Genomic DNA, 144179 nt, shown 5'->3' on the forward strand with positions numbered 1-144179 from the left:
TAAAGGCTCCTTCTTTCTTGATGAGATGATGGAAAAATTCTTGGGTTAGGATAGAAGTGAGACTCTTCTATTCAACCCATAATTATCTTGTTACTATCAAAACTGCAGCACCTTCCATTGTTCCTTCTTTCACCCGCCAACCTTCATCATGCCATAGCTCTAATCCTTTAAATGCCTAATAATCACAAAGTCCTTTAGGTTTTAGATCTAAACCACATGCCTAATTCCTTCCTTCCACTTTCTAACTCAAATTAGCTTTGGTTCCAACCAATTTCAGCCATCATCCACAAAAATCCAGCAGCACCCACCTCCGTACCGTGTCACAATTTTTGAGATTTGTTGGTTTGCTAGAAAGTCATAAGGATCTCAACCTAACTCACTCATGTTTCATAGCCCAAATAATCTAGGCTTGTACTCGGCCGACCCAATTCCTCAATTTTCTTACCTTTCTCTCACATGTGTGCACCTAGCCTGCGTACCCTCTTTTTTCTTTTTCTTTCCTTCTTTCTTCTTCTTCTTCTTCTTCTTCTTCTTCTTCTTCTTCTTCTTCTTCTTCTTCTTTTCTTCTCACGAAGCTCCAACACCACATAGTCGCTTCCATTGCCTCTACTCTCACCATCATTGTCTCCTATCTCACAACCATCTAGCAACCATCCGGTTAGCACCTTCATCTCTCTCTCACACACACCTCTTTTTTATTCACACAAACTCACTCCTCTTCTCTCATCTCTCGATGCTCCCACTCTCTCCCTTCTTTCTCCTATCTTGCACCATTTTGTGCATCTAGTTGGTGAGAAATCCCTTTCCTGATGTCGCTCTACATTATGGTTTGGCCCTCTCTAACCTAATTTTAATATTGGCCTTTATGTATAGAAAGAATAAACTATTACATTGGATGAGAGAACATTAGACTTGAGTATCCGGTTTCTAATTAAAGGCTGATTTAGATAAATTCCAATCTATTAACTTTAAATTGTTGAAATATTATAGTTTGGTGGTAGATCAGAGGAAAAATTTAGACCTAAGTTTATATTTTTGGTCACCTCTAGCAAGTTTCTAGTGACATGGCCTACATTCTCGGAATCTTCATACTATAAAAATTCTAAGAAGAACAATACTAATAATTTTATTGATAAATTTTCTTAATTATGGACCAATAAAAGGGAAAATGCCTAGGTCTAAAATCAATGGGGTCTATCAAAATCACTCTATTTGGCCAAAAGTAATCAAAGTTTGTCTCACCTTATTTAAAAAAATTTAATAAGTTTCATGATTTTTGAAAATTTTTATTTATTAATTGTGAACATTTATATCTTGCATGAAATTTTGGAAGTCTAGAGTAAGAGAATAATGTTGGTTATGATAAGGTACTTACTTATTTGAGGGCATTAGGGGCTATGTTTTGATGTATAGTGTTTATATTTGTTAAATATTAGAAAATATTGTGTTGGAGTAGAAGGGTTCTCCTATTAGACTTGGCATGCTTAGTAAGTAACCCCAACCTAGCTAGGATGTTTTAACCATACATCTTTAAAGCATAGAATTATATTTATTTTATTTTATTTTTTGAAAGTACATATTGTACATTGTGAAACCCTTGTTTAATATAAATTACATGTTTTCTTGTTAAATACTTAAAATTTTTAGACCATGCCGGTCCATATCATGCTAAACCAATATGGAATCAGCGCGGAACATTGGTTGGCACTAGATATGTGCCACCACTACCGTACATCTGTGCTAGCACTCTATTATTGTGACATATCATGCTCAATATAAAATAGCATGGCATTGTTAGCTTTCGGCATGGCATTGACAGTAAAACTATAACCTTTGTTCTTATCAAATATTCTTTGTATATATGATTAGGTCAATCAAAAGAATATTATGATATTGGAACTCTTGGATATGTTTGAAAATCATGTGCATTATAATAGTTATTATCATGTTTGCAAAAAAAAAAATATTGGAAGTACTAGATATCGTTGCATGAAATCTTGAACCTTGTATGTTTAAAGTTCTTGAAATACTTCTTTGAAAACCTTGTATGTTTGTCAAATAATTGAAATTCTTTGGATACTTTTGTATGATTCGATGAACAAATAAACTATTTAAACCATCGCTATAATTTTCAAAACAGAATGAAATAGTATTCATAAAACAATCTGATTTTGTGTATTTGCTTTGGACTCTCATTCTTGCTACATTTTGGAACCCACTACCGAGGGCTATGTATTAATAATTTGATCATTCTGGAACTTGATTGCTTTGGACCTATGTTGCAGGGCTTCAATACATATTTTGGATCTATGCCGTGAGGATTAAATATAGTACTTTAGATTTACACCACAAAGTTTTAATACAACATTCTAGACTTACCAAAAGGATTAAATGTAGTACTTTGGACCATATCATAGGGATAATGTCGCCAAAGCCTTACAGACTGATGAGTTTAGAAATTGTTCTAGAAAAATGGTCATAAATTGTTTATTGAAAGTATTGTCCTTTGGAGTTACGCTCGTTGTTTGCTTATTGAGATTTTAGCTCAGCCTTCTTCTTGTTCTCTTTTTTAAAGCCTGAGGAATAGAAAGTGACGGGCGGTAGTCAGGAAGTGAGCTTAAAACAAGTTTCTAGATTTAGTTGGGCCAACCCTATCTTCATAGTTTTGTTTTGAAACTCTCTTTAATACTGTGGTTTTTGTAGAGCTAGTTGTGTTGGAGTTTTAATTTTAAAAGAAAAAATTTAAATTTTCTTATATACTAAATTTTAGTTGTTTTAAATGCTTGTAAATTTATTTTTGTGAGATGCTTTTTTCAGAAGAGTTGTGACTCTTCAAAAAAGAACGTTAGTTTCTACAAAGATCTATATGGTATTTTCAAAATATTATATATATTCAGATCCATCACATCTCTTCGATCTTCAGATAGAGCTAATAAATAGACTTCTCTGTGATTAATCCAAAATAAAATCTAATTTCTCTCTCTCACTAGTATTTTGTCTTTTGAGGATTTCTTTCACAACCAAAGAGTTCTTCCACTCTTCAACTTTCTGCTTTCTATTTTTTTTTTCTAAACATCTGAAGGAGTCGGTCAGATCAAGTCTCCTCAATAATCTGCTCGTTACAGGAGGATCGAACTAAGCCAAGTTGTTATACCTTATGGACGAGATCGCCACAAATCTGCATGTAGAGAGTACGTCACATTCTTACAATAGTATATATCACACACCTCGATCCAGACAAGCTCTTTTCAATCTTCTAATTTTATTCTAGTAAATTATTCCTTACAATACTTCTATAAAATAAAGATATAGTAGTTTCTAAACAAGATAATTTTCCAACAATCTAAGAACATGGGCTTAGTTATACTAGAAATTGCTATTTGATCGTTTATCAAATTTTGTTCAATTGCATAGGACTAAATTTATTTTTAATTGTATAGAATTATAAAGCTATAAAAAAAATTGTTTACAAAAATCAATCTTTTTAGAAAGTCATTTTGTTTTGAAAATTGTGCAAAAAGATTTTTTGCAACTTTAAAAATCATACAGAAATTTTCTGCAGATTTAAAATATTTAGAGAATTTTTTTACAACTTTAAAGTCTCTGCATAAATTTTTTGGAGATTAAAATCTGTGTAAAAAAATTACTGCAACTTTAAAATCCGTGCAAATTTTCTACAGAATTAAATTCTGTGCAATCTACTTTCTGCAATCTTTAATTTTTGAACAGAATTTTCTGCATCTTTAAAATTTATGCAAAAAACATTTGCATTTTTAAAATCTGTGCAGAAATTATGATAGCTTTAAAAATTGTGCATTTTATTAGCTGTTCTCAAAATATATATATTGAAAAATACAAATTTACGTTACTTGTTATATTTCTTAGTGTAGTTATTTAATTTTATTGATATTATTACTCTTTATTGTATTTATTTCAAAACCTAGAATCTAACTCAAAATCTTACGAATCAAAAGAGTACTAACAATAAGATGAACTGATATATTCGGTTTCGCCATAAATTTATAAGACAACTCAAAAATAGTAATGTCATTTTCTTGAAATTTGTCAAATCTAAGAAAAATTTAGCAGATTATTTAATCGAGGGTTTGTGTAGGAGTGGAGCCCTAGATTCATCGACGGGGGTGGGGCTTAAACCCACTATGGTCATTGATAGTGAATACCCAACCTCTGTGATTGGAGATCCCATGAAAGATGTTCAATGTGGTATAAGAAACGAAATGAATTGAGCAATTGTGTTAGAGCACGTTTTTCGGAGTATGTCTTCTTCCATCCCTATGATGAGTACTCTTATCAGTGACAAATATATATATTGAGAAGGTTGAGTTATACTCTTAATAAGTCCAAGATAAAAAATCTACAGGGTATTAGGTCACAAATATCCTTGGAGGACTTATCTGTGTGAGAAGTGTCATACAACTAGGGGTTTGGACTAATCCTAATAAACTTCTTATGAAAAATCAAGGTATTAAACACAAGGCCTTTAAAGGGCGTTGACTGCGTAAAAACCCAATTGATCCATACTGTGCGTATGATAAGTAGAAAAATCAACAGCGTATTAGGTCACAAATATCCTTGGAGGACTTATCTGTGTGAGAAGTGTCATACAACTAGGGTTTGGACTAATCCTAATAAACTTCTTATGAAAAATCAAGGTATTAAACACAAGGCCTTTAAAGGGCGTTGACTGCGTAAAAACCCAATTGATCCATACTGTGCGTATGATAAGTAGAAATATGAGTCAAGAGACCTAGTTCAAGGTCCAATCCACTATGGTTCTTTCACATAGATACTATCAACACTAAGTGAGGTTTAAGTAAAAAAGACACCTCACCCAATGAACAATAAAAATTGCCCAGATATTCTACTTTATGATTTTTAAAAAAATTAAATCTTTTATGGGAGATTGTTGAAATTTTAATTAAAAAAATTTAAATTTTTTTATCCACTAAACTTTAGTTATTTTAAATGCTTTTAAATACTTTTTTGTGAGACCCCTTCTTCAGAAGAGTTGTGACTCTTCGAAAGAAAATGTTGATTTCCGAAAAGATACAGTGTTTTCGAAATATTACGTATCTTCGGAACCATCACGTCTCTTTTGTCTTCGGATGGAGACTATAAATAGACTCTTCTAAGATTAATTCAAAAATAAAATCCAATCTCTCTCTCACTCGTATTCTGTCTTCTGAAGGTTTCTTCCACAAACAGAGAGTTCTTCCACTTTTCGACTTTTGCATTCTATCTTTTCTTCTTTTTTGGGCATCTGAAGAAATCGGTCGAGTCAAGCCTTCCAGCAATCGTGCTCATTACAAGAGAATCAGGTTGAGCCGGGTTGTCCAAACCGTGAACGATTGGCACTGCGGTGTGAACGGGGTTCCGTCTGAGTTGTCTTGGTTGGTGTTGGTTGCGCTCCACCTTCCGCCAAGAAACCTGCAAACAAGCCTTGCACCACCACCAGGGTGGTGATGGCCCTCCGACGGTCAAGTCAGAGGAGATTGGAGGAGGAGGAGAGGTGATAATCGCAAGTAAGAGAGTGCTCTGGGAGATATTGCTCACCTCCCCCCTTTCTCCCCCCAGCCGCATATATACCTGGCTGGGGGGTCTCTCAGGGGGGTTCGTTATCGTGGGGCACGATGGTGTGGCCACTGACATGGCCGTTACAGGGCGTCGTGGAGCAGCACCGGGTACGGCCACGTCAGGGCATAGTGGGGCTCCGCTTTGTACGGCTGATGCAGGAGATCGTGGAGCAGCATCGGATACAGCCGTTGCAGGGAGTAGTGGAGCAGGAGGCCGCGGCGTGCCTCTGGGGAATAGCCTGTCGTTATCAAGAGATCTCCGACTCGGGGTCGGAACGCTGGATCAAGGGGCAGCCGACTCGGGGTCGGGCTGCGGAGCCGAGGATATCCGACTCGGGGTCGGATTGCTGGATCAAAGGGCAGCCGACTCGGGGTCGGGCTGCGGAGCCGAGGATGTCCGACTCGGGGTCGGATTGCTGGATCAAAGGGCAGCCGACTCGGGGTCGGGCTGCGGGGCCGAGGATGTCCGACTCGGGGTCGGATTGCTGGATCAAAGGGCAGCCGTAGTCTTCCTGGGCGCGCGTGCCGGTCACGTGGGGCATGGCGGCTTATTTCCCCCGTAACAGTAGCCCCCCACTTCCGAGCCTGGAACCAGAAGGGGAACAGGTGAAGGGAGTGATGTTTCGGGATTGCCGCCGTTCCTCGGAGAGGCGCGCGCGCTTCGAGCTCCCCGCCCTTTTTATGGCGTATGGCGGTTATTGCCGACCTGGCAGTCTGAGGATTTCGGCGGACATCCTTCCTTAATGGTGTCGATTCGCCTTTGGGGCGCGAGCGACCCTTCGGCAGCCAGGCGTCCTCTGGCGTCATCGAGGCGTCACTTGCCTTTCCGCCTATTTAATCGGGGGCCTTTCCCCGTCCGTCTTCTTCTTTACAGATATTTTCAAGTTTCCCCTTTGCGCTGCTGTTGCTGCCGTCGGACTGTTCACTTGTTTCTCCTTTGGCGCTCTCGGAGCCGTTCTTACCTCTTTTCCGGTGAGTTTCCCCCATTCTTCTACTTAGGGCTCTCCATACTTTCCCCTCTTATACTAGTGTACTCCAGTCGCTCCGGTCTTTCCCCCCTTCCTGTCCCCGTCCTGACCGTAGGTTTATTGGCCATTAGGAATGGGCGAAGTGAGAGCAGACCAAATTAAGTCGGAGCTGGTCGCCACAGACTTAGACAGACTCGTGGCTCGGTACCACCTTCCCGAGGCCTGCAACGCCACGCTCCCGGGGCCTGAGGAGAGGATGTCCCATCCTCCTCCAGGGAAGATCGCCATCAATGAGGGCATTCTCCAGGCCGGGTTCCGCTTTCCCCCTTCGGACTTGGTCATGCAGGTGCTACGGGGTTTAAGAGTGGCACCGACGCAACTGGTGCCGAACTCGTGGCGGGCCCTGACGGTCTTCCAGGTTCTCTGCCGTATGCACGAGATCCCCGCCACCCTGAATGTTTTTTGGGAGTTCTACAGCCTGAGCGGCCACCCCCAGGACAAAGGGTGGTGGTGCTTCGCAGCGCGGCGAGGATGCGGCCTTGTCAAGGAGGCTCCTACCTCCATTCACAAATGGAAGGAGCGCTTCTTTTTTGTTGATGCAGATCCCTCTTGGGAAATCAGGGCGACCTGGGAGACCCCGATGAAGTCTCCGATCGGCCTATCGAGACTGTCAAGGGAGGAGTCCGATGGCTTGGCCGCCTTGAAGGGGTTGGTTGCCGAGGGCCAGCTCCCCCCGGTGGCCCGCCTTATTTCCGAGGATACTTTGGTGAATGTCGGTCTGAGCTCGGTCCCCACCGACCGTGAGTCCGCCACCGATTCTTTCTTGACTTTTTTCCTTCTTTCGTCCCGTTCTTTTCTTTGGTTTCTCCGTCTCCGACTATCCCGTCCTTTTTGCAGAGATCGACGACGTCATGCGGTCGGTGAAGACAAAGGCTGTTGGTAGGGCGTCCCTGCTGGAAGCAGCCCAGAGGAGGAAACGAGCTCTTCCGAGCGGGGCCCAACCGGCGAAGAAGTCCCGTAAGGAGGTGCCTCCGACGCCGACCGACGAGTCCGGGCCCACCGATCAGGGAGACGTCGTGGGCACGGACCGGCAGCTGACGCTGTATCAGCCCTCCGGTGGTAAGATTGCCGCTACTCCGGAGGTATCATCCGAGCCTGCCCGAGACGGACGGGTCGGACGTGATCGGTCCCCGACCCGGCCTCCGACTCGGTCGGCTCCTGATGACTCGAGGAGGGACGCGCCGAGGCCCCGACCGAGCGGGACCCTATCAATTCCTGGGGTGACCCCCGCCCCGAGCGCGATCGGCCGGACTCTTCCCCAGGCGATGGATAGGGGTAAGGCTGCAGAACCACCGTCCGGCTCTGGGGAGAAATCGGGGTCTGCCTTTACTACCGATGGCGCCCGAAATCTCATCGAAACAGTGCTGCTGGAGAAGGACCGTCGGCGGGTCCGGGAGTTGGAGGTCTCTGACGTTGGGGCTGCCAGCTGTGTCTGTCTCATGTCGGTGAGTGTTCTTCTGGCCGCTTTTCACCATTTATTGGCTCTGTTGTTCTCCGCCTGACTCCCTTATTTTTCCTATTTCTTAGCTCGCCCAGTACATGATCCGTCTGGAGGAGTGCTACAAGGAACAGGCGGGGCTTCTGGCGAAGGCCGAGGACCGGCTGAAAGCAGTGGAAAAGGGAGGCCAGGCTGTGGCAGGCAGGACGACCGGGGACTTCGAGGCGAGGCTCCGGGAGGCCGAAGAGCGGGCACTCGGCTTTGCTGCCCTCGAGAAGCAACTGTGGGAGGCTCAGGAGCAGCTCAAGGTTGCCTCGGGTCTCGAGGGCGAGGTCAAGAAGGCGGATGAGCGGGCCGAGAAGCAGTCCCGGAAGGCTGCCGACTACCGGGAGAGGTGGGAGAAGGCCCAGCGGTCAGCCGACAACGCCCGCAACCGAATCCGGTCTCTTGAAGCTAAGCTGGGCGAATTGGAGTCGGCCTTGGAGAAGTCCCGTGTGAGCGATCAGGAGCTTCATTCGCGCCTGACGGAGGCTGAGGCTGCTCGCATTGCTGCCGAAGCGAAGCACAAGGAGGCTTGGGCTGAGCTGCTGAGGGTCTCCACCGAGGCGGAAGGCCGGATTGTGGCGAAGGTCTTGGAGGCGAAAGCCCAGATTATGGAGCGGGCAGAGGCGGCGCTGGCCGAGAGGAGTGCGGAAATCGGGCGTCAGGCGGTAGAGGCTTATCGCCAGTCCGCCGAGTTCGCTCATGATATGTCGGAGGCAGTACAGACCTATCGTCAGTCCGACGAGTTTGTCCGTGACGCGTCGGACGCGGGGGCCGAAGCCTTTATCTTAGGCTTCGAGGAGGGCCTGGCAAGGGTGTCGGCTAAGTACCCCGAAGTTGACCTGAGCGAGATTTCCCTTCTCGACTCCTCTCCGGCGCCATTGCCTGCTGGTTCTCCTGCTGCTTCCCTACCTCCTGCGGACGAGCCCGACGTTCCCGACCCGGGAGTTCCTCCAAGCTGACCTCTTGTACCTTTCGTTGTCTTCTCTTTTTTTTTTGTATACCGGGGTTTTGCCAAATTGTATGGGCCTCGGCCTTGAAACAATGAAAATTAATGCAAGTTGAATGTTTCTTCATCTCGCCTTCGTCCTTCTTTTTCTTTTAACTCTCGGTAGCGTCTTGCTGACTCCTGGCTCCCGAAATTCTTCCGGTGCTAGGCCAGGCATCCGAGGGTTAGGCCTCAGGAAACTCTTCCGGCGCTAAGCCAGGCATCCGAGGGTTGGGCCTCGGGAAATTCTTCCGGCGCTAAGCCAGGCATCCGAGGGTTAGGCCTCGGGAAATTCTTCCGGCGCTAAGCCAGGCATCCGAGGGTTAGGCCTCAGAAAACTCTTCCGGCGCTAAGCCAGGCATCCGAGGGTTAGGCCTCAGGAAATTCTTCCGGCGCTAAGCCAGGCATCCGAGGGTTAGGCCTCAGGAAACTCTTCCGGCGCTAAGCCAGGCATCCGAGGGTTGGGCCTCAGGAAATTCTTCCGGCGCTAAGCCAGGCATCCGAGGGTTAGGCCTCGGGAAATTCTTCCGGCGCTAAGCCAGGCATCCGAGGGTTAGGCCTCAGGAAATTCTTCCGGCGCCAAGCCAGGCATCCGAGGGTTAGGCCTCAGGAAATTCCACTCGTTGGTCGACCAAGGCTGGCGCATGCCGAGGCAACTGGTCGGGGCTTCAGGCTAGTCTGCTCCCGGGATGGTCATCGGGTTAGCCTGGCATCCGAGGGCCGAGCCTCGGGACCTTCCACTCGTTGGTCGGCCAAGGCTGGCGCAAGCCGAGGCGACCGGTCGGGGCTTCCGGCTAGTCTGCTCCCGGGATGATCATCGGGCTAGCCAGGCATCCGAGGGCCGTCAAGCCTCAGGAAATTCCGCTCGTTGGTCGGCCAAGGCTGGCGCAAGCCGAGGCGACCGGTCGGGGCTTCAGGCTAGTCTGCTCCCGGGATGATCGTCGGGTTAGCCTGGCATCCGAGGGTTGTCAAGCCTCAGGAAATTCCGCTCGTTGGTCGGCCAAGGCTGGCGCAAGCCGAGGCGACCGGTTGGGGCTTCAGGCTAGTCTGCTCCCGGGATGATCATCGGGTTAGCCTGGCATCCGAGGGCCGAGCCTCAGGACATTCCGCTCGTTGGTCGGCCAAGGCTGGCGCAAGCCGAGGCGACCGGTCGGGGCTTCAGGCTAGTCTGCTCCCGGGATGATCATCGGGTCAGCCTGGCATCCGAGGGCCGAGCCTCGGGGCATTCCACTCGTTGGTCGGCCAAGGCTGGCGCAAGCCGAGGCGACCGGTCGGGGCTTCCGGCTAGTCTGCTCCCGGGATGATCATCGGGCTAGCCAGGCATCCGAGGGCCGAGCCTCGGGAAATTCCACTCGTTGGTCGGCCAAGGCTGGCGCAAGCCGAGGCGACCGGTCGGGGCTTCCGGCTAGTCTGCTCCCGGGATGATCATCGGGCTAGCCAGGCATCCGAGGGCCGAGCCTCGGGAAATTCCGCTCGCTGGTCGGCCAAGGCTGGCGCAAGCCGAGGCGACCGGTTGGGGCTTCAGGCTAGTCTGCTCCCGGGATGATCATCGGGTTAGCCTGGCATCCGAGGGCCGAGCCTCAGGACATTCCGCTCGTTGGTCGGCCAAGGCTGGCGCAAGCCGAGGCGACCGGTCGGGGCTTCAGGCTAGTCTGCTCCCGGGATGATCATCGGGTCAGCCTGGCATCCGAGGGCCGAGCCTCGGGGCATTCCACTCATTGGTCGGCCAAGGCTGGCGCAAGCCGAGGCGACCGGTCGGGGCTTCCGGCTAGTCTGCTCCCGGGATGATCATCGGGCTAGCCAGGCATCCGAGGGCCGAGCCTCGGGAAATTCCGCTCGCTGGTCGTGCGCTTGTCGCTCGCTGCCCGACGGGGTTTCTCCGTGGCCAGCCGCGATCATGTTTCTCCTTTTCTCTAAGCGTTGCCTGGGGAAACACGAGAAGGGCATTAAACGCTAATTAATGCGTTACCTGGGAAATCGGATCGCCAGCTGCTGCTTGCGAGGAGTGTTAGTTGAGCGGCCGCGATACGCGGGTTCTTCGAGGAGGATACGGCCTGGGCGCGAGCGGAGATATGTGGACCTAGGGGTACATGACACCCGGATTGTCCTGCACAAAGAATGCGGTTTAAGGAGAATGACGCTTAGAAAATCGCGGGGAGATACGCCTCGGGAGCCGGAACGGCTCCGGTTTCAATGCGCCTGCATTTATTGGAGCCACCCACATCGGAACGACCAGGGGGCCGCAGTTTGGCTATAAATACAGGTGCAGGTACGATGGAGTTTGCCAAGCCGGAGCTGTTCAGGTTGCCATGGATCGCGGACCTCCTCCTTGGCATATGACTGAGAGACTCCTGTTGAAGGAAAGGGGAGGCGCTCCCCTTGCGACTCCAGCCAACTAGCCGTTTCATCTGGGATCAACAAGGAGGGTCTTCCCGGCGGAGCTCCGCTCTAGGCGTTTCATCCGGGATCACATCTCCCCTCCTTGAAGTTCAGCCTCCCGATCGAGCTCTGCACCAGACGCTCAGTCCGGGACCGTGCCTCCATATGCTCTTCCCCCTCGTATTCCTTCTCTTTCCTACCACTGGGGAGGATGGGAATATCCTTTGGAGGCGGCGTTCCCCTGGGGGCAGCGGGAGCTTCTTCTGCGGCGGCTCCTCGTCTTTTTGGTGAGGTGCTGGATGGCGCCTCCGGTTAGAAGCACCCACTTCCGGTGGGATTGCAGCTGCTTTGGATTGAGGGTTTGGGATCCTCGGTCCTCAGCTCCACGGATTCTCCACCTCTTCTTTGCTTTCTTTACTCCCTAATTCCCCTCTGGGAATTCCTTGTAATCACACGAGCACGCCATTGTAACCAGAAATTATTGAAATGAAAAGTGTTGCACCTTTTCAAATTGTCTTTCTGGCCTTGTTGTTCTACTGGTAATACATCCGCAGGTTAGCGGAATTCCAGCCCCTTGGAATTTCTCGGCCATCTAGGGCTTCCAACTGGTAGGAGCCAGGTCGGTTTACCCAACGAACTTTATACGGGCCTTCCCAATTCGGCGCTAGCTTCCCACCTTCCGTAGGTTGAGATGCCTTAGCTCGCCTCAGCACCAGATCTCCAATTCTGAAAAGCTTCGGTCGGACTTTGGAGTTGTAATATCGGGCCACCCTCCGCTGATACATTGCCATCCGAACCTGCGCCATTTCCCTTGCTTCTTCCAAGAGATCCAGGTTCCCTCGGAGTTGCTCCGAGTTGGCCTCGGGTCGGTGTGCGGCTACCCGAGGTGAGGGAAGTCCGAGCTCTACGGGGACAACGGCTTCCGTGCCATAGGTTAGGCTGAAAGGCGTCTCCCCGGTAGGAGTCCGATGCGTGGTCCGATACGCCCAAAGGACATTCTCGAGTTCCTCGACCCAAGCTTGCCCCGTCCGTCCGATCCGCGCTTTGATACCTTGGAGGATTGTCCGATTTGTGACCTCGGCCTCGCCGTTGGTTTGGGGATGCGACACGGACGTGAACCGATGTTCGATCCCGAACTCCTCGCAGAAGTCTCGGAAATGCTTGTTATCAAACTGTCGACCGTTATCCGAGATGAGGACCCGAGGTACCCCAAATCGGACAATGATGTTCTTCTTTACGAACTTCCGGACTTGCGCCTCCGTGATGGTGGCCAGTGGCTCTGCCTCCACCCACTTGGTGAAGTAGTCGATGGCGACAATCAAAAATTTCCGCTGGGCCGAAGCGATGGGGAATGGTCCGAGGATATCCATTCCCCACTGTGCAAAGGGCCATGGGGCGGTGATTGGCGCCAAGGGAACAGAGGGGACTCTCTGGATGTTGGCGTGGCGCTGGCAGGCGTCGCATTTCCGTACGTGATCCTTTGAGTCTTCCAATAAGGTCGGCCAATAGTAGCCTTGCCTCATGATCTTATGTGCCAGGGACCTAGCCCCCAGGTGCGATCCGCAGATGCCTTCGTGGACTTCGCTGAGGGCGTAAGCCGCCTCCGAAGGGCGGAGGCACCTTAAGAGGGGGGCGGTGAACGAGGTCCGATACAGCCTTCCTTCGTAGAGTACGTAGTGGGTGGACTTCATAACAAGTCGCCGAGCTTGATCTTCATCTTCGGGGAGGATCCCTTCGGCGAGGTAAGCTACAAGCGGGTCCATCCAAGATGGTTCCGGATCAATTGCCATTACCGCTTCAGCCTCGCCGATGCTCGGGGCATCTAGGGTCTTCAGGTATATCGCCCTTGACAAGTTGTGTGCCTCAGCGCCCACCAAGCGGGACAACCTGTCGGCCCTAGCATTTTCGCTCCTTGGGACCTGCTGAATGTCAATACTGCCGAGGTCGGGAATGAGTGCTTGCACCTTCCGGACGTAGCTCTGCATGGTCGGGCTCCGTGCCTCGAACTCCCCTCGAACCTGCCCGACCACCAGCTGGGAGTCGGTGAAGACCTTCAGACGCCGGATGCCGAGCTCCTTGGCGAGTTTGAGTCCCGTGACTAGGGCCTCGTACTCCGCCTCATTGTTGGTCACTGGAAATCCGAACCTCAAGGCATACTCGGCTATCACTCCATCGGGATTGGTAAGGACCAGCCCAGCCCCTCCACCTTCAGGGTTCGACGACCCGTCAATGTGGAGCGTCCAGATCGGGAGATCGAGGCTGGGTGTTTCCGGCGGCCTAGGTTCCATCTCCTGCACAGTGCACTCAGCGAGAAAGTCCGCGAGCACCTGGGCCTTGATGGCGGGCCGGGGCTGGTAGCGGATGTCGAACTCACCAAGTTCTACTGCCCACTTCACCAGCCGTCCCGCATTCTCAGGATTGCTGAGGATCTGCCGCAGTGGTTGATCGGTCAAAAGGGTGACAGAATGAGCCTGGAAATAGGGGCGAAGCCTCCTGGTCGCAGTCAGCAGCGCGAAGGCGATCTTTTCAGCCTTCGTGTACCGCGTCTCGGCATCCCGGAGGACTCGGCTGGTGTAGTACACGGGCTTCTGAAGTTTTGCCTCTTCCCGAACCAGTACTGCGCTGACTGCGGTTGGGGAGACCGCCAGGTAAAGGTAGAGCATCTCCCCCTCTTGCGGCTTGGACAGCAGGGGAGGAGACGCCATGTACTCCTTGAGCTGGTCGAACGCCACTTGACATTCAGCCGTCCAGAGGAAGTCTTTCGGGCGCTTCAACACCTTGAAGAACGGTTGGCAGCGTTCGGCCGATTTTGCCACAAATCGTCCGAGCGCGGCGACCCTCCCAGCGAGCTCCTGAACCTCCTTCACTTTGGTCGGAGGGGACATATCTTGGATGGCCTTGATTTTGTCCGGGTTGGCCTCGATCCCCCGCTGGTTGACAATGAAGCCGAGGAACCTCCCGGCCGAAGCACCAAAGGCGCACTTCGCTGGGTTTAGCTTCATACGAAACTTCCGCAAGATGGCGAAGGTCTCCTCCAGATCCGCAATGTGCTGATCCGCATGGCGGCTCTTTACCAGCATATCGTCCACGTACACCTCCATGTTCCGGCCGATCTGCTCCTTGAAGATTTTATTGACGAGGCGCTGATAAGTAGCGCCAGCGTTCTTCAGACCGAAAGGCATTACCTTGTAACAGTACAGCCCCCTGTCTGTTATGAAGGCCGTTTTCTCCTCGTCCTGTGGAGCCATCATTATTTGGTTGTAGCCGGAGAAGGCGTCCATGAAAGACAGCAGCTGATATCCGGAAGTCGCGTCGACCAGTTGGTCTATTCGCGGAAGCGGAAAGCTATCCTTGGGGCACGCCTTGTTCAGGTCGGTGTAGTCGACGCACATCCTCCACTTCCCGCTCGCCTTCCGGACAAGTACGACGTTTGCCAGCCACTCGGGGTAGTTCACTTCCCTTATGAAACCTGCCTCCAAGAGTTTGTCTACCTCCTGGTCGACCACCCGGATCCGATCCGGGGCACAGTGTCTCTTCTTTTGCTTTACTGGTCGGTGGGTCGGGTCGACGTTGAGGGCATGAGAAATGACCTCCGGGTCGATCCCAGGTACATCGGCCGCCGACTAGGCAAACACATCAGCATTGGCTCGGAGGAATTCCACTAACCGGAGCCGAGCTTCCAAGTCGAGGTTGGCACCGACCCGGACTGTGCGGTCCGGGCGGCCTTCTTCGAGGGGAACTTCGATTACGCCCTCGGCCGGCTCCCCGTGCCGCAAGGCCACTTCGTCTCTGGCGTCAAGGGACTCGACGCTTAGGGCCTCCATGGGCTTCTTCCCTTTGAGAGTTGCTAGGAAACACTGCCGTGCAGTTGGTTGGTCACCTCGGACCTCTCCAATCCCGGCCGCCGTGGGGAACCGCATGAGCAAATGGTAGGTAGAAACCACCGCGCGAAGGGCGTTCAGTCCGGGTCGTCCGAGGATAGCGTTGTAGGCCGAGGGGACACGGACGACCAAGAACCCGAGTCGCACTGTGGCTTCTGCGGGTGCAACGCCCGCAGTCACAGGCAGCTCAATGACACCTTCGGCCGAGATAGCGTCTCCAGTGAATCCTATGAGGGGGGTGGATGTTTTGTGCAACCATTGTCGGGACAAGCTCATCTTTTGGAAGGCCTCGTAATACAAAATATCAGCTGAGCTTCCACTATCCACAAGAACACGCCTTACATCATAGTTCGCCATAGTGAGAGAGATCACCATGGCGTCATCGTGGGGAGTCTGAACCCCCTTTACATCTTCATCACAAAAAGTGATTACATTTCCGACCCGCTGCCTCTTCGCGACGGCCACTCCTGATGCTTCCGCCGAGCCCCCCGCGTTCCTCACGGGCCGAGAGCAGCCCCCAGTGATGGTGTGGATCACTCCCGCAACGGGTCGATTCTGCTCCCGAGGCTCCTGAGGGGCCGGGTCGACCGGACGCGGGCCTGCCGGGGGACGTCGGTCGTTTACATATCGACCGAGACGCCCTCGGCGAATGAGAGCCTCGATCTCGTCCCGAAGCTGGAAGCAGTCTTCGGTATCGTGGCCGTGGTCTCGGTGGTACTCACAGTACGCCCGAGAAGGCCTCCTCCCAGGGATCTTCTTCATCTGCCTCGGGACCGGGAGGTCCTCCCGCCCCTTGACCTCCATGAGGATCTGGGCCCGGGGGGCCAGGAGTGGGGTGTACCGGTTGAAGCGTCGGTGCGGAGAACGAGGGCGTGTGGCGCCGTGGTTCCTTGCTGGTGACGGGCTTCTGCGCCGGCGTTGAGGCGTCGGGCTCCTCCTCTGGGGTGCCTCTTTTCGCCTTTTCTTCCCGGGCTTTAGAGGGGCCTCGGCGGCCTCCTTGTTCCGGTGGGATGCTGCCTCCTCGGCGTCTGCATACTGGTTTGCCCGAGATAACAGCTCCGGGAAGCTCCGCGGCAGGCGTTTGTCCAGGGAGAAGGTGAGTCTGCCCTTCCGGAAGCCACGCTTCAGGGCTGAGAGAGCCACTTCCTGGCTCAGGTTCCGGACCTCCAGTGTAGCCTTGTTGAAGCGGGTGAGATAATCCCGCAGGCTTTCTCCCTCGTTTTGCCGGACATCAAAGAGGGAGTCGGAGACCAGTCGCCGCCTGCTACTGACGGCGAAATGGCTGATGAAGAAGCGGGTGAACTGGTCGAAGGACTGGATGGAGTTAGCCTCCAGGCTGGCGAACCATGCCCTTGCCGGGCCACGGAGGGTCGCCGGGAAGGCCTTGCAGAGGAGCGGATCCGATGCTCCATGGAGGAGCATAAGAGTCCTGAAACTCTCCACGTGGTCCCGCGGGTCCGCCGCCCCGTCGTAGGGTTCGATCGCCGGCATTTTGAACCCCGGCGGGTTCGGGGTCCGCAGGATCCTCGAGGCAAGCGCCGGCTGGGAGGAGATCTCCAAGTCGGCGGAGGGATCTTTGGAGTGGCCCTTCAGGACCTGGAGTTGTCTGTGGAGATCGTCCACCCGCCGGTCCAGGGAGCGCGACCGGTGGGTGGGGGACAAGGAGCGGCGCGAGGGGGACCGACTGGAGCGCGGGCCCCTCGAGGACTGGGGTGTCTGAGAACGCGCCCGGGTCCGCCTCTCGTACCCCGCACAGCTCCGATGAGAAGGTCCTGGCAGAATGGACCGCACTCGAGAATCCTCCTCGCGCCGGCGCTCCTCTCCATGGGAGAGGAAGGAGCGCGGGTTGTGAGGAAGAGGCGAGTGCTCGGGGGGCAGCGGCTCCTGAGCCCGTTGCGGCACCCGAGAGATCACACCCTGCAGATTCTGCACTGCCTCCGCGAGGGTGCGAACCTGCTGGGCTAGCTGGTCGAACTGAGCAGCTTCGACCGTCTGAATGGGAGAAGGGGCGGTGGAGTGCTGCTGAGAGTGCGTTGGGGACGCCGCAGCCTCTCGGCCGGAGGCGCGAGAGGCTCCGCGACCGGAAGCATTGGAAGCTCCACGACCACCTCGCCGTGCCATTACGATCGTTCTAAGATTCGGCCCCTTCCTCTAGCGCCAACTGTTGCTGGTGGTCCAAACCGTGAACGATTGGCACTGCGGTGTGAACGGGGTTCCGTCTGAGTTGTCTTGGTTGGTGTTGGTTGCGCTCCACCTTCCGCCAAGAAACCTGCAAACAAGCCTTGCACCACCACCAGGGTGGTGATGGCCCTCCGACGGTCAAGTCAGAGGAGATTGGAGGAGGAGGAGAGGTGATAATCGCAAGTAAGAGAGTGCTCTGGGAGATATTGCTCACCTCCCCCCTTTCTCCCCCCAGCCGCATATATACCTGGCTGGGGGGTCTCTCAGGGGGGTTCGTTATCGTGGGGCACGATGGTGTGGCCACTGACATGGCCGTTACAGGGCGTCGTGGAGCAGCACCGGGTACGGCCACGTCAGGGCATAGTGGGGCTCCGCTTTGTACGGCTGATGCAGGAGATCGTGGAGCAGCATCGGATACAGCCGTTGCAGGGAGTAGTGGAGCAGGAGGCCGCGGCGTGCCTCTGGGGAATAGCCTGTCGTTATCAAGAGATCTCCGACTCGGGGTCGGAACGCTGGATCAAGGGGCAGCCGACTCGGGGTCGGGCTGCGGAGCCGAGGATATCCGACTCGGGGTCGGATTGCTGGATCAAAGGGCAGCCGACTCGGGGTCGGGCTGCGGAGCCGAGGATGTCCGACTCGGGGTCGGATTGCTGGATCAAAGGGCAGCCGACTCGGGGTCGGGCTGCGGGGCCGAGGATGTCCGACTCGGGGTCGGATTGCTGGATCAAAGGGCAGCCGTAGTCTTCCTGGGCGCGCGTGCCGGTCACGTGGGGCATGGCGGCTTATTTCCCCCGTAACAAAATCCAATCTCTCTCTCACTCGTATTCTGTCTTCTGAAGGTTTCTTCCACAAACAGAGAGTTCTTCCACTTTTCGACTTTTGCATTCTATCTTTTCTTCTTTTTTGGGCATCTGAAGAAATCGGTCGAGTCAAGCCTTCCAGCAATCGTGCTCATTACAAGAGAATCAGGTTGAGCCGGGTTGTTATACCTTGAGAACGAGATCGCCGTAAACTTGCGTATAGGAGGCGAATCACGTTCTCAGGGCAGTGTATATTGTATGCCTCTATCCACTCAAGTTATTTTCAATTTTTTGATTTTATTCTAATAGATTATTTCTTGTAATATTTTTATAAAATAAAGATATAGGAATTTCTAGGCAAAATACTTTTCCAACAAGTTGGATCTCTTATTACAAACTTTAAGACGTGGTTATGTTGACTAATTTGTAGTTGATGTTTGAACTTGTAGTTATTTGAAATTGGCCCATTCAGGCATTTTTGGAAATCTTGTTTAGTTCTAGGAATGTTACCCTGTTTGTGTTGTTGGTTAGAGGTACGATGGTTGGTATCCATTGTTTATCAAGCTGTCACCTTGCAAGCTAGTGGGGCCAAGCCCTACGCATGTGCTGTGGGTTCCCATGTCCCTCGGCACATGCTTTTCGATCGAGACACGGCAAAAGCTTATCCTTCGTATAAATATTGATACCAAATCCATATATACGGGATTTATGTTCTTTTTTTTTTTTTTTTTGATACAATGGCGACTTACAACATACACACATGAGTACATCTAAAAGAGGCGGCGAGTAGTATGTGATATAAGGACTGTGGTAAAGATGCAGTATCCTCTCAGAAGAAATCACTCGAATGGTGTGCAATATAAGAGAGAACCTAATCGGCTGCTTGTTTGTCTTCCAAAGTACATGCGAAGCTTAGAACAAGGCCAACCCATCCGCAATGTGACAAGAATCTTGACACAATGGGTGCAGATCCGCCCTACTAACTCTCAATCAATCACCGTGGGCGAGTCCCCCTCAAAAAAGACCCGATCTGCCCCCAGATGTCGCCTGGCATACATAAAGCCCTTCCATGCCGCACACAGCTCCACCAAGAGTACAGTCTCATCAAAGATGTGTCGTCTCCGGGTCGCGATAAATTGAGACTCCTGGTTTCTGATCACAAAGCCCATCCCGCAACTGCTACCATTCTCAAAAACACTGCCATTGAAATTTACCTTGAGATTTGTGTTCTTTAAGATATTGAAGTGACATAGTTTTATGATGAACATGAACTAAATATTACGTATGCCAACTGTCCTTTGCAGATCTAGTAACATCTGAGATCATTCTCAGGCAATAATGACCTTAGCCAATCATCAAAGATTTTGAATTGCTTATTTGATTGGTTTGTTCACTTATTTCGCTTCGACTTTTCCCATCTCTTTATTAAGAAATCAAGAAACAGGGAAAAATGATCTTATACTCTGAAATCTTGATAATCACAGAGACTTTTGACAAATAGTTTTCTAAGAGTCTTCTGGAAGGGAAAAATCTCTGGGGTCTATACGAAAAGTCTCACGCAGATCTTGTCTTTTAGTATCATTCATGTGGAATAAAGATCTATGTGGAATTCCTCTTGCATCTTCCAATTCCTACAACCAATATAAAAAAGGTATGGTCGGAGGCTCGGAGCTAAGATAAAGTTACACCATATCATCATCCTCGTTCCTTTTCTCCCGGAATATGGATTGTTCGCGTGCGAGAAAAGGAGTCCTGTAAGTTGTGAGTGTTCCATGGGGAGGTTTCGGATCTTCTAATGATTCCCCAAAGGAATCACTTCTTACATTAGTATCAGCATCTTAAAAGGGTTAGCCATAAAGAGATAAGAGTGATGGATGATGAATGAGTGGTGGAGGAATTGGTGGAAGGACCATGAAGGAAATTAACGGGCAAAACTCGGTGCTATGCTCCCTGGCAGCCAACTTGTGCTGGGCCCGTTTAGTGCAAAAAGGGCTCTTGGGACGTATTGTGAGGCGAGTGCGCCGTCGCGGCAAGGAAAGGGAGAAAGATCCAAGGGAGGGAAGGGGAAAGAAATTAAAAAAAGAGTTTACTTAGAAGGTCATCATTGACAACTGACAAGACCATAACGGGGTCACGGGTTTCCGTTGATTCCACAGTCCTCCTTGCCCAAGTCTACCGTAGAAAGTATCTCACATATGACATACCCACCGAAGTATTCCAGCCAAGCTCTCACGGGTGTCGATCTCTTAAGCATCTTGCAAGGCGTTCCAATACAAGGCATCTTACAAGGAATCTCAGAATCCATGTGGAAAGAGCAGGCATGAATGCATGCATGCATGTATGGGAGTAGGCTAATTTTGGAAAGAGATGAGAGAGGGAGGGACTAGGCGCAAACGAAAAGTAGAATTTATTTGGGGCCAGCAGGCTAACAACAGTTCTAAGATGCAAATAAAAAGAAAAGAGAGGAAACAAAATAAGCACTCTTGCATAAGATGCCATGGAGGAGAGTAGGAGGGATAGAAGCCAGAGGAGATGAGACGACCAATCAACTCTTAGAGGCTACCGCCGACCTGTCCTCTTATTGCGTGGTCCCTTTCTCATCTTTAACTCCTCCGCGCACCCCTCCCTCCATGTAGGCCCTCCCCAAGCTATGAGAGCCTTATTTAGCCCTTCCTCCTCTCCTCCTCTCACCCTGGTGGTGTGTGGAGAGAGAGATTGATGGAGTGCTAGAGAGGGCAATCAAAGTGGGAGTGGGGGCAGTCCGGTACTGATCACAATTAATACTAGGAATCAATCTTTGTCTTACTATTGTGCAAATTTAACCTCTCTCTTATCTTCCACACCACTTGCACCATTCCAACAGGACGAAACCACTTGCATAGAAGTATTTATAGTGTGGGAGGGAAAGGGGGGAAGGGGCGGACGGTTGCAGAGTGCACCAGTTTATGGCAATTACAGCAGCCATGAGCGCAGACGATGGCAGGGATGCTCATGAGGACGACCTCGTAATGCCCGGCTTTCGCTTCCACCCCACCGAAGAGGAGCTTATCGAGTTCTACCTCCGGCGCAAGGTTGAGGGCAAACGCTTCAACGTCGAGCTGATAACCTTTCTTGATCTCTACCGCTACGACCCATGGGAGCTTCCTGGTTTGCCACTCCCATCCCCTCCTTCCTTTAAAACTAATCGATCGCTCCTATCTTCCTCTAACTTGTTCTCCTTTTTTTTCTGTTGATTTCTGATGTTGGTAGACAAATTTTCGAGAATTCGTTATGTCTTGTACGTGAAACATTAAATTGAGACTGTTAATCATATATTTGCTTTCTTTTGGACAATATGGATTTGACGGCAGCATTGGCAGCAATTGGGGAGAAGGAATGGTTCTTTTATGTCCCTAGAGACCGGAAGTACAGAAATGGTGATCGGCCCAACCGGGTGACGACGTCAGGCTACTGGAAGGCTACTGGAGCTGACCGGATGATCAGAGCTGAGAACCATCGATCAATTGGATTGAAGAAGACCCTCGTCTTCTACACCGGGAAGGCTCCGAAAGGCATCCGAACTAGCTGGATCATGAACGAATACCGTTTGCCGCACAGCGAAACAGATCGACATCAGAAGGTAACCTTGAGAGATTCTTAGTCCCCCAAATATTATCAGATCTAAGTCATCTAAGGCAGGAGGTGGGGCTGAGGAAGAATAAAGGGGACTTTTCTGGTGATCTAAAAGACTGTCATGGCATGATTCACGAGACTGAAATTGTGTAGCACCGCACTTCTTAAATTTCTCTTCTTTCATTTCTCAAAAAAAGAAAAATTCTCTCTTACCAATTACTTCTTTCTTTTACATATGATCTCTCATTAAACTTAATTAGATGCAGCATTTTTTTTTAGTTGTAGTCCCAGAAATTATGTTGAAGTGGAACATGAACCACTGACGGGAAGTTAGGGTTAATTTCCAAATTCTTTTCTCCAGAAATCATTAGGTTTTGTGAATTAGGGTTTCATCCTGGCATCGCTTTGTCCAATTAAAACAAATAAAAAATAAAAATTCTCTCTTCGGCCTTCTTTCCTTTTTCGTCTGCATGAATCGCTTTCAACTTGGTGCCCTATTCTTCAGCTTTCCATATCTGAAGTATGCTTTTAGAGCAACAAGGAGAATTAGCTTAAGAAGAAGAAAGAAGTGGAACGAGGAGGAGAACAAGAACAAGAAGAACAAGGCTTTGACAAAATTTCTTCCTTCTCCTCCTCCTTCTGCTTTCAAAAGCTTCTTCTTGTCCTCCTGCTGCTGTTGCTGCTGTGAAGGTTTATTTCCTACAATTTGCTATTTCTGCAACGTAGGCATTTTGTTTTGGATTTTTCTGTTCCTGTTTGTGAACCAAGCTTTGTGTTTTAAGTAATTTCTTGTTGGTCGTCTTTTTCTCCTCCTCCTTTATCTGTCTTCTTCTTCTTCTTTTCTCCTCCTCCTCCTCCTCCTCCTCTTCTGCTGCTGTAACTTCCTTGAGCTCTTCTTCTCCCTCCTTCCTCTTCTTCTACATCAACATCGCAAGTTGCTTTTATGTGTTGAGCTTTGATTTAGCAAAGGCTCATGCTCTCCCTCGTCCTCCTCCTGCTCTTCTTTCCGATACTTCTTCCTCTTCTGCTGTGGAGTTCTGATTCCAATTTCCTTTGCAGGCCGAGATCTCGCTCTGCCGAGTCTATAAAAGAGCTGGGGTCGATGACCGCTGTCAGCTCCCTGGCACGCTCTCCTCTAAGGCGTCCTCCTCTAGAGGGACTGGACCAGATAAGAAGCACGGTTCATCTCATCAACCACCACCGAGCTTCCAAACGTTTGCAGGAGACTCTTCATCGTCAGTGATGGAGAAGGCACCCAAAATTGGAGGTGAAGGCAGCACCCACTTGTCTGCACCGGTATTACAAAAACCTGCTCTCTATCGGTCGACAGCTTCGGTGGCTTCTCTGGGCTCAACTACATCAACTGAAGAAGACGGTACTTCACTTCACTATCCGAAGAATACAACTGCTTTAATCTCAACATGCTCCGTCCTCACTCCTGCCACTTCCTGCATGGCCAGTCCTACCATCGACGAGCTCCATAGTTTGGTAGGTTACAACCAAAACTACCTGAACCAACCCTACCAATCCCTCCCATCGCAACTGCAACCTCAATTGCTTCCTCTCAACGCGCTGCCCGTTTCATTTCCCACCATTTCAGACAAGCTCTGGGAGTGGAATCCCCTCCATGAGGTTGGCAGGGATTTCGCTAGTTTCAAGTGACCGATGGCATGTTCATATACTTGCATACACTGATCAATTGCCCCCTTCATATTTTGCTTTCTTTTCCAACATATGTAGACTTCTAAATTATATTACTGTGGAAGAAAAACTTATAATTGTAGATTAGGTAGGTATGTAGGTCCCTAAGTTTCTATCGGTTTATATAGATATTGTTTTCACGTTTTGAGTTTTATTCTTCTTGGATACTCCAAATCTATGTTATAACTTTGTTAGGACGGCAAGGACGAAGAGGCTTTCTTTTGAGATTAAAATTCCATTGTTTGACCTCTGGACATAAAATAATGATGCCATGATTGGGTAGAGGACTTGCAGAGGGAGCTGTCTGGGCGGTTGGATGTGAGATGTACCACTGCAGGCATGTGATTGCAGCATTGTCTTTTCTTTGGCTGCTGGGACTAATCAAACTCAAAGTAGGCATTCTGCATGCCTGCTGCTTCAGTGATGGTGGCTGAAGTTATGGAGGATGATAGATGTTTTAGATAGGTTTGAGGGGTGGTCCGTTATCGCCTGAAGCTGAACTCTTATTTGTTCTCATCAATGAATTTAAAATGTCCGAGATATGGGCATTTCCTAGTTTGGTAGCATTTCAGAATGGTAGTCATTAGAGGAGGATACAGCCTGTATATGTAGGTTCAGTCTTGCACCTCATTTCACTTCTCACCAATGAATTAAAATGCCTGAGATGTGGGCATTGTATCATCTTCGAGAGCTTAAAATTTTCTTCTTTTTGCATGTAGGTCTAGTCTAGCACTCATGTCACTTGTTCTCGACAATGAACTTAACATGAATGGAGGCAACAGCACTTGACCATCTTCTGAAGTCTTATCTCTTTCTTTTAATATGGGTATATTGTTTTCTTATTTAGGCAGTGTTTCAGATTTTTATATATCGTGAGAGAAGTTTGGAGCCTATATAGATTTAGGCTCATATGAGGGAGAACTATTGTCGAAAGCTAGCCTTTGCACTTTATTTCACATATATTCTCACCAATGACTCCATGAGTTTAAAATTTCTGAGACAGGCATTAATCTTCTAGAGCTTTTACTTCTTTGGATTTGGGATGTCGTTTCAGACTTGGCTGATCCCTCAGATAAAAGTAGCCATGAAAGGGGTGTGAAACTTAGATAGATCTGAGCTCCTATCATGTTCTTGCGCATGCCTAAGAAGTGTATAAACATTGTGGGCTGGTCCAAGTTCTCTCAGAGAATGCATGAGCTGTCCGTGTGCCCATGAAGGAAAGATTTGGATGTGGAGATTCTGTGAGCACATCAACCACCTCCACTTCTAGCTTCAGGCCCACTATATTACATACTTGCAACTTGTCTTGACCCGAAATAAGCCAGTCTATAAAAGTGTGCTGCATTTGTATGCATTAGGGGTGATGGCTTTTGAAGGTAGAGAGGGAAAGCCTTTCTAGAGCATGTTGATCAATCTCCGTTATTCTGTAAGGCCTTTTCCTCCTGGGTATGTTTTCCTTCTGGATGCATACTTCCAATTTTCCATATCATTATTATAGGAGAATAAGAAAACAGTCAGTGCAACATCAAAAGAAATTAGATGTTCCTTTATGCTTTCAGGGACAACCAGGGTTTCCATTGGCTTCCCCAAAATCTCTTAGCCGATCATAAATTAGCTAAAATATTGGTTAAATGCTCATTAAAATCTCTTGACCAAGAATGGATTTTCAGATTAGTCTTCTCAACATGGTTTGGCAGTTTAAGTGTGGCGAACTGCATGTCAATCGAAGTACTTTCATCCATAAATCATCTGATCGAGGTCTAATACTTCTTTTTTGAAGTAAGATCGAGGTCTAATACTATAAGTAACTTCTGACAACATAAGCCAGGAAGGCGAAGGCTATAAATGGCTGTGAAACCCTCAATTAGTGAGATTGTTCCATAGATAAGGTTGTTATAGTGTGTTCACTCAAAGGCCACCTTGAATTACTTGTTTCAGTCCTTTGCCAGATAATAATCTATAGAACGGATTAATCTCAAAATAATCTAGAGAACGGTTGCTTTGGTTTGCCATCCTGGTACGTTACGTTACTAATCCATCTTTGTTAGGCATATGAATTGTACAACTACCATCACATCGATATTTGTTATTGTAGATGATGACTCGTTTGAAAATGAGGTTTAACACCTTTATTTAAAAAGATGAAAAAGAGTTCCAGAACAAAAAAAAAAAAAAAAAGATGCAAGATGCAAGAGTGCCGACAAGTAACTCCTCTCCTGGCTAGGACACCTTTGGATTCAAGTAACACTTAAGCAAGCGAACAATTTTTAGCACAGTTGGTTGGCGTTTCCCTTCTGAGGTCTTGTCCTTCAGAAAGTTCGGGAATCAAATTCAGAATATTGCTTAAAAATTTAAAAAAAAACACTTGAACAAATTCAAGTATTCAGATTTTCAGAACATTGCATTAGTTAGGATTTCCAAAAATAGAGACTATTTGTTTGATGAGAAATACAAAGGAATATGGTTGGCATGGTTGCAGCTAAAGCAGCTACCAAATTCAAAGGTTTAGATTTTCAGAATATTACCGGCTATTGCTAAGGCTGGAAATGGGTCAGGTTGACCCGTGGGGCGGAGTTAGGATCTAAAATTGGACTTATTCCATTTTTTGTGTCGGGTTGGGTTTGCTGAATTCAAACCCGGCCCGACCCATTTAAATTTTAGGTAATTTTGGGTTTCTAATTCTACGATCCGCTCCGATCTGAATCTGTAAAATTATTTGGTACCACGAGCTGCAGCGTTGCAAACCAAACAACTGAAGTTATTGGCTTACACTCTTACTGAACATAAATTATTTGGACCCGAATCTATGTTTTTTCTTGCTTGAGCCAACCTTTGTATTTGTTGGCATTCGGCTTTGCCAATTTCTGTATTTGTTGTAAAATGATATTAAATGCATATTCGCTTTAATCATTTACTATTATTGATGCTGTGCTACTTCTGTTGATAAGATTTTAACATAAAGAGGGGGGGGGGGAAGGTCTAGATAGGCTGCATCATGGGCCACAGGCTGCCAGATAATGGTGTTATTGTAACATTGGGGGAAGGTCTAGATAGGCTGCATCATGGGCCACAAGCTGCCAGATAATGGTGTTATTGTAACATTGGTGCAACTTCATTTTATGAAAGTTTTTTAGTCTTTCTATATTGATGCATGGTAGGCTAGGCATTTCCCAACAGACCAAGAAGCTCTGATGATAAATACATATTTCCTTTGTTACTCGTCGTTGCCCAACAGACTAAGAGGAAATAGAAAGTTCAGTTTTCCATTCCCTTAATTTTTGTTACTGCCAGTTTTTCCCCTTGAAGTTCTTTATGCATTTTTGCCACCTACCTGGCTAACCATTCCGATAGCACCTTTTGGATGGGAGATAGGGAGCTACCTCGGAAGCTCCATGATATTCTGTTTTCAATTTTATTGGGTGCGTCCGTACACGTGTTATATGAACCACCCGGTCTAGCAAAAAAAAAAAAAAAAGCTCTTTATGCATTTTTTTTCCTTAATCCCCTTGAAGCTCTTTCCGAACCCGAAATGGACTCAACCCAGGCTCAAATCGGACCCAATTTTTTTGGGTTGGGGCCAGGTTATACATGGAGCCAACCCGATCCAAATGACCCGTTGGGTCAAAAATTATAGCCGTAGACCCGAACCACCCGGATCCGATTTTTTATTGGGTTAGATCTAGGTTCAAAATTGGGACCCGAACAAGAAACTGGATTAGGTCAGGATCACTCATGACTTGGCCCGACTCAACCTATTTGTGCCCCTGGCTATTACCTTACAATCAAGATGTACAAAAGGAAATGCAGTGTGGAGTAGGCTACTAGTCTACAACAGCAGTGAATAGCCTCAATGAAAACCATGAGTATTTCCTGATTAGGCTGTGAATTACTCTTGAATTGTCGCAAAATCAATCAATTAGTGAATGTAAGAATGATATCAGTCTGACTCACTGAGAGATATCGAAAATATAAATACTAATTTATATAATAAAATAATATAATCCCTTAGAAGACAGAAGGAAAAACAAATTATAAGTGGAATATATTTAATAACTAATGACCATTTTGGTTCCAACATCTTATTAAGGATAACATCGGCACTCATGGAAAAGATAATTATTTGATAAAATAATTGAACATTTGTGGTAGGATAAACAAATATTTGCTTATATCCTTATTTATTTGATCCAAAAGATTCCAATACCTTCTCTTTTAAGGTTGCCATGCAATATGTGACATAGTATTCATGTTTTTAGCATGAGAACTCATTCTTGTAATTACAATTCGTCTAAAATAATTAATAACTCATAAATATCAATTTGCAAGATATTTTCTACATGAATAGCTAGCAACTTGTATGCCTGCCATAGAGCTAACACACACTTAGATACAGATCTTAAACATAATATTAACTTATGGATTTCACTCATGTAGGTTGTTAGTAAATGTAGGTTGTTAGTAATACCTGAGTCTCTAAATTGCTTTCTAAAATAATTCTAAGCAACTTCTTACACTATTTTTTTCAAATTTTTTCCCTCTGTGTGTGAAGCAATTCTAAAAGAAAAATTTTCGTAATTATCTTGAATATGGCTTCCTAAGATAATTAACAATTTTCTAAAATAACTTTAAATTTGATTTTCCTCCATATGCGTGTACTCTAAATGGGCAATAATTTTTAAGATTATTGGCTTTCTAAAAGAACTCTAGATTTAATTTTACTTTAATTGAAATTTATTTTCCATTTTTTGGCTTCCTAAAATATTTTTCGTACTCAAATTTGAAATATATTTAGAATTTTTCTCTGTACGTGCTTGGAAAGAAATATTCTTGAAAGGAAAATGAAATTTTTTTTTTCTCCCTACGTGTGCGGAGGAAATTATGAAAGGAAAATTTTCATAACTAACAAATTCCTAAAATAAATAATGGCTTTCTAAAATACCTCTACATATGGTTTATTTGTTTTCTATATGTGCATGGATACTAATCGGCCAATATTTTTTACTAAAATAATTAAGAAGAGTCCCACTCTTTCCTAAAATAATTAAGCAGAGTCCCACTCAATTTCTAAAATATTTTTTTCTTCCAAGTCTATGGAATTAGTCAACAGCTTTCAAAAAAACTCTAAATTCTTTTTTTTTTGTGTGTGTGGACTCTAAATGACCAATAATTTATTTTTCTAAAGTAATTAAGAAGAGTTCCACTCATATTGGAACTTATTTTAATTTGTTTTTGAATATTTTTCTTCTACATGCATGGAAGAAAATTTTCCGACTTCCTGAAATATCTTTTCATACCTCCAATTCAAAATTTATTTTTGAATTTTTCTCCTTAAAATATTTTTCTTCTATGCGCGATTATTTTTAATATATTAGATATACATGGCTTTCTAAAATAATCTTTTCCAATGCATGATATTTCTGACATATTTAAAAAACTCAATATATTTAGATATTTGTATTTTGTAGATATTTCGGATGATTTTATTACGATTTTCCTTTTAATTTTTCTGAATTTTGGAGAGGAGTTGAGTTCTCTCTCTCTCTCTCTCTCCCTCTCCCTCCCTCCCTCCCTCCCTCCTTCCTTTTCATTTAATAGGTATAATAATTTGACTGATAATCCCAAAAATAGAAAAAACAAATCACATTTAGAAATTCTGTAACTTTGATAGTTCTAATTCTTCTCCCCGAACTACAAATAAATAGGCAGGGTAATGCTTGTCTTCTTTAAGATGTCTAAGAGTAACAAGCCTGAGCAAAGTGCAAAACAGGTTGGTCAAATCCTGCCCCACAGTCAACCTGCCTATGCCCAGGAACCTGACCTGAAAACCCAACCCAACCTACGACTCCAAAATGCAGAGGATGCATCTCTTTTCTTTTATTAATATAAGAATATATCAGTTTTAGTTGATAATACCTACCTTAATTTAAGCAATGTCTTACGCCCTGATTATAATATCAACAGCAGTTCTCATGCCATGCATGCGACCGACGAACAGTAGATAGACTCAGATTATGTTAGGCCAAGGCCGTTCAGGCATTAGCCAATAGTTAAGTGTCACAACCTGCAGCAAACGTTATTCCTAACAAGAGTTTTCCAACTTTATCATCTGTAACAAAGAAGGGCCCTCTCAGTCATTAGTGGTCTTAGTACAAAGCCGCAATTCATGAATCACATGAAACTGCCAATATTTTACAGCACAGTGCTTGTTGCTCTGCTTGCTAGGCCCCTGTGTGTAATGCTCATTCTTCATCATTTTATGGAGAATGGAAGAAATAATTGAATGATTACCGCTAATTTTTCCTTGAAAGCAAAAAGAAAGAAATGCAACCAATACCTCAACCAACTTATTGGACAAACACACAAAGCGGTGTGTGTCCTGAACCCTGCACAGGTTTAGAAACAGATTACTAGGTTCTCCTGTTAACACTGGCAGAAAAACCCTAGACCCGGCACTAGAAATAGAACAGACAAATAATTATGCACAAATGTTTTTACATCTGGATCGAAAAAGATCTAGTTTTATCATATCCTCAAGAAAGGTTTTTTTATGGAAATTGAGGGCTTACAATACTTTTTTCTGGTGGATATAAAAACTCAGCTTTCCATGCATTAAGCTCAAGAATGACGCAAAATTATTTTCTTTCCATGTTGGTTACCAGTATCCAGAAGCAAAATGAAATCTCCAAGGCATTTTGAAAGAGTATGAAGCGAACCAAGTACAGGAAGATCCATAAGCTGGAACCAGAAGTGATCATTTGATACCTTAAGTACCATATTGCCTTCAATTGCAGAATGTTTTCAGCAATCTCATGAGCTGAGTAAGACACTCAAATTTCGTGCCAACAGAAAGAAGAAGCTGCCAATAGCCAGGTAGACTAGTCAGTATCTTAACAAGATTTAGCATTTATGCCCAACAATGCAAATGTTAGTTCATAAATAGCACATAGCACATCTAGAAAAAGTTGTCAGAATGCACAAAGAAACATTATAATTGAGGGATCAATCTACATTTCATTGCACCCAGAGAAACTGATGCACAAGGAAACACTATAAAGATCCATGTTTGTAACTGCTTCAGAAGTCGTAAATGCATTGTCATGGTTGGACTTCGTTTACATTTTTAAATAAGTTGTATAGGTTGTTTGGCACAATTTGTGTTCAAGACCTACAGGGGAAAACCAAAAAAAAGAATATCACCTATGCACATCAAAGATAATCCAGTTATAATGTTCAAGTAAATAATGTGACTTGCCCATGACAAGCCTTAGCATATTCCATCTGGGAAAATTATAAAAGGACATCATCATTTTCACTAATAAGAACATTTCTCTAAGCATGTGTCTTGCTTCACTACTTTGGTAGCAATAGTAATTGATTGTTGTCAAGGCCACTTTGTAGGTCCATTGTACTCTGGTTCGAGGAGAAAGCTCAGATTTCTAAAACTAAGCAGCCCTGCTGAAGAGCCACTAACCATGCATAACACCACACTAGATAGATGTTCATTAGATATACAACCTCTAGACACTAATTAAAGACAAGCATACTTCCAATCAAATGAGGGAATATGATGAAAAGAGTGAATGCCATCGAAAATATGCAAGCCAAGCTGCGCAGTGAAATATATGAAATGATATAATATGAGATTATATGATATACAGACACCAAAGTACGAGCAGAAACTTTCTGTTGAAACATAGCAGAAGCATTAGCCATAATTCTAGAAGCATATTTCTGTGTACAGTGAACATGCCCTGACAAAACCTTGAATAAAAACGGCAAGCAGTAAAAACCAGGAAGTGTCACATTTTGAACAACTTCTGAGCCCCATTTATTGATGTTTGAAGCAAATTGAAAGCATCCAATTGATAAGCTGTTATATGAGAATAGTCTGCCAAAAGCTAGACTAATTATTTGCCTTCATTTGGATTGTTAAAGGATAGGACAAATGATGCTTCTGGCAGAGTTGACTAATCATCCACTCATATAATCATTTAGCTGCATCCAGCAAGAGAGGTGATGCATCGAATCAAAAGACAAAACTGGCTGACATCTTTTTCACACGGTGAAATTCAAAAGCCAAGCAATCAAAATATATATATATATATATATTTCAAATCTATAATCAGTACACATTAGAACATCAATTCATAAGTTGTAGCAACTTCATTTGGGAGACAAAAGAACTATAGTATCAATGATGTTATTTGAGGGGGTTGAGGTCGAGCATAACATTAACGTTCAGCAACAAGAAAATGACTACAAAGTTCCAAAGATACCAACTGAAAGAAATAAAAATTGAAGTTAATGAGGATTGCATATATATGCATGGTTGATCACACAAAATGCAACATGATCTTCAATGAGCTACTCTGACTCCGCAGGGTAAATGCTGTTGGTATATTTTATAAAAATGAAAAATGGATGAGTTCTTTATAAGCCATTTAGTATCAATTATTACACTAAAGTTGGCAGACTTCAGTTTGAAAATTTCAGCCATTAATGTAGAATAATTCCGTTTTTATATCTCATTCATTGGCCTGCTACAAATTTGAAAATATTTTCATAATGATTTCAGTTTTATATTTTTAAAATCTCATTTATTGGTCAGTTATACATCTGAGAAAATACACATTAAAACTTGTCTAATTGAGATGCTCCCCATCAGCCTATAGATAGAGCAAGGCCGAATCTACAAACGCTCTAGAAAAATTTCATCTTTAGTTCTCCTTCCTCACTATTCTCCCTCATATGTATCATAAATTTTTACTGAATGTGACATTGGATCTATAAATTCCAGTTTTGAGCATAAAAAATTTTCGATCTGGTAAAATAAAATTAGTAGTAAATGAATCATACATTTATATTTTAGACTGATAGACGCCAAGATTTGCACCCACCTCCATTTGTGCACTTCTACCTTATTCGGACGGAATTAGGAATTAATTGCCTTAATTCAGGATCAGTTAATTAGTTGCCTGAATTAATTGCCTTAATTCAGGTTGTCCTTATTTAGGCCACCTCCACTTGTCCTTCTTATTTAGTTAATTAGTTGTCTTTTATTTTGTTGTCTTTCTATTATAATAAGAGCCAAGTTAGGTAGGAGTCTAGTTGGCATAAAGGCACCGGACCTCTATAAGAGTTGTAATCATTTTCATTAAAGAAAGGAATAACAATCCTGAAATTTTTCTATGTACTCTCTCTCTCCCCCCTCTCTCTCTCCCTTTCTCACGCTCCCTTGTTCTCTTTCTCTCCACCCTCTTCTTCTAACAATCCACCGGTGAGATCTGCCTTACAGATCTTATCAACTTGGTATCAAAGCTACAGTAGCCGATTTGCTGCAGTAGTCGAGTCACTACGGTAGCCAATTCGCTACAGTATCTAATTGGCATCTAGCATGGTTTCCACACGCTCAGTTACAAATGAAGATCGCGTGTCGACGGTAGAGGTCGAGCTCCATAGCGTCAACATGACCATACGCCGACATGCGAACGCTTTCGAATCCATCAATGCTAACCTAGAGACCCTTACCTCTAATGTGGCTCTCCTCATGAAGGACAGGGAGAGTCCGCCTCCTCAGTCTCCAGGGAGCTCGACTCGACGGATTCTGTTGGGTGACAATGGAACAATTCAACCATGGCTCGCACGGGTGGACTTTCGGAAACTTACGGATAAAGATCCGACGGGATGTAAGGCCAAGCAGTTCTTCTGCTAACAAGGCACCCCAGATGCAGAGAAGGTACTGTTGGCTTCCTTCCATCTCCATGATGAAGCCCTACAATGGTTCTAGTGTATGAGACTACGCATCCCCAAGCGAGTTGGCCAGTTCACACAAGCCCTCTGCATTTGTATGGGCCATCTGAATATGAAAACTTTGATAAAGCTCTCGCCAAACTACAACAAACGGGGTCGGTGCGTGATTATCAAAGCCAGTTCGAGCGGCTGGCTTCTCGGGTTCAGGACTAGCCAGAAGGGGCTCTTCTTGAAAGTTTTATAGGCGACCTTCGGAAGGATATTCGTTTGGAGGTTAAGCTTTTCCGGCCAAAGATGATGGCGCACATGCAGTAAGTTTGGCATGACTACAGAAAGACAAGATCTTTCGGGTAAGATGTAACTCACCTCGTTAGGATCTACTTCCTACACCAGTGTAGAAGCCGCCGCCGGTCCTGCCAACACTCAGACTGGCCCCGAGCGTGGGGCCAAGCCGACTCCCACCCCCAATGGCCCCGTCGCAGGTTCCAACAAGTGTTAGCCTCAGGCGCCTGACTTGGGAACATATGCAAGCTCGTAGGGAGAAAGGCTAGTGTTACAACTGTGAGGAGAAGTTCGTACGGAAACATGTCTATAAGTTTTAGCAATTATTTTTGCTAATATCGAAGACAAAAGAGAAGGCGTCGGTGCAGGAAGAGATGACTATGGAGGGAGAGCAGGATCTGCCTGACCACCCCGAGATCTCGATTCATGCCTTGTCGGAATGTACCTCACCTCAGACGATGTGAGTAGCCAGGATGGTAGAGGCTCGACCGGTTTTGATTCTGATAGACAACGGTAGCATCCATAATTTCATGAATGATCAATTAGCTCAGAAGCTTCATTGTAAGATCGCACCCACAACACCTTTCACGGTGATGGTGGCTGATGGCAACCGCTTAACATGCAAGGAGGTCTGCAAGGCTGTAGACGTTCAAATTCAAGGGTGCCTATTCTAGGTTGACATGTATCCCTTGGGTCTCCAAAGGTCAGACATCGTCCTTGGCATTTAGTGGCTTGGGAGCTTAGGACCGGTCCTTTGTGATTGGGAGAAACTCACTATGCAGTTTGAGGTGCAGGGCGTCGGTACCAGTTGGAGGGCGACTCGAAGGCACCAATACTGCCAGGTACCCTGCATTCGATCCAGCGACTCCTATGTCAAGGAGTCGATGTGTACATTATGATGGCAGGCCATACTGGATGGCCACCTCCTTCAGTGCACCGCTATGAATCGGGCTCCACATCAGCAGCACTGGTTGATCAAGAGTTGCCCGCTAGAGATGAAATCCTACGACTGCTTAAGGATAATTTAGTGATTGCTCATAATAGGATGAAAGTCCAATTGGACAAGCATCGTCGAGAGCTCGAGTTTAGCGTGAGATTGGGTCTACCTCAAGCTCCAACCATATCAACAGACTTCAATACAGATCCATGCTAACAAGAAATTGACACCTCGTTTTTATGGACCATTCCAAGTAATCGAGAGGATTGGATCAGTGGCATACAAGCTTAAGCTGCCGGATGACTCCCAAATCCACCCAATTTTCCATGTCTCACAGCTCAAGAAGCAAATAGGAGACGCAGGTAGAGCGCTTCCTCAGTTGCCCACGTTCTCTCCACAAGGAAAACTGGTTTTGGAGCCAATGGCGATCTCTGACTACCGTTAGGTTAAAAAGAAAGGGGTCTATGTGCAGGAGGCCCTCGTTCAATGGATGGGCCTACCCAAGAAAGATGCTACTTGAGAAGAGTTTGACAAGCTCAAGTTATAGTTCTCTCATTGGAACTTTGAGGACAAGGTTCGTCTCGAAGGGCAAGAAAATGATAGACGCCAAGATTTGCACCCACCTCCATTTGTGCACGTCTACCATAGGAGGCGTCGGATTCCTTATTCGGACAGAATTAGAGATTAATTGCCTTAGTTCGGGATTAGTCAATTAGTTGTCTTTATTTGGTTGTCCTTCTTATTTAGGCCACCTCCACTTGTCCTTCTTATTTAGTCAATTAGTTGTCTTTTATTTGGTTGTCTTTCATTATAATAAGAGCCTAGTTAGGTAGGAGTCTAGTTGGCATAGAGGTGCCCGACCTCTATAAAAGTTGTAATCGTTTTCAATTGAAGAAAAGAATAACAATCCCAAAAATTTTCTATGTACTCTCTCTCTCCCCCTCTCTCTCTACCTTTCTCACGCTCTCTCTTGTTCTCTTTCTCTCCACCCTCTTCTTCTAACAATCCACCGGTGAGATCTGCCTTGTAGATCTTATCATAGACATCAAACAAAGTAATGGTTTATCAAAATTTTAAGAATCAATATATTTCTAAACCTGTTCATGAGAAAAGTCCAAGAGACTTTGATTTCTCTTTCAACAACCATGATCATGCGAGTTGGACATGTGTCAAATATTTTTCCTATTTTTTTTCATCAATAGTGAAGCATTTTTATTTTGGTAAAGAAGGTGCTATTTGAAGAGCTTTGCACCTTACAAGTGGTGCGAACTTGTAAGGTATACCGCTGAGTGGCTAGGCTTCTTGTATCCTAAGGATGGCATGCAAAAATTAGTGATCTGCTGCACCTAAAAATTCCGAAACAGCACGTATCATCTCAAGGGAGTCACCTGGTCCGCATCTCAACTCTGCCACCTTTCTTAATTAAGACTATTTCGGGGCCATTTCTACACAATCTCAGGTAATATTTCTCCATTTTTCCCCAACAAATGCCAACTTAGATCTAATAAAAACTAACCTCCATGCTCAATGAATGATCTAAACACTAAATTTAAATTACCTTATACCAGCAGCTTTCCTGAAATCAGCTTCAAAGGCTTGCACCATATACTTGTGAAAATCAATTTTTGGGTTCCCTTGCAATGTATCTGCAAGGAAAGGATTTAAAAAGTAAGACATTAACTAATAAGAATATTCAAGATAAGAAGGAAGAAAATACACAGAAAAAAACTATACTTTGATAATAATTGCTTACCATTATAAAATCCTAATCTCATTTTGGTGGTCTGATTTAGTCAGAGAGGCATAGGACCGTTTAACAAAAGAATGCTGAAAAAACAAATAATGAGCTTTAGAAAAAACTGAGTATGAATCTCTCATCATGTAGAAAGGAAAGTGATCCCTACAAGCTATCAACAAAAAAAAAAAAGGTCTGATAATGAATCATCTGAAGGCAGAATGGAAACAAGGGTGCACCATAGAATATAACATTTTACCACAAATATCTTGATATTAGCAAGATGCAGTACATGAACCATATGTGTTGTAAAATTAGATAATTGCATCCTGCATGGAGAGTTAAAACAGAGAGAGCCCAAATTCTTCCTTGTACAACTTATATTACTAATAAACTGTAACAGCTCTATCTCAGGAACCTAATTGCTAGAAATCATTTGGAAAGGCATCATCTCTAAATATTGTAATTGAAATTGGTCATGATTACAATAGAGGTATGTATTCAGAATGTAGACCAAGTCTGTAGCTGAAGGGGATTTGTTGGTAGCTTTAGATTTGCAAGGACACTTATTTACAGCAAACAAAACTAACATGTTCAGAAGGAAAGCCATGTTTCAGCAATGCTAGCTGGACACATGACATGGGGGTCAAGTATCCAAGTGCCAAGAAGAATCCAACATAGAGATCTTCTAAAAATTTGACAGGGACACATATCAATTATATATATCTATGTGTAAATATGCATATATATATATATATATATATATATATATATATATATATATAGAGAGAGAGAGAGAGAGAGAGAGAGAGCTAGACTTATGCTCATTATGTTCATTAAAAAAGAAGTGACAAAAGTAGATGCATCATGATGATGGCTTTGTGATTTGATGGTAACAAGCAAGGAGTGTCATCAATTGTCCCAAGGGTCGAAGTGTCTGATATGGCCAAAACCCAAAATTTGAGAGTCCAGATAACATTGCGTTTCAGATAGCCCTATTGGGGTCCATACCAGCCATGTACCAAGGCTATAGGAGGATAGACCTTGTTCTATACTAAAGAAAATTGGAAAGACAGCTAAAAAGGTGGCATGCCACAAACTATGTTGGGGTTCAAGCAGAATGATAGCAACAACTACCCTTCCTATGTGAACTAAAACCAAGGAAACAACCTGCCCTTATAAGGAAGAGTTTTGGGTGCTCACTAGAGGAAAGAATGAGAAATGACATGCAACTAGGTGCACAGAGACATCATTAAGCAAGAGGAAAACAAAAACGGGCACTAGCACAATAGAATGTAAGAGGAGTAAGGTTCATTAGATTGGTGGATGCGAGGATGGTCTAGCTCAAAACTGAAAAGATATGGAAGTTAATGATAATTATACACAAGCTTTTTTGTATCATGATGATGCTTTCTCTAGCTAACACCATTATACTCCAGCATGTGATGGCATTATTGTTGAGAAAGGATGCCAGACAAGAAGATAATGCCCAATTCTCAAAATAAAGATATCTTCATGCTCCATTTAATGAGGAGGGCAAATCGGGATTGAAGTTCATATAATAATTCTCAACGGATCAGACAAATATCTGATTAATGACACAGTCTAGGCTCAAGTGAGAGAAGCCATTCATATGCATGTTAAAAGTAAGTGTCTCTACCAACAAAAGCCACAGTATCAGGTGCCAAATTTCATATCAAACTCAAACAGAACTTTCCGACTCTGCATTGCAGTTACATAAAGGTAGATTCAAGTGTTTCAGTTAAAGGCAGTTCATAACTTGTATATTTTCTCAAAATATCTCATAGAACAAATATTGTCCCCCTAAATTTGTTTGTGAGTCAAAAAAATTGATTGTAAGTCAAAAAATACCCCTATTGCTCCCACTAAAAACAGAAATATCAACAATATAATGTGGTAAACTGCACCTTATGCAGGCATCTTCAGTCAACTGTGCATGATTATCCAATGAGGCATACAACCATGTTCTCTATACTTAGCCTTTTTAGCCAGTCGACCAGCCCTGATATTAAGCATGAAGAACCCACATTCTCATGGTAGTGACCCATTAGACAATCTGCATTCAAATAATTTAGCTCAACTATCGTCCATTTTAAAGTTACATGGTCATAATTGAACAAAACAGCACCTGATGGCCATCATGGAATTTTGCATATAATTATGCTTAACCTATAGCAGTCAAGATCAACTTAAAGATTATTACTAATAATTTCATTCTCCTACCAATATGCCATGACCAGTGTTTTTATTTTAAAATGTTTCATTTATGACTGCAGAAAAAGCTTTAACTGAAATTACAAATGAAACAAAGTAAAAAGAAGTAGAAATACAAAAAGGTGGGAGAAAAACTAACACAATAGACTGTCTAAGCTTGAAAGAGATCCTCATAACTAGTACTTGAAGACACACATAGTAGAAAGATCTTTATTTATGATCGGATGAAATAGATAATCAAAACTTATAATCATTTCATACACTGGCTAGACTACAATAGCTGTTCAGGATAAGTATTCACATATTGACAACAGCTCCATAAACGGTTCTTGGGTTTAGCATTCATTACAGAGTGTCATGCAAATAAATATCCATTGCATGAGAAAGAACCTAATTCGAGGAAATGCAAAATATTGGTCAAAGCCTCCGAAACTTTTGGAAAGGTTGAAAAATAGAATAAAGCAAATGAAACAATCCAAGTAATTGTATATATTGATGTGCAAGTGCATTTAACATCAGCAAGCATGAGAGGGAGATAAACATAACACCAATAATATAATATATACGTATATTCCATAAATAATCAATATTACTGAACAGGCTTTGACAGTTATTGCTTAAGAACAATTAATTCAATTGTTAGGACAGATTTATCATGATCAACTAGAAGATTTTCAATATTAGAAAATACTGTAACAGTTTTGCGGTTGAATCCATCCAATTATATGATATTGCCAAAATTCTCAAGTCAAGTAAAATTACCAATCCAACACGCTGTTTCTTCATCACAGAAAAAAGATGACTTTTCTAAGCTTCAATTCAACTTGTCACAGTTCCACAGATAAGTAGATAATATTTAGAAGCATAAAATAAGCTCTTGAACATTCACTAAGCATCATGACTAATACATTCTGTCTGTCCATCATTATACATTGCATATTTCAATCTTCTCCTAGGAACTCGGTATAATAAAGCATCTCTCACTGTATTGGAATGGGATTTTCTGAGAACTAAGATCATTTCTATCATGGAAAAATCATAAGTAACCTTCTTGTCAGCTCCATTTGTTTTCAAGAAAACAGGTTCCGTTCCATCTGAGGAACAAGAAAGAAACTGTTAGATTCAAAAAAAAAAAAAGCAGCAACAATAATGCCAATGAGGACAAAAATTAATCAGACGCTGTTTTCTTATGTTCTAAAATGTTCGAGTTCAGAATACAGAAAAGGAAATAACAGCAAAACTTGTTGGGAAATATTTCTGTTATTGTATCTCAAAGCTCATACTTTTGCTGAAACCCCTGGGCTTACTTCCAAGAAACGAAAAAACAGAACAGAAGCAAATCATCTGAAAAACTGTCAACTTGTCTTTTTCTACATAGATTAATAAGAAGTTTCACAAAAAGGAATTCAAAATCTATCATGACTATATTTGTCGGGGACCCAGTGAAAAAACAAGATTTTCTTCCATGAAAAAAAATCCTCCTGTTGTATCCTTGGCATACATCTCCTGTGAACTCCCACTTTCTCAAGTACCAGAACAGGAATACACGGCAAGAAGTTTAAGAGCTTGAAGTCAGACGCCAATGTTCTCAGCCTCAATACCATGTCTAAGATGAGTTCCCTGCAGAAAGTTGTAATTCCAACCAATTAGAGTCTGGGATATTAAAAGCAGAACGTTTATGAGGAACAGAATTTAATCTAGTCCAAGGCTTAAGCAGTTTTCTCAATCGCTCATACAAAAATATGGTGACATGAATGTCACCAACTAGAGACCTGAAAATTATGGAGAAAAGGAAAATTTAGCCAAAATATAAAAAGATAAGATAACAAAACACTAAGGGAAGACATAAATCAAAGTACCTGTTTTAAGTGCACCATTCACGAGCATTCTGAAACATCCGTAACCATGGACTTGGGCCTTTCTTGTTAATTTCCCATTCCTTTGGATACCATGGGAACTGCCACATCATGAAGCAACACTCCGGATGGGGCATCATAGCAAGGTGCCTCCCATCAGGAGAACAAAGGGCTGCAATTCCCAGAGGAGAACCATTTGGATTGAAAGGGTAGACCTCTGTTATGCTGCCAGCATTGTTGCAATACCGTAGAGGGGCCAGATTAGACTTTAGGACGTGATCTAGGATGCCATCATCAGGGAAATATGCTCTCCCCTCCCCATGAGCTGCCCAAACACCCAATGAACTGCCCTCCATTCCTTTGAACATAATAGCTGGAGAGTCTCCAATTCTGACACTTGTAAAGCGACACTCAAAGCGACCGGATTCATTGTGGATGAACTTGGGTTGTGAAACATCTCCACCCACACTTACCAAAAAAAAAAAAACATCTCTACCCACCCACACTTACCAAAAAAAAAACATCTCTACCCGTCGCTGGGCTGTAATCAATATCATGCCAACTACCATAACCCATTGGCCGGGTCGTATGCCAAGTTACCGTAACCCGCTGGCGAGGGCCGTATACCAAGCTATGTAACCCGCTGGCGAGTGCCGTACATAGCCCTCTGAGAGCCCATAGTTATTTCTTAAAACAGATTTTCTTAAGTCATAATTTCTTAAATCATATTATCTTAGATCATGCAAGAATAAATCGTTAAAAGACTATATAGTTTGTAGTCCATAATTAAACCTTTAATAGTAGAATAATCATTAAATTATTTTTTTTAAACAAAATACAAATTTCATAAATATGGAATTCATAGTTCATAAATAGTGCATAACGGTAAAATAATCATGGAACCATTATTTCGTAATAAATCTTGAGTTTCATAATATCATATGCTTAATTCTTGATTTTAAGAAAACATGATACCGTCAATATTTAATACTATTTTTGGATTTTCATAATACCAAAAAATAAGTAAAAATTTGAAAACTAATAAGGAGTGTTAGGGTTACTTACCTCTTTCATCTTAGACTTTCAAACTTCACTAAGCAAACCAGCTAAATCTATTAAAGATATTAAGAGTAAGATTAACTCCCGTTCAATAACTTTAATGGTATTGAAATAACAAGACAAAAGAAACGGTTGGTCGGATAATGGTGGCCCGGTTAGATCCGGTCTAAGCAACACGATCAATGAATCATGGGGCAAGGACTAAGTTGGGTCAAAGTCAGTTAATAGGGTTCATCAATACTGGGTTTCATAGGCACTTAACAGGACTGGGGTGATTGGTCTGGCAAGCTGCCCGGGCACCAGGGTAAATCATAACCCTTTGCATCGGTCAATTCGTGTCCATAAGATAGAAAGATAGGACTCGATTCATAGATCCATAGGTCTTCTTAGAGAGAGAAATAGGGAGGTGAGAGAGAAGGAAGAGAGAAAACAAGAGAGAGAAACAAAAGAGGGATGGCTCTCTCTCTCTCCTCCTCTTCTTCTTCTCTTCTTTCTTTCTGTTTTTTCTTTCTTGCTAAACAGGGAAGGAACGGAGTGGACGGTAGCTGGAGGTGGTGGACTATCAGTGGCGGCGGCCGCTCATTGGCGATCATGGCTCCGCCAGGGAAGAGAGTAGGGAGGCCGTGGAACTTAACTGGAGGTCCTGTTGGGAATAAACTGTCCCAAAAAATTTTAAATCTAAAATACTCTACTTCAACAAATAATAGGCAGAAATAGGCTTAGAGAAAATAAATAGAGAAAGTGGAAAAATGGAATCCGAGATGCTGAGGCGTGATATGTTGGTCACTTTCCTTGAAGTAGATTTCGCCGCCTTACAGTGTACTAGGCTTGGATGGCGTTCTACTCCTGAGATACAACAGCCTCTCGCACTGTTCCTTCTGCCTCAATGATTTGCACGGATCAAAGAAGCCTTCGAACCCAGAATCAGTATGCAGCAAGCTCGTTGATTGATAGAAAAATAGCAGAAAGGGAGAATAGAAGTTCTCTGCTTTCGATTGTATCTTCTGTCTAATTCGAAGAGGTCTATTTATAGACTTCTTCGGGACAGACGCGACCAAAAACCGGTCCAACGGTCAAAACTGGTAATAAAGTTTGAAAATAACACTAGGAGTAGGGTCAGTGGATGCGAGGTCGGTTGCGAAGAGATGCAAGCGAGGAAACGACGTGGCTCTTCGCCACACACCTCTTGGCTCATTGCACTTATGGTCCGACCTCGGCTCTTCGTGCTTCGGACGAGTACGTGCACGAGGTGGGTCGGACGAGCACAGGCGCAACGAACTTCTGGTCGCATAGGCGCAAGGAACCTCGGACGAGCAGGGCCTGTGAGGCGCAAGGAACCTCGGACAAGCAGGGCCCCTCGGGTCGGACGAGCACAGGCACAGAGAACCGAGCAACATAACCAAGCTGCCTCTCCTTCACGTAAATAAATCCTCCATATGAGAATTTTAAAAAGGAGGGAAGAGAGATTCGAACCAACAACCTCATGCACCTCAAACCGACACACCAACCATCCACACCACACTCCCTTCTTAACCCATATACATAATATATATATTTTAAGTATGAAAACTTTTAATCATTATTTAATAAAAATCTAACATTCCCCCACCTGATTAAAATGTTTTCAAAACTTTATAAAATAAAAATAGTCAAACCGGGCTTGTTTATGTCATGACTTCAATAAAGGTAGCTTGCGGCTTTGAATCTTTACCTAGTAAAAGTATATTTTCATCTGAAAGGTATAGTGGTAGCTAAAAGCTTTGAACCAAATCCTTTGGTTCAGATTTCTATATACTTCAACCATCACAAATGCAAATACTAGGTTCATCACAAGTGGTGCTTTTCCTGGCCTCATGCACCAATATCTCAATTTCATGAGTGCTCTAGGGGTTATACCCTTATCCCCATAAACTGCAGCCACATAGTCACACTCACATAGGTGAGTCCTCCAAGGGTGCTCGCAGCACAGCACCTTGCCATAGACTCGAACTCATTCAGAGTTTTAAACTCTTCCGTATACCTCTGCTGTGTTTAGCACTCATATCATAGGGAGAGACCAAATGGCATAAAGTCATTTTATAATAGTGCTAACTAATCATTAAACAACTTGTTTTTCCCGTTGAACCTTTCGTCTTGGGATCTCCAGTCAGAATAGGTTGGGTTGCCATTGTCAATGATTTCTTATGGGTTTCAGTCCCATCCCCTTTGATGTTTCTATGACTTTGCTTCTAGCCAGTCCTTTAGTTAAAGGATCTGCTAGGTTATCTTTAGATCTAACAAATTCCAAAGTTATGATACCATTTTTAATTAACTATCTAATAGTCTTATGTCTCACACTAATGTGTCTTCTGTTTCTCTTGTTATACTCAGTATTTTTACAAATATTAATTACAGCTTCATTATCACATAACAAAGAGATAGCAGGTATAGGCTTTTCCATAATAGGTATTTCAGACATAAGATTCTTAAACCATTCTGCTTCTTGACTTGCAGAATCTAAGGCTACAATCTCAGCCTCCATAGTGGATCTTGTGATCACAGTTTGTTTGGATGATCTCCAAGCAACAGCTGCACTACCCAACATGAATATGTATCCACTAGTTCCTTTTCGGTTCACTGAATCAGTGATCCAACTAGCATCACTGTATCCTTTAAGTACTGTGGAAAATCTTGAATAATGTAAACCATAATACATGGTACCTCTCAAGTATCTAAGTACTCTGTCCAGTGCTTCCCAGTGACTAAGACTAGGGCAACTATTAAACCTACTGAGCTTTCCTATAGCATAAGAAATGTCAGGTCTACTTGTATTTGCAACATACATCAGTGTCCCAATAATTTGAGCATATTTCTCTTGGGCCACTAGATCACCTTTATTGCACTTCAAGTTCAAACCATGCTCATAAGGTGTACTTACTGGTTTACAATTGTACTTATCAAATTTCTTCAATATTTTCTCAATATATTGTGATTGATCAAAAATTATACCATCAGGTATTCTGGTAATCCTGTTACTAAGAATTACCTCTGTCTGACCTAAATCTTTCATATCAAAATTATTAGACAAGAAAATTTTGATATCAGTCACCATATTCATATCAGTACCAAAAATTAAAATATCATCAACATATAAATACAAGATAATACATGAATCATTTTCTAACTTAGAATATAAGCACTTATCTGATTCATTTGCTTTAAAGCCATAAGAAACAATTATTTTATCAAATTTCCTATGCCATTGCTTAGGAGCTTGTTTTAAACCATAGAGGGATTTGACTAACCTACAAACTTTTCTTTCCTGTCCTTGAGCCACATATCCATCTGGCTGATCCATATAGATCTCTTCCTCTAAATCACCATGAAGGAAGGCAGTCTTGACATCCATTTGATGAATTATCAAATTATGGATTGAAGCCAGTGCAATTAAAGTACGAATTGTGGTTATCCTAGTCACAGGAGAATATGTATCAAAGTAGTCAATACCCTCCTTCTGAGAAAAGCCCTTAGCAACTAATCTTGCTTTATATTTTTCAATAGAACCATCAGATCTTAATTTCTTCTTAAATATCCATTTACAACCTATAGCCTTACTACCAGGTGGTAAGTCAGTTAAAAACCATGTTTTATTAGTCATAAGTGAATTCATTTCACTATTAATAGCTTCCTTCCAAAACATAGAATCTAATGAGTTCATAGCATCTTTATAAGTTTTAGGATCATCTTCAACCATAAAAGTATAGAAATCAGATCCAAAATCTTTCTTTTTTCTAATTCTTTTTCCTTTACCAAGTTCATTAATATCATTAAGTTCATTTTCATTTTCATTATTAGGAATAATTAGAGAATTAGATGGCGAACTACAAGATGCATCATTAGATCTATCTATTACATGATTTTCTATTTTATCCTTAAATGAAAAAAATGTCTTCAAAGAAAGAAGCATCTTTAGATTCAATTATAGTATTCTTATCTATGCCATTAATATCAGAACTAATGGCTAAGAACCTATAAGTAACACTATTAAGAGAATAACCAAGAAACACAGCATCAAAAGTATTAGGTCCTAATTTTCTTTTCTTGATTAAAGGAATATTAACCTTAGCCAAACAACCCCACACTTTTAGAAAGTTTAGGTTAGGTTTTCTTCCTTTCCAAAGTTCATAAGGAGATTCATTAGAACCTTTAAATGGAACCCTATTGAGTAGGAAACATGCAGTAAGCATTGCTTCCCCCCACCAAACCTCAGGTAAACCTGAGTTGGCAAGCAAAGATTTTACCATATCTTGCAGAGTCCTATTTTTTCTTTCAGCCACTCCATTAGACTGAGGTGAATAGGGAGGTGTAACTTCATGTAGAATTCCATTAACTCTACAGAATTCATTCAAGTCATTAGAGGTGTATTCTCCTCCTTTATCTGACCTGAGAATCTTTATTCTCTTGTCAAGTTGATTTTCTACTAAAGATTTATAAGTCTTAAACATCTCAAATGCTTCATCTTTAGATTTCATTAAATAAACTTGACAATACTTAGAATAATCATCTATGAAGGTAATGAAATACCTTCTACCCCCTTTAGTCAAAGTTCCATTTAGATCACATACATCTGAATGTATTAATTCTAATAAAGTTGAATTTCTATTTACCATTTTAAATGGTTTTCTAGGTTGTTTAGATTGAACACAAATTTGGCACCTTTTCTTTTCATTTAATGAAACATTAGGCAATAAACCAGAGCTAATCATTCTTTTAATAGTATTATTATTCACATGTCCTAATCTAGCATGTCAAAGAGATGAAGAACATATTGAAAGCACAATTTTATTATTGTTATCAGAAGAAAAATCCAAAGATACATTATTTATTACATACAAGCCATCACACTCATAGCCTTTGCCTACAAATGTTCCATTCTTTGTTATAATCACTTTCTTAGATTAAAATAACAAAGAATAACCACTCCTATTTAGAAGAGATCCACTGATCAGATTCCTCCTTCCATCGGGCACATGGTACACATTAAATAGTGTAAGCACATTCCCAGACGTAAGCCTTAGAAGTACTTTTCCAGTTCCAAGCACTCGTGCTAAGGTGGAGTTCCCCATAGTTACTGTTAGGCCGCTCCGGACCTAATAAGTAGTAAAAAGGGTATGATCAGTACACATATGAACATTCGCACCTGTATCCACTAACCAATCGGTAGAGCAAATTGCCAAATTTAATTCTGGACTTAAAGTTACATACCGATCATCAGTACTAGTAGGACCAGTACTGGATAGCACCATGTTGGTTTGTGGATTTGCAGGTTGAGAAGGCACATATTCATAGTTCTGATAATTCTTCCTCTTCATCCGGCATACTCAAACCATATGACCAAGTTTCCCACAGTTGTAGCAAATCGGATTTCGATCATTCTTATTGATATGGTGTTTTGGCTTCATAGGTTTTTCTTTGTTTCTAGGTCCACTCTTGTCAAACTTGGAGTTCTTGAACTTATGGGTCTTATTCTGGCCTTCTACAAAGTTCACCTTGGTTAGAAGCTCAGGATTCATGAGTTGTTCATTATCTTTCTCAAGGTGTTGTTCTTGGATCCTAATGGCAGACAATAGAGTTTTCATTGTCATATCCTCGGTTTTATGTTTCAGGGATAATCCAAAGTCTTTCCAAGAAGATGGGAGTTTGTCAATGGTACAAGCAACTTGAAGGCTCTCAGTTATACCCATTCCCCTTAAGCCTAATTCATGATAAATCACTGTTAACTCATGGGCTTGGTCAACTACGGGCTTGGTGTCAACCATCTTATAAGACAGGAATTGACTAGCAGCATACTTGTCCATTCCGGCATCTTGGATACCATATTTCTTATTAAAATCATCCCAAATCTCCTTGGAGGTTTTAAAAGTGCAGTAGACATCAAAAAGGGGATCAGTAAGATAGGACAGAATCCTTCCCCTACACAGGTAGTCTTTCTTCTTAAATTCCTCCAAATTATAAGTTCTAGCCGGTTCATTCTCTTCCTCATTTGGAGGAGAGTCAAAAATTATGGAAAATAACCCAAGTGTGGTTAAGAAGATTTCCATCTTCTGTCTCCAACGCTTAAAGTTATTTCCATTAAATTTTTCAGGAGAAACCGGGTCACTTGCATTGGCCATTGGGGTAACTCTAAGTACTAGCCTATTATATGTAGGAAAATCTACTTCAAGAATGTTGGGAATAAACTGTCCCAGAAAATTTTAAATCTAAAATACTCTACTTCAACAAATAATAGGCAGAAATAGGCTTAGAGAAAATAAATAGAGAAAGTGAAAAAATGGAACCCGAGATGCTGAGGCGTGATATGTTGGTCACTTTCCTTGAAGTAGATTTCGCCGCCTTACAGTGCACTAGGCTTGGATGGTATTCTACTCCTGAGATACAACAGCCTCTCGCACTGTTCCTTCTGCCTCAATGATTTGCACGGATCATAGAAGCCTTCGAACCCAGAATCAGTATGCAGCAAGCCCGTTGATTGAAAGAAAAATAGCAGAAAGGGAGAATAGAAGTTCTCTGCTTTCGATTGTATCTTCTGTCTAATTCAAAGAGGTCTATTTATAGACTTCTTCGGGACAAACGCGACCAAAAACCGGTCCAACGGTCAAAACTAGTAATAAAGTTTGAAAATAACACTGGGAGTAGGGTCAGCGGATGCGAGGTCGGTTGCGAAGAGATGCAAGCGAGGAAACGACGTGGCTCTTCGCCACACACCTCTTGGCTCACTGCACTTGTGGTCCGACCTCGGCTCTTCGTGCTTCGGACGAGTACATGCACGAGGTGGGTCGGACGAGCACAGGCGCAACAAACTTCTGGTCGCATAGGCGCAAGGAACCTCGGACGAGCAGGGCCTGTGAGGCGCAAGGAACCTCGGACGAGCAGGGCCCCTCGGGTCGGACGAGCACAGGCACAGAGAACCGAGCAACATAACCAAACTGCCTCTCCTTCACGTAAATAAATCCTCCATATGAGAATTTTAAAAAGGAGGGAAGAGAGATTCGAACCAACAACCTCATGCACCTCAAACCGACACACCAACCATCCACACCACACTCCCTTCTTAACCCATATACATAATATATATATTTTAAGTATGAAAACTTTTAATCATTATTTAATAAAAATCTAACAGGTCCGATGTCAAGAGGTAGCAACGTCGATGGCCCAGAAAAGAAAAAGATGCGCCGAAAAAAAAGGAAATGCAGAGCATCTCTCTCCGCCCAAAAATTCGACGATCACCAGCCAGAATCAAGACTCTCAAAGGATCCAAAAGGAAGAGGAGAGGAGTGGCTCAAAGGAGATTGGGTTCTCACCTGGTTCTGGCAGCATTTGGTCGCAACAACGGTGCGATGGACGACCGGCGTTCAAAGAGGAAAATGAGGAAAATCTCTGGCAGTGGGCTCTGATCTCGGCTGCAATCTCCAGTGAGCGAAAGAGGGACTGGGGAGGGCTCTAAATAGAGCCGGATTCCAGCCGACCTTTTCGGAGAGGAAGAAGACTCCGATCGGGAGTCTCTTCCCTCCAAGCATGTGCACAGCACGTGCTGAAATTCTTCTTCTTCTTCTTCTTTTTGAAACATGGGATGGGCCAAAGCTCGGGTCAAGCCGGTCAAGCGAACCGTGCCATCATAGTAGAACTCTTGAAATTGCCCTAAAAGAGGCTGGTTGAACCTTATCAATGCTGACCATCCTTTAGCAGAATCCAGAACATCAGAATAGCTGAAACCGCCAACAAATGCAATCCCATGAAACTCATTTAAAGATACTTGCCCTCTCAGAAGGTCGGACATTGTAACATCCCAGGGTTCAAATCCTGCAGCATAGAATGCTGCTGACATTTCCCTATCCCCATTACTCCCTTCCTCGCGAATGATAGCTACCTTTGGTTTCAAACTTGCAGCCATTACCTTCTCATCTGTGAAGCTGGGAGTAAAAGACAGTGTCCATGAAGGTGCCTCACTGTTTTTTAAGCCTTCTTTCTCAAGTCTGACAGAAGAAGCTAACCTTTGGAGCCCCTCAAGCTGAAAGCTAGTCTTCTCCCATAAGTCTCTAAGGTAAGATGTTGCCTCCTTCAGCTGCAGTATTCCATCAACAGACAACTCAATCACAGGTGATGGAGTAACTTCTCCAATGATCTCGCCAGAAATGCCTGCTGCTTCAAGTTTCCACCTGACACTATCAATGTTCTGCAAGCCGAGCTCAATAATAAGGCCAAGCTCTTCTACAAAGAGTACTTCGAGAAGATTATTACCCCGGGAATTCAAGTTCAATTGCACACCAAATTTCCAGCAAATGTCATTACAAGAACACAAATTATAAGCCCACCATCACTGAGTCATGACCAGCAGAAATTAGTCTTTCACTAAGAAGCTCTTGAATGGTCTGGAAAACCTTCTTTGAGTAAGGGACATCATCAAGGTCAGGGCACTCATCACCAACTTGGTCAAAAGCCTCGGCAAGAGCAGAGCCACCTAAACGACGCTTCCCTTTAGCTAGATCAATGTGCATCAGAACACCATCATTTCCAAGCTTCAAATCTGGAGTCACTGTCAATGTTATTATCTCCCGACATAGGCACTGATAGCCAAATTTCCAGGAGCCTTGACAACCTCACCACCTGCATGAGCTGCCATAGAAAGACTGTCCTTTCCCCCATCTATTGCTATACCCAATGCAATCATGGACTCTGAGAATGCAACTGCAGCATCATACATTGCTGCTCCTTCTCCATCAAGCTTTGCAGCATACATCCAGTTACCACTAGCTTTGACATCACTGAGAGATGCGACTTTGGCCCAGACTAGATTGGTCAAGGCTTCCCCAACAGCCAGTTTTGCCATAGATTTCGGCTTCAGTAAACCCTTGATTGGCTGCTCCCCAATTGCACAAGCACCACCAGTCAAGTCTGTGTATGTCTGGGCAAAAACAGAAACATCAGACAGCGGAAGTTGGAGAGGCCCCACCGTTTGCTGTTGTGCCACAAGACCTGTTACACACCTGTCAACTTTTGCTGTCAGGAAGCGTTTGGAACAAACTGATAGAAGTGGCAATACTCTCTTTAGAGTCTCCATTAGTTGTAAGAAAATATAAAATATATAAATAAATCTACTTCATCCTATCAGTTTAAGCTTTTAGAACAAGTGGTGATTTTAACATGGTATTAGAGCAGAGGTCCTGAGTTTGAATCCTGTCTCCACACTCTTCAACCCCATTATTAAAAAATTTCACATGTTGGGCTCACCCATTAAAAGAAAAGTCCGGCCCACATGTAAGGAGAAGTGTAAGAAAATTAAAATATATAAATAAATCTACCTCATCCGCTTTTGGGACAAGTATGATTTCAACATTAGTGTGGTGCCAAGGGCAATGTCAAGTGGCTCTCATACCAAAGCCATCCGCTAAAACTCAAAGCACTTCTAAGGCATGTCACCAAGTACTTTTTCCCTTTCAAGATCCTCTGTAGGAGGTGTCCATTTGATTTACAATGCTCGATAGCTGAGCTGTCAATTAAGACCATGCGACCACTGCCACTGATGGTACCGATGACTGGCAATAGACACTCTTTCCCTTTCACATAATGATTATAGCTAGCTCCGACTCTCAGGTTTCACTAACAATGCATCCCGTTCTGGTACTCAGCACCCCATATCTCTAAAACTGACATGGTCTGATCACCAACTACTATAGCATGGATGTCGATTTCAGCTCCTTTAGGATAGATTATTTCGTTCACAATGCTACAATTCCCCCCAGCTCCCTGATCATGGATACTGATGATAGGGTTATTTTCTCCCATTTCAGCACAAGCACGGATCACACAATACAGCTTCTATGCCATCTCAGCATCTCCTCGCTGTACAGCATTGAAATCTAGTTCTGCATCATTCTGCCCACTGACCATGCTCGAAGCTGCACGGCCTCCCATACCAATCCGGTATGCTGGACCTCCAATCTTCACAACTAGCATCCCTACTTCTGGCTCTGCCTTTAATATGTGAGCATGATCGACCTTCCCAATCCCTCCACTGAACATAATAGGCTTCAGCCATCCATGCCGCTCTCCATTTGGGAGCCTCATCCCAAAAGTTCTCATGAAGCCCTGAATCAGAGGTTCTCCAAACTTGTTCCCATAGTCAGATGCACCATCGTTCGCGTCTATTAATAACTGTAGAAGAGGAGCTAAATTTGATGGATATGTGAAATTTGAATCTTCCCAGGGAGCATATGCGCCCTCAATGTGAAGGTTGCCAACACAGTATCCAGTTGAAGAAGCTACAATGAAGGAACCCCTTCCAGTTGCATGTGTGTCCCTAATGCGACCTCCAGCACCTGTCTCCGCACCAGGATAAGGAGCCAGAGCACAAGGAAAATTATGTGTCTCTGCTGTGAACAAGACATCAAGTTCATGACTTAAGTTGGATAAGGATCTCATGTTGAGCCAGGTGATGCTGGGCGCAACTGATTTAGTTGGAATCCCTTAATTGCACTTGAGTTGTCCTTGAAGCCAATGACAGAATTGTTTGGATATGCCTTCAAAGTGCCTTTCACAATCTGCATCAATGTCCAGCTCATCCGTTCCCCATCTATAACAAGTTTCCCATTGAAAAACCAGTGCCTGCTGTGCTCACTATTGGACTGCGCAATATCATAAAGTTCAACAATTGTTTGGTTTCGTTTAACATCATCCCTAAAAATTCTTGTGTAATACTGAAGATCCTGTTCATCAAATGCAAGACCCATTTTCAAATTTATTTCTTCCAATGCCTCCCTTCCCCTTTCAATGACAGGAACCACACCAACAGTGACTGGAACTGCATTAGTCCTAAACGATATGAGCTTGTGGGGATAAATACACTCTGTCATTCTATCATGAACCATAGCTGCAAACTCATTAATTTGGCCCTCATTAATGGATTGCTCCCAGCCTTGAGATACAGAAGATATCTTCTTGACCTCTCCATGCGTGTTACTTCTGTCAAGGAGCAAGCTTGGCAAATTGATACAGTATTTGCTGACCATGCTGTAGTAAAGGACATGAACGGACCAACCTCAACTAATACACCAAATTCACCTTTGCAGACCTCCTCCTCTAGAAAGCTCTCTGTCTGTAAATTCTCAGGCTCATATGTCTCCTGCAGAAGCCACTCAAGTATTGTAAGCTTGTCACTTGGTAGCGCACCACTCAATCCAATGTTGAAGCACTGCCTGGTCTTTATATCGATGATCTGACCAGAAATCTTTGCCTGGACCTTCCTGAGGAGCTCTGCAGCAGTATCGTCTTGAAGCAGGGGGGCCGGTGGAAGTGCACGATCTCAGAGGACTGTTCCAATGCATCAGATTCTTCAGCCACTTCATTCTGCAAGCCTCTAGAAACCACTGCTCTCGTGTTCAGCAAAAGTGGGAACCTTGGTGTTACTTCTTCCAATAGCCAATCCAGGATGACTTTGGTGGACAAAGCTGCTCCGAGTCACATGACGAGAACTTGTATGCAGAAGAACATGAGGCCTCCTTGACCCCTGGAATATATAAAGAAGATATTGCAGAACAATTAACATACAAGTATAACATGATGTAAGGACTGGGATTGTGGGTGGCTACTCCGTTAATCAAGCAAGCTTGCTGCCGCAGGAATTCAGTAGCAGCAGTCTCTCCAAGTGTAGCCATTAGAACACCGCAACAACTACAAGAGTATCACCGTGACTCATTCCTCACATAACAAAAAGATCGAATTTTTAATCATATTTGAAGATACCAACGCCATATCAAATCACCATGCGAATTAAAAAGATTAAATTTGGAACTCAGTCTCAAGATACCTATGCTGGAAGAAATCACCTGAAATAAAAGAAAAGACCCAATCTTGAACTCGATTTAAATATATTCATGCCATATGAAACCAGAAAAACGAGCTTAATATTTAAAGAAACCAACTTTAAAAAATCATGCAAGTATGCAACTTGGCCTATCAGACACCCTGATCTCAGGCAGCAAGGAGCCGAGGGGAAAATCCAATACATTGGAAAATGAATTTTGTTTAGAAAACGACAACAAGAGAAATACTGGAAGTCTCAGAGGGTCCTAGCTAAATTCGGTAAAAATCCAACTAACAACTAAACCCCGAGCACATAATCCTGTCTATTTTCTCTAAGGATGACATCACAGTGCATACCAGTGAGAGTATCAGAGGTGGAGGGAAAGACAGGGCCAAGCCGGGGCGGGGGAGGGAAGTACGGTGACCGGCGAGCGGACCGGGGAGGAGGGAGCAGCGGAGGGCGGAGCGATGAACAGAATTGTCTTGATATTTTTAAGGGTTCTCGCACAGAATAAGCTAACTTTTGTTCTATAGGGTAGCATAGAAAGTTCTATGCGGGTGCAATATCCTCCGCCAATTTCATATTTAAAATTAATCCAACCGGTCCATGTATTCCCTCACGCTGAAAGGAGATGACATGCGCGTGACGGGGAGAATGGACGGCAGATGTTGATCCGCATTTATGTTTGTATGCGAGTGGCTGGAAGATAGTATTGCGTGTCTGTTTTGTACAGGTACACCCTACCCTCGTGTGCAGGAGGAAAGGTGGCGAGGCGGAATGCAGGTCTTTATTTTTGCTTTTACTAGCTTACCATTTAGTTTTTTTTTTTTTTTTTTTTTTTTTTTTTTTTTTTTTTTTTTTTTTTTTTTTGTTTCTTCAAAGGAAATGTATAAAAATAAATCATACCCATATAATTAATTAAAATATCTTTGATTTAAATATCTTCACTTATAAATTAATTTATTTTGTGCTATAAATGTAATGGTGGTGTAACTTAAATGGCCATAAATAAAATAATAAGGATGGTACAAGTTTTGAAATACATAGCTTATGTACAATATTTTAATGACAATAGTTTCTATTTTTTTAGACAATATTACAAATGGATGGATAGAATATAAAATATCTCCTTACATCAAATTATAAATCAATTATACCACTGTCGTGCAGTCATGCACATTGATGTGGTACAATACTTTCCATGTCATATCAAAAAAAAAAAAAAACAAACGTTTAAGAAAATATAGTCCATGCTTGTTCATATCTATAAACAAAAAGATATTGTACATCTCAAATATCCTAAAATCAGTCAATTAATAGCTATTATTTTCTATGCTAATTTATTTTATGATAAAATTAATAATGAAGTTAGTTGTATAACCTTTGGTGAGTAGTTTCTATTGTTCATCAGTGAACTAATGGTTTTAATTTAAGCATTATAGCCCTTCTTTCAAAATTGTCCTATGTATGGTACAAAAGCCATTCCTATGCTTCCTAGCATTTAACTATTAGAAAAGCAAAATATGTCTTCTCATGTTCTTCATTAAATTTTAACTTCAACTGCATATTAACTCTACAATCTTTTGCTCTCCTTTTTTTTTTTTTTTTTTTTTTTTTTTGAGAAACATGATTCAAAGCACCAATCATTTATTGAGACAATAAAATTGATACAAGAGAGGGGGGAAGGGAAGAATTAACTCTATAGTCCTATCTTGCCTCCTTTTACTCTATTCTTGGTCATCATCTTCTCAATCTCATGGCAAGCAGTGTTTTCGCACTTGTCATTTTTCACTTCTCATCCTCACTACCTTGGGAGCCCCTCTTTCTATCGACCTTAGTAGCTGGACACTAGGTTCAAGAGAATATCTTCACACTCTTAAGATTCTCTAACAAGAGTTTAACTTATTGAGGAGAGATCGATATATATCCTTCATATCTTGATCGATGTTTTCTCCTTATCCTTACCCAACTTAGCAAGTATGTATAATCTTCATCCAAGAAAATAATCTCCAAGAAGCTGGCTCAAGAAATTCGAAAGTCCATATGGTTATGTATCCTATTTTCTTAGAAATGATTAGATATTAGTTTTGTGGTGAATAAGGGGTCGCATGTTATCAAGAGAGTTGAGATACATGATTATTTTTTCTGGTATATTTTGTAGTCTCTTAAAATGGATATGCTTGTGCACCCTCTTAAAAAGGATATGCTTGTAAACAATGATTTTCTATAGCGGGAACTAAGAGAGAAATAATCTCTTCCCTCTTCTTCTTTGTTAATCTTCTTATTTATTCCATCTTTAAACTGCATTACAATTTTATCATTTATTACATTCTAAAGGAATTGCTTTGGCAGATACCTATGGAGAATCTCCAAGAATTCATTGATGCAAATATGTTGTACATAGACTAGGATATGCAAATTTACTACCGGAATATCATGCTTGTAATTCATGACTCACTTTTATATTTCAAGCTCAAATTATTTTTTTTATTATTATATATAATTGCATGAGTTTTTTGTGCAAGTTAATGTGCAATTCCTCATCTAGTCACCCGTCCAACATGTTACAAGGGGATTGATGTAATTCAAGAATAATGAGGGGATAGAGATTCATTTTGCACTGTAACAATGCATGTATCCAAATTCTCATTTTTTTTCCATATCTTTTATTTCTAGATATATCCATGTCTTTTATCCAATAGCATATTGTATACCATTAAAATGTGAGATCAAGTCTGAATTTAAATAACTGGGTTTTCATCCTTTTTTAATGTTTCTAATGTTTTAAAAAGCCTTAAATTTTAATTTTCTAGTTTTAAAATTGTAAAGTTTGTAATAAACAATGTACCAAGTAGGCTACAACATGGGAAAGGCAAAAAAAAAATAAAAATGATGATTAAATTTAACTAATAAATTAGAAAATCTATTGTAGATACACATATATAAAATCTAGGCGGTATTTGATGAGAAAAAAGATTAGATTTTAAAATTCTAGGAATAGGTTTTTATTTTCTAATATTATGGAAATAGGTTAGTTATGATTTTATTTTTGAAATAACTTTTAGTCAAAAGTTAGATGTAATACATACATGATTATGAATGGAATGGATTAAAATCTAATTTAATTTTTCATAAATAATATCTCATATTTTTACTTTATTCTTTTCTTTTTAATCTTAAGATAAGTCATACTTTTTAAAATATCTTTAACATATGAATGACCACACTATTGTTGGAACATGCATGTAATTAGCAAACATTTTGTGCACAAAAGATTTATATCAAGAATTTCTATGCTTACCAATTTTACATTTCATATATAAATTATGTAGGTAGGAGTAAATTAATTGGAAACTAAGGTGATGCAATAAAAAATTTGATATATTTGTTAAGTATTCTTTTAGATTTATTAAATAATAAATTTTAGTAATTTTTAAAATAAATATGAAGTTCATGATTTTCAAGTGCATTGTATGTGTATATACTAACATGATAAAAGAGAGGATTTTTCTCGTGTATATCCTTCTATATATTGAATTTTGCATGAATACCCTTCCAAAATTGATATTTGCATGTATACCCTTATAAAATACTTATTTTGCTATTCTATCATTCTTTATCCTTTTTTTTGCATATGTATCTACATCATCTAATGCTATTAAAAAATTAGTGGTTTTAAATTAAAATAACTAAAATATCTTTAATGAGTAGTCATGCAAAAAGAAACATATATAAAGGTATACATGCAAATAGCAACTTTACGAAGGTATTCATGCATTTTTGCATATTTAGTAGGAAATGTAGGCAAAAAGAATCCAAAGAATTTAAACACCTTAATTAATGTGATAGCCTTCAAAATCCTGCATTTATTAATTAATATCATAGCTTTTAGAATTCTACATTTATTAATTATTGTCGTAGACATTAGAGTCATATATTTATGCTTCTACACAAGTAGGATGAATTAATATATCATAAATTAACATGTCTCAAGATCTTAAGTGCTACTCTTGTATCGATGGCATATATTGGGAGGCTAAAGTTTGTGAAGCAAATTACTGAATCTATTTCTTGGCATCTGGAGACCACAAACAGAAGCATAGATCGATAAAATTTTGTACTCACACAGCCTAGAGAAAGCCCTCTTACAGAAGTTTGCCTAGTCATTATTGTCCCTCTTCGCAAGTGGTATATGGATATTCCACATGATGGTTCTCTCCTTTATGAGCTACCTGGTGAAAACTCAGCTATCAAAGGAAGTCAAAAATTGGAGCACATTATTGAATTCAAGTACTTCTCTAACTTTTGTATTGTATAAAGGCATATCAGTTCACATAATCTTAGAAAACAAGATAAGGTGGAGAAGTAAATGTTTCTATTAGATCAAAAAATTTATTCATATTTGTACAATCAAAAAATATTATCTCATTGCAAGAATCTCATCTTGATCATTATAGAACAAAATAAATTACTAGAGAAAAACAAATCAAATCCATATCCGACATAATATCCACTACTCCAACAAAACATGCGATCAAATATGCAATTAGCAAAAAAATTAAGTATGAGAATCAACTTTATATCAACCAATCAATTATGTTCAGTAATATGCTAACAGTGATCTAAATAACTTGAAAGCAAATAAAGTACAAAAGTTGGGATAGGTATATCCAATCACATACCAATCAAGATTGTGGGTAGGTGTTATTTTGTCCAAATGAAATTTCTATTCTTTTAGCTTGCTTGTAGGGTCACCCTTCATTTTTTTTTCCTCTTGGTACTACAAACACTGCTTGTGTACCTCTTGTAATTGACACACTTCCTCTTGAACTATTTTCTCCAGGCTTGCAATATTTCAATGATAAGCAAGTAAATAAAGGACAAACATTGTTAAGTTAGAGTAGCACTATGTTACCTCCCAGGCTTCTTCAGTGTAGAAGATAAGGATGCTGAAGCTTACATTTGTGCATCTTCTTCGATGTATGCTCATCCGTACCCCTAATTCTCTTCTTTGTAGGCCTTCTTGGAGGTCTTAGACTAAGCTTAGGAGGCAGCACCATGTATCCAATATCAACATTTATCTATTGGGCCTTGTCAGGTAATGGTCTAATTTCTAATATATAGGCAGTCTTGTACTTAACAACAGTGAAGTACTTAAAGACATATTTTTTCCAGTCTATACCTCTCATACTATAAATAAAAGCTGCAGCATGCATACAACCAATGCCTGAGACCTTCTACAGATGAGAAGAGAACCTTTTTTCATTTAGAATTACTTCATGTCTTTCATTACTCTTAATTACTTCTGCTCTGTAATCATTAATTCTATAAACATTATAATCACCAAGCTTAAGGCTAATGTCTCTTATATACTTCATTACCACAAGAACTAAATTTTCTTTCCATCGAGCAACTATTCTCCTTCTTGCTTCCATTTTCACCATAATTTTTTATTTTACAACATTCAATAAATTAAGAACTAGTCTATATCTAGCCTAAAAAATCCAAGTATTGAATGACTCTGAAAGATTATTCGTTATATAGTAGCACTTAGCTATGATGCCAAATTGGGATCTACTCCATAAACCAAACTTTTAGCACTAAGATTCTTGAATGCCTCCAAGCTAGCCTCCTTAATTTGATTCATGATATCATCATGCTCAAATTTTGTGTATGCCTTTGTAGTTCCTCATACCTTAATTTTAAGCCAGTGTCTTGGAAACTTTATTTGAAAGTGTTTGTACAATTGCCTCATGCATTTTCTATGTTCGACTTTTGACAGTTGGAGATCTCTTCCCGAGGGTGCCCTTTTTCTCGATCGCTTGGGATATACACGTTGTACTGCTTCTTCCAATCCCTTTTGTCGATCTAATACAAATACTAGATCTTTTGGAGTTTTAATTGATTCTTTAAGTATCTCCAAAAATCAAGTGTAGCTATCATAATTTTCAGATCCTGTAATACCAAATGCAACTAGAAACAAACCATTATTTCCATCAAGTGATATAGCAGCAATCATCACACCCCAAACTTCTCCTTTAAGTGGCAACCATTCAGGTCTATGAGAGGTCTACAACTAGCTAAAAAATCCTTATTGCAAGCTCATAGACAGATAAAGAAGCGATGGAAGTAATGCTTGTGACCAACCACATCTAACTTCAGCTTTACTACACTACCTGAGTTTCTTCTCAAAAACTCCTCTTTGAAATCCTCCATCTCTTCAAAGAATCTGCCCAATTACTATGAATCATAGACATGGCAAGCTCCTTTCCTCGCCAAACTCTGTAATATGGAAGCTCAATATAATGGAATTGCAACAATCTCCTTCTTAGCTCAATAAGCGACATACCACCCTATTTTCTTAGCCAACCAATCATCTTGTCACGTATCCAAAATCGTGTGGCCATCTTGTTACCACACTTATTCATAGATGAGCACATATGAGGCTCTTTCAATTTTTTGATCTACACATACAAATACGACAATATATTAATACATGCAATATTTTTCATTAGCATTGTAATGTAAAGGATCGATATCTCAACCATAATACTTGAAATGCATGACCATCACATAATAGCGAAGCATGAAGCCTCCAATTACATGATTCATCTTTACAACTCACTATCATACTGCTTGGTTCACTTTTGAGAACTCTTACACTAAATTCATTCAATATAATATATTGACTTAGTGCCCCCTTGAATTATTCTCGACTTGCATATTTTGAGAACTCTCATTGTCTATCTTATAGTCTCTCCCTCATAGTCTATGATATTTTCATCATCAAAATCACTATTATAAATATAGTGATAATACTCTCAGAATCATAACTGTTTTCTACTCATCTTGAAATGTAGTTTCACCATTTACCCCAATAAGTCATTATTTTCAATAGCAGTAGTTAAGGTATCAATACCTATTATAGCTAGACACTAACTTTCATTCTGCCTTTGGTTCTATTTGACCTCATTCACTCGAACCTCTCCCATTATAGTTGCAATACTTTTACATGATTCAATTTGGTCTTGGTTGTCTAGTGTTAATTAAGAAAGTTATATAATATCAACCTCTTTTGTGACAAATAGAAGCACTCTTTCAAATCCTTGTACTCCTCAAACAAACTGATCAATTTGTGATCTGTGTCTAATATCATGTAAGATTTAGGCAATAAATGTCTAATCATAGACCAAATCTTTATAGTATCTTCAAGTTTCAAATTGAAGGTATGCAGTATGTCATCATATAGATCCTTATAGCAATAGTAGTCAACATCAACTGACCTCCTCTTTTGTCTCCCAAAACTAGTACTTCATCCTTGTAAAATTCTTAACCTTCTTAAAATATCCTCCAATTTCACCTTCAATTTGAATAGTTGCTGCTCCATTTTAAGAAACTTGTATATAGAATAAATAAATTTGCACGATATATATTGTAAGAGAGAGTGCTTATTAACCAAAACTAAACTAACAGAATAAAAGAAGAGGGAGAATAATGCTTTTACCAATTCATGTAATCCTAACCACAAAAAATATAGAGATAAAATTGACAATGGCTATTTCTATGATGTAGAAATATGGCATTAATATGTTAACAAATCATCATCTCTTTACACTATATATGATTTTCTGAATAATATTTTCGTCCATGAAACTAAAAATCATTCGAAGCTTATGTTGAAGTCAAGATTTCTTGTTAACAATTTAGCATTTGTTTGTTGGGCCTACAAAAAGCACTTCTTCCAAAACGCTCATTAAGTAATAATTAAAAGCAAAAGAAGACATAAGAGACAAACCAATTTATTGTAAATACTACACAGCCATATTCTATTTCAGCAATCAAAAACAAGGGGCACTTCGCCTCTCTTACCATCAAATAAGATATATGGGTATGCAGTTAGAAACTAAGAAGGATACTTCAATAGGTTCATAGTGAGAAATAGGAATGAAATAAAATCAGCTACAATATTTTATCTTGAAAGTATTAGCTAGGTATGTACTTAGAGTCCAGTGATCGTATGAACTCCATAGAGACTTGATCTTCGCATAACTCCGATGGCCAAGATGGGTAGATGGAGAGGAAAGATTTGGAAGATGGGTATCAAGTCCATGAAGAGCTCCAGCAGCGAGGAGACGGGTTGATGAATTTTGCTGAGACTCGACTATTTTCGAATGATGGGTAGACGAAGCAAAGAGCCAAGGGAAGCCCTTTATTCTTCTTTAAAAGCAATGACGAAACTCGATCTTCGGCGAAGGAAAGAGAGTGGCGAACAGATCCCTAGCGAAGAGAAGGTGGTAGCGATGATCTCTCTGACGAAAGAAAGAGATCGGCAATGAGAGGGACTCAGTCGATGAGTGGTGAGGAAAGGGCCGGTGAAGGGAAGAGAGAACGAAGGCTGATGGTGGAGGAGAATCAAATCAAGGGAGAATAGGAAATAGTGTTTTTTTCATGAAATACCAAGGGCAGAAGGAGATGTAGAGGACTTTCTTTGCTATCAGCAGACCTGGGGACCCGTGCTAAGCTGGGGTTGACTCGAGATAGGTCGGGGTCGACTCGTGACAGGCTGGGATCAACTCTCTCAGAAAATTCAGAGAACGGGTTCTTCGGTTTTCCAGCTGGGGTCGACTCAAGGCTCCTTGGGGTCGACTTGAGCAAGGTTGGAGTTGACTCAAGTTCTGAAGGGGTCGACTTACTGGACGTATTAGGGAACGAGCTCTCTGTTGTACCAGACGGATCGACCTAAGAGGCTCTGGAGGTCGACTTGGGTCGACTCGAGACGACGTGGAGTCGACTCGAGATCGGGAGGAGTCGACTCTTTCAGAACTCCTGAACTTTACGGATGGGCTGATCTCGTGGAACTTGATCCGAATGTGAATTCTTAGGAAAAATTGATGGGATTTGGATTATGGAAGATGTGGAAGAAAGGCTAGATAATGATAGAATGATTCCAGAAGATTTAAACATAGAAAAAAAACTTGATTCAAAGAAAGATAAGGAAGAGATGGTTGTGGGAGTCTCACCCAAATCAAATCAACGGGGCAGGAGGAGAAGAGGAGTCTCACCCCTTTCCTTCAGCCTGTTGGCATCACACCAAAAAAGAAGAGTCTCTCTTCATAAAACAAAGGGTCTATTTTGAATGAACTCAAATATTTTTCTGCATTTTATTCTTTAAACCTTTCTTTATATAGAGAGGGAGGCTAGAAAAGGATAAAGACTCCAAAACAGAACTTGCTGGCATCTAAACCAGATAAGGACTCTTCTAAACATCCAATCTTCTAATCAATCACCTAAACAACTTACCAACTAAGGCTTATCCACACGTGGAAGCCTTTATTGGCGTAAGAAGGAAAAGGATTTCAGCCGCAAGCAATTAGAATCCTCCTCGCGCATGAAATCAAAATCCAATTCCTTCGGACTCAATCCAAATGTCATGTGGTTATTCCTAATTAACCAATGACTCACTCGACGCCTTGGACTCAATCTAACTAGGCGTCAAAGACACTAAACAATCGTGAATTAATTCACTTATTACGAGGACTCAACAACTTGGGACTTAATTTCCTCATGCACCTTGACCCAATGTTCATGGACTAAGGCATGAGGAGGATGCTCCTGCATCAGTGTTTTTTTCCATGAAATACTAATGTTTCAGGGATCATGGAAGCAGAGCATCGGGGGGGAGGGGAAGGTAATCGCGAGCAGATTGGATTTCCTGACCTATTAGCTATTTTAGAGATAAAAAGATAATTTCAAAATTAATTTAATTTTTAATTAAAATAAGTATAGTTTTTATTAATGTCGTCAGAAGGACTGTTATGTTAGGAGCATTTGTGTAAAAACAGTGTTTTAGGAGGGTACATAAGCAAATACTAATTTTAAGAGGGTATTCTTGAAAATTCAAATTTTTAGAAGGATATTCATGCAAAAAAATCTTAAATGAAAATCTAATATTTAACTATATTTTCAGAATATTTTTTTGATTTTTCAAATGGACTTGACATCGTAAGAAATCCTCCCACCTAATGATAAAATTTGTATTTATGCTTGTCTCTTTTAGATATTGCCCTACCTTTTTCTTTCTTTTTCAATTTTGAGAGCTGACTGGTATGTTATTATTTGTCAAATAACTTTTTCTTTATATATGTGATTTATAAGTTATTTTTCTGTTACAACTCAATTTCTCTACAACTATCTTGACCATTCAAAGCTATCTATCTCCGAGCACAAGGATTTCTATTATCTTTTCTATGTTTTATTGTGGGCAACAAGTATTAATATAATTTGTGATCTCTTTATTATACCTTGATAACACCAATGCTTTAGAATCCTTTTCAATTCCAACAAAAAAAAAAAAAAATAGAGAGCTTAACATCTGTCAAAATCTGGTTAGTTATAACAAGAACTATAAACGGTCCCTCTTGAAGCACCTATAACCAAAACAAAATCATTTGTGTTACATGTTTCTATGTATAACAAATCTATAGCATGCAAAATGCACGCTAGTATTCAATATATGTATATCGCATATTTAGGTGATATCCATATCTCAAAAGGAGAGTAAATGAAGAATTTGACAAACATTTGTGATTTGTAGTTTGGGTGGGACATGGTCTAGTCCCAACTCAATTAGGTTTGCTTTGATGATGGATCGGATTTGGTTTGCAATATAGCATGTTTGGGTTCAGATCATGCATCCTCCTCCCCAACCCAATTCGAACCACTTGCGGATTAATTGGGTCTAAAATAAATTGCTTAATCACTCCATTGCTTAAATTGTTTCTACAGGGATGCAAATGGGCTGGGTAGACGTCATCACAATCTGGCCCACAAGAACTGTTGTCTCGGTTGGGGCCCGGCACAACCCAGCCTGACTTCAGCCCACTTATTTATATCATTTTCTTTATTATTTATAATATGTGGTCTAATATCATATTATACTGTATGCGGTCAATGTCTGCTCTTTATACGATATCCACTATCGGCTAAGCCAAGGTCAGGTGAGGCTAGGTTTGATGCAAAATCTTGATCTGGCCTGACCTACTCGGCCTCAAAACTTTTCAATTGGCAGCTCAAATACTTTTAAGTACCCAAAATCTATCCAGCAAATAACCGAACTAAACACACGCCCGCATCTATCTCACATACTTCCTCCATTTAAGTCCTATATGGCTGGCTCATATATACCCACGCAGTAATGTTTCAGTGTCCATATAAGTCATAGGTTATGTCTGTTCTAATACCAATTGTCATAATTTAGGAACTCATCCAAAAAAACTAACTGAAAGATATTATTTGCATTTCTTGATTCTATATAAGTACTCAAGATCCACCCAACGAATAACTAATGAGGGACTAAATGCATGTCCGCATGGATCTCATATATATATATCATTATATCAATAAAAAAATTATATATTGTACAATAGATACTGTGAAAATACCTAACTTGGTTTTGTGGTCAGCTGGCCCTAGTTCTATGCTGAAACTTGGGACCAGCCTATCTATCATCCGGAACAACCGAACTTGCCAATCCAAGCAGCCATTATTAGAGGAAAGAAACCTAAACCATTCATAGTGTTAGAAAAGGCCACTCATGGGTTTAGAACACAAGCAACTCATGAGTTTAATGCTCTACATGATGGACAAAATTGTTTGACGATAGTGAACCATGAAAGAGGTTGGTATTTGCATAAAATGCACACATGAGGGTATAGAAAACAAGCAAATGAAAAGAGAAGTAAGCCCAAAGTAATCAATTTCTTCCCTCTTTTAGTTAATTAAAATTATTCTCTAAAACATTGGCATTGGATTTATGCCACGCTCTTGTTTGGTAGATGTTTGAAAGCTTTCTTAACCTAATCTCTCCAATAAAAAAGTTTTATTCTTTTATAAACATAAGTGGAGTGTTCATATATGGATAAAAAACTTTTTTTTTTTTAGGCAATATAGAGAACATGACTTATGCATCACTACAAAAAGAAAAAAAATAGATATTATCGATATTTTTTATTATCTATATTGATACTTATAAGTGCCGTTAGTTTTTTTACTAAACTGCATATAAAGAAAGAGAGGGAGGAAGGAGGGAGGGAGGAGGAGGTGGAAAGAAATCTCACTGTTTAATGCATAATGATGTAAAACGGGGTCCATTAATGCGTTTGGCTGCCGATGTGCACATGGGATGAGATTTATATTTCCCCTCTCTGCAGCCCCTCTTCACACCCTCATATCATGGAGATCCATTTTTTCACATCATCACCGTCCTTTTTCCCCCAAGGGACCGTTCTATCCTTCGCGCGAAAGAAGGATACGCCTTCCTTCGCGCCAATCTACCGTTGGATCACCCACTGCTCCCGTTGAGATCTATGCACAATGTGATCCAACGGTGGATTTGCGCGAAAGATACAGCCGCGATCCTTTTCCCAGTGGGATGCCCAATTTGCCTGGGAGATCGGGAAAGCTACCTCCATCAAATCACATCCGTCAAATAGTGTTATCGTGACGCGAGATCCGCCTTCCCTTCCCCCTTAAATAGTGTCGTCCCCTACTTTTTCCATTTCCTGGCGGTCGTTCGAAGTCACAAAGAGCGGCGGGGCCCGCTATTAGCGGTCGGTGCCAGCCGTAAACCTTTTTTGCACCCCCCCCCCCCCCCCCCCAAGCCAGTACTAAAAGAAATATTAATCAAAACGTGGGTCCCATAATCCGCTCATCTCGAAACAGCACCCGAACCGGAACCCATGTGACCCTCGTCTTGGCTACTTGCTAGCTGACACGAGTGTACTCCGCTTTCCAAACTCCATTGGGCGACAGGGATGTGTGGGGCCCGCAAATCAATTAACGATTTTTCAATTCACGCCATCAGATAAGGCTGGTTGCTGTTAGCATACCGGACATCGGATCTAACGCTGGGTTACCGCGACGTGCTCGCCATAACTCTCGGATGCGGCCACGTGTACTATTTCCACAGTCGACAAGAATCGGGTACCATGACGCCCGACGCGTCTTTCTCGCCACGCTCCCGAGCTTTCCAGAAACACCGCCGCGGCGCGCTATTAATGCGCTCGGCCACAAAAGCCCGCACGCGGTTAACGCCCAAACCTACATCGCTTACGAATCACTTCGATTTCTTGTCTGATGAAATGTCTTAAACTAATTAATCACACTTTCGTTTGGTTTGCATGAATTTTTTTTATTTAATTTTTTTTAAAATAATTTTTAAAATATAATATTCAAAAAATAATTTTGGTATATTTAGTTGATTAAAAAATAGCACATTTCATAATTACTTATATTTATTTGAGTATTTACTTTCTGAATAAAATATCTATTATATTTTTAATAAAAAAAACAGTCTAAAAATATTTTTTTTAAAAAAACTAATACCATACCATATGAACGCGATAATATTAATATAGTATTTTTGAATTATGTTAGGCTCCCAGACAATTTTGGTTAATAATAATTGTACCTTCTCCTCATCAAGCAACCCGAGATTTCCAAGCAAACCCCAACGTCTCTCTCTCTCTCTCGCGCGCGGAAGGGGTTGTATCTTTCGCGCGAGGAAGTTGAAACTGTGCGGGGATGAATAACGGAGTTCGGAGTAATTCGAGATCTGTGCGAAGGGCGAATCAACGGTGGATTCGCGCGAAGGAAAGTTAAACTTCTTTCTCGCGAAGGATACAACCCCTTCCCCGCGCACGTAACCGCGCACTTCGTTTCCCCTCTCTGCTCCTTTCTCCGTTTATCACTGTGGAGATTTCGGGCATTTGGGCTTCTTCGAGGTTTCTTCGATTCGTTCTCTTGGCTTGGATCTCTATATATAAGAGTTGATCTCTTTCTCTTGTTTCACCGCTTTCTCGAAGAGGGAGGTAGCGCAATGGCCGGAGGAGAAGGAGGCGAAGAGCCCAATATCCTGCTGGAGTTCACGCCTACATGGATCGTCGCTGCTGTTTGCTCCATCATCATCTTCATATCCCTGGTCGCCGAGCGCTTCCTTCATTACCTCGGAAAGGTACGACCTTTCTCTCTACTTCTCCTTCTCTTCTTTGTTCTCTCTCATTCTCTGAACGATTCACCCTTTGGTGATCGGCCAGGCCCTAAAGAAGAAGAACCAGAAGCCCCTCTTCGAAGCGCTGCTGAAAATTAAAGAAGGTCTTCCCTTTGCCTCCCTTTCTCAGTCCCATCTCTCTCTTTATTCTAATCTCTGTTGTTTCTCAAGGATCAAGGATTGGTGGGTTTGTAATTTTTGAGTACAGAGTTGATGCTGTTGGGGTTCATATCGCTGCTTCTGACGGTGTCCCAGGGGGCGATCCAGAAGATCTGCATTCCCGAGGGGTGGACAAACCACATGCTTCCCTGCAAGGAGGAGTTGGAGGAGGCCGCCACGACGGAGCACTTCAGTTCCGCCTTCTTTGCTAGTGTTCTCAGCGGCGGCCGGCGGCTGCTCTCCGGAAGTGGATCCGGGGAGGAATTTTGCCAAAGGAAGGTTGGTTTTGCTGTCATTGCCCCTTTTTCTGCGTAAAGTTTCCACTTCGCTGTGAAATTTTCGGATTTTTGCCGAAAGGAGTCTTATGACTTTGATGGTTCTTCAAGAAAAAGGAAAATGTAGTCTTCGATAGAGGTTAGGAAATAAGAGGGTGGGCCTTGGTGCAACTGCAAGATTGCTTCATCGTGACTTCGAGACAAGGAAACTACCTCTCCGCAGGCAGGGGTATGGCTGCGTAGATCTGACCCTCCCCAGATCCTGCAGTGGCAGAAGCCTCGTGCGATGCCCTTTATGGAGGTTGAGAAATATGAGATTAAAATAACAATTTGCATTATATTCGGGTTATTCTCTTGCAGGGATGAGAAACTCTGCTTTTGTTGCATTCTGCAAAGTAAAGTTGATTTTTTGTCATTGACATGCCATTTTGCATTAGTTCTCTGCAAATTAAGGTCTCATCTCTAATGACAAAAGTAAAATGTTGTGTCATGGTGGCTTTTTGTTTAGAACTTTAAGCTAGTTGGCGATGCCGGCCCATGGTATTTGAATTTTATTGTTGCTTTTAGAAGCCTCGTATGTAAAGAAGACATGTTCCTACTTGTGTTGTTTGAATAATTTTAAAAGCAGCTAGAAGCATCCTGTATGGAATGAATAAATTACAACTATGCTGTTAAGCTTTATGCCATTTTTGTAATTAATTATATTTTGAAAGAGAGCATTGTCACCGAGATGATTTCCATATTTGGTAATTCTTGTAAAATTTTAATGCTTTAGCTGGTGGCTTGACAGCAAAGAAAGCACACACGTTTACAGGTAGGACAATGATTTTTGCCCTTCTTTTAATATCACAGAACAAATAACTTTTTAGTTGTATGAATCAAGCTCCATTGTGCTGTACCGATGTCTGCTCCAACTCCTTTGATGAATATTGGCTATTGTATTCAAATAAATTTCGAGATAAGCTTTTTATGATTGTCCACTATAGAGGATAATTTCATTATGTATTTTCGAAGTTAAGTTGATGATAACCAACAAAGGAACTTATATATTGTGGTTGCTAATATTGTCCTCCTTGGAAAGAGATTTCATAATCCTAAGCTGCGTTCTGTATGTTACTTGCTGCTAGTTACCCAGCATGGCATGCCACTCTTGGCCCTGTCTATATACTGATGCATTTCTTCTGCTTTTCAGGGAAAAGTTCCATTGCTATCTCTTGAAGCAACACATCAGTTGCATATCTTTATATTTGTTTTGGCAATCAGTCATGTGGTTTTCAGCGTTCTTACTATGCTTTTGGGAGGAGCAAAGGTAAATGGGTGACTCTTCTTTACTTTTTGATTTTTGGTGCATATGCTTATATGTATTCAAACATGTGTTATGTCTAACCATATTTTCTCTTCATGGTTCAGATAAGACAGTGGAAACACTGGGAAGGTTCAATCCAGAAAGAAGCTGTAGGAGATGGTATGAATTCATCTTTATAGTGATTTGTAATAAATATTGATGTCAAACTACTTGTCCTCAAGAAGCCAAAAGTTGCCCTATATTTTTCTTATTGATGTGCTGATCTGAGTCTGTTAATATGGACAGCTCCCAGGAAGGTTACCCATGTGCATCAATTTGAGTTTATCAGGGACCATTTTAAGGGGATTGGCAAAGATTCGCTAATACATAGTTGGTTGGTGAGTGATACATGTTATGCAATTATGTTTGAAATACAGTGAACCTAGGATTTTTTTTTTTAATAATAGTGGTTTGTATAGTTTGTCGCATTCAGAATTTAAGTTTGAGCCTTTTCCTGTAATCATATATGAAATCTTTTTAAGAAAAGAACACTGGTTGTGGCATGATTGGGCTACTATACATTTAAACCATAATAATATGGATAAAGTTATGATGGATGTTAGGTGCTATATTGTTGAATAATGACCACACTACTTTAAAATGGATGATAATTGAACTAAATTATCAAAATGCAGATTGTTTTATGGATCATTGCTCTGAGAGAGTGGTTCTTCATGCTTAATATATGGCCTGGTGGCTTGGCTTAAAAGGCTAGTTTAGAGAATGTGGTTGTTTATCTCATTAAATAATCAGGCCTGGTTGACTGAACATCACCACATAAGGCGTAATTTACCACATCCTTCAATCACAATTATTATTTTTTTTGTATGAGAAGAAGGATAGTAGATATTTAAATTTCTAAAGATACAAATTTAGGGGGACAAATCTTTGTTGTGTGAGATATGTTTGAGTTTGATTTGACATTTGGTATCTGCTTCTGTGCCTCCTGTTGGTAGAGGCACCTACTAACATGCTTATAAATGACTTCACTCACTTGGGCCAAGACTGTGTCATTAATCAGATGTTTGTCTCATCCATTGAGGATTAGTATTTGGACTTTAATCCCTGTTTACACTACTGATCAAATGATGCATCCAAATACATTTATTTTGAAAATTTGGCATTATATTCATATGCCACATCCCTTCTCAACAATAATTCCTTAACGTGCTAGAGTATAATGTTATCTAGAGAAAGCATTGTCAAAATATCAAAAAGCTTGTATATAATATATCATTAGCTTCCATACCTTGTCAGTTTAGGGCCAGACCATCCTTGCATCCACTGATCTTATGAATCTTATTCCTCTTGCATTCTATTGTGAGAGTGCCTCATTTTTATTTCCTCTTGCTTATAGATGTATTCATCTAGGTGCATTTCTGTTTTTAATTCTTTCTTCTAGTAAACACTAAAAGCTCTCCCTTGTAAGGGGAGGTAGTCTCCTTAGTTTTAGTTCTCATTATCAAGGGTAACTGTTACTACCATCCTGCTTGAATCCTACCGTTATACAGAATGAGGTCTCCCTTGTGCCACCGTCATGCAGAATGAGGTCTATCCAACTATGATTATCTTAATCATTGCTTTCCTTCCTTAGTTTTTGCTTCAGAGTTACTGCAAATCTAGAGATACCAACAATTCCCTTCCTGTTAGAGATTGTCTTTGTTGAATACATTCCTCTCCCATAATAGTAACCATTTTCAGTTAAAAATATTTGAGAAGTTAACTTTCCACATGATTCCTTGCAATTAGGTTACTCAAAAAGAGCTGTTACAGTTTATCAGTAATATGAGTTGTGCGAGGACAAAATTTGCTGTGTGTTTTAAGTGTCATCGTGCAGAATGTAGTCATCTAGTTTTACAAAGCATATGGTATGTGTACTGCATCTTGCTCTGTTCAAGATATTTGGGACCAGATGGTATGTTTTGGAGTACTCTTGTTTTCCTTATGACTTCAGATCATTCAATATTGGTCTTTCTCTATTTTTTATTAATTTGTTTTGAATACACTTTCTTTCTGACATAACTAGAGATTCAGAGTTTGTTTTAAATCTTATTACATGTTTTTTTCAGCATTCTTTTGTTAAACAGTTCTATGGTTCTGTCACGCAATCGGATTACACCACAATGAGACTGGGTTTTATTATGGTAATCAAATAGTTGTCAAAGTACATTTTTTCCTTTCCTTCAGTTGTTGTCTTGAACAATCGTATCGGTTTATTTCTTACTCTTCAGACCCTTTCCTTTCAGACACACTGCAGGGGGAACCCAAAATTTGATTTTCACAGGTATATGGTGCGAGCCATGGAAGCTGATTTCAAGAAAGTTGTTGGTATAAGGTAATTTAAACTTAGATTATTCATTCGATTTGTAGGTTAGCTGTTATGGGTCTTAATTTGGCATTGGCCTTGTAGTTCCTCATTGAAGAACATGTAACATTTTGTATGATTATCCTTGCCCATTTACGCGATCTTTATTAATGACATTTTTTCTTTCTTTCAGTTGGTATCTTTGGATCTTTGTGGTCATTTTCTTGTTGCTGAATGTTAATGGTAAGCTCAAGTTTGATCCCTTTGAAGACATCATCGACACTAAATTTCATTTTCCCCCCAAGTGAAATTGTGCAATACATAACTTGAAGTTCAAACATGAATACTGATATATTTGAAGTAACTTTTTTAATCTTTTTTTTAATTTCACTATTCTGTCAAATGTGATTCTTATATGAACTGTTTGTAAGAAACAATGTTAATTATTATTGTCTTTTGTTTGATGCATCACCTCTCTGACTGGATGCAGCTAAAAGATTATATGGGTGGATGATGGAACCATCATTTGACCTAGCTTTTAACTATCCAAATGGAATCAAATAATTAGTCAGTCTAATTTTAGGTAGACTATTCTCATATAACGGCTCATCAGTTGGATTCTTTGAATTTGTTTTAAACATCTGTAACAGGCCTCAGAAGTTGTTCATATAAAATTTGCGAATGTAACATTTCCTTTCTTTCCTTAGTTAAAATTGTATTTTTCAATAGGACAGTCAAGACTAAGAGTTTTCTTAATACGCAATAAACTGCAGAATAATAGCTATTATCATGTGATCTCAAAGCTTTTGCTTGTAGTTTCTAGCCAAGGTTTTGTCAAGACATGTTCATTCTATACAGAAATGTGCTTATAGAATTATGGCTGTTACTTCTGCCAGGTTTCTCATAGAAAATTTCTAGTTTAACCTGAGTATTGGTATTTCATATCATACCATTTCATGCCATTCTTATTTCACTATGCAGGTTGGCATACATATTTTTGGATAGCATTCATTCCTTTGCTTGTAAGTATGCCTATCTTTAATTAGTGTGTAGAAGTTATATATCCAGGGAGAATCTAGTATGGTATTATCCATTGCCTAATGGATCTACAGCAGTGCTGCTTTAAAAATATAAGCTATTATCTTCAGTAAGATTGCTTGCTTTTAAAATTCTAAGCATTCTCCTTGAACCTTAGTATAATCAAACTACAAAGTGGACTTGAAAAAAAAATTGATTATGTGGTGGTAAAGCGATATGAATATGCTCAGAAATATAGTGAATATGATGCCCTCCTTTTTATAATTTTTCCAGGTGGCATATGTTCAGGCTTGTGATGGTCAAGTAAATTTACTTGAACATTCTCACTGGATTATTTTCGATATGCATGTTGATATTCTTAGAAAAAGAAAATGAATCATGTTTTTTTTTTGGTGTTTTGTTTCTATGCCCATTGGACTTGAACAAAAATTGCACCAAACGAAAATAATCACCATTTCTCATGAGTCATGATTCCCATCCTGGTTATCTCAGGCCTTCTTCTCATTTTGACCCTTTGTTAGAAATCCAAATTTCTTTCTCTAGGGGCATGCAGTATCATTGTTGCACGTGTCCATACTTATCTCAATCTGTTCTTTAGTACTTTTATTTCCCTAACACTAGAAGTGTCTTTCTTCATCACTGCACATGTAGTCATCTTTTCAATTTGTCATTCATATATCTCGAGTTCCGCACCTATAGGATGTTTGCTTTTCTTGCCTGGACTCTTTGTTGTTCTACATTCCAGTCAATTCAAATTGTTAGATATATTGCCTTCCTATAGATTACCCCCTTTTTTCCTGATTTTTCAGCTCTCCACGTTGTGATACACGGCCACTTTGACATCTTCATGCCTGATGCTCATCTCTTTTGACCATCTTTATTTTCTAGTGCTCCTTTCCATACTTATTCTTCAACAGTGGAGTTGGGCAAAACCTGTCATCTACCATAAACTCGTCTTAACTTTCAAGAGTTAAGGTAGCCCAAGCCAATGATGCTAATATAATAATGTGATCTGCTGTAGTGCTGTTGCTGAAGGGGCTGGAAAGGCCAATCATAAGGCTCAACAAGTTAATCCCTTTAAATATTGCATAGAAGAGTAATGCTTAAAGAAGCACCAAATGAAAAAGGTGCTCCCTGCCAGGGAGCCCCACATGTACATGCTGTTGATTAGCATGATGATTTAGCTCCCAAGAAAAATCAGAAAATGGGGAAAATAAAGGAAGAGGAAAAACCCTCTCTAACAACGCTTCCCTGCCGGGGAGCCTTATGTGTACATGTTGCTGATTAGCATGCATTACTGCTAGCTGGGATGCACAGCGCTTCCCTAGGTGCAATTAAATGTGGATAAGTGGATTGCACCATTAATAATAATATTTCCTTGCACTTCTTGACAGATACATGTAACATGTTATTTATGAACAAGTGTCTGCATTATGCTGAACCTTGTTAAGATACTGATGAGTGTTCTCGGGTTTATATTTTCAGCTTCTGCTTGCTGTTGGCACTAAGTTGGAGCATGTCATTACTCAGTTGGCGCATGAGGTTGCTGAAAAACATTCAGCAATTGAAGGTGATCTAATAGTTAAGCCATCAGATGATCACTTTTGGTTCCACCGGCCACGTGTTATTCTATACTTGATTCACTTCATCCTCTTTCAAAATGCCTTCGAGTTCGCATTTTTCTTCTGGATACTGGTAAGCAGCATGAAAAATAAAATCATTCTTCATTTGCTATTGAGATTAATGGATAAACAAGCTGGGCTTGTTATATTACACAGAAATAAGCACTTTGTATGTGTATACATTTGCACACTTATTCTTTTTTCAGATCAACCTCACAACCTGTTAACAGTTCAGATCTTAAAGAGACTACTAATGATATTTTTCCTCTTCAGACTACTTATGGCTTTAATTCCTGCATCATGGATCATGCTGGTTTTATCATCTCCAGACTTGTGATTGGGTAGCTAGCAACCTCTCACCTTTTTTCTCTCTTTAATATCTAGTGCTAATATTATAAGCAAACATGGTCCATTTTTTGAAACTTGTACGGTTCTTGTTTCATGGCAAGGGTCATTATCCAGCTTCTCTGCAGCTACAGTACTCTACCACTGTATGCTATTGTAACCCAGGTGAGCATGTTATCAAATTGTTTGACATTAGTGAATTACTTGACGCGATGCTGAATATTTTGTTCTTTGGATTAAGATGGGGAGTTCCTTCAAGAAGGCCATATTTGATGAGCATGTGCAAGAGGGTCTTGTCGGCTGGGCTCAGAAGGTAAAGAGGCGGAAGGGGACAAAAATGGGCAATGGATCTGCTGGATCAAGCCACAGTTCAGCAGAACCTTATGTCAAGATTCAGATGCAGAAACTGGTTGGGCAGAAGGAAGAGGGGAAAAGTGGAGATGCTGACACAGATATACGCATGAACTGACTACTCCTATGATCTCTTACTTGAAAAGGAGCTATGATATTGTAAATTATAGAGCCAAACTTAAGGTGCCAATATAGCCTTTTTTCCCCGAATGCCCTTTGCGATCTGGGCATTCAGAACATGCATTGCATATCCTGATGCATGCAATGCACTCGAGCAACTACGTGTGGTGATGCTGATTGCTCAGTTCTCTTCCGAGATCGATGTAATTTACAAGCATGCGTGATGCGGATGCCTACATTTGTATTCAGTTTCAGCAGAGAAACAGATGGCATAGAGTAATACAGGTGACACAAGGCTTGTGTTTTTTTTTCTTTTCCCAACAAAATATATTGTCTCCTGATGGCAGGTTGGGTCGGTCCTGTTTTTCAACCTTGGGCGTTAAATCCTCCACATCTTTCAACTAATTTCGTGTCTGGACTGATCAGATGCAATGGCATGAAATCCAATTCAACCAAATTCATACCCCATGCAATAGGCATCATACATTTGTCCATGTTCCAACCAAAATATGTTCAATATAATTGGATCAATGTTTCAACTAGTTTCTTGTCTGGATTTCCAGGACAGGTCTGGATTCTCCATTAATCTAGTTACCCTGCAAAGCATGTAAACATCCCCTACCAGCGTATGCACCGAGATATGTTTGAAGGCACATGCATGGAAAGCATCCTGATGAGCTTGACCTTTTGGTCATCTATTAACTTCTACTCTTGACTTCATTTAGGAAAGCTGGCATCCAGGAACAACTGAGAGTAGATTTCTTGGTTACTTGTGAAAATGCCATGTTTAAAGCACGTTTCTAAGGAATATCAGATAGAAGCGATAACCGAACAAGAGACTCAAGCATGTGTTGAAAACTCAAATGACAATAGCTCCAAATAATTGTTTCTCCTCTATTTTCTTCTCCTCTTCTTTCCCCATCTTGTCTTAATGAGTCTATCATCAAATGATTCCAACGTTAGCTTGGTCACCATGAGAATCAACAGAACCCCATGCCCTGGGACATCTTTCTTTTGACATGAGAGTCGAAGGGAGTCATGACATCTCCAGCCTCCCATGGAAGGTATCGTACTCGGACATAGTTGACGAATAACATCCACAATCTTCATATCTAAGTAACGAAATAATTTATTCATGCACAGTTAAAAAATAATCAACCCATCTGGCAACAATTAAAGAATACAGAAGTTATACGCGATGCAAGTAAAATAAATAAACAATTTACTTAAAATGGTCCCCAAACAGAAAATGATTCAGGTTTTTTTTCCCTTGGTCCGGCAGACGTTACAGACAACAAACCTGAACATTACACATACCCTCTTTCCCTAAGAGATATGCTTATGTATAATTGAATATTTGCATCTTTACTCTGGTAAAAATACAGGAGATTCCTGCTGTAGGGACTGTAAGTGATACCTCGGTGCAAGTCCTAACTCTACAAATTCCCGCTATATTGTGATGCCATTGGTTGATCCAATCTGCTGGTCTTTTACTCTGATTCAATTGAGGTTCATCAAAATCCATATGTTACCACTTGAATGCTTGCCTCTGAATTTTTGAATTGTGGGAGGTCTTGCCACCCTTGTCCTTGTAGGAATTTCTTGAAGCCGAAGCCTTCCGCCCACCGTGAGCAGCTGATATAGCCCGCTTCCTCTGCTTGTTCAGGCGCTTCATCAGTACAGGATCACTTTCATCTGGCTCATCACTATCCTCCTGGAACAATGTACACTCTCCAATTTAGACAGACCAGGAAATCCCATGGAGTCAACAAACTTTATTTTCACCAAATATCTAAATTAAAGTTACACACAAAAAAGTATATCCAACAATGACATCATGAATAAAAACTACAAAACTCAACTAGGCAAGGCTCCATGGATAAAGCGCAGATGAATTTGAAGTCAGCCACAAATAATTGACATGGATCTCCATTAAAAAAAAAATCTAGTAAAAACTTCATACATACGCCCAGATGCATGGGCAATTTATACCGTTGATGGTGGAAACACACACACACAGAGATATATATCTCTATATATAGGCTTATAAATGGAGAGATTTCAGGCTTGACATTTGGAATCCAAGTTCATAAACCAGAAGATCCTAAAGTTAATTATATTCCACTTTGGGTTTCAATCCTATATTATTTGGATTTGGATCTAGTTCGGAGTTTTTCTCTTACTGAGTCTAATTCTAGTTTGAATCCATTACAGAGATTAAACATATCAACCCCTTTTATGACCATCCAAAATTATGGTTTCTTATATAATTTTCCTCTTCAACTTTTATGATGTGAAGCTTGAGTAGTATTGCTTTCAATCTAGTACCTTACATATGTATGAATAATCAAAATTGTAAAGAATTTACTTTCATAATAATCTATTTTTTCTTATGATTCTTACTAGTTTCTAGTTAAATGTGACAATTGACAGCAATTTTAACTCATTTATTGGCTATATTCTTTTTTTACTTTGGATGAGTTGATAAAGGGAGCCCAGGAAACTAGATTTTCCAACTTCTCCACGTTTCTAGGTGATACTCATTGCAACCCACAGAAAATAGATTATGCACATTGCAACCAACAGAAAATAGTTTATGTAAAGAATTGGGAAGTGTAGAAAAAATTGAATATAAGTGCAGGTTGTTTTAAGAAGATAATTTGTTTAAAACAACTTTGTTGTTATAATGCATGTACAAGATATAATATGTGAGACAAACAAGAATTGCCCAGGAGAGGACGTACAGAGCTGAGAATTGTTGCAAAAAAATTTAAGAGTTGTTTTAGAACATTAGAGCCATTTAGGGAAAAAAAAGGAAAATCAACAACACCTTATCGATAATCATCAAGGAGAGGATGTAATTGGAAAAAAATTCAATACAACTACTGGAACAGAATATCAGAATATGTGTGAGAGGCAAATCTTGCAAAAGATGACTTATAAATTGAAAAAATATGCATTTTCTCATGTAAACACAAAAAGAAATTCTAAAATATCCTTGAAAAGGACTAATTTCACTGAGCATAAGAACCCATTTTCCAAAATATTCTTATTTGAATATGCTTTACTTCCATCTCCCACTTGTTTTTCATGGGAAAAGAATGTAATTGCTTGAAAATGCATATGGGCAAAGATATTATCATCTGTTAATCATTTTTTATTTATTCCAATAAGTAGATGATATTAATTTATAACATCATTGTTGTAAATTGCCATTCTTCATAAACGTAATGAGATCCAGGATTAAGCGATAAAGAACTCCAACTATACTTAGCAATAACACAAGATAGAGCAGGAATGGGTATGAAACAAAAGAAATGCTCCAGTCAAAACGCCTGCAAATTTGACCTCAAGCACATGCCACTGGTCACATGCCAGTGTATTTCCAATGTGTTTACTCGCAACAGAGCAGCAAAGCTCCAAACTGGGAATACAGTTGCCAGACATCTAAACTTGATAGGAAACCCAAAAAGAAAAACTAGAAGAAGAAGAATCAAGTTATGAATGTATAAATGAGTATTAGCATCAAAGAAAGCACCTTCTCTCCTGATTGCAAAGTTTTATCTTCGTTGCTTATACTGGCATTACATAAAACAGGATCCTCTGTTCTTTTGCTATCATTGTAACTCACACTGGTTTCATGCTGTAAAAGTAACATGAGCCATGAATTGCAGAAGCATGTGACAAAACAGGACCACAAGAACACTTCCATATTCGATAACAGATCAACATCACAATTCACAAACCTCTCTTGCATGGAAAATTTCATCTTTGTTTATATCAGTTAATCTAGGAGAATGAAGAAGTGCCCCCGCAGCAGCCTTGTCACCACAGCTCTCCGAGAGCTCATGCTGCACGATCCATGTTATGCAAATGATGTTTCATATAGAAATAAATAAATAACATTTATAAGAAGAAAAAAAATATGAGTATGAGTAGTGACTGGTGACAACTAGAAATGTTCTCAACAATCAATCTGAATCTCCAAACAAATTTCTAGCAACTTCTTTGGCAAACATTAAATTTCCAGTTCAGTTTTAGTTCATATCATTCATGCTAAATCAATGTATTTTACATTTATGCAAGTCTGCACATGGGTCAGATTCAGATTGGATCTATGGAAGATCCACATCCAGACCTGTAAAATTTATCAGGTTCCTATTTGGGTTTGGATCCTAAATTTTTCAAACATTTGCAATCTAGAGCAGTTCTCTATAAGGTTTGATCTAAGTTTGGATCCATTATTGAGTTTTAAATGGTAATCCTTAACAAATCTTCCAATTAAGATTTGACATACCGACCATACCATACTCTACCAGTAAGATACCATGATGGTACCAACATTCGATTTGGTACATGAATCGAATTGGTCCATTCCGGTCCAAACCAAATGAAACCACCCCATACTGCCCGGTATTGCCCAAAACCGGAGTGTAATGTAGCTGTACCATCTAGTTTTGGGCTGCATTGTAATAAAAAGTGAAAAAAGGGCCAGGAGCTGTTCGATATGAACTATATACGTACCATAAGAATGTATTGGTATAGTACCAAGCATCGAGATTGTCGATCTTGCTTCCAATATTGTTGTTTCTTTTGTATCCTTGAAGAATTCCAAATTTTTAGCTTGAGCACTTTTTTCACCATGAATCAATCTAATTAAGATCCTAAGTTGATTGTATTCAGTCATTGATTCTTACAGTTTTTCAGCAAAATGGAATGTAAGGACTTTCTATGTGCAAACATGAGGCCCTTATAGTGCTGTTGTTTTAATAATTCTCCTAATATAAGTCATCAGTAACTAACTTAATAGCTAATATAATTTACAAACCCGCCATGCAGTATAAAAATATGTAGCACAAGTTTTTCACAAATTGTGTCATATTATATGTTACATGTACCAAACTTGAATCAAATTAAAATCAAATCCTACAGGCAGGAACAATATGGTGCAATAAGCTTGCCCGGTCCAATTTGGGAACCAAACCCGATTATATTCTAAATTCAGGTTATTGAATACCATTTACTAGTTTGGGTTTGGTCATCTCTTTGGCACTTCAGTAAATTTCATGAAATTTTTAGCTATTTTCTAAGTCGTCCAAGCTTGCTTGGTACCTGATCTGCCAAATGCAAGGAATTTAAATTTGTAGCTACAGCATCATTGACTTCATTGCTGGTTCCCTCTTCCTCTGCAAGCACTTCGTCATCAGAGCTCAGAGTATCCTTTTGCCCAGTTCCTTCAATGAACTGCAAGATAATGCAAGCAGAAACTTAGAAGACACATAAAATGGCTATTTGAATATGTATAATCTGAAAGAGAATTCCACAGAGCTGAGCAGCAGAATGGATTTAGAACATTGACCATTAGAAACGTCATTAGAAATAGAATTCAGGATATAATCAAATGAATGCACATTAACAATCTACGCTATATCAAAATGCCACATTCAGCATAAGGTAAAATGGTTCTTCCCTTCCAGTGTTTACAAGAATTATTACAGGCATATCTAGAAGTAAATAGAAATATGGCGCCATTTTTAAAAAGAGGTATGAAGTGATGGAGATGAACTGGTTGATTTGATCATGAAAAAGGAAGGTAAAAGGCTGGCCTGGCAGACAGATTGACTCAGATTTGAGCTGAAGATTTGTGAAAGGGGGCTCTTCACAGGACCTGATTCCAAAGTTGTGGAAGAAATTTGAAGAAGCTTATTATGAATATGGAAATCTAAAGGACCAAACTACGAACAAATGGTACAACCTCAGCTGTGAGTATTGAAGCAGAAAAGGTTTATGATGTGGAAACATTTAGGAAGCACTGGTATAAACTAATATTAGAAGCGTACTTATCTGGTTATTGTATTGTTAAAACTAAATGATATTAATTAAAATATCTAGAAGTATGCTTAAACCAACTTTAGTTTGATACAATCTGGCAGCATAAGATATGTTCATTTGAAGAGGAGAGGTGGAAGCATGATGCAGGAGGGGAAATAGGGCAGCCAGTGCATGATAAAAATGGGTTCGCCCAATTGCCCAAGGCATGCAAGTATGAGCCTAACCAAAACTAGGTTTGGAATGATATGGTTTGGTACGTATGACTGACCACAGTGTTACCTAGATACTTAGCACGCTGCCAAGTGTCTAAGCATGCTCAAGTGCTGGACACTGCAGTCTCTACATTCCAGCAAAGAAGATGGCAGACATGAATATATGCATATATATATATATATATATATATATATAGGTCATTATTTTGATGTTGAGAGTGTCAACTGGTTGAGTTGGTAAAGTCATGGAGTGTTGGATACTGGTGACAGATTGATTCATCACTCGCCCTGATTTTCGCTGAGCTTCTTCTCGTCCTAATTCTCACAAACAAAGTCTGTCTTGCTGTTTATCCAAGAAGGCAAAATGAAAAGGGAAGGAGAGAGGTACATAAAATCTAAGAAACAAACTAGAAAAACACCCATGAGTTTATAAGTTGTTTAAGGTATTCCACATGTACATCAAGATTACTTAAGATTTGTGAAGATACTTAAGCAACCATTATAGCTTTTTATACTAATGACACAATTATGCTTCAGTTAAAACATCCAATATTAGAAATAAAGAGTCCTCTGCATGACACTTCAAAAAAAGTGCCAAGAGTCGGCACTTTTTTCCCAATGCCAGCAGGTTGTTTCTGAGTCTGAAAGTACCAGAACTTTAACAAACCTGAGCCAAACTTTGATGAGCCAAAAGGGAATTCAGAATGAGTATGGACCACCTTAGGTGCAATCTAAAGCTTGACTAGATAACACATTATGACTATAGTATTTAGAATTATATGGACTTTTTATATATGTGGTGACCATATTTATCCATATTTATTTATTATTTTCCTCAGGTACATCTCCCTTCCTCTGGTTCCTCTTTGCCCCTTCTTCCTTCCACTCCAGATCTCTTCTCGACTCTTCCTCCTCATCCCTTGACCATCTTGACAGGTTCCTGCAGTATTGACTGACCATGGCGATCCCCCACCAGCTATAACCCCATCCTTACCCAGCTGCCCTGCCTGCCACAGCATTTTCATGAAAAAACTACCATCATCATGCGATCCCCATTGAGCCCTGAACTGCCTCCCCATTATTGCCAGCCGGCGCCTCTAAGGAATCCACAACCCAACCATGCCATTTTGCTTTCTTGGATCACAAGCCAATTCCAGACAACCAGACACTGACAATCTGATACAGGTTAGGCCTGGCCTGATGGTAACACAAAGCAAGCCCAGCCTAAGGTGAGCTGTTACCGACCCGAAGTGGGAGGAAGATTCCAAAATGTGTTCCACATCCTAGGCAGAAGAGTACAGCAGCTAAGGGCTGAACACTATATAGCCAACACAAAATAGGATGGAAGAAAATTCATTGAACATTACAAACACAAACAACCTATACACAAGTGCGAGTGTAAAGTATCTGCACAAGTGACACATGAATGGTATACAAATTATGCAATATTTTTCAATTGTGAAATGGGGAATGCAATAAAATGCATTCACAATTTTATGTAAAACCTAGATAATATTTGTTTCACAAGGATGAGACAGTTACCAACTGAAGCTGTTAACCATATTAACCTGGAAGCATTAAGCAACAATAGTGTTGCGCACAACAAGATTAATTGTCACAAAATTGCATTTAAAAATATTGGCTACACGAACTCAAGCCCACTCAGGTACTAAACATACATCCAGCATACCTTCTCTATCTCATCTTGGTCCTTTCGTGTAAACCCACTAGCAGCAAGTTCCTTGTCTAAAAATCTAGCTGATTTTGCTATGGAAGAAAAGGAGGGCCTGCCATTTTCCTCAGTATCAGATTCTGATCTATCACCCTCTTCGCTATCCTCTTGATCTGAAAGATTGAACCTGGAAAAGGAGAAAAAGTAGAATCACACATGCTCATAATAATTAGGATCCAACCCAAAGGTCTGCAGTGCCCATGGCATAGAAAAGTGCATCAGAAAATATATCAGGAAGAAGGAATAGCTTCAACAAAACATGTACATCACAAAATTTAAGCATTGTATGGTGGTGTTCGGTGACCCAAATGGTATCAATATGGTGAGCATAGATCCCCGGTGATCCTCATCTTGGGGTAACATGATCCCTAATGATCTAGGATCACCGCATTAGGTATGCTATGTTCCAGATATTAAAGATCCTTGGTTATTTATGAGTAACTTATTTGGAATGCCATGATAATCCATGATCAGTGACCATATAATACCAAAATTACCCTTGAGATATTCCATATATTTTGTAACTGCTAAACAGAATTCTCAAATAAATTATGAGAAAACACAAGAATGACTAGCAGCAGGTCCATACAATTTATATATAGACTTGTTTAGACAAACCGGTTATAATTTTGACAACAAAATTACTAATCCAATAAAAATATATTAATTATTATTATAGAATTAATATTTTCGTTTATGCTTATATCATTGTGTTAATACTAATATTTATTTTGATTAGAAAAATAAGGAAAATAGAAGTAATAATTAAATATTTTCATAATATAAATATAAAGTGCAATAATATATTTCTATTATAATTATTAAAAGATAATTAAATAATTATATGATAATAATATGATTAATAATATATATCACGAATACTATATATGTAAAATATAATATACATAATATGGGTACAATATATTAATGGTATATCAATATACCAATTTTTCTTACTAGGGGGCATTTTTGTTTCCAAATTTCAGGCCAAGATCACTACCCTAGGGTGCTTGGAAAAACCTATCCAGATTTTAGGAGTATTCATGATACATAGAGAAAGTCCTTCAAACACCCATCAGTAAAAGAAAACGAGAGAGGAAGAAAGGGGTTTTGTGTGTGTGTGTGTGCGTGTGTGTTTTTTTTTTTTGGGGGGGGGGGGGGTGGGGGGGTGGGGGGCTAAATAAACAAAAAGAAAGAACTTAAATCAAATATGGCCAGATAATTTTGAACGCTGAGAAGTCAATGCATTTTTACATAAATTGAGTGCTTTTAGCTACAAACCTCCTGCTAAAGAACTTGTAGATGCACTCAACATCACGATCAAAGTACCTGAAACAGGAAGCTTTTTAGGAATGCAAAACCAAAATACAAATATAAAGGGGCAATAGTATACTTATAAACAGTCATAATATTTAATGACCAGCATCTCAAACAAAAGCAAAATAAATATGCAACGTACATCTGTGCATTGCGATGAGAAACCGATACCATCTGAGGGAAATCAATCATGGTGACCCTTTCATCATCATCGATCTATAAGGAGATCAAGACTAATCAGTATAGAGATTGAAACCAAGGGCAAGGTTCACACTTATAAGTCTTCCAGTATGCTGATTTAACCATCAGCATCCTAGTCAATCTTACATTCAAAGTTCAAATTTAGTGCATGCTACGAAAGGATCCACATAACCGCACCAAAGAATACTTTTGTCAATACGATAAAACTACAGCAACGCATGAGGTTCTTTCATTGAATACAAAAAAAATGATATTTAAATATGTTAAATCATTGTTTCTGATAGATATAGGAATAAAGACGCAACTGGAATATAAACACATGGTTAATAGAACAACATGCTGCTAAGTTCTGAGATTCCGTGCAGAATGAATAATACTATTCAAAGAGGAGATCTAAAAGCGACACACTACAACACATTAAAAAACATGAATAGGGCATGGGTATATGATCCTTGATGCATGATCCAGATGCTCATTGTTTTATATGCCTAGAATCCAGAAACCAGGTTCTATCATGTAGTAATGTGGTGACGTGAAGGAGATGCCATAGATTGGGATGTGGCAGGCATAACCATGTACAACATTCAAAATCAAAGAAATGAAGAATCTGGAGAAGTTCAGAGTGGTATTGGCACAGTTATGATTTCTCGGTATCCTCACCGCATGAATACACATTGACCCTGGTATGGTTCACTTCAATTCTTGCATGCTAGGCTCATAGGATGAAGCATATTTTTCTATGGAATTCCTTTAACCAAAGTGTGATTTTTAAAGTCTGAAGGCATTAGGTAGATGTTTCTTGTTTTAGCGAGGTAAGATTCAACTCACTTCCTCTCCCCTTAACGCGCAATGGGGAAATAATTAAGAAAGTGCCTTTTCCTTAACTTATGCATCCTAGTTTGGCAAGAATAGAAGTGAAGTTTGTGAACGAGACATGGTGTAATTGCAATGAAACTCCAAGAAGGCTAAAGACAGTTGTCATGACCTTCAATGATGTTTTGACATCGAATGGAATGCTAAGTGAAGAGACAATGAGCAAAATGGCAATCAAAACAACACTACGTGACAAGTAATATGTCTTCGACATGCAAGCTTATGTGCAGGCTTTTTAAATAGTTACTGTACCATGTTGTTGCCACAATAGTGCAAAGAAAAACTTGCATATCTTCGAAGGACATGAGTCAATGTGTACTGGCCTAGCATAGTCAATATAATTCGATACTACAGCATGTAATAGACTATGTTTTACACAAATAAATAGTTAGAACATATTATACACGAATATTTTAAAAATAGGGGTCATTATATAAAATAAACTTTCTTAAACATTGTGTTTTTTGACATTAACTTAAGTTAGTAACAGTAAATTTGCAGTAGCATGTCCATTTCAAATAAAATTATCAAGAAATAAATATGCAATATCTACGAGCACTTGTAATGCAAACTTGCAGATACAATAAATGAATCAGGTTAATGCATGTTTATTCTGTAATTATATCTAAAATTGTCTAGAAGATCATGATGCTGCTTCAGGAATCCCGCAATCTTTTCCTATGAATCATTTCACTTATCTTTCCTACGATGGCAAATGAGTAGATTTGTAATGGTCAGCTCAATCTACTGGGTCATTAGTAGTAGAATATCTTTTCCTTCCATAATCTCATTAAAATTCAAGACAGACATCTCAATTCCATATTAGCATTTAAAGGATAGAAGATTTCAAAATGTAGAATGCCAATCATTCAGATATATCTTAATAACCATGCCAACTAAATGTGATCTACTTTTGAAATAGTTTCGTAACCACCCATTCCGAGTTCAACATTTGATTTAGATCTAAAGTGAAGAGGACAAAAAATGATCTATGCAAGATGCCCTTCAACCAAAACAAGGAAAAAAAAAATCTTCTATACTAGAGATTCCACCCACTAAACATAAGTGAATCATTAAAAATATTTAAAAAAGGGGGAGAACATTCAAACTCATGATAATTTAGTAAACAAGCTCTATAACAAAAGCCACCAACAAAAGCTGCATAATTAAGATTCCTAGCTGCAACTGCTTATACATATATCCACTTGATCTAGTCCCGTCTCCCAAATGACTCAACATTTGAAGATCAAAATCACAGAAGATAATGTAAAGATAAAAGGAAAAGATGTGGGGCCCACATCTTGAGAATTAAAATACTCAATATGATGCTAATGATCATGAAAAATAGTCATGCTTCCAGAGAGGCGACTGCCTACATCATTATTTGAGAATTTCTTCATCGACCAGGACTGATTAAACACTCTTTAAAATTTGCCTAGCAGATATCTTGAAAACAACCCCTTCAAGAAAAAAAGTCCCTATTGTAAATAATATAGATTTCTACTGTGCTCAAAATAAACTATCATTGAAGCTACAGAAGCTGGTAACTGTAACTGAAGTATAACTCTTAGACCTAACTGCTAAGCCCACATTACATGCAAGAGTACCTAGAATTGCTGCTGGAAGGGATTTCGGACAATGTATAACATGTAAAACCAAAAAGTTGCAAAATATAGATAACAAACAAACTTGGCTAAACAAGTGATCTAATTGCTGCCAGACCAGAAATATTAACAGAAAATGACATAAAGCAATAGTGGAAACACACAAACCATGATGTTAAATTCATTGAAGTCACAATGGATAAGACCATGCTCTGCTAGACGAACAACAAGACCAATAATTGTTTCAAAAACTTCCTCTGGGTGTTGCAACTGCTTCACTTGTACACTGCATCAGAAGAATCAGTATTGCAGAAAGGCTCCTAATTATAGCATAAACAATGAAGAAGAAAGCACAACATTGAACATTCATGGATTCTAAGTTTATGCATACAGTGGATAGCCTTGGACAAGAGACATGACCACACAATGCCGATTACAGTCCACAGCATCTGGAACAGGAAATCCATGCTCTCCTAAAGCCTTCACACAATATAATAACCAGTCATGTAAGATTGCTACTTCTCATGCTGAATGTCAAAAGGAAGCACATATTGACACAACAAAAGAACCTTCATAAAAGCATATTCCTTGAGTGCAGCAAGCCGTGACAAGTAGAGCCAGTTATAATTGGTCCGATGCATCAAATAGTCTCTCTTAGATTTCACTGCCCTGAAAGAGATCCTACCCAACCTATGCAGTTTCATGGCCAGAACTGTCCCATCTTCTGTAGCGACCTCAAATATATCTTTTGCAAAAAAGATGGGTCTTAATCAACATTAACATAAAAAAACACAAAAACAAAGATTTTGATGATACAGAAGAAGAGCATTAGTTTGAGAAGGAATACCCGACTCCTTCCCAACACCGATCTGGCGTCCTACAGCAGCAAACACGCCACGGTTCACCAGTGTTTTGATTGCAAGAAAGTCGTATCCAAGATAGGTTAGCCGGAACCCGTCATCTGAGTTAAGAAAAGGGCAGGTGAAGAACTAAATCTCGAGTTCAAAATTTAAACTTGAGATCAAAACATACAGAATCATACGCAAAGCAGCAACGTACACTTGGAACTATCGTGATGTACCAGCTTGTGCTTCAGCAAATTCTTCAGCACCTTATAAGTGCCTCCATGCCTATAATTACAGACTTCTCTTAGGTCAAAAAGAATACAGCACATCATCTTAAACTTCCGTAAATCCGTTTCAAACCCTAATTCAATTAAAAAATCAATTTCTTAGGCAAGAAAGAAGCTTACTTGAGGCCGGCAATCCGGTCGACAAGCTCCGCAGGAACGATCTCATGCTGAAACCGGTGAAAATTCAAGGGAAAAAAAAGAGAGAGAGAAGAAATTAAGATTTTTGTTTGCTGTCGATCTTTTCGAGGAAAGCGATGAGAGGATAGAAGGGACAAGAAGAATACGTTTCTCATGCCCATCTCAACGGCCGTAAGAACCCTAAAATCGTCCTTGGAGAGGTACCTCAGGGCGTCTACGTCGAGCTTCATGGCCGCCGGCGGTGGTGGCGGCGCGGTACCAAGGCAGGGAAGTCGGTGGTGGGGGGGATTGGAATTCGCCGCCGCGTCGTCTAGGGCTGATACAAATACTGGCGCCGGGCACTGGAGATGCAACTATGCAAGCGACCTTTACTTGAATCAACCAGACTTTTTCGCCAAAAAAAAAAAAAAAAAAAATCAACCAGACTTGACCGAATTCAACACAACCAAATTGTTTAGCGAAACATTTTGGACCGCGATTGGGTTTGGGCTAGTCGAGTTCGGCGACCGGGGACGTTAAGCTAGTCTGACGTCAACTAAAAGGCTCTCTGTCTCTCTCTCTCTATTGGGCACGAAGAAACCTAGAAGGATGGTTTTGTTTGCCCTAAGGGTCTATTCGGAAAATCCAAACAGAATTGATCTGGATTTCTCATAAGATTATAGATTACATAGTCATCAACCCAATCCTTCTCTAGCCCAAATACTGTAATAAGAAATAAAAAAATTTCATAAGTTTTTTTTTTCCTTCCAACAACACGCTCATAGATAAGATATATGCTAAAACTAGAATGAGCCTTTAGAAGAAAATGGGTTGGGCATGCTAACAGACTCGATTCCTATAGAAAATCCAGCCTAATTCTCCTGAATTTTTCGAGATCATTGGGGCCTTATTTGGTAGAGGCACTTTTTTACCTTCCAAAAATACTTTTGGATGGAATAGGGGTGTTTGGTAAAAAAATTGGGAATTTGTTTTAGCTTAACCAAAAAGCTAAAAATGTCTACTTGGGAGATGCTCCATTTTGGAACTTCTTCAGAAAAGTACTTTTAGTACGCGTCGGAAAGCTATTTCAGATGTATAAAATTTTTTTTAGACCAAAATATCTATAATAAAATCATATAATTAGAGAAAGTGTCCTTTTATATCATAATGCACGAAAAAAGAAATCTGCAGGAGCCCCAACAAATAAGAAACTCTAATCGGCCTTGGCTTTCTCCCTTGCTCCATGATCAAGATATTATTTCTTTCCTCTATTTATTTCAAGAAAAGAATCTTGAAAATCTCACTTTTGCAAGTACGATTGTGTACCTCTATATTTTTTTTTCCAAAAATTAGTTCATAAAAATATTATATTAATAAAATATTAATTATAATGATAATAATTATAATAATTTATATCAAAATATTATATTATACTATAAATATAATATTATATAATATTATATCATAATGCATTGATATATTGGGTTATATAATATCGAATTATATTATATTATTTTGCTAAAGTAAACAATATTATATTAGCTATATTAAAATAATATTATATTTCATTACAATAATATCATATTATATTATATATTTATGTACTAATACATATTATATTTTATTATGCTCTGTTGTATAATACTATGAAATATTTTTTATGGTCATTTTGTCATACCAAAAATACTTTCTAAATTTATTTGTCAAAAACGTATTAAAGTTCCACAATAATTTAGAAATATAATTACTAAACAACAAATAGTTTTTTATAAAAACTTTACTTTTGAAATCACTACTATCAACAGCTCTGCCAAATGGGGCTTGAGTTGAAAATCTTATAATATTCATGGGTTGGGTTGGAAAAAGATTCCAGTGAACGTTTTTTTCTTTCTATGAGATTCGGACCAACTTACTCTAAAGTCATTCCTGGATATTTATGAATATAAATCTAGCCTAGCATGTAATTATAAGATTTTTTTGGTTATATTGGCCCAACTCGCGAATCTTATGCCCAATCAACCAAACAGGTCCTAAAAACTACTATGATGACATCAATCAAAAGTTGGTTAACTTGAGTTCTTGTTCTCTCCCTTGCAGTGTTCGTCACCAGCTTGCATGTTCTCATGAAAATACTTTGTAGTGTCTTTTGATAGATAAATACATGGATAAAAAAGCCCATGTATGCCTTAACTTGGATTGATATAGTTTGATTATGTCTTTGTCCAGATGTTAAGAAAAACTCCATATGTTGCCATAATGAACCTATTTTTTCTTTGTTATATATATAAAAAAAGAAGACTGCTGATGACTTATACAGCCATGTGGACCATTTGTAGAACCCCACTATTGTAGGTTATCTGAGGGAAGCTAATTCTTGTCAACATTATGTGCTTAGCGTTCTTCGCTGACCTTTTCTTTAAATGAGCAAGCATTTGATTTTGGATAGACATTGGAGCAGGGGTGGTGACTAAACATTATTTGTAACTGATGTGATTGATCATTGAGCAGCTAGCATGTGTTGTAAGTTTATTACTTGTTCCAATGGTGTCATCAAGTGATCCAACATATAAACAGTCATTCTTTGTGGTTTGTACATGTAGGTTTTATGGGAGCATGTGGATTAGGTTATTTTTTGCAGGGTATGTGTGTCGGCATACATTGTTCACTAAAGTATTTTGCTATATATATTTTGATAGCAAAAAAAAAAAAAAAAAAAAAAAAACCAACACATACTCCACGTTTTATGATGAAGAATAAGACACAAAATGTGCTCAGATGGTTCAATTTTATGAAGAAGTTTACAAGGTAAGCATTGAATGTTTTATATTTGTACTTCCCATTGTGCAACCGAAATTTGTGCTTCTCTTCAATCTTACGCATTCATCTTTTTCATGGTTCACCTGAAATTTGAAGTTGAAATTGTGGTAGGATATCCAAACAGTTCTGTTTTAGCATCGAATACATTAAACTTTAGCAAAGTTAAAAAAGTCTTTTTTTTTTTTCATTATCCATGTTATCAGGGGAAGCTGCTGTTAGTTAGATTTAGAGTTTGAATCTCATTTTAACTGCTTTTAGTTAGATTTAGAGTTTGAATCTCAAATTTAGAGTTTGAAGACCATGCTTAAACTTTGTAACTTGGCTAGCAAGTATTGAAATGGCAAAATGCTAAAAGGAATATATACCGCAAGGCATCAATGAATGATATATATTCTTTAAATCATAGGTATAGAAAGGTAGAATTTTGAGAGAAATAAGTGTGTTCTTCATTCAAATTTATCAGTAAATGCATCATTGGCGTGCATAATGAATTTAGCAAGAAACTGCATCAATAATGCATGCAGTTTCAGACGATTGATGTTTATGAACGTATCACCACCCGCAAAAACTACCAGCAACAATTGAGTGTAGGGACAGAGAAAGGTAATCAATCTAAGCTAGAGGAAATTTTACACCAATTAACAATTTCAGTGTCTTTATTTGAGCTTAGCATGCCCCAACTTCGCACAAAGTTTTTCATCTTAGCCCTTGAGCTTTGGCCGAGCCTGGTTTTAGCTCAAGCTTGAGCACATGACTCACTCAACTTTTTTTTAGCTACTAATTACTTACAAAAATCCACAAAATTAAATATATCTTCTATGAACATAGCAGGATGGACCCAGCACTGCTTGAACTCACCTAAATTCAAGTTGGGGCATGTATTTTCCGTTCTGGCTAGCCTAGCTTGATAATGTCATATTTAATCACAGATAGTAGTGCATGGTCATGTAGGCATGGGCTTGATTTTATCTGATTGTTTGCCTAATGAAGAGGGAATTTGTATTAGTGGAATGAAATCTTGTCGAAGCTCCATTAAGGTATTGGTTGTCTGCAATTCAAACAGACATGCATGACTGCTCAAACTATTGGTGCACGGCTACTGTGAAAAAAACATCCTTGGTTAGAGAAGGCATCATCATATATTTTTCAGATTGGCAAAATAGCCAAGGTTTCCAATCTCATAGTGCAACTTCTAAATTACTGCTTTAATTGGGCAGTAATGGAAGAATCATATCTAACATTAATCATGCTTTCTACATTTATCGAAATGATGATGGTTGATCATAATGATCGTTAATCGAGTGGAGAACATTCCTAACTGCATTTTGTGAAGTTGATATCATCTACAACAAGATGCAGGTGTAAGATGATCACGAAACTCGCAGGATGGCACAAGGCATGCCACCTAACTATGCTCGAGGGAAGCTGTACATGGAATTTTTAGAGAGATGGTGATAAGGGAAACACTTCTTTGTGTCTTTCAAATAAATTGATAAAGGGAAAGACCACAAACATTGATGACATAAATCATAGCACATAAGATGGTCATTTTTGCCACAGCAGCAAAGGTCTTATATTCTACAGTAGCAAGCGACATGTGCCTAATGGAGCTTCATGGTGCTCGACCAAGCCATGAAGTACTTGATTTTGTGCACATACTTACTCTTGAGGGGGACCCTTTTTCCACTTTGGAAACTTATAGGATTCAAGTGTTTTGTTGTTCCATAAGTGCATAAAGCATTTCAGTAAAATTTGGCCATAGATTTCGATGCTATGCCACCTCATGTTGAAATTGGGGCTTTTAACTAGCTGAAGACTAACAAGTTTTTTCAGTTTAGTTTGATCACCTACCTGCGCGAGTGTAATTAACGACATCACTTTAGATTAACTATGTCAATAAGGGCAAGGGACCTCTTTGGTTTCCATTGTATTTTTCTTTAGAAGTGCACATCATAAGCATGTAGAAAAATGCGGCATTTGACTGTCCAAGATAAAAGAAAATCCATGTAATAATTTTTCTGAAATTCTTCCCATTGCATTAATTTGTGATCAAGGTAATCTAGCGAGCTCTCTTCATAGTTTTGAGCCAGGACTGTTTTTTGTAAAATCTTTTTGTGAGATGTTTTGTAGTCGTGCAGGAGTTGATGATAAGCCCTTTTGATTGAGAAAGCACATTGTACATCATATAGTGTCTAAAATTACAAACCTGGTATTTTGCATGTTGCTTATGCCTCAAGCGAACACAGAATAGGTGATACTGATAGAACTAGGTTGCAGAGTTTGTTTTGGGCCATAGGAATTAAAAATCCACACCAATGTCCATGATCCACAAACTGTATGACACGTGGATCCAAATTTGATATGTTTGGAGTTTCCAAGCTGTGAATTAAATTAAAAAATTGCTTCCTTTCAGTGAAAGCTGTCTATTTATGTGCACTTGATGCATTGGGTAAAAACTTCCAAACATTAATTTTTCATTTGTGGGCTTGAAAATAATTGTAGATACCAGTTGATAGTGTGAGTGCTTGATTTTATATATCTCTTCATTAATTTTGTAGTGATAGGTTTTGATATCATATCCTAACAGTAAGATTGTAGCACAAATCTGTCTCCATCTTCCTATGTAGATACATACTTAACATACATATATTCACACATGTGTATATACACGCAGAGTTACAGAGGCACATATACATTCATGTTTGTTGACATGCATCCATGCACGCAAATGCTTAGGAAAAATCACTTACCAGTCCCTGTTTTGGACACCATTAAACTATCAACTCTAGACGATTTAGGTGGGTATGTGATACCTATAAAGATACAAGATTGGAGATTAAGATATGAATCAAATACGATATATGAAGCGAAAAAAATGACAAAGTTTCCAAGAAGGATTAAAGCATGAGAAAATGCGTATGAGCCATCTAGGCTGGCATAGTATGTGTACTGTACCATATCGTGCCAACACTTGGCACATGTTGGCACAAAGGCACAAGTTTGCAAAAGGATTCACAACCACAACTAGCGCATTAACATGAGCAACTTTATTTAAGTAACCTTATCAATTGCCAAAATGTTGCACGGAACATGCCATTATGACTAACTCAATGTAAGATTCCCATTATGACTAACTCAATGAAAGATTCCATCAATAATTAAATGTTTCTAGTCACATGAAGTGGAGATAATATATAAAGAGGTGTATGGATAATTGTGATTTTAGATGATGAATTGACAGGAAAGGGCATCTCATTTTGTAAAGCAAATTTGAAGCTGGGGTTGGAGGCATGTGGGGTTTGGGTAACGAAACACCAACATTTTATTCACTGCATTGACAGCTAAAACACATGCATTTCTAATACTTTGTTGTGGTCTGTATATTTGTTAAGAAATAATATGTTAATCGATTCCAACTTCAAGGTTTTCATAACTATGTTTTATTTGATCTTTAATAGGTAACAGGTAGGGGAGATGACAAGTATCTGATTGCTACTATTAAAAAACTATGAGGGCCCGGTCCATTGACCGGCCCGCACTTGATTTGGGCTTGTTGGCTGGCCTGAAGAGGCCAGCCCAGCCCTTCACATGCACCGCACGTGATAAATTGGGAAAGGACTCCGGCTTGGAGTCTCCTTCCTCCGCAATTCCAATCGCGATCGGAACACCAAAAAACTCGGATTTTTGCTTATATAAATTCTCCATCCATCCCCTTTGAGATCTATCAAGGAATAAGGCTAGAGTCAAGCTTTCTTCTCGAGGTTCTTTCTCCGATTTTTGCTGGAAAGAGTTGCCAAAAAGCCTCGCTGGACTGAGGTATGAGTTCTTCATCTCCTCCTTTTTCTTTCTTAGAGTTTTGGGCCTCTGTTTTCTTGGATGTGAGCCGAGAATTTCCAAAGCTTCATTCGAAACAAAAAACCCCTATTTCGGCCATGATTAGCCACCACCGGGTTTAGCCGACATTGTGGCCACCTGAGGCCGCCCTCGGATGGGCAGTTGGGTCACCACGGCTGCCACCTATTACCAATGAGGGGGAAGGAAGAAGAAAGACGAGAAGAAGGATTCTTCCCTCTTCTCCATTTTCTCTCTCTTTCTCTCTTCTCTCTCTACATTCTCTCTCTAGAAGACCTATGGAACCCAGTATCAGATCTTGTCGACCTGATCTACGAATCCAAATTGACCGCTGCAAAAGGCTCTGACCCGTAATCAAATCGATTCTTTTTTGAATTTTTTAGTGCCCAAGCTGCCTACTGGATCAATCACTCCAACCCTGTCGAATGTCCTTGAAACCTGAACCTTATTGATTGATCTTGGCCCTGATTGAGTCCGATTCATTGAGCAAATTGTCTAGACCTAACTCATCCGAAATAACCATACGCCCAATAAAATCTTCTTGTATTATTTTATTAAAGTCATCAATTAAAAATTAATTTTGCTGTTAATATTTCAAATAGGCCTAGCGAAGTCTGACAGTCAAAAACAAAAAAAGTAAGTAGATCTTGCACTGCTTATTATTTTTTAAATTATTATAATTTTCTGCAAAAGATTCGCTTGTGGAAATATCATATTTTTCTTAAAATAATGGATCATCATATGTGCTATAAAAATCATGCTTTATTATGAAAAATAGTTCCATGAATATTTTAATGAAATAGTTTTGTTATGAAATATGAATCCAATCATGCCATTAGTATTTTTTTATCTATTTATGTGTATGTTTTAAGAAAAGAAAATAAGTATTTCAAAGGCTCTCACATAGCTATGTACGGCCCTCGCGAGTGGATATAATAGTAGGTAATGACTCTCACCAGCAGGTATAATAGTTGGTAACGACCCTTGCTAGTGGGTATAATAGTTAGCATACGGCTGCGCCAAGGATATAATAGTCAGCATACGGCCCTCGCCAGCGGATGTACTAGCTGGCAGATTGTGACATGCAGGTGATTATGGTCCTATCACGGGTATAAAGTAACTGTAGCACGAATATCTGTGAGCAATATTTTTGATCCATAATAGGGTTAAATGACGTGAAGAATGATTTACAAATTTATTTGCAATATAAACTTGGAACTATATTTATGAAAGATGGAAGACTTGTTTATGCATGATTTGTTTTATGATTTATTTTGATATATAGTACTATAAAATGCTTTAGTTTTGCAATAACATTTATTTTCTATAAATGATGCATTGATATGAAAAAATTTATGCCTGATCCGGTAAGGTAGTGTAAGATTTGCTTACTGAGCTATGTCACTCATAAATCTATATTTTTATTTTTCTCTCTTTATGTGTATAGGGTTAGTAAGGACGAAAGATGATCCAGGCTTGGAGTTTGTGCTAGCAGGCTTGGCGATCTATATAGTAGAACTTCAATTCTTCAGTTGATTATGAATTTGTAGCTTAGTAATTTTTTTGTATTTTGAGAATTATGGATTTGGTATTTATGTTTGGTTTTAGATGTTGTGAACTAGTATTGGTTGTATTTATTGAATAATAAAATTAGACTTTCATTTATTATATTTTGTTAGAGATGGATTTGGAAGCTAAATGTAATGCTGGCTTCATGTTATCGTAGGTTGTACCCCTCGGTAGCACGGCCATGTATTTATGTTGGGCCTTGTCTTAAGAAGTCAGGAGCTTGCTTTGCATACAGTCAGCCAGGACATTTGGTGCAAGATTGCTCGAAAAAAAAGAAGATTGACTCTGGACCTGCTAAATCTGGTGCTCGGGTTTTTGCATTGACACAATAAGATGCCAGTGCTAGCAAAGAAGTAGTGGCAGGTATAATTTCTATCAACTCAGTAGATGCTTCTATATTGTTTAATTCTTTCTCTACGTATTCCTTTGTATCCGCCAAGTTTTCTGCATCCTTGAATCGTATCCCCGAAAAATTAGATGAACCCTTGTATATTGCCACTCCTCTTGAGAAAATAGTAGTTGTTGATACTATTTTTAAGAATTGCATGATTCAGATTGGAGAGAAAAATTAGTAGCAAACTTGATGCAGCTAGATATGCATGATTGTGATGTTATTTTTGGATGAATTGGTTGTCAGAATATCATGCCCATATTGACTGTTTTGAAAAAAGAGTAGCATTCCAAATACTGAGGAAGCTAGAATTTTTCTATCCAGACAATGCACCTATTATGAAGCTTATGTAGTATGAGCCCTCTCTACGCATCATTACTGCTATGTGTTCAAGGAAGGTGCTAAGAAAAGGTGCCAAGCCTATCTAGCCTATATGGTGGACACTCAAAACAAAGCGAGATTAGATGATATTTCCATTGTTAGAGAATATTTAGATGTTTTTCTCGATGAGCTACCCCAGTTACCTCGTGATTGGGAGACTGATTTTAAAATTGATATAATGCCAAGAGCTAGACCAATCTCAAGCCTTCTCATAGGATGGCCCCTACAGAGTTGTGAGAATTAAAGGTCCAACTACCAAACTTTTAGAGAAGAAATTCATTCACCAGAGTATATCTTCATGGGGAGCTCCTTTGTTATTTGTAAAGAAGAAAGATGGAAGTTTGCGGGTGTGTATTGATTATAGGGTGCTGAACAAGGTGACTATGAAGAATAATCCCTTGCCCTGGATTGATGATCTATTTGATTAGCTGCAAGGTGCTTAAGTTTTCTCGAAGATAGATTTGCGGTCTGGTTATCATCAGTTGAAAATAAAATGTGCCTAAGATTGCATTCCAAACTAGGTATGGTCACTACGAATTCTAATTTATGCCTTTTGGACTAACCCAACAAAATGAGGTGATTTTGGATATTGATGAACTAGCACGAATGTATATTGATGAAATCGTGCGCCTGCACGGTGTGCTAGTAAGCATAGTATCTGATCGAGATTCACGTTTTGTGTCCAGATTCTAAAAGTTTTCAAGATGCCATGGGAACTAAATTTTGCTGGGTCTTGAGTTATTGGTGAAGAGAAGTTATTGGGTCTTGAGTTAGTCCAAAATGCTAGAGAGAAAATTTTATTGATTAAGAAAAGACTCAAGGTAGCTCAAGATAGACAAAAGAGTTGGACAGATAAGAAAAGAAGAGAAATAGAATTTCAAGTGGGTGACTTTGTTTTCTTGAAGCTTTCACCCTAAAAAGATATGAGATTTGGGAGACATGGTAAGCTAAGTCCTTGCTATGTCAGGTCCTTTGAGTTCTCGATAGAGTAGGAGAGGTTGTTTACATATTAGTCCTATCCTTGAGCTATCCAGTGTACATAATGTCTCCGTGTTTCTTTACTAAGGAAGTATATTCTAGATCCAAGTCATGTGATGGAGTATGAGCCATTACAAGTTGAAGAAGATTGACTTGCGAAGAGGTTCCCATACGTATTATTGATCGCAGAGAGCAAGATTTGAGGCAGTGCACTATTCCCTATGTGAATATTCAATGGAGCAATTATTCGGAAAGGAAGGCTACTTGGGAGCTCAAAGAAGAGACGAAAGCCAAGTATCCACAGATTTCAAAACTTTAGGTATATTAATTTCGAGGACGAATTTTTTTTAAGGGGAAAAGAATGTGTGGGCCTGGTTCATTGACCAACCTGCACTTGATTTGGGCTTGTGGGCTGACCTGAAGAGGCCAACCCGGCCCTTCACAGGTGTCACACATGACGAATTGGGAGAGGACTCTGGTTGGGAGTCTCCTTCCTCTCCGATTTTGATCACAATCGCTATCGGAATAGCAGTGTTCCAAGCAAATCCGAAAATTGAAAAGCTTGAATTTTTGCCTATATAATATTCCCCATCATTCCCCTCTGAGATCCATCAAGAAATAGGGCTAGAGTTCTCTCGATTTCAAGCTTCCTTCTTGAGATTCTTCCTCCAATTTCTACCGAAAAGAGTTGCTGGAAAGCCTCGCCAAACTGAGATATGAGTTCTTCATCTCCTCCTCTTTCTTTCTTAGAGTTTTGGGCCTTCACTTCCTTAGATTTGAGCCGGCAATCGCCGATGCTTCATACAAAACAGAGTACCCTTGTTGAGACCATGATTAAGCATCATCGGCTGTCGGGTTTGGTCGGAGTTGCAGCCACCTGAGGCTGCTGTCGGGTGGGCAATAGGGTCACCACGGCTGCCACCTGTTACTGTCGAGGGGGAAGGAAGAAGAGAGACAGAAAGAAGGAATCTTCTCTCTTCTCTATTTTCTCTCTTTCTCTCTCCTCTCTCTACTTCTCTCTCTAAAAGATCTATGAAATTCAGTATTGGGTCATGTCGACCTGATCGATAAATACGTAGATCTTGCACTCCTTATTATTTTTCAAATTATTATTTTTTTCTATATAAGATTTGCTTGTGAAAATATTATATTTTTTTTGAAAATTATAGATCAGTATATGTACTATGAAAATCATGCTTTATTATGAAAAATAGTTTCATGATTGTTTTAATAAAATAGCTTTGTTATGAAATATGAATCCGATCATGCCATTAGTTTTTTTATGTCTATTTATATGTATATTTTAAATATATATATATATATATATATATATATATATATATATATATATATATATATATAAGTATTTGAAAGGCTCTTAGATAGCTATGTACGATCCTCGCCAGTGGGTATAATAATTGGTAACGACCCTCGCCAGGGGGTATAATAACCGGTAACGACCCTCGCCAGCGGGTATAATAGCTAGTAACGACCCTCACGAGCGGGTATAATAGCCGGTAATGACCCTCACCAGCGGGTATAATAGTTGGTAACGACCCTCGCCAGCAGGTATAATAGTTGGTATACGGCCATCGCCAACGGATATACTAGTTGGCAGACTGTGACATGCAGTCGATTATGGCCCTATCACGGGTATAAAGTAACCGTAGCACGAATATCTATGAGCAATGCTTTTGATCAATGATAGGGTTAAATGACGTGAAAAATGATTTACGAATTTATTTGCAATATAAACTTGGAACTATATTTATAAAAGATATATGGTTTGTCCATGTATGATTTGTTTTATAACTTGTTTTGATACATTGTACTATGAAATGTTTTAGTTTCGCAATAGCATTTATTTTTTATAAATGATGTATTAATATGGAAAAACTTATTCTTGATCCAATAAAGTAATATAAGATTTGTTTGCTGATCCATGTCACTCATAAATCTCTATTTTGATATATTCTCTCTTCAGGCGAATAGGGCTAGTAGGGACGAAGGATGGTCAAGGCTTGGAGTTCATAATATGAAACTTGGTGATCTACATAGCAAAACTTTTGTTCTACAGTTGATTATGAATTTGTAGCTTCGTAATTTCTAGTATTTTGATAATTATGGGTTTGGTATCTATGTTTGCATTTAGAAGCTCTGAACCGGTATTGGTTGCATTTAATGAATAATGAAATTAGATTTTTATTTATTATATTTTGTTTGAGATGGATTTGGAAGTTAAATGTAATGTTGGCTTCGTATTATCGTGGGTTATACCCCTCGGTGGCACGGCCATGTCATGCTCCAGATTTGAGGAGAACAGCCACCGTGCTCATCATTAAAATGAATGTATCCATCTTCCAGAGTTACCAATATAACAGCGGATGCTATCACTGCAGAGCGAATTAATGGATCGCCTTACGTTATTCCAATATATTCTGTGCATACTTAGATGTGCTGTGCATTCGAGTTGCTTTTGGATGGAGGCTGGTTCGCACTGTCCAGACACATTGGGCAATTCAGGACCCATCAATTTTCTGAATCACTTAGCCCAAATGGCAATGACTCTTGGGATATGGATGATGAAATGATAAATAAATAAATAAATAAAATCAGAGGAGTTCTAAAGGAAGGTATGCTCCTGTGAAACCTTAATCGTTTCTTTTATTTGTTCCATCTGGTGTTCCATAGAGTTTCTTCTTCCATTTGCATATTGCAGCTGAAATTTCCTGTCAGAGTTGTAGCTGTTGTTTCTGGAGCTTTGAACAATGCAGCAGCCGAGAAGTATGACTTGGAAGGGTGGTTTCCTTCTCAAAGAAGTACAGGGAGCTGGTCTCTTGTTCAAATTGCACAGATTACCAATCCAGGGGACTAGGAATTAGATATGACTAAGGAAAAGGAAAACATTATAACCTTTGCTTCCTTGTGCTCTTATCCAAGCTGCTTATGTATTGCAGAATGATGGACAAGCAATGCAGTATAAACATATGCTGCTGTATTCTCAAAAAATATCAGAGGGAAGATGGAGTAGAAATTTCAGAAGTGTCGCAACCCAATATGCATCACATAAAATCTCTTGCATTCAGGCTAAACCAGAAGGTCAGATCTGGCCTGTTTGGTGTCATTGTTTTTCTGCTTTGTTTTTGTTTCTGAGCCATTTAGTCAAATATTACATGGAGATTGATATTGAAGACAAAACTCTAAAAATCTTTGGGTAGCCATAAATCATTGCTAACAAAACCTATAAATATGTTACAGACAGTTTAGAAAAACAATAAGGTTTTCATCATACATGTTTTTCAGTTTAATTCATTTTTCTTCCTGTGTTCTGAAGACAAAAACAGAAAACAGAAGCAATACCGAACAGGCCTCTTCATCAAGTGAAAATAACGGTAAATTCAACTTGTTAAACTGACTCTGTTTATTCGACTGGGCAGAGAAAATGCTGGCTCATATGGTGGAAATGAAAATGAGCAAGCAACAAACAAGATCTGCTACTGATCCTAAAGGTTGATGCATACTATTTTTGGACATGCGGAGTGTTCATTTGTTTGTTTTGACTTGGAAGTTCAATATTCAGTATTATTGCAGACCACCAAGTTGACTTTTTATGATGAATTTTAAATTGAAATGCAGCTGAAGTTGTTCCACCAGTTTGAGGCCAAACCTTAATAACAATGTTCACGAAATTATCGAAATTTTTTTGTAACTGTCTTGAGCCAAATTTTTCTTTGGTAAATAAATTATTTTTATATTTTTCAATTTTTATGATTTATTCATAAATTATTCATGACTAATTTAAAAAACACTTGAGAGTTGAGGACTAGTGAAGCAATATGTTGCTGGTGCTGATGGTGACAAATTATCTGTTTGCCATTGTTGATCGTTTTTATCTCTTCGATGCTTGTTTTTTCACATGAATAAATACAGAAATATATAAGGTATTCTATATTCTTTATATCCTTTTCCTACGTTAGTTACTCGAACCCCTTTGTTTAATTTTTGGCAACTTCGCCACCTTTTTCTTTTAGGGGAGGGGGGGGGGAGAGAGAGAGAGAGAGAGAGAGAGAGAGAGAGAGAGAGAAGGGAAACAAGTCATCCAACAAAGGCATAATTCACTCCAAGCCAAAAGGGACAAGGAAAAGAGACAGCTTCTCTGCTACTTAAAAAAAAAAATTCTCTGTTACCAAATGTGAAGAAACCTTGGTCCAATCTTTGAACAGGAAACTATTATTGTCCACAACCTAGAATAGATAATTTATCTCCTAGAAAAATACATCTGTTCCGTTCTAACATAACAAACCAATGAGCTACCGTAGCAAGTATGCCACCCATTTTCAGTTTTCCAGATCATTGTCCTTGCCAGATCTTTAAAGGATCAGTTGCGACTAGGGTTAAAGCAAGCATATATTAATCATAAAAGAAGCTAACATCTCCACCCTCTCTTTAACATTTCTAAAAGTTTGCTTTGTAGATTTGTGCTACCATGATCCTGCCCAGAGGTCAAGATGCTAGAGCTAAATTAAGTAGCGCCAATTATTTGGGAAAACTAATGGTTAACTCAAACTATACCATTTATTTGTTGGCCTTTTATGGATAAGATGTTAACTCTATATTGCTACTTTGAACTCTATATTGCTCACTTGTACATCTGGCCATGCATGTTCCAGTATCCATGTCTGTAATTGCCTCATTTTTCGGCCTTCTTGCTTGCATCTAGCTTCCATGGTGATAAGAATTTCCCCCGAGTGTTGCAAGTAATTGCTTGATGGTGTTTGTCGTCTAATGTTGCACACGAGCAGCTTGATATGCTCCCTAAATCTCAACCCATCAACCTGATCAGCTTCGCCAATACACGGAGGCCATTAGAAGACCATTGGAAAATATATGGCATTGTAAGCTAGTATCGAAATTTTTGCCATTATATTTAGTAAGCATGCTAATATACATGAGGCGAACAAGCTACTGAGGCTACGGCGAAGATTCTGGTGGCTAGATTGACAGGCATCCTACCGAGGCTCATCAGCCCAGAGCAGGGAGCATTTGTAGGCAGATGGAGCATCTCTGATAATGTCCTCATTGTCCAGAAATTCATGTTTGATCTTGGTAGAGCCCCTATCCGGAAGAGCCAGATAGGGATCAAACTTGATATGGAGAGAGAGAGCTTATGATAGGATAAGTTGGGACTTCTTGTGGTGCGCGCCGGAGAACTTTGGTTTTTATGAGACATGGATTGGTCGGGTGCTAGGGTATGTCAGGATGCCCTCCTTCGCTATCATGGTGAATAGTATGCCCTCATGCTTCTTTGAGTCTTTTGTTGGACTCCGCTAGAGGTGCCCATTGTCTCCGTTGCTTTTTATTATGTGTGCAGACGCATTGTCTAGAGCTCTCTGACGTGCTGTTGAGGTTCAAGCCTTGGAGGCCTATAGGTGTGTGTCGTCTTCCATCCCGATCTCTCATCTTTTGTTTGCTGACGATTGTTTGTTTTTGGCTCGGGCAACTAGGTAGGCTGCTCTGGTCATCGGGAGGATTCTCTGGAATTACTACGCTGCATCTGGGCAACGAGTTAACCTGGCCAAGTCTGCTATCTGTTTCAGCCCCAAGACTAGGCCATAGGTGAAGACCGCCATTATGGAGATCCAAGAGGTGGAAGAGCAGGAGGGTAGGCTGAGATATCTAGGCGTCTCTATCTCCAGCCGGCACCTCCGCAGCAGGGACCGTGATGCCCTTGAGGTCAGCATCAGGCACAAGCTTGAGGGGTGGCAGATGGACGCTCTTTTTATGATGGGCAGAGTCACTTTGGTGAGGTCGATACTCAGCTCAATTCCAATTTATCTCCTATCCAACGCCATTCTTCCGATGGCTCCACTGAGGACCCTTGAGCAGCTCTTCAGAAGCTTCATTTAGGGGAAGCAGGGTGGCAGAGCGGGTATTCATTTGATGGCTTGGGAGGTGATCTGCCAGTCTGCTAGGTGTGGCGGCTTGGGGGTTTTGTCCTTGGTGGCGAGGCGGGAGGCTCTTGTAGTGAGATATGCAGCTAGATTGATCATAGAACCTGACAACCTGTGGTGCACTCTTCTGAAGGCTAAGTATGGGGCCCTCTCGGCGATGACAGATGTCCAAGCTAGGCGCTATTGTTCCTTTATTTGGAGGGAGATCTACACCCGAGCCCCGTTGGTGTTCCTTGCAGTCAGCTAGGCTCTTGGCGATGGGCGTTTCATTGAAGTCTTGAGGGACAGTTGGGTGACTGAGATGCCGCTCTGTCGTTTACCGATGATGGTGGATGCGGCAAGGCTTACCGGGTGCAGAGTTACCGATCTACTCGTCCCTGGTGAGGGGAGGTGGAGCGAGGGCTTCATCAGGGAGACCTTCGGAGAGCAATTGGCGAAGAGGATCTTGGCCTTACCTGTTCCATTCGGAGATGAGGAGGACAGACTAATTTGGGCGCCGACGTGGCGATTGAGAATGCGCGCTAAAGATCTTTATGCTTTGCTTAGTAGGGAGCCGACTCGACAGATTGACGGTGGCTGGATCTAGAGAATGCGGGTACATCCCTGCGTGGCCATATTCTTTTGGAAGGTGGCATGGAGTTGTCTTCTGCCTAATAGCATGCTTACTGGGAGAGGTGTTCGGACCACGCCATTTTGTAAGGTTAGTCCGGACACCAAGGAGTCGATTAGCCATGTCCTCCTCGAGTGTCCTAGGGTAGCGCAGATCTAGATGATGGTTTCCATTCCATTACCAAGGGCCCTGGTGTTGGCAGAGGACCTTCTAGGCTACTTGAGGGATGCACTACGGAGGCCGAGCACCGCCAAGTGGGGTCACGTGTGCATACCTGGCCTATCATATCTGGTTGGACATGAACATTCGTATCTTCGAAGGCAGGAGGTCGATACCGAGGACAGTGGTGGAGAGAGCTTTTCTTCATGCCGCGAAGATCACTTTGGCTTCTGCTATAATCTCATTTGGGATGGCTAAGGACATCTGTGACCCCCACTCCACTGACAGCGCCCAAGTTTGTCCTTGTCTCTTGGGAGCCCCCATCCCTTGGCTATCTCAAGGTGAACTTCGACAGTGGTGCATCGGCGGATGGAGCCTATGGAGGTATGGGCTTTGTGATCATGGATCACGATGCCAGATTGGTTGCAGCTAGGGGGCGGTGCACCTTCAACTTGACCATTATAGGGGTGAAGTTGCGGACAGCATGGAAGAGTATCACCTTCGCGAGGCGCGTACTCTACACGGACAGTGTATGCCTTGAGAGGGATTCCATCTCCGTGATCGACTAAATACGAGATGAGGGTTGGTCTGGAGATGGTCACCCGCTGCTTCATGATATCCACAGAGTGGTTATGAGTTTGGGTTTCTTTCAGGCTACCCATGGGTATCGAAAGATAAACAAAGCCGCTGACTAGATTGCCTCCTTCGTAGCTCAGCACTCTAAAAAGATCCTATGGATGAGTGTGATAGCTATCCCTCCTCTACGTCACTTTCTTTCGTTTGATTTTGCTGGCCATACTCATATGAGGGCTGTATGAGCAGCAATTGTACCACAAAAAAAAAAAAAAAGAAAGAAAAGAAAAAGCAAGACCGTAGATGCCATATGCTGCAACCTTAGATGTACGCTTAGCAGGCTTGGAATGTGCAAGGCGGGGGCAGTTTGGGCAGCATCCATATCCAATTAAAACTCATTATCCCCGCCGGCCACCGAATTCTACCAACATCCTTAGTGGCCGAGTTGGCATGTCCGTGCCTTAGTGGGGTCTGCCATGGGCAAGGGATACCATGTTAAATTAACAAATATATTAGCAACCGTGAAGCAAGAAAGAGGGCAATAATGTGACTGTCCTGAACAAATCACAATATCACAGGCATAATACTCCACATCTCCACAATACCCTTCGCAATGACATACAAACTAGAAGCCAGTGAATTTTGATGTACAGCAGATAAAACTTTGTAATACCACACATTTAAAAGGATTGTTATGTTAATAAATGGCCTGTGGTAGAAGACATTCAAGAAGCATCAGAAACACCATAATGCAAGAGCACTTTTTTCTGCACAATGCTAGCTATATCATATAGAGATCAGCTGAAAATATTACAGGGATGACAGAATCTTGTCACTCCTGCCGTGTTATCATTCTTCAGCAGCACTAGCAGCACTCAGATCCACGCTGAGATCAACATTCTGCAGTAATAAGAGGACGTTAGAACTCATTCAAACTTGTGGTAATCACATACTTATGGAGAATAAATATTAGACTATAGTATAAAGTGGAACAAGAGAATGTTACAACGTGCACTAAGGATACTAAAGAACTTCTTTATAAAATAAAGCAGAATCTTTAGAAACCAAAAATCTTGTAGATGTGAGGCAAAAGCAAGAAGATACTCAGGAATAAGATGATAATGATAAAGTAATAGATATCATCATCCTGAGATGGTATAATATGAAACAAGAACCAGTGGACAGGGGATAGGTTTTGGATTGTTAGTAGAACAGAAGGGATGATCTATCAACATCTGGATCAAAGTTTACAGAATACGTGCTTTGATAGAAGATCTAGTTGATAGGGATGAACAAACAAAGGATACAGATATCCCAAATAGCAGGGAGGCACTAACCTACCGCATAAAATATAAATATTGCTTACTGGTTTTGGCTGTGGTTGTTTATAGAAAATTTAGCATAACTCTTATATAGATTTATATGTCCAAACAATAACTTGGCAATGTTCTAGATCATGCATCTCATTAGGCGGTTCTTTGGCATACTGGACTCGTAACAATTGCAAAGACAGTTGCTTAGAAAATAAAACATAAGGAGCCAATAGTGCACTAAGTATTTATGTGTGCAACCACGCTTGGCTTGGCTTCAAAGCATTATTCTGGAAAGAAAAGAAGGATTACAGGGAATTTTGTGTGCATGTTTTCACAATTGGGAAGGCAGTTGCTCAGAGAATAAAATTTAGTATAGTTTTATCTTAATATGGATATAGATTCGTATGACCAAACAATAATTGGGCAATGTTCTAGATCATGCATCCTATAAGGCGGTTCTTTTAACATACTGGACTCATAACAATTGCGAAGACAGTTGCTTAAAGAATGAAACATAAGGAGCCAATAGTGCACTAAGTATTTATGTGTGTGCAGCCATAGCCATGCTTGTCTTGGCTTCACAGCATTATTCTGTAAGGAAAAGAAGGATTACAGGGAAATCCGTGTGCATGCTTTCACAATTGTGAAGACAGTTGCTCAGAGAATAAAATCTAAGGAGCCAATAGTGTGACAAGTATTTGTATGTATCTGGCCATGCTTGACTTGGCTTAGCAGCATTATTCTGCAAGGAAAAGGATTGCAGAGACAATAGGGCATAAACACGAGGCAAAGTCATTACCTTTCCGGTGATCATGCGATACATATGAAGCACATCCATGACAGTTGACTCAAAATGTGTCGTAGCATCGTAACTCTGCAAATAGTGCACTTGTCAGTGGATTTCTGCAACTTGAAGCTAGAATATGTAATTACACATCATCAAGACATACAGTTGAGATGAAGCAATTATCCAGAGAGGGTTCATTGACAGGTACGAATCTGTCATAAGTATCAAAGAATAGCTCATCTACTGGCCCAAGAAGATCAATCCCTGGCTTTAGTTCTATCTCTGGACGATCAGTCTCAGCTTCTGTTGAGACAAATGCAATGAACTTCCCTCTTGGAGCAACATTGTGTGAATAAGAACAACAGAAGAGATACCTATAAAACCATATGAAATGAAAATCACAGACCAAGATAGGTGTTGCAGAAAGAGTAAACAAATATCATGAAGAATTCAGTGCGTTGGACATGAACTGATTAGTGCCTCAAGAAAGAAGACTGACATGTCTGACTTGCGTCCCAGTTGCTTCTGTGGCAGAATAACCTGCACTGAATGAGAGTCATCGGTATTTGGGATGGGATGGCTCATAATAGCTATCGCCCTTGCAACCTTTCCAACCTTTCTAACCTGCAGAAAACAAGTCTTTTAGTTTTAGCGAGTGGTCATTTATCTTCAAAACTCTTCCTAGATAATCTAACATTAGTTCTGCTACAATATGATGTTCTGAAATGCATATGTTGCTGATCAACTCATATAGTAGCGTATATTGTCCAGAATAATGGAAATATATCGACATTTTAAATAAATCACAGACAATATACATTCTAAGATACCATCAGATAGAGTTCGCGAAAAAATATGGGCATTTACCTTATTTGGTAAGTAGGAAGGGTCACATACGACCTTCTTGCACTTAGCAGTTTCCCCTTCTGATGTCACACCACAAACTTTTCCTTCCACATCAAATTCAACCTGCACAAGTGAATTTAATGCAATCTATCAGGAAAAATCTTCATTAAACAGGACAATTCAGTAGCATTCCAAAATATTTGTACGATCATTTAAAACTGCATTTATACTTTCATAAATCATTAAAAAAAACCATGATAAGCATGTATAGTAGTAGTAAAGCACCTTGCACTCTGGTTTATTTAACATGTATGTTCCACCATAAACAGCACTAAGGCGTGCAAAAGCCTGTAAGCGCAGCAAACACCTCAAATTAAGTAGATGAGATAATTATAAAAATTATAATGAAGTCTCAAAATGGAAATGACCAACCTGTGGTAGCTCTCCTAATCCATATAGAGGATAGATATATGGCGATCCTCCTTGAAAACGAGCTAGAGATTCTGAATAAAGCTATCACAAATACCAACCAACAATATTAGCACCAATTTTATCCCAGAAATAATGGCTTTGGCGAGAGATTCAATTCATTTTTGTAGAGAATTTAAAGGTATTCTCTGATTAGAAACAAGAAGTTTGATCCCTACAAAGAGCGTAAGAACATGAACAAAGGGTCATGACGAACTCAAAGAAGGTATTTGGCAGCTTAGTTGAGTCCAATATGGTGCATATTTTGCTAAATCAACTGGTTTGAAGACAAGGGCTTCCTGTGCTATTTTGCTAAAAAACAGAAAGCACCAATGTACATCCAAGGATCAACCAGGAGAATAGAAGATAAGATGGTAACAGATTTCATGAATCAAACCCTGAAACTCGAGAAGCAACTAATGGAGTTAAGAACTACCCAGATTAGGGCATAAAGCTAAAATATATCCTTAGAAAGCATTCCAACTATGAGAAAGACTGCACTATAGGGTAATCGCATAGATGATCCATGCAGATTCTCGTGTAAAGAACGGAAATATATATGTAGGAAGCACAAGAAAAATGTTCGTTTTTTATGCATCATACACAGATAGTTACATTTCATCCCAGTTCTCCACTCTCATAGAAAACATTATTAAAAATATAAAGAAAAAGTTAGGTTGTATGGGTGAAAGTTACAGCATTCTTAATAAGAATGTCAGGTCATTAACTATGATATGCAACAAACAGATTCACTCCCTTTGCTACTTTTGTGTCTTGAAATGTCCAAAAGCTAAACAACTTGTTTTCCTACTAGGAAACTCAGTGGACTAAGTTTTTATAATTTTCACCTATATACCACAAAATAAAGAGGGTATATGCAACTTAAATAGTTTTCTATAAAGGCTGTAATCAGGTAACACGCATGACGCTTGATTGCAATGGACTAAGAGTTGGGAGATATGATTTCATCATTTAAATTTCTTGTCCCTCTTGAAGCTCTTTCTAGACAATTAAGTGCTTACCTGGTTGACTGTACTGGGTAAGTTTTATATCCATTAAACAAACTGGGGAGTGTGTACAACATAAAGGAAATGCCATCTTCATGGATCTGAAAACCTCTGACTGAATGGCAGGGTGCATTTGACCACTCAAAAAGAGTGGATGCACTTAGCAACAAGCCTTACCTTCATCCTTTTAACAGTATCAAGGGCAGGTTCATTTAGATATCGGTCATCTCTATGAAGAGCCAATGCGTGACCAATGACGTCCACTGTATTGTCATCCAGTCCATATTTGCTGATCAAGAAAAGATAGGAAGGAAAAAAGAAAACAGAATGAATTGCAAGAGCAAAACATTAAATATGTTACTAGATCATATTTGGTATCAAAACATCCTGACCATATGCTTCTTACAGAAAAGTTCACCAATGAACACAAAACACACAGGAATCCCATGCTAACAACACAGCAAGATCCATCAGAGATGCATACAAAGGCAATCATGACTTGGATCACAAATAAGAATTTAATTGCAAAGGACAGAACCTTGTTTTTCACATTAAGAGCAGTTAACAAAAAGAGTCAAGAATGTGTGGTGGATGGAGATGTTGCATGCTTAACAAAACGTATGATGTCCTAATATATTATGGAGTTCAAACAAGGGCAGAAAACTGCTTGGTGGATGGGGTGTTGTATTCTTAATAAAATATATGATATTATGATATCTTATGGAGATCAAACAAGAGCGAAAAAATGTGTATGCATGAAGGTGCACTGAATAGTTCTGTTATACAGGATTTAAAGAAACGTTTGGTGACACGACATGATATCAGCTGAGTAGCAAATTGTGGTGCTGGGAAAGGCAAGGCCTGTGTCATGATTGTTTTGTTCAAACGTTGTGACATGACAAATAATTACTCATTAGAGGTATTCTCAAATTATTAGAGAGGAGGAAGAGAGAAGTTTGGGGGGGGGGGGGGGGGGGTTGTATTGCCTAAGTGAAAAAACCAGAAGAATTATGATCTATGAGAGAAGAGAGGAGCAAAAGAAAATGAAAGAAGACTTGAACGAAGAAGGAAAAGGTCTCCTAATTTCACAATTTAGCCAGCCTTGGAGGATCCTAGTTCAACTAGGACTCCCATATCAACAAAAGAGCTGAAAGGTCTGAGAATTTCCTTTCATTTTTTTTTTTCAAAATGCACCAGCAGCTCCAAGTATCCTAGTTCATTAGTATCTTCTTGCATTTTCTTTCTCTTCTTTGAAAAATTCAAATGAGAAGAGATTCTAGAGAGGAACTATGGTAACCAGTAACCATCATAACTTTTTTATATGGTTGACTGTAATGAGTTCACACTAGAAAGGATGCTTAAGGGAAGAGTCGTGAATGACCATGCTAAGATAGGTGCATCAGAATTCAATGATTATTTGCTTGTCCATATTTATCTTTTTGATAGTCCTTGAAGGCTAACTCTTATTAGGGAAAGAAACATGGTGTTCACCACCTAAAGTGACTGATCAAAGGTATTTTTCTTGACAGTAGGATTAATATTTAAACCTTTAGGAAAACCCTTTTGTTGTAACCAACTAGTCAAATCAATATGCAATCGGCTAGCCATCTCTCTATATCCAGACTTGCATATCAGATTAAAAACAAGAACTTCTTCTTCTCTACTTTCATGGTGCAAGTCGTTTTATAAAGTAAAACCTTTTAATGCTAAGTACAGTTTTCATAGCTGAAGCAAAACCATTATTTATCCACTTTGTCTCCCTCAAGACTCTTTATTATTCAATTCCTTCTTTAGTTTTCTAATTTGCTAGTTGATCCTTTTTAACATATCTTAAGCTTTTTTACTCTCATATAAATATTATTTTTAATCCCTATTACTTTCCACACCTTCCTTTAATCAGTATACTAGTCTTTGTAGATTAATTTAAATATATATTCATGACAACTGTAAAAGTTTAGCAGTCTTGCAGTTTTTTCTTGTTCTTTTATAAAAACCTTCAAAACTCAACTCAAGTTCTAGAGCTTTTTTGGCTTTTTTTATAATATATATATATATGATTGCTTATTAATGACTTCAATGAATATGGATTGACTTATTAAATTGAGCCTTTATTTTACACGTTAAAATGCCATGGTAAAGCTATTCTTTCAGCTAAGACAATTTTGTTAAAAGAAAAAAAAAATCAAAAAGCAATATGTAAGACAAATAAGGAATTCTACAGAATATATCACAGTCAAACATTATACTGTAAAAAGAAGAGCTCCACAATGTGGAAATGATAGGCAACATTAATTAGGTACCCACGAGATAAGTTCTCTAGTTGTCACTCTTGTAAGATCCAGTCCCCCATGTGTTTTTGGATCATTTTCATCGTAATCCTGGACGTAAATGAAGAATTTCCGAGCTCGGCGCTTCTCAAACAAACCCATCAATGGAGATTTGAGTGCTTCTATATCAGTTGCAGGAACTTTGTGAATCTATCTCAATGAGAAAAGAACAGCAGGTATTAAAAATAAGCATCATCAAACACCAAGCAATGGTAACAAATTACCAAAATGACAATGTTTCCTAACCAAGGAAGCAACTAATAAAGCACACAAGCATACCTTTCCTTTATTAAAAACATAGCTCCCATCCACTGCTTTGAAGGAAAGATATTTTGTAACATCAGTATGTATGAGAACACGAACCAGAGTACCATTTGCCATGATGAACTAGTCAAACAAACATTACTTAATCAGTTATATTATCAAAAAATAAAATAATTAAAATAGACTACATGTACATCAAAATGATTATTGCAAGCACTGTCAATTGCCAAATTGATAAAGAACTCAAAAAGACAAGGATGCTTGCACCCCTTGACATTCTATGATGATAGTTTGATAACTCATGGTTGCAAATTCCAACATAGGCTTGCCCAAAATGAACATTTTAAAATCAAGTGCTTAATCAAGTTGATTGTTTCATTATAAAGTGGTGCGAACACCAGTCCTAGATCATCGATCAGACACGTGTACAGTCGCAGGCACAGAAGGGTAGCCCACCCAGTGACACTTTGGCTGGATGACAGATTATGAGAGAGTTTTTTATGTTTTATGTATTGGGTACTTTGGTCTTTTCCGTAGGGGTACTTTAGTTTGTCTTTTCTTTTTAGTTTTTGCCTATATAAAGGCTTGTAAGGCTTTGTTAAAGGGATGATTAATTTTGAGAGCTTCCTCATATTTTTTTTTGTTGGTGGATTCCGCCACCCCGTTGGTGGATTCCGCGGGTTTAGTTACCATTGTTCGGTAAATTCCGGACGTCCTATTGGTGAATTTCTAGGATTTGCATCGTCCGAGACGTTGTTCTGCATCATAAAGTGTCCACATTAACTGCAGTTTGTTAACCTAAACTATTCTTCTGAAAAGACATCTATTTTGTGAAAAATGCAAAATGACAGCACTACTGAAAACATAAATAAGCAGAAACTTGGACCGATGAAGAGCATTCCTAACATAACATAAAAATACGCTGCATTTTGTTACAAAGAGATATAGTTGTTTGAGACATCCAGTCATACTTTTCACCTACAAAGATCTCTCTTATAAGTTATAATAGTACGCACCTAGACAAAGTGCCCACATGCTATGATAGACAACATAAGCAATAAGCCTCATACAATCGCTTTTGGTTTTGTGTTGCGATTTATTATTCAACATAGTTTGCATATAAATTCAAGCACTGTTGATCAAAACTTCCATTTCTTTTTGCACTTCCACCCAAGTCCCCACCCCCTCCCCCTGCCCCCTCTTTTCAAGTTATACCAAAGACCCATTGAGACCAGTGTCTGTTGTGCCGGTACCAGGCCCTGGACCGGTTGCCCGGTAGCATGGGTCGGTATGAGCCCATGCCGGGCTGGGCCGAGCTTGTACCAACACAGTAGAAGAGGTGGGGGAGAAGGCGAACGGAAGAGAGGAAAAGAGAGAAGGGGAGAGGAGGGTGGCCGGCTTTCGCCGACCCGGACGGAGGAGGCGGAGGCTGGCGACCTGGGCGGAGGCCAGCGGAGGAGGCCTCCATGGCCGAGTCCCCAATTTCATTCGAAATAGGGGTCCGACCGCTTTTTTTATTTTTTCCAACTTCACTTAAATATCGCGAAATTAAAAAAGCGCCCGGACTTCTGTTTCGAACAAAATAGGAGACCCGGTCGCAGAGCGCAGAGGAGTCTCCTCCGCGCGGCTCGTCGGCCTCCGCACAGCTCGCTGGCCTCCACCTCCCTCTCTCTTCCTTCCTCTCCCTCCTTCCCTCCCCTGCTCGCTCTCTCTTTCGCTCTCCTCCCCCTCCAATGATGACTTTTCTTTTTCGTTGCTAGAACCGTCCCGGTCCGCCGCCGAGACGGCTCGGTACGACCAGAATCGTCCGATTCGGGACGGTTCCGCCGACCTTGATTGAGACCATGTCTAGAATGCTAGTCTCTCATTTAATCCATCCAAAATGTCTTCATACCTCAACTACTAAGCCTTATCCAATCTATGAATGATTGGTTTTATAGATTAATTTGGTATACCAAGACTACCTCTAATATACAAATTTCTGAGCTGACGCTCCCTAGCTTTGCTATATTTTAAATATATTCAACTTTATCAAACATCTCATGACACGTGACTTTACATTGCCCAATGTTTTAGTACACATATTCGTGGGTTTCCTGATGCTTTCAAAGTAAGCAGGGATTGGAAGATGTAACTTGTGAATGGATTTTTGAATGACTTTCAAAGTACCGAATGACATTCAAAGTAAACGGGCTTGTTTTTTGGCTTTCTCAAAAGAGACCCAATAAGGATTGACTGAAAAGGCATGTAGCTGCTTGCAATTTGGGAAGATATAAATTCATAGTTGTGAAACTTCTAAAACATTTTCTAAAGTAAATCACTCAACTTGCTTATCTTGTGTATTATTAGTATGTTTATTTTGTTTATATCTTTAAAATATTTTTTTGGATTCAGCTTTATGATTTTATGAGGGCTGGCTTGGTGCAACAGTAAGGTTGCTCCATTTGACTTAGGTCTTATGGATTTCGAACAGATAATAGTCTCTGCGCATACTAGGGTAAAACTGCGTACATCTAACCCTCCTCAGACCCAGGACTAGGGCGCTCTTTAACATGATTTTATACTGCTTAAATTTATAATTTTGCATAATTATTTGTTGTTCTTGCATTAGCATTGCATGATTTTTTTTCATTTTGGGTTCAGGTTCATGTTTATTGTGTATTCCAAGTAGGTTACCCTAGAACTGTGTGGCATCACTTATTCATGTATTATGTTTTGTTATCGAAACCTTCACATAGTTCAAGTTATGAAAAAATTAGTTCACGAAATGTAGACCAAGTCTTGTCTCATAGCTTATATATAGTGCATCTTCAAAACATAAAAGACAATAGACATATGCAACAAAAGCCAATCTATCCATTTTTGGGGTTTCAATGTTTCATCAACCCTTTTCATTAATATATATAAACAAATTGCTAACATTCAGAAAGATGTACCATGGTGCATGTTATTTGCGGATGACATAGTGGTGATTAATGAAAAGATAAATGGATTAAATACTAAATTGGACTTATGAAGGACACTTTTAAAGGATAAGGGCTTCAAAACCAGTAGACCAACAATTATATGAAATACAAATTTAGCAAGAATGGAATTAACATATGATTCTGATTAAGATTGATTGATAAAAGATGCCACAAAGTGATATAAATAATTATTTAAGATTTGTCATACAAATTAATGGGGAGGTGGATGAAAATATTGTAATAAAATTAGAGCTGTTAGATGAAATGGAGAGATGCATCAGGAATTTATGTGATAGGCACATATCTTGAAGACATAAGAGAAACTTTCATAAAATAATGACAAGGACTGCAATGTTTTATGGTTTGGAATGATGGCAATAAGAAAGTACATGAGTGTGGCAGAAATGAAAATGTTAAAATGGATATATGAAAAATGAATATATTAAAGAAGCCATAAGAGTTGCAAAAATTATGGGCAAAGCAATGGAAAATCAATTCAGATGGTATGGATATGTACAATGAAGATATAAAGAGGATCTAGTAAGAAGAGTTACTTCACTTTGTGCTGAAGGTTGGAGGAAAAGGAGGAAAAGACCTAAGATAGCATGGATGGAGGTTATGAGGAAGGTTATATAGAAGCCTGAAATAACACTATAGGTGGCCCTAAATAGGAATACTTAGCAAATGAGGATCTATAAAACTAACTCCAAATAGATAAGAGAAGGATGGATGGTTATGACTAATGTTTCATCAACCTTTCTTTGCTGTTTGTCTTAACTAATAGATAGACTGGGATCAAACAAAGATTTCCAACTACCATCCATGCTTCTTTAGATGTATTCTCCCTCTTTCCCAACTATTTCAACAAACCAGAGTTGAATTGCAAAGGGTTCCACCAGTATTTGCTACATATAACCATTTCTAAATTTGTTTCTAAGCTCGTTTCTGATAAAAATCAATAAATGCAAATATCTCTATCAAGGACTCTTCTAATCGGTGATGTTAAAATACAATGGATCATTTAAATAGAAATGCACACAGGTGAGTTCCAATGAGCCAGCTGTCAGCTTGGAAGGTTAGAAAGGTTAGGTTCTTGTAGATCATAAAATGTTATGAAAAAGTATAGCATAACCTTTTCTTTATTTTCCTTTCATTTATTGCTTATGTTTATTATTAACTTCATGTACAGTTATTCTTAAAATTGATAAGTTTGGATCTTTGGGATATTTCCATCGTATGCGCAGCATGTAATACTTACTTTTCTTCATATAGACTCTCATCTAATTACAACAGAAATATATAATAGCATAAGATGATAATTTCTCTGTTAGGCAAAATATCTTCAGTCATCTATAATGGCTCCCTAAATTATTTGATGTCTACTGATTAACAGAGTTTTTTCTTCAAAATCTTTTGGTTCTGAAATATGTATATGAGAATATTTCGCATGGTACTGGATATTCCAGTTTTGACTATTTTAGTTGGCTGCCACCAGCTTCAGGTTAACTCTAAGCTGGAAACGATTGGAGCAGATTAGCATCTTATTTCTGCAAAGTCCATTCTTTCAGACTAGCTTCTGTTTCTTACAACACTCATTAACACTCTTATTTACATTCCACTTATTCAATATTTACTCACAAGGTTCATCCTGTAAAAGTATGCCCACCACCACAATATTTCATCTTGAAGTGCAATGCAATTTTAAAGCCTTCAGAGCAACAAATTCAATAGGAAACTTTAAATATTGGATATGGACAATATTAAATAAAAGTTCTTCAGGGTCAAAAGTTTAAAATCTCAAAGACCTTACCAGGCACCTCATGCCACAATACTATCAAAAATACAAGAAGTTGAATTTTCTGATAAACTAACAGGACAAGCTTAGTTTTTAACCTAGTAATAAGACGATCCAGGAAAGAAACAGAAGGCAGGGAACAATATAAAGCAGGAAGTTAAAGATTTGGAACTACACAAGCTGAACATTAGTACAATTGATTGCCAATCACTCCAAACAGCTCATATTACTAGTTTCATCATGACAATTTATCATTTTTATTGAAACAAATTATTGAAGTAGACTACATGCATGTGAGGTGAAGTTCAGCTTTTATTACTTCGTAACATAATAAATTATAAGTAGCAAGAGTGTATTACTTTATAACATAACAAATTATAAGTAGCAAGAGTGCAGAATAAACAGACCTTTGGAATCATGTCAACATTGTAATCTCTGCTAGGACCCAAATTTGCTGGGGGCTTATCACTGCCCCTAAACCTTTTCCAAAGCTGCATAAGAAAGGACGCTTTAGTTAGTTGACATAGCTCAGGATGTGTACCTCAACAGAAAAAAAAAAAAAATTATCTGATACATAGCGTGATCAAGGTTTCCATCTTGTCCAACATCTTAATTTATATCAGAAATAAATCCTGAGATATTGGCTCATACAATATTAATATATAATCCAATATTTTCCAATCACCTTTTTTGCTTCCTTAAATAGATGTTTTGACTAATAATCTCAAAATCAATGCACAAAAATACTTGCAATTTCCGACATACCCTATCAGCCAAGATTTTGATATCTTGGTTCTAATATACCAGCTGAGATCTCAGAAAATCTTGGAACTTTCCGAATTTTCTCATCTTCCATCAAAGCCGAGATTAACTGAGATCTCAGTTCATCTCAATCTCGGTCACCCACCAAGATGATCAATATCTTAGTCTTTAAAAACCTTGACAGTGATATTCATCTTTAAGGCACAAAAGAAATTATTGCTCAGCATATATTACATATATGGTCTCAAATCATAGTTATTGAGAGTAACTTGCACTGCTTGCTTTAGGCCCTGTTTGGGGGAGCTTTTGGACGGCCAAAAAGCACTTTCTGGCCCTCCAAAAGTACTTTTAGATATTTAGATAAAAAAATAGTGTTTGGTAAAATTTTTGAAAAGCTGTTTCAGCTTTTGCGGAAAGCTGAAAACAGCTTTTGGGGAGAAGCTCCAATTTGGAGCTTTCTGAAAATGTTGTTTTTAGCTTTGTCGGAAAGCTGTTTTTTGGACCAAAATACCCCCATTTAAATCACACTTTTTTTTTTTCCAAAACCCTTATCCCGCCTCTTCCTTTCTCCCTTTCCCTCTCAATCTTCTTCTTCTTTCTCTCTATTTGTTAGAGAGATAAATGATCATTAGAATGATGAAAAATTAACTTACACTAATAATTATAATATTTTATATATTTATTATTGTATTATACTATAAATATAATATTATATTACATTATACCATAATACATTGATACGTTATGTTAAATAATTTAATATTATATTAAATTATTATTCTATAATACATAATGTTATAGTACTATATTATAATAATATTATATTACATTACATTAATATTATACTATATCATATATTTATGTATTAATACATATTATATTTTATTATGCTCTATTATATAATACTGGTAATGTCCTTTATGGTCATGTTAAAGTGCCACAGCACTTTAGAAATGTAGTTACCAAACAGTAAACAGCTTTTTATAAATGTTCTGCTTCAAACAGTTCTACTTCCAACAGCTCTACTTCCAAAAGCTCTACTACTAACAGCTCCCTCAAACAGGGCCTTAGTCTAGCAGCTGCTTGGCAGATGGCATGAGAACAATGTAAGATAATAAAGGTGGTCGATTTCGGCAGGCTCATATATCGTGCAGTAGGCATCAGCTATTTAATGATCCCAGATGAACTTTTTTTCAGATCCTTACCTGGATGAGATTAAGTGAAGTTGACTCTCCTCCATAGTAATCATTCCTGTCCATGTGCAGGACCTGATACACAATGGCAAGTAAAAGAATTTGTCAGCAACCAGTATAGCAAAACGTAGATATAAATTTTAGTTGATTTTCCTAATTTCTCATCAAAAAAGCTGCATGCGATCTTCTGTCAAATTATATGCTCTCAACAATATAATGTATGTGCTCAGTGTCAGCTATTCATCTTTCATCTGCTGAAACAAGATTTAATTTTCTGGCAACCAGTAAGAGTCATAAAAAATCAAACAACATTGAAAGAAATTTAGTTTGTACTGGATAAATCCATGAGAATCTTTCCTGGGCAGCAACAAAAGTTTCAAGCCCTCAGATTTCAAACATGCTGGAAACAAATAAATGGCACAATTATGATAAACTCATATTTTTCTGTGCTAAGGTTCTTTTTTTTTTTTTTGCTTAACCTTTTTTAAATATAGAAATGTATTCAGGTGACCACTAATATTACTCAATCTGAAGATAATCTCTGATCATGTTTCACCTATAATAGTACAATAAGACTGGCAATATTCCTTTAAATTGGCACATAAATTCATCCACTTATGATTCGCTCTTCTAAAAAAATAATAAATATAGCAAATTAAGCACACAAAAAATTGTTATATTTCTAAAGGCGGTAAAATATTCAGGCATGCCTACCAGCACACAGAAACTATGGAGGAATTGAGAGCAATGGACATATCATAAGACATAATGTTGTCAAAGAAAACTAAGGTTGTATATTCACGCACTAAAGCCACGTTCAACCAAGACTACACGGAATAATTGAATGCACAAACATCACAAAACCAGCAAGTAACAAGAATCTGGCCTCATATTAACCCTGCTATAGGCGCCATACCAAATCAAGCGATCATAACATTTTCAACAGTATGGAGAAGTTAGAAAACCAAAAGAGGAGACAGGGACCACCAATAGAACTCAAATAACCTCTCCTTCACTCTCTAGTATCATGCGAATTACTGGATATCGCGACCATCGAGCACACAACTCAAGAAACACTTGCCGTATATTTTACAATGAGATGATGGAATAGCACAAGAAACATCAAATCTAGATCAAAACCAAACAGTTCAGTCCGCAAAACACTTCATTTCAGCCATCGATCATAAAAATCACAATAACAAAAAGAAATAATCATCAAGGAGTAATCGGAAAAGAAGATATTTTTTAGCAATCTAATGATATCGAACGAGATCGATGCACGCAAAACTCGATCATCGCCAGTTTCAATTACATTAACGCGTCACAAACAGATGACGAGGGCACCCAAGATTCAAAGCACCGGATCGCATCAAATCCAAGGAATACTCCAGATCAAGAGAGGAAGGAGAAGACCTTGAGGCCATCGACGGAGAGAAGACCGCTGAGAATGCACTCCTTGAGCCCGGTCCCGAGGACTATCACATCGTACTCCTCATCCATGGTGACGCCGAGCGGAGCACAGGGAGATGAGAGCGATCGAAGAGGAAAGTGGTCTCGTGAGAGAAGAGAATAAAAGGGAGATGAGTAAAGGAGAACAAAAAGGAAAAGCAGGAGAAAGGTAGATGCTTTGGTTCAGCTAAAGAAGTCCAAGGGAGGAGGACTCGATCAGACAATGCGGAATGCCGAAGGAAGAGGAGTTTACGAAAAATATGAGGGCGATTACAGGATATTGGTTCCGGTAACCATTGGTGAGAATAGAGACGTTTTCCGTGGCAACCGCACACAAACTCCAAAATAAGCTCGACTTTACTTGGCGTCAAACCCGGTCAAGTGAAATTAGACGACCGAGATTCGAAAATGGAAATCCAAGCCATTTACTATCTCTAAACTACAAACTAACCAAAAAAATTTATAACTCTTTGCCTATGAATCAAGGCATCACAAATTAAACAGCTTAAATAACATGACATGATAAATTTTTTTTCATAGGTTAGAAACATCCAAAGCGGTTGGCGTTTGGTTTGCATGTAATTTAAGATGGTTAGGTCACTATAAATTGTTCAGATTCTCAACTCATGTATCTTGTGACACATTTTAGGACGCAAGCTCTAATTTTATTGTTCATTTTCAAATTACATGCATAGATTTGGAATCTCTATCTTCATTTTTCACTTAACTAGATATAAGGCAATATCCCACCCTTAGCCTACCTCTCTATCTATAAATACACGCATAGATATGTATATACTCCATCATAGACCATATATTTGATGATTTGAACCATGGAGCTTAACTTAGACATGTTAAAACACATGCACATGAAAATTTTCAACTGATTTAGATACCAAGCTTCAGTATCGAAAATTTGCATGTGGATGTTGTACCGGTTGACTGGTTGAGTACCGATATGGAGACTGAAATTGGCACTAAAACATTGTATTGTTGTACAATTAGACCCACCCATTTTGTATACAACTTTGACTAATAAGGGATCTGCAAAATACATCATTTTTGTTTTCTAGGTAGCATAGACACTGTAGATGATAATTGTGGTGTGCATTTCCATTTTGTAAGGTTATCATTGATTTTGGACTTGTAGTATCATGTAAACATATACAATCATGCATGTATATGTTTAAGGTATTATCAGTTGTCTCTATGTCACGAAACAAATGCAGACTCGTTGAACTTGAGTTTCTTCAAATATTTTTTTTGGGTAATTTAAAAGCAATGACATTTAGGAAATAATATTTTCCGTAATTTAAAGCTCTTCTGAACTTTCTCTGACAAAGTAAATAAAATTTTCAAGAAACTCTTACTTCTAACTTTGTCGTCCTGTTCAGATAGCTCAAGCTGAAGGTTTGCGTGTAGATGTCAGTCTTGTCCTTTGCCTCATCTCCCAATGCTATGACATTAGCACCATGGAGGACCATGCCATAGAGGGCCATAAAAAGTGCTTCATTAGCCCCTAATAATGGCTGCGAGACTGGGCTCATGTTAGTCATGCGAGGATGTAATATTATGGAGCTACGTGTTGTCCTTAGCCCTGCCATCTCCAACAGCCAACGCCTACCTCCTTCTATCCCCAGCAAATGCCTCACCTTCTTCAGCTTTGAGATCATGAAATCTGGTATCACGCCCCAAAACCATCATCCAGGTTGACCACGTGACACAGTCGCATATGTTCTAAAGCAAGACCCAAGAAAGCATGCAAAGCTTGTAAATTCAATATAACCTTTTCATCGCCGAATAACAATGATCTCAATTTATATCAAAATTGTTCCGTCATCAACAAGAACAAAATTATCTAGTTACCAATTCAGCAATTTGACTGATATTAGCGATACTCTAACTATTCATTCACTCACCAATAATCCCAAATCGTAGCCAAATACCAAGTATCCTGTGACTCTAAAAAGAAAAGAAAAAAAGGTTGTGTGAGCTTTACAGCCCAGTAAAAATCCTCAACGGGTGCATACTAGTATGAATATGAAAACAACTTTTACCAATATATAACTGATGGGTAATAGTAAGATTCATGCATCAACAATCTAGTTTATATATTTATAAAACACACATATAAGCCATGCCAGCATACAGTTCAAGTTTTAACCATATAGAAACTTAATCAAATACATATCATAATAATTGGAGCCTCGAGATATACGTCATATATCACCACAGTTCTATTAAACACAATCATATATCACCCAATCAGCAATTCTATTCAACAGTAATTTAGTGAGATTACTTGCCATTAATTGGTTAGCACCAATTTGGATTCTAATAATAGTATCATTCCGGCACTAGACTAGTCTCGTTCATACTGCGCCTATGGCAAGCCAAATAACCACATACACCATGTTTTCCCACCTATGACCAGCAACCACAATATCGCATCTCAGCCCACTACTGAATCACATATACCAAATTTTCACATGTGTTGGCTAGTCTAGGTGCCCCTCTTTTTCTTGATCTTATATTTATGCAAAATTCAATTAAACAATTTCATCATCCTAGTTTGATTTTGGTATTGGACTCGTCACAACCATGCTCCAGCCTATCAAACATACCATGCTTCTATCCATGGTTGGCAATCACAATGTCATATCTCAACCCATGGACTGCACACCATGTTTCACACATGGTCGATTAGTTCAAATCCCCCCCCCTTCCTTTTCCCTTCTTACAATTATGTAAAATTCAATATAATTGTGCCACAACTATGATTAAGTGCAGCCACACTCCAACCCATGGTAGGCCAAACAAAATTCCGCATCTCAGCCTAAGGCTAACACAGCATATACACCATGTTTCTTGCTTGGCCGACCAGTCCAGATGTTGCCCAATTGCCCATCATATAATTATGCAAAAGTTGTGATTTTTTCTAAATGATTTATAGCTACATGATTACTATGATTATGCACCAATTAATAAGTTCCATATAGAGCTAGACTAAGCAACATTATAATCCATGCAATATCATATCATCAAATATGGTATAAATTTCCACAATTATACAGGATAACTATGTTGAGGGATTCTTATCTCTACTAGTAGTCTCAGACTCAAGTGCAGCAGACACATTCACTCCTCAATCTATGAACTCATGAGGCAAAGTATCCTACTCAATACCTTCTTGCCTTCACGAACGCTCCCTATGGAGCCAAGTCTAATCATCCGAATAATTATAAACGACCGAGATCAATGGCGGAAAATCATACAAGGAATAGGTGGCGAAGATCACCTATACAGGTCCATCGAATTGGCCTTTGATAGCTCGGGGCATATGAGGCTCTACATCTGCTTTTGTAGTACCACGGATAGTAATTCTTCACCTGAGAGCCCCCATCTCCGAGTTTTCTCAAGGTCAACTTCGATGGATGCGTGCCTAGACGGTAGCAGGAGGGGTGGTGCAAGGCTTTGTCATCAGATGTTCGAACTCCAAGGTGGTTGTTGCTGGTTGGGTGTCAAATCTTTGACTACCTCTATTTTGGGGGCAGAGCTAAGGGCAGTGTGGACTAGTCCTGAAATGTGCTTGGCGCGTTCTGCGGGCTAGGAGCTGTTCTACTCGAAGGAGACTCAGCCACGGTGATCGGCTGGATCTAGTGGGGCACTGGTGGCATACGGTTGATGTCACCCCCATGCTCCGAGACATTTAGGGCATAGTTAGTGGCGACATTGTCTTCCAAACCGAACATGTTTATGGAGAGACTAATAAAGCTCGCGGATTGGGGTGGCCTCATACATTGACCGATCACTCAGAATAAACCCCCGTGGGGTTGGGGGCTAGAGCACTCTAAGACTTACTATTTTTTTTAACTTTTTTAAATATATCCATACTAGAAGTGTATAAGCTATCCGTCGTAGTAAAAAAAAAACATCGATGTTAAACCTTTGTAATATTAACTAGAGCTTTCTTCTAAAGCCCTTTTTAGATTCAGATCCTATTGATTCTGTAAAAAGCTCTGGAAACCCATCATACCAAACGAAACGGTATAAGATAGTAAGCATCACCTCAGCAGAATTTGTTTTCCCACCAATGGAAAGGAACTCCGTTTACATTTCATAGAATGTATTTTTCCTTTCAACCCAAAATCCAAAACATTAAAAAGAATGACCTGTGAGATGCGCACACCCTAGATGTTGTCCAACCTCATTCAGCCCCATTTAAAAGTCCCCGGTCCGCAGGATCCGGTTCGGCTTACCTGGGAGCTTGTGTTCCGGCCTAAGTGAGGTGAGATGGTCCGATTTATCTCTTTACTGGGACGTGTTGGGGGAATAAGACTTTTCCCCCCAATGACACGAATGCCCCCGAGAAGCCGCACAATCGCCGACCCTGGACAGCCGAAGTCGGCGTCCGACCTCGGAACGCCCGACCTCAAGACATCCGACCTCGAGACCTCCGACCTAGGAAAACCCTGATGTTCAAAGTCTACCCTTATCAGCCACCTACTACGGCCATGCCCCTCTGAGGTCCGGCCGAGGACCATACTCTGACGCCCCCCCGGCATTTATTGCGCATGGCTACTGTAAACCTCCAGTTCACTCAACAATTAATGCGGATCTCGGCTTACTCTCCACAATTAATGCGGATCTCCGGCTTACTCCACATTTAATGCGCATGGCTCCTGTCATCTACGGACTCTCAGCTCTCCACGGCAAGTTAGCCCAGCAGAGTCTAGTCAACCATGATAAGTCTCTGATCTCGGCCATACCTCCGACACCAATGCAATAATTCGTCTGGTAGCGTGCAAGCCCAGGTCGTACGACGACCTCACCGCCGACATCAACGCAATGATTCACCTGATCGTGCGCCGACCTGAACAACATGCCGAGCCGTACTACGGCCTCGCCCCGTTACATCACAGGTAAACCGACCCCCGCCTATAAAAGGGAACCTTGGCCCCTCAGGTGGGGGGTTGGGAAAAATTACGCACCCTACAAACACTGTTCTTCTCCTCCTTACACACTTTGCCCCCTCCCTGACTTGAGCGTCGGAGGGCCGGCGCCGGAAAACCCGGCCACCGGCTTGTCTGCAGGCACCCCAGACGGAGGACGCCGCCCGCGACGGATCGCCGCCCCCCGTGAGGACCTGCTGCTCCCTCTCTCCGACCACCCCAAAGGAGGACGCCGCCCGCCGACTGGTCGCCGCCCCCCGTGGTGACCTCGCTGCCCGCTCTCCTCTCCTCGACCGAAGATTGCCCCCGGGTCCAATTTCCAGCAACAGTTGGCGCTAGAGGAAGGGCCCGAGTAGCGATCATGAAGTTGAGAAGTAAGGGAGCCTCCAACATCTCCCGGCGTCCCCCGCAAAGTCCTGGACGCTCCGTCCAGAATTCTCCAACTCCGGCTGACCCAGTTCCTCAGGTCCAGCCGGAACAGTTCAATGCCTTGGTACAGCAAGTCCAGGCCCTGGCCGCCGCCGTTCAGGGCCTACGACGCGAGGAAGCTTTACCAACGCTCCCCCGCGGACCAGGTCCCGCCGGAGTGTCCCCCAACGGCCCGGTCTTCTCAAGCCAAATCTGCATGGCTCCTCCAGAGCCAACAACGAAGAACGGACTTCTCCCGGAGGGAGCTACTGGGGGAAGATTTCGACAGGAGACCCCAACTTCTGAGGCTGAGTCAGCCCCAGACCACCGCGAACCGGCGCAGAACGGCAACAATCCGCGGGCGGGGGAGCTCGACCGAAAGGTTGAGCATCTGGAGCGCCAGATTGCGGCGCTCCACAGCAAGAAGGCGAGGCAAGAGGGAGACTTTGAGTTCACTACCAAGTCCCCCTTCTCCTGCCAGATCGAGGACGAGCCGGTTCCCGCGAGGTTCAAAATGCCTCAGGTGGAGCCCTACAGCGGAATCACCGACCCTCTCGACCACTTGGAGAGCTATCGGGCCCTCATGGCCCTACAAGGGTCCTCGGAGGCCATACTTTGCAAGGCCTTCCCAGCAACCCTCCGAGGGACCGCTCGGCTTTGGTTTTCTGGACTGAAGCCGAACACGGTATCCTCTTTTGAGCAACTCGGCAGGCAGTTCGCCACCAATTTTGCTGCCAGCCGGCGCCAACGACGGACGTCAGATTCCCTCTTGGACATCAAACAGAAGGAGGGGGAATCCCTCAAGGAGTACTGGACCGCTTCACCGCCGCCACTGGGAAGTTCGCGAGCTAGACCAGTCAATAGCCATGTCGGCTCTGAAGACTGGGGTTCGCTCCTACCGATTCCTCTTCTCCATCGAGAAGAGCTTCCGGCCGACTTCACCGAGATGCTGGCCCGAGCCCGGAAGTATGCCAAGGCCGAGGAGCGGTCGCCTCCAGGCGGGGAGCAATTGAGCCCGCCTCAAAGAAGCAGAAGAAAGCGCCGCGAGGAACGCGGCCGACAAAGGAGCCGATCGCTCCCGCCGAGAGAAGAATCTCCCCCGGTGAGGAGCCCGCCGGCAGCAGGACGACCTCAGCAGAGGACCCCTCCTCGACCGAGGTCCCCCACGGCCTCGGACGTACCCAGGGAGGTACGAGAACTACACACCCTGTCAATGCTCCCCGGGCCGAGATCCTGATGGAAATCGAGGGTCGGGACTTCTTCCGACCCCCGCCTCCTATGCGAGACACGGGAGTTCCCCGTAATCCCAGGAAGTACTGTCGCTTCCATCGAGACCGTGGGCACGACACGGAGGACTGCTTCCAGCTCCGGGACGAGATAGAAGCACTCATCCGTCGGGAGTACTCAACCGGTTCGTGAGGAACCGACATGAGGAAAGGAGGCCGGCGGAGAATACCATACCGTCCGAGAATCCGGACGACAACAGGCCCATTGCCGGCACCATCAACATGATTGGGAGGGCCTCGGCAGGAACGGCCGCCCAGGGAGCACCCCCGAAGCGCCCACGCACTGATGAAGTCATCTCGTTCTCGGACGAGGACTTAGAAGGGGTCGAGACCCCTCATGATGACGCTGTGGTCATCTCTATGATTGTAAATAGGTTTGATGTAAAGCGTGTCCTAGTTGACAATGGAAGTTCAGCCAACGTTTTGTATTATCATGCCTACCAAAAAATGGGGTTGCCAGAAGGACATCTCCGGAGAATTAATGCCCCACTGGTTGGGTTCACTGGGATTCAGTCCCAGTTGAAGGTGAGGCCAGCTTCCTTGTCACAGTTGGCCTCGCTCCCCGGGAGAGCACTGTGAGGACGGACTTCCTGGTGGTCCGTCTGCCCTCGTCTACAACGCCATCCTTGGGCGGCCAGGGCTAAACGCCCTTCGAGCCGTGTTTCAACCCGCCATCTGCTCATGCGGTTCCCCACCGGCCAAGGAGTAGGCGAGGTCCCGGGAGACCAGCTGGTCGCCAAGCAATGCTACATGGCGGCCCACGGAGTAAAGCAACCAACCGGGGCAACGATTCAGCCAACGGGCCCCTCATTACCCATAGAAACCCTCGATGCGAGGGACACCCCTTGGAAGAAGCAAGTAGAGCCCGGTGAGCTTCTTGTTCAAGTTCCACTACGAGAAAATTTTCCTGAGCTAACTGTGCAGGTCGGCTCCGGCCTTGGCGCCTGCGAGAGGGACCACCTCGTCAGCTTCCTGCGGGACAACGCTGACGTCTTCGCCTGGTCGCCCGCGGACGTGCCAGGAATTGACCCTGAGGTCATGGTCCATCGGCTCCAGGTGAAGCCAACTAGCAGACCTGTGAAGCAGAAGAAAAGGGGCTCCGCCCCGAACGACAAGGCTGCGGCCGAGGAGGTGGACAAACTCCTCGGAGCCGGCTTCATCCGGGAGGTCTCCTACCCGGACTGGCTCGCCAACGTAGTCCTCGTAAAGAAGGCCAATGGGAAATGGCGCATGTGCGTGGACTACACCGACCTGAACAAGGCCTGCCCGAAAGACAGCTTCCCCCTCCCGAGCATCGACCAGCTCGTCGACTCCACCTCAGGACACCAACTGCTAACTTTTATGGACGCCTTTTCAGGGTATAATCAAATCCGAATGGCGCCGGAAGACGAGGAAAAGACGGCCTTCATCACCGACAAGGGCACCTACTGCTACAAGGTGATGCCCTTCGGCCTGAAGAATGCTGGAGCCACCTATCAGAGGCTGGTCAGCCAAATTTTCAAAGATCAGATCGGCCGAAATATGGAAGTCTACGTGGACGACATGCTGGTGAAAAGCCGAGCGGTGGAACACCATGTAGCTGACCTCAACGAGACATTCTCCAAGCTCAGGAGATACCGAATGAAGCTCAACCCGGCGAAGTGCGCGTTCGGAGTCACCTCGGGCAAATTCCTGGGTTTCATAGTCACCCAACGTGGAATTGAAGCCAACCCGAGAAAATCCGCGCTGCAAGAAATGGCCCTCCGAAGACAGTTAAGGAGGTGCAGCGGCTTGCAGGGCGAGTTGCCGCCTTGGGAAGGTTCGTCTCCGGTCAGCCGAGCGCTGCCTCCCTTTCTTCAAGCCTCAAACGGCCGAAAGACTTCCGGTGGTCAGAAGAATGCCAGCGAGCCTTTGAAGAGCTCCGGAGCCTTCTGGCCTCTCCCCCGCTGCTCACCAAGCCCCAGAAGGGCGAGGTCCTTTATTTATACCTGGCCGTCTCCCCAGCTGCAGTGAGCTCAGTCCTCATCCGGGAAGAGACAAGCTCCAAAGCCGGTCTATTACACCAGCCGGATTCTCAGGGATGCTGAGACCCGATATCTAAACTTGAGAAGACCATCTTCGCTCTCATCACCTCGGCTCGGAGACTCAGGCCTTACTTCCAAGCCCACACAATAGCTATACTGACCGACCAGCCTATGAAGCAAATATTGCAAAGGTCGGATCATGTGGGGAGGATCGCAATGGGCGGTCGAGCTCGGAGAATTTGACCTCGAATATCGGCCCAGGCCGCCATCAAAGCTCAGATACTCGCCGACTTCATCGTGGATGTACCCTGCCGGACGACCCGAGTTGCCTCCCGTATCCACGGAGGAAGCACCGAGGCCACCATGGTCCTACACTCGGACGGGTCTTCAACCTCGGGGGGTAGCGGAGCCGGGCTCATCCTCACCAGTCCAGATGGAGTGGTGGCCGAGCAAGCCTTGCGCCTCGAATTTTCAGCCTCGACAACGAGGCTGAATACGAGGCTCTCATCGCCGGGCTCAAGCTGGCGAAAGAACTGAAAGTGGAGACCTAAAGCCTTCAGCGACTCCCAGCTGGTAATGAACCAGATCTAAGGAGACTTTGAAGCTAAAGAGCCATCCATGCAAAGTATCTCCAAAAGGTGCGGGAACTCACGTCTGCCCTGAACTCCTTCAGTATTCAGTACATTCCCAGAGCGGAAAACCTCAGGGCAGACCAGCTGTCCAAATTGGCAACCTCCCGCATGAGCGAGCTTCCCAAGGGAACAACGCTCGAATATCTTCAGTCCCCAGCACGGAGGAACCTGAGCCCGCCATGTGCATCGACTCCGAGCCAAGCTGGATCGACGGGTTCGTTGCTATCTCCAAGACGGGACCCTACCTCATGACGAGACAGAAGCTCGCCGAATCAAGCGCCAAGCCCCCCGGTATGTCTTGTACGAGAATAGACTTTATCGTCGATCATTTACTTCTCCCCTGCTCAGATGCCTCCGCCCCTCCGAGGCGGACTACGCTCTCCGAGAGGTCCATGAAGGAATCTGCGGAAATCACCTGGAGGGTCGGGCACTGGCCCATAAGATCCTGCGGCAAGGATATTACTGGCCCACACTCCAGAGGGATGCAACAGATTTCGTCCGCAGGTGCGACCGATGTCAACGGAACGCTAATATCCAGCGCCGACCTTCGGCCCTGCTGACCTCCATCATCGCCCCCTGGCCGTTTGCCCAATGGGGATCGACATCCTGGGGCCCTTTCCCCTGGCCACCGGACAGAGAAAGTTTCTGGTCGTCTCCATCGACTACTTCACCAAATGGGTCGAAGCCGAGCCTGTGGCCCGGATCACCGAGCAAAAGATGCGGGACTTCGTATGGAAGTCCATAATTTGCAGATTCGGGCTACCTCGTATCCTTATATCCGACAATGGTCGGCAGTTTGACAATGTCCATTTCAGAGAATTTTGCTCTGAGCTCGGCATTGACCACCGCTTCACCTCGGTTGCCCATCCCCAGACAAACGAGGAGACTGAGGTAACTAACCGTACTATTTTGCAGGGACTCAAGGCTAGGCTTGATCGGTCCAAAGGACAGTGGGTCGAGGACTTGTACAATGTCCTTTGGGCGTACCGGACTACGTTCCGACTGCCCACGGAGAGACCCCCTTCAACCTAGCATACGGCACTGAGGCCGTCATCCTGTTAGAGATCGGCCTGCCTTCTCCAAGGGTGGAGCATTATGACCCCGCACCAATTCCTCCCAGCTCAGGAGCAATTTGGACCTCGTCGAAGAGACACGAGAGGTCGCCCGGGTTCGTATGGCAAGATACCAACAGAGAACGGCCCCAATACTACAACTCCAGAGTCAGGCCCAAGCTCTTCAAAGTAGGGACCTCGTCCTCAGGAGAGCCGAGGCTTCTCAACCAACCGAGCAAGGAAAGCTCGCCCCGAATTGGAAGGCCATATCAAATCGCCCGAGTGCAAGACCCGGAGCATACAAACTGAAGTCCCTAGAGGGACCCTGATCCCGCGAAGCTGGAACTCCGAGAATCTACGAATGTACTACCAGTGAAACCCCGAGGGTTCAAACAATCAGGGCAATAGACTCAGCCTCTTTTCTGCAAATAATTCTCCCATTTTGATAATCATAATTCTTTTCTAATGTTGGGTCGTCTGTGTCCCCAGATCCCCGACCAAAATCGGGATGCCTCGAGGTTCGACCGTAGATCCCAAACTCCCTCGACCTCGGGAAGATCGCGGGATGAGTTAGGAACATCGACTTGGCGCAAGATTCCCTCGACTAAGGTCGGGATGCCCCGAGGCGACCGTAGAGTCCCAAACTCCCTCGACCTCGGAAAGCGTCGCAGGTCGATAGTGCGTGCTCAGACCCATCGACCTGACGAACGATCCCTCGACTAAGGTCGGATGCCCCGAGGGTCGACCGTAGAGTCCCAAACTCCCTCGACCTCGGGAAGCGTCGCAGGTCGATAGCGCGTGCCCAGACCATCGACCTGACAGAACGATCCCTCGACTAAGGTCGGGATGCCCCGAGGGTCGACCGGTAGAGTCCCAAAACTCCCTCGACCTCGAAAAGCGTCGCAGGTCGATAGCGCGTGCCCAGACCCATCGACCTGACGAACGATCCTCGACTAAGGTCGGGATGCCCCGAGGGTCGACCGTAGAGTCCCAAACTCCCTCGACCTCGGGAAGCGTCGCAGGTCGATAGCGCGTGCCCAGACCCATCGACCTGACGAACGATCCCTCGACTAAGGTCGGGATGCCCCGAGGGTCGACCGTAGAGTCCCAAACTCCCTCGACCTCGGGAAGCGTCGCAGGTCGATAGCGCGTGCCCAGACCCATCGACCTGACGAACGATCCCTCGACTAAGGTCGGGATGCCCCGAGGGTCGACCGTAGGAGTCCCAAACTCCCTCGACCTCGGGAAGCGTCGCAGGTCGATAGAGCGTGCCCAGGACCCGTTCGACCTGACGAACGATCCCTCGACTGAGGTCGGGATGCCCCGAGAAATCGACCGTAGAGTCCCAAACTCCCTCGATCTCGGGATGCACCACAGGTCGGCAAAGCATACTCAAACCCGCCGACCTGACACAAGACTCCTCGACCAAGGTTGGGGCGCCCCGAGGTCCGACCATAGGGTCTCAAGCTCCCTTGACCTCGAAAGGAGTTACAAATCAATAAAGCCTCCCCAGATCCTCTCAACTTCGGCGGGCGTCGTCGGATCCGCGAGAAGCCCGAGCCCCCTTTACAAGTCAAAATGACTCCGGAAGTCGACGAGGAAGGGAAGCAAACCAACTCCGCCATATGGAGCACAACTCTGAGAACGCAAGAGGTACATCTAACTCGATGCCCCCCTTGTCAAATTTTACCTACATACTGCTAAGCGGAGTTTCATCCAACGTTGGGAGTCTCATCTCGCCCAAAGTCGGGCTACTCCAATGGGTCGGCTTAAGACCGATCTCCTAACAATATTATGCATGCTCCGCTCGTCAATCTCCACAACTTATACAGTCTTCACAAATTAGGGGCCCAACTCGGCCCCCATACGTAGACTCCGATGTTTAGCTGAGAAAATGACCCCGGCCGCGAGTGTACCAGCCGAACACAGATACCAAGGCAATCTTCAAAGACCCCAGCCTTGTTCTCCGAAAACCTCGGCAAAGCCCGGAGAACGATAGCTATGAAAACCTTCGGCGATAATTCGACTATTAGCCCACGCTCCCTACGAAGTATCCGGGAGCCGAGTTCGGAAACCCGACCAGACTCCCCGAATAGCGACACGTACAGACCCAGCCCGGTCTTACTCGAAGGGCTAAGGCCCGACCTCGATGCCTTTAAGAACCTAAAGGCCAGGCATGGCAACTTCTGCGATTCTGAGATCCGAGTTGTAGGACTTGGAAAAATTTTCTAAAAAACCTGGGCTCGGAGCTCCCTTTGGTCGGGATGACTGGAATCCGAGAAAGCCAAGATATAGCCCACGAAAAAGGGCGACTTCGTTAAGCAGCTCGAAAACTAAAATACAAAGTTAAGAGTCGGAGGAACGATAGATTAAGGCTTTGGCCTCATTCACGACAAAGGATAAGGAAGAAGAACGAAGTAATAAAAGAGACCTTTCATTGATAAGGGGCCGGAAGGCCAATTACAAAATTGGAGGTCGGCCATTCAAAAGCCGACCTCGGATACAATGAAAAAAAAAAAAATATACGCCAAGTCTTAAGCGGCGGGCAGCAAAATCTGCGGGGTCGTCCACGGTGATGACCTCGGGACCTTCAGCCGGCACAGGCTCGGGGTCGGTGGCAGGGGCCTCGGGTGCCGCCTCCGGGACGCCGTCCGTCTCGGCCACCCTCGTCGAAGGCTCGGCGGGGTCGTGTTCGTACAATCCTGCCTCAGATGTCAAAATGGCAGGAAGGTCTTCCGTGTCGGACCCGTTAAGCCCAGGTTCATTCTCGGGCGGACCGTCGAGAGGTCGAACTGGGGGCAGAACCGGGCCATCTGCTGCCGGAAGTTCTCGAAACCCCGGAGAAACCCGTCCACCGTCTCCTCCTCGAGCATGTTCGCGGAACTCCTGCGACCCCTTGAAGAGATCCACGGCGTTCTCGGCTCGCTCGAGTGCCCTCCTCTCCCGGGCCTCGAGCTGCTCGATCTTAAGGCGGGAGACTCCGCCTTCGTACTTGAGGCCCGCGACTTCTGATTGGACCTTCCCCAGGCGCGCCTCTGAGGCGCGCAGAGACGACCTGGTCAAGGCGTGGGCGGCTCTTTCCTCCTCGAGCGCCTCCGCCATAGCAAGGCACCCGGCCTCGGTGGCCTCCTTCCGAGCCTCGGACTCGGCCAGAGCCGCCTCCAGCTCGGCGATCCTTTCTTAGCCGGCTCCAACTGCCGGCTGACCCGCCGGGTCTCTTCCTGACATCCCTGGGCGATGAACACCAGGGTGTCGAACTCGTGAATATGCTGTAAAGAAAGAGACAAAATGATCGTAAGTTAAAAACATATGGATTCGCTAATAACTTTAAGAAAATCGAGAAAAGGACTTACCCGGGCAGTGTTGCAGTAGGTACTGTCAACGACCTCTTCCAGCGAAATGTTCCGGAATTCGGCTCGGTCCGCCGGAAGCATCGCACGCCGGAAACACGGCGCGTGCGACCTCAGCATCATGAATAGCTGAACTCCCCTCGGGGATAGGGGAGTCCAGCTCATCCGACTCCTCTTGAAAGCACCTTGAGGAGCTCGGCACGTCCGGCCTCCGGATCTCGAGGCCGCTTGTTTCAGGGCCCCTGGTCGGCTCGGGCCCCGAGCGTTGTGAGGAACCCGAAGCCGGGGCCCTCCCGCTGGGCAATGGGGGCAAGGCAAGGAGGGGCCGCTGGGCCCGCATCGCTGACGACCCGCGCCCGCCTCGGGTCGGCTGTGGAGGCCCCCGCCTCGGGGCCACTCGTCCCGGCCGACGTGGAAGCGCCGGCTGACCTCGCCTTCTTCCGAAGCTGGGGCATAGCTCCCCCGGCCTCGGCCTCACGCCTCCTCAGGCGGGAGAAGAGGGACACGTTGCTAGTTGGCATGTGAGGGATGTCTGAAATCAAAAATTTTCCAAGTGTTAGACCAATATAAACGAAAAGAAAAGACAAACAAGAAGGTAATGCAACTGCTCTTACCCTTGGGGCGCGCCGAGCTCAGACCCACGCTCGCCAGGGCGTCCTCCCGTAGGAGCTCAGTCAGGTCGTAGCCCCTCCCGAGGGCTCGCAGAGAGTCCAGGACCCTCAGCTCCCTCCCCGAGGGCTCGGAGAGCTTGTTGAGGGCCTTCAACCGAGGGTGTCCCCACCTCGGATTGAACCCCCACGGCGCCTCGGACGCGAGGAAGAAAAATTTCCCCTTCCACTCATGAATAGAGGAAGGGGCACCTCGGAAGAGTGACATACCGCCCCGAAAGGCGAAGTATAGCCACTCTGCCTCCGCCGGGTTCTTCTTCAACAGAAAACACCGGTGGAAAATACTCACTGAGATCGGGATCCCATGCCCAAGACACAGGGACAGGAACCCGATTATGGTTCTCCACGAGTTCGGAGCCAACTGTGCCGGGACGAGCTGATACTCGACCAGCAGGTTGCTCACGAACTCGTGAACAGGGAACCGTAGGCCGGCCCAAAGCGTCTCGCGGTAAACCGCGATCCGACCTGGGGGCAGCCGTGTCACCCTGTCTTCCGGCCCCGCGGTTTCAAGGCGGAACCCGGGCCGGAAGAAGAACCGGGAGCGGATCAACTCCAACTCCTCCTCTGACAGGCTCGACCCTACTTCCTCGGGACCCAAACCCATTCTTACAGAAAAATAAAGAGGAACTAAAGATAGAGGAGGAAGAAGGGAAGGAAACCCTAGTTAAAACAGGGTGAAAACCTACGGGACATCGCCGGAAATCGCTCTGGACACCGTCGGCGAGGTTTGGCTGAGGAAGGAAGCAAGGAAGGAGGATAGCAAAAATAAGAGGCAGCCAAATAAAACCTTTAGGGCAAACCCAAGGGGTTTATATAGGCCCCCCTGACCGCCCAGATCGGCAGGGTCGGTTTCTATCCCCCGACCGGATCGCGCCACGTGTCGACCTCGGAGGCCGAGGCACCGTATTCACTCCGGGTCAATAAGTCGGGTACGAAATCGAAATGTTGTCCCATCGGATCTCGGGGCCTCAACATGGGTCCGCAGAATCGAATCGCCTTGAAGAACGAGTGGACGGCACCCCCGCTCCCCTCATTTAATAAGGCCCTGGGGCACGTGGAGCCCCGATGTAGCCTCCAACTCGCCAGATCCATGATCCGGTAACACGAGATCGGAAACGTCCGACCTCAGATCATGCCGCGTGTCCATTTTGAAACGCAAAACGGCACACTCATTGATGAACGGGGAGCCTCGACCACAGGATCAAGGCGCCGTCTCGTCGAGCTCGAGGACCCTCATCATGGGTCCGCCGCACGAAGCGACCTCGAGGCACCACCCCCGTTACAGCCGCCTCGAAAAACGTAAGGATACAAGCCTCATCATAAGTTCACTGAATAAAGCAACCTCGAGGCACCAAAGGGCGCAAGTTTCACCATAAAAACTCCGACAAACACAAGGGCGCGGACGAGATTCGCCCCCCAACTTTAATGATAGACTTTACTTCCCACGTCCGAGCCCGCAAGCCGCTCGAACTCGGAAGTCGGGGGGTAGTGTTGGGGGAATAAGACTTTTCTCCCCCAATGACACGAATGCCCCCGAGAAGCCGCACAATCGCCGACCCTGGACAGCCGAAGTCGGCGTCCGACCTCGGAACGCCCGACCTCAAGACATCCGACCTCGAGACCTCCGACCTAGGAAAACCCTGATGTTCAAAGTCTACCCTTATCAGCCACCTACTACGGCCATGCCCCTCTGAGGTCCGGCCGAGGACCATACTCTGACGCCCCCCCCGGCATTTATTGCGCATGGCTACTGTAAACCTCCAGTTCACTCAACAATTAATGCGGATCTCCGGCTTACTCCACAATTAATGCGGATCTCCGGCTTACTCCACATTTAATGCGCATGGCTCCTGTCATCTACGGACTCTCAGCTCTCCACGGCAAGTTAGCCCAGCAGAGTCTAGTCAACCATAATAAGTCTCTGATCTCGGCCATACCTCCGACACCAATGCAATAATTCGTCTGGTAGCATGCAAGCCCAGGTCGTACGACGACCTCACCGCCGACATCAATGCAATGATTCACCTGATCGTGCGCCGACCTGAACAACATGCCGAGCCGTACTACGGCCTCGCCCCGTTACATCACAGGTAAACCGACCCCCGCCTATAAAAGGGAACCTTGGCCCCTCAGGTGGGGGGGTTTTTGGAAAAAATTACGCACCCTACAAACACTGTTCTTCTCCTCCTTACACACTTGGCCCCCCTTCTGACTTGAGCGTCGGAGGGTCGGCGCCGGAAAATCCGGCCACCGGCTTATCTGCAGGCACCCCAGACGGAGGACGCCGCTCACCGACGGATCGCTGCCCCGCCATGAGAACCTGCTGATCCCTCTCTCCGACCACCCCAAACGGAGGACGCCGCCCGCCGACTGGCCGCCGCCCCGCCGTGGTGACCCGCTGCTCCCTCTCCCTCGACCGAAGATTGCCTCCGGGTCTAATTTCCAGCAACAGGACGGATTCCTTTGATCGAGAAATACAAAAGTAAAAGCACGATTGTGGAGATTCTATAACCTGCTTGTCAAATTGTGACTTGCGTGGAACTAGGAGTGGGCCTGATTCATGCCATGGCCCATACAGTTGCAAGGTGCTCTGGTACATACCGAGCCCATCACCCCTAGGTTTTATAAAGCCCAGGAGGCCGTCGTAAGAACGCTGAAGGCTATTGGCCTTCCGAGGTTAGGATGGGCATCAAAAGACTATGATTCCAGGTGAACCGGGAAGTTTAAAAGCTTTACCAACCATCCTCCTTGTCACTTGGTTTTGTTCCCAGACTTGTTCACAGAACAGCTCATAGTTCCCAGCACGAGTAGCTCTACCAGGTGCTGAGAGGAGTACAATATTTAAACAATAGAATAATTAGAGCATCCTTTGATCACCTAAAATGAGTCTAATCACACGGAAGAGCTGTGCCAGTGTTCATATACTAAATGGGAAGCGGGGCTCATGCTCCACCGCGCTTCCCTTCCCTTCCCTTTCTCCGTTTCTTCCTTCTTTATTTTTTTTTTCCTCTTTTGCTTCCACCAATCAAATGACCTAAGAAGTTGGACCCAGGTCAAACACTTTAATGAAACCTCATCCAACAACCAGAGTGCAACAGCAGAGCTATAGCGTAGTTTGATCCATTGTGTAAATCTTAACCGACCAGATTTATGATCTCCTCAATGCGATGCAAATCACTTCTTAACCAAATTAAGGGCTTCATCACAAGTCCAGTTGATATGATAACCAACCATCTTTTCAGGGTACCTGACAGGCCATGGTTGATGAAAGAGGACTCAAATTTTCTTCAACCAAACATCAGTTGGAACCCCTTCATTGGAAAGGTGCCAGAGGTGGCTCATGACGAACCACCAATCTTTCCTCATACAAATATGTGTAGAACAGAAGCACAACCACAGATGAAAAAAACGCCGTCAGATAAACAAAAATAGGTCCCAGATATTGCTCCAACAAGGAGGCCAAAGTCTCAGAACTAACAAAGACATGTCTATGGTTTACATCAACAAACTGCACCAATAAGCCATCCGAATTATTTAGATGAAACATGGGATCATGTGCAAGCATCACCCAGAGCCTAGTCTATACGGCTCTGTACTAAGACATCTGATTCATTGCATATGCAAAAGCTAGCAGAACAGCTCCTTAATCCTGCATAAATATTCGACAAATTATTAAGGACAAATAAGCAAAGCTAATTCAACCAGAAGAAATCCATACGGCAACCAATAAGCCATCCGAATATATTGTGAGCTTGTCAATTTCCATGAGTGTTTATAATTCCTAAAGTTGAAAGCAGAAATCAGAAATCTATAAAGAAAAGAAAGTAAGTTAAGAGTCATATTGATAGACGAATTTTTCATAATTCAGTAAGGGAATGCAGTGGTCAGATATCAGAGCAATTTCTAGCCCGGACCTGTTGAATCAACATCTTTAGGAACATCAGCGGCTTTGTCACTACGTTAGATGAAGCATTATAAGAAGATATCGAGTTAACAAGAGCTGACATCATAAAACTAGTTATTAAGTTGAATTTTAAACTCCGGAACCAATGTCTTGTTTTAAGAGCTACCTTTCATTAGATAAAGCATATTACAAAAATTAGTTCTGCTTCTAAATCATATTAACATAATTTAGTAATTATGCTCCGCATAATAAATAATGAACTTGGTGGAAAATTTTCTTGGTGTGATATACTGGCTAAAGGACTCAAATGAAAACTGATGTAGCATGCCTCGACCAAACAACCAAAGTGATGCACTTAGAAATCTAGTTAGATTTAGCTTGTTTTTATGGTATGATAAGGCATCATGAATATAAACAACAGATAATTATAACATGAACCTCAAAGTCATCCAAGCTAACCCGAACCATTTCTAGCTAGGGTTTTAACAGATGATAACTCCGATCCTCCTATGGTAAAATTGAGTACAGTTTCATCATATGAAATCCGAACTTCCCAACTATGCAAGCTTTGAAGGAACTTCACCCTTTTTCTTCATTTTGTTGCATCAAACAATTTTTACAACAATCAAATGCTCTGGCATCATCCATGATCTCTAACGTATACTCAGAGCTGTTAACACGTCTTTTTTTAAAAGATTCACATGACTAATTGAATATCAATAACATAAATGCATCAAGAATTTCTCGGCATATTTCCAGTGCCTAGTAGACTGTATTGTTCAAAAACTTGCATTAACGCCGTTGCTTGAATTTGAAAATGAACAGACTCCCTATTTTCTTGGACTTAATACCCCAAAGCATCTTTCACCTTATGCAAATGAATTTGTTCTCATCATATTAGAAAGCCAAGAATTAACAGATTTTAACAATGTAACAATTTCTAAACTCTTCTATGCATCTCATTCTAATGCGGTTAATCCAATATTGTTCCCTCTTTCAATCAGCATCCAATGACAGGTATCTCAAAATATTAACAAAGTTTCCATATTTGAAATTACTTCATTTCAATATAAAAGAGAATATGCCCCTATAAATATCCCTAAATTCACCAACATTGATATTGTCTTCTCATCGTTCCTTGTCGCATGTCATTTTACAATAACTATCAATAAAACCCACTTCTTGTTAACTCCGCCATGGCCAGTCCCAACATGAAAAAGGTGGGAGAGTTGACGGCAAATTGACTACCGATTGTAAATATATATCTAACTATGAAATTGATCCTAATCTGATACACATAAATGTTAGGGCATCCCATGTTCTATGCAGCACGCCACAACCTGACCTGTTTGTGGTAGGAAGTGGGCAAGGATTGGTAAGGTCATTGTTCATAAGCGACCAGTTACAACGTAACCTGGTTGTAGACACAAATGAGTTGTAACTTGGTTGTAGACACAAATGAATAACGATTGTTTAGGCCATTGTCTATAAAAGACCCACTACAACGTGATCTGGTTGGAGAGACAAATGAGCAAGGGTTTGTTAGGTGTTTCCACTAAGCGACCTGCTTTAACTTATCTCAATTGTAGTGATAAATGAGCAGAGCATTTAGGATCAGAGAGTCTCTAGCATTAATAAACTAGAATGGCAGTCAATCGAATTACTAAAGAGACAAGAGAAATCATATCATGTAAAGAAGGTAACTGTACACAAGAAGAGAATTAGATTTGCTACTTGAAATTTTGGAACTTTGATCCCAAAGAGTAGAGAACTAGCAGACACAACAATATGTAGAAAAATTAATATTTCTTGCTTACAACAAATTAAATGGAAAGGTAGTAAACTCAAGGATAGAGAGGTTAGTTATAAACTATTGTATGTAGACCAGGTAAAAGATAATAGAAAAGCTGTGAGAATAGTAGCTTGATGGGAAGATAAATTTGTAGATGTAAAAATAGTAAGCAACATATTAGTAGCTCTTAAATTAGTTTTAAATGAGTAGGTTACAAATGTGCAAGGGTTACCCAGGATTAGAGACTCTTTTAGTAGTAATCTAGTAAAACAGCAGCCAATCAGAGTAGGAAGGAGATGAGAAATTACATCATGTAAAGGATACTATATTGAGGAAAAGAGTTATATTTTCTTTTTGGAATGCTGGAACATTGAATAGATAGAGTTAAGAACTAGTAGACACAATGACACATAGAAAAATCAATATTGCTTGCTTACAAGAAATTAAAGAAATGTAGTAAATTTAAGGATATAGGAGATGGTTATAAACTATTATATATAGGTAAAGAAAATAATAGAATTGCTGCAGAAATAGTTGCGAATAAGGAAAAAAAAAGATAAAATTGTTGATGTCAAAAAAGTAAGTGATAGATTAATAGCTATTAAATTAGTTTTAGATGACGAGATTATTAATGTACTTATACACCACAAGTACTAGAGAAAGAGGATTAAGAAATAATTTTGAAAAGAAATTGATAGATTGATACAAGATATTCCTGAAGGACAAAAGATGAGACACTTGTATGTGATGACTTAAATGGACAAATGACGAAGAGTGATATGGGATATGAGAGAGTATGTGGAGGATTTGGTTTGGGGATAGAAATTTAATAGGATATTCAATTCTTGAGTTTGCAACAACTTATGATCTAACACATTTTAAGAAGAGAGAGGAGCATTTAAGAACCTTACAGTGAATCAAATTTATCACAAATAGACTACTTTTCAAGAGAAAGATCAACGGACTCATTTGGTTCGCGGAAAAAGAAGGGGGAAAAGTATGGTCAACGAAAAAAACTAAAAAATGCCACTTGTTTGGTTGGAGTTTTGAAAGAAGAGAGATGGAAAAGTAGCAACCTCATAGGAATAAAATTTCTATATTTCATGGAAAAGAAAAACCCATGAGGAAACTAGGAAAGATACTTTCCCACCGATTGAAAATTGAGGTCCTTTTTTTACAAACTACTCTTAAGCCATCAAAATCTATAGATAAAGGTATAATAGGTATTTCACACAACTTTTCCAAAAAAAATAGATGCTCAATCAAATATAAGCCACTTTGGAATATACCACTTTTTTCTAGTCAACCAAATATGCCAAAACCATTTTTCCATGCATCATATTCCCAGCAATCATCTTCTTAGAAAAAATATTCTAATGAAAAAAAATTCTTCCCACAAACCAAACAAGTCCAACATATAAGTGTAGAAATGCTTTCTATATTTTCAATATAAAATTTATCTAATAGATTCCTGATGTCATGCTTCCCAATTTTATAGGCCAGAAAGAATCAATCAACAAAATCAGTTGATTTGTTTGGAGAAGAAGAGTAAGTTGTCTAGTTCCTGTCTCATGTATTTTTGATTTTTAAATTCAGCAATATCAAATGCAGTCTAAAAATATCTAATGCAATCTAAAAGTATCCATTATTGGATCACATGGCTGTACTATCATAATATGTTGCTCTCTCTCACCCTATGAGAGAGTTTAACTAGTCTTAGAGTTATACATTAAGTGCATAAAAAAAAGGAAAAAATTAAGAAATATCAAGAGATAAGATGGTGGAATTTAAAAAGGGAAATGCCATATCTTTGAGGGATTATTCACGAAAGGAGGGAAATTAGAATTTAAGAACAAAAATCAAATAAAATGTGGGACCAAATGGTCAATTGTATGAAGAGGGTAGCTAAAGATGATCTGGAAGAGTCAACAAAAAAAAAAAAAAAACAAGTAGAGTATAGCAAAAATGAGTGTTTAGATGGATGCATGGTAAATCTAGAAGAGATAAAACAAGAAATGAATATATTAAAGGAGCTGTAGGAGTTGCACACACACACACATTATATTAAAGGAAAAATTGAGTCCTCTTGAGCAGCAAAATTATGAAATTCAAACCAAAAGAAAGTCGACCAATAGGAGTGAATAATCAAAATTTAGAATCTTCAAACAGAGGCATCCTGGTGATCATAATGTATGTATGCACGTACGTATGTATGTGTGTATGCATGTAAGCATATGCAAATACTCAAATAAACTTGCATTTTAGTTCAATCTATGACAGTTAGGCTTTAGAATGGATTGTGTTAAATATAAAATTAAGTCCTCTTAACTAGAGCAGTTAAATTATGAAATTCAAACCAAACAAAGCCAGCGAATAGAATGTTGAGTGGATAGTCGATGTACAGAAACCTTAAAGGCATCTTGGTGACTGATACCACCTTGTTCTTCACCATTTAGCATCATAGATTGTTGTTAACAACGACATAATTGTGGGAAACATTTCTTGTCTCTAGAATTCCACAGAGCTGAAAATAAGCCCCCTCAGCTATCAAAAATTGCCTATATATATGGATGTTGAATGGTGACAAAACAACAATTTTTAAATAAATCTTTGATGGGAGCATGAAGCACATGTTGGTTACACCCAGCTTGGCAAAGTGAAATACAGTCAATTTCTAAATTGCATAGGTTTGAAAAGACAATCATAATTGTATATAACTTAATGTATTCCATTACAAAAATGTCAGCCAACAAATACAACAATTAATCCTATATAATTTCTTCACTAATGCATGTTATCCATAAAAGCTAACATAATACACGGTCTTAAAAGATAACCCAGACAAAAAAGACTGATGTCTAACTTCCCATGTTGCCCCTTCTCATCTGGCACTGCACAGGCTACCACATTAAGGAGCAACAGGCAAGTCACAAATAACACGTTAAATTTTTAAGCAAGATTCATATGTTACAAAATATTTTTGTAGGCAAAAGGGAACATGATTGGAGAAATATAACTCATCATAAAGTGAATGAGTTAGCATACCTCATCATCATCGTCATCATCATCATCCTGTTTCTTGAGGCGGGTGGTCCCACCTTCTTTGCTAATAGGCAGCTTCATTCGTCCAAATGGTGTGTCCACATCAATATTTCCTTTTAGAGAATAACCAGTACCTCGTCCTCTTATCATGTCCCAAAGAGCAGAACCAAAGTCCTTCGGCCTGAAAGTGATTGGAATCTCCATCTTAGTAATTCCATTTTTCTCCAGCTTTATAGATTTTGTGAGCTCTGCAGCTCCAATGCTCACATCAGAGAGCCAAATTTCATAATCTAATGCATTGAGTCCCAGGTCAAAGTCATTCTTATTCTCAAGCTTCAGATGGAGGGTGGCCGTTGTTTCTTCAAAAGAGAACTTATTAAAGTGTATCTTTTCAAGATCAACATCTGGCTTGTAAGGCACAGGAATCTCACCCTTCTTCTCCAAAGGCAGGGTAAGCCTTCCAAAAATCGGAACATCGACGATGAGATCAACCTTGATCCTGTATGGAATGATGCTTCCCGGCTTGATATCATCATAAGTGTTTTTGATATCATCATATATTAATGTCACTGGTATCTTGACAGTCTCTGAACCATGAGCATGGATCGTTCCAGCATCAGGGATCAATCCAGACACAAGTTTCCTTCCATCGCTTTCAATTAAGT

At 41.3% G+C, this 144179-nt stretch overlaps 5 protein-coding genes and 1 pseudogene across 8 annotated transcripts in view; 2 read left to right on the forward strand and 4 right to left on the reverse strand.

Annotated features, from left to right (window-relative positions):
• The first annotated feature begins 21001 nt into the window (after positions 1-21001).
• On the forward strand, positions 21002-24606 carry LOC103717458 (NAC domain-containing protein 35-like). 4 transcript variants are annotated; one of them, XM_026808591.2, is made up of 4 exons: positions 21002-21095; positions 21195-21478; positions 21682-21950; positions 23003-23798. In XM_026808591.2, the coding sequence occupies exons 2-4, from the start codon at positions 21277-21279 to the stop codon at positions 23603-23605; spliced, it is 1074 nt and encodes a 357-aa protein (XP_026664392.1). In that variant the 5' UTR covers positions 21002-21095; positions 21195-21276; the 3' UTR covers positions 23606-23798. The 4 variants fall into 4 exon arrangements, with proteins under 4 accessions (XP_026664392.1, XP_017700768.1, XP_026664395.1 ...); XM_017845279.3 differs by adding an exon at positions 23928-24358 and having other exon boundaries at positions 21017-21478; positions 23003-23318; XM_026808594.2 differs by adding an exon at positions 24364-24606 and having other exon boundaries at positions 21019-21478; positions 23003-23318.
• A 5491-nt stretch (positions 24607-30097) lies between these two features.
• LOC103717457 lies at positions 30098-52991 on the reverse strand (annotated as a pseudogene).
• A 14056-nt stretch (positions 52992-67047) lies between these two features.
• Positions 67048-75273, forward strand: LOC103723666 (MLO-like protein 1). The gene is made up of 14 exons (XM_008814646.4): positions 67048-67351; positions 67434-67491; positions 67596-67825; positions 69014-69130; positions 69232-69286; positions 69413-69504; positions 71236-71310; positions 71413-71501; positions 71665-71714; positions 72453-72493; positions 73995-74204; positions 74405-74472; positions 74581-74641; positions 74718-75273. Exons 1-14 carry the CDS (start codon positions 67217-67219, stop codon positions 74943-74945), a joined length of 1509 nt encoding a protein of 502 aa, XP_008812868.2. The 5' UTR covers positions 67048-67216; the 3' UTR covers positions 74946-75273.
• Positions 75274-76125: 852 nt separating this feature from the next.
• Positions 76126-88343, reverse strand: LOC103723665 (serine/threonine-protein kinase rio2). The gene is made up of 14 exons (XM_008814644.4): positions 88135-88343; positions 87971-88017; positions 87778-87848; positions 87566-87679; positions 87288-87463; positions 87110-87198; positions 86887-87004; positions 84183-84256; positions 84005-84052; positions 82682-82850; positions 80060-80191; positions 78694-78798; positions 78486-78590; positions 76126-76661 (listed from the first exon to the last, which is right to left on the reverse strand). The coding sequence occupies exons 1-14, from the start codon at positions 88216-88218 to the stop codon at positions 76476-76478; spliced, it is 1518 nt and encodes a 505-aa protein (XP_008812866.1). The 5' UTR covers positions 88219-88343; the 3' UTR covers positions 76126-76475.
• A 17417-nt stretch (positions 88344-105760) lies between these two features.
• Positions 105761-120662, reverse strand: LOC103723664 (guanosine nucleotide diphosphate dissociation inhibitor 1). The gene is made up of 13 exons (XM_008814643.4): positions 120390-120662; positions 118989-119051; positions 117429-117512; positions 112276-112383; positions 111974-112146; positions 109847-109958; positions 108627-108707; positions 108480-108542; positions 108216-108317; positions 107848-107972; positions 107512-107722; positions 107361-107435; positions 105761-106148 (listed from the first exon to the last, which is right to left on the reverse strand). Exons 1-13 carry the CDS (start codon positions 120474-120476, stop codon positions 106098-106100), a joined length of 1335 nt encoding a protein of 444 aa, XP_008812865.1. The 5' UTR covers positions 120477-120662; the 3' UTR covers positions 105761-106097.
• Positions 120663-138176: 17514 nt separating this feature from the next.
• LOC103723663 overlaps positions 138177-144179 on the reverse strand; it is a 7388-nt gene continuing 1385 nt past the window's right edge. Inside the window, exons 2-3 of the mRNA XM_008814641.4 lie at positions 143518-144179; positions 138177-138425 (exon numbers count right to left, since the gene is read on the reverse strand). The exon at positions 143518-144179 is cut by the window's right edge and continues 285 nt beyond it. Of these exons, the coding sequence (XP_008812863.2) occupies positions 138420-138425; positions 143518-144179 (668 nt within the window). The 3' untranslated portion in view covers positions 138177-138419. The remainder of the gene's footprint in view (positions 138426-143517) is intronic.

The sequence above is a fragment of the Phoenix dactylifera genome, chromosome 7 (assembly GCF_009389715.1).
Source record: "Phoenix dactylifera cultivar Barhee BC4 chromosome 7, palm_55x_up_171113_PBpolish2nd_filt_p, whole genome shotgun sequence".
In the NCBI taxonomy this organism is placed as follows: domain Eukaryota; kingdom Viridiplantae; phylum Streptophyta; class Magnoliopsida; order Arecales; family Arecaceae; genus Phoenix; species Phoenix dactylifera.

Coding starts and splice junctions, on each gene's coding strand:
- LOC103723664 (XM_008814643.4), bottom strand. CDS start 120,476: ATGGATGAGGAGTACGATGTGATAGTCCTCGGGACCGGGCTCAAGGAG. Junction 109,959..111,973: donor ACAACTAGAGAACTTATCTC/GTGGGTACCTAA, acceptor TTTCTTGATCAG/CAAATATGGACTGGATGACA. Junction 108,318..108,479: donor TAAATAAACCAGAGTGCAAG/GTGCTTTACTAC, acceptor TCACTTGTGCAG/GTTGAATTTGATGTGGAAGG.
- LOC103717458 (XM_026808591.2), top strand. CDS start 21,277: ATGGCAATTACAGCAGCCATGAGCGCAGACGATGGCAGGGATGCTCAT. Junction 21,479..21,681: donor CGACCCATGGGAGCTTCCTG/GTTTGCCACTCC, acceptor ATTTGACGGCAG/CATTGGCAGCAATTGGGGAG. Junction 21,951..23,002: donor AAACAGATCGACATCAGAAG/GTAACCTTGAGA, acceptor TTTCCTTTGCAG/GCCGAGATCTCGCTCTGCCG.
- LOC103723666 (XM_008814646.4), top strand. CDS start 67,217: ATGGCCGGAGGAGAAGGAGGCGAAGAGCCCAATATCCTGCTGGAGTTC. Junction 69,287..69,412: donor GAAAGAAGCTGTAGGAGATG/GTATGAATTCAT, acceptor TAATATGGACAG/CTCCCAGGAAGGTTACCCAT. Junction 71,502..71,664: donor AAGAAAGTTGTTGGTATAAG/GTAATTTAAACT, acceptor TCTTTCTTTCAG/TTGGTATCTTTGGATCTTTG.
- LOC103723665 (XM_008814644.4), bottom strand. CDS start 88,218: ATGAAGCTCGACGTAGACGCCCTGAGGTACCTCTCCAAGGACGATTTT. Junction 84,257..86,886: donor TCAATGAATTTAACATCATG/GTTTGTGTGTTT, acceptor ATCTCCTTATAG/ATCGATGATGATGAAAGGGT. Junction 78,591..78,693: donor AAATTTTCCATGCAAGAGAG/GTTTGTGAATTG, acceptor TTACTTTTACAG/CATGAAACCAGTGTGAGTTA.